Genomic DNA, 144179 nt, shown 5'->3' with positions numbered 1-144179 from the left:
CAAGTGTAATGACAGCCATACTGGTCTCACAGACAATTTTGTATTATATGGTGGTTGTTCATAATATATTAAAATTATGTGCCCGAAACATCGAGTGTGACTACTGTCTTGGAGAATCCTAAACAAACATTAACCTACCCCAATAAAAAGGACAGACTTACTCAGACAACAAGAGGTGCCCTACTGCCCCCGAGCATGATCTTTTCCCAAACATAATCAGTTCTTTTGGTGCCTGCTGTTAACCAGCAATGAGTGAAAACAAAAGTGTGTTGATAATACAGACACTGAATGTGTAAACAAATAAACAAGATGGATGTGAACTCTTGGGATTAATTGCTTCACTACCACCATCAAAATCTCATTTTAGTGCAGATTTCATGTTATTGCCTCATATTAACTAAGGAATTTGTATAACCACTACAACAAAGCTCTTCACTGGCTTTCCATTTTCACATAATTTGCTGTTAAGCAGCTGCTACTGAAACCTTGAAATTGTCAGTGAATCTGTTACACTAAAGTAATAATAAAAATTAAATCATGAAAAATACTGAATGTCCTTAGCATGCCAAGAGTACTTTTTTTGGTGACTTGGAATGGCATAATGTGCATAGAAAGTGTAACCAAACGGTTTCATCTTGTTATTGCCGCTCCAAACATGTGAAGTTCCCTACTGTGCCAGATGTTAATTGGATAATCAATCTCTACTAAAATGTACTGGTCTAAGACCTTAGTGCTTTATCAATGTCACTATGTCAGCAGCTTCCCCGTCCTCATTTCCTCCATTCGGTAAGCTGCAAAGTCCAGGGAGTTACAGTGGAGGATTTATCTGTGTGAATCTCTCAGGCTTGCAAAAGGAAAAGTTAAAAAAAAAAAAAAACTAAATGCTGAGACACGGACAGATATAAATGGGCAGCAGAAGCTTTCCAGGTGATTTATATATCTTTCCTGGACTGGCAGAATGCATCGCATCTGATGCTACCTACCTCTGACCCTCAGCCAAGCTTTTACAAGTTATCTTGTCAGGAACCCTGGCAGACTTTAATCCCACCCTCTGCAGCCTAAACTCTAATAGCAGATGTTTATGGAAGGGGGCTGCCTTTTCCCCATTTAGCTGGCTTGATGGAATTCAGGTGGCAGGAGCTAACAACATATGGAAAGCCCATTAGAGACTGCATTAGAAATGACCTTTTAAGCTCTGTGCCTGTGCTATATTTCATCATTTTGGACATTACCTGCACTAAGGCATTAGACTCGGTTTGAGTCTGAGGGGCAATAAGGTACTAAGGAGAGGATTAGGATGTCTATTGATGTCTGAATTTGTAGTGAAACTCAGAGAACTGTTCTGCTTGGTCCTAAAAAAAAAAGACAAAAACAAAAGAACCTGTAACTATGTTACATATGTGTTTTTTAAGTTAGCTAAGGTTGGAGGAAGGCTGAAGGAATCACATTTACTTGTGAAGTTTTGTGAATACTAACTTCTTTACAACATTTAAAGAGCACTTCACTGTAGTTGTTTATCCATTGATCTGAGTTGTCTAGTTTTGGAGATAATGCCTTCACAGAAGCCGGCCTGCTCTTGGATTCATTGGAACTTAAAAGCACTTGTAGTGCTGAAAGCCATTTCCAGCTCTTTTTAGAGAACCGGCTCTTCAGGTTGTTTTGTTGCTTTAATTAATTTATTATTAACAATAATATAAAATTCTGCACAAAAGGAATTACTAATGTAAAAAAAAATAGTTTTTTTATATATGTTTATATATATATATATATATATATATATATATAGCACCCCTCCGACAGCCAAACCCATCAGTTCTCTGATTGGATTGTTACATTTGTGATTGACATGACATTGTCCAATCAGATGAAAGGAAGAAAAATAGGGTCAAAATTTGTACTTGTAACTTGAAGAGATTCACACAGGGGTTTTTTTGGCTAAGTCCACACACAAATCTTTTTTACATACACACAAATTCTATTTACACATACAAATCCTGATTTATAAGTACAAAATATTTATGACCACATTTTGAGTAGGGCTGGGTATCGTCACTGATTTCTAGAATCGATTCCGATTCACAAGGTACTGAATCGATTTGATCCACGATTCGATTCAATTGGATTTATATCTGGGAAATTTTGCCTCAGTCAGAAATATTATAATTCAGATCAGTACATTTACATATTTTTGTATCTATAAAAAGGAAGCTGACACTTTCGAGACTTTATCAAGGGTGTGAGCATCACAGCAGATGCCTTTGTGTCAAAGTAGCTGAAACACAGAAAAGCATGAAGGTGATTTTCCTGGCCTGGGATTTTATAAAAATATTCCACAGTACATCAAAAACGAAAGAAAACCATTAACCAGCATATGAACATTACCTCTGAATTTACAATGGTTTTATTAGAGACACAGCTAAGTGTTTTGCATTTTGCATAGTTTTAAAAAGTTTTAATTTGTTCAGAAGCCTATTAAACAGCAGAAATTAGGTTTTCTTTTCGGAAGTAAGTAAAAGGAAAAAAAAAAATCAGCCGACAGCACTGTAAGAACGGTAGACTTGTGAGTAACAAGCAAGCGAATAATGCAGAAAACAGATTTCGGGGATAGACGGGAAACTGTTCTTGAAGTACACTGAGAGAGAGAGAGCTGTGCATGAATTGTGGTGGAAGGAAAACAGTAAAAGTCAGAGGGAATTCATGACGATGTTTATGTGAAGCGTAGTTTGGATCTTCTTTTGCTGCTGGTTCGGTCAATATTGTTTGGAGGGAGATCAAACTAACAGCTTTAGAATCAGCACAAAAAGGGCATAAACACAAAGCACGGACCTGCCAAAACATCAGAATCAGCGAGCTGTCGGCTTTCAGCCCCGACCCAAAAACAAGACCCAAAACGCAGACTCCAAGGAACAGGGAACAGAACTTGAATGTTAACAAAAAGCGTGCCGTTTAATAAGGCCGGTAAAAAAAAAAAGGTACAAAGAAAGGGCAAGGCAAACTGAAGTAAACTAACATCAACCTAAACTGGGAGAACTAAATAAACAACAAGAAAAACCTAGACATGAAACTTGGAAACATGACACGAAAACCTTGGCATGAACAACAGACGACCTGACAAAGAATGAACAGAAACACACAGACTAAATACACACAAGGGTGATTAGGGGAAGTGAAAACACATGGAGAAACAGCTGACACTAACCTGACATAATGAGACAAAGGAAGCAAAGCTGATTACTCTGAACTAGGACACAGACTGTCACAATAAAACAGGAAACATGAGACGCAGACATATAACCTTGATAATATAAACTTGACAACATAAGACATGCAGCTTGAACACATAAGGGGCAAAGGGAGACTAAAACACAGGGGTAGAAGACACAAGGGGAATCTAACTAAACAAATGAGCTTAGATAACCTAATGAACTAAAAAATAAACCATAAACATCAAAATAAACTAAAACTCAAAACGCTGGGTCAACAGACCCAGGAACGTGACAGAGGGTGAGAGAAAGAAAAAAGAAAACCCAGCTCACGTCGTTCACGTCAAAGATCCAGCTCTAAGAGCCGTTTTGTTCGCAACCGACACATCACTAGAGCTGTCCCTTTAAGAAGGAAATAGGCTGAACAAAGAATTTGTACTTCTATAAACCAACAGTCTTTTCTTTATATTCCAAATCAGATTAGCACTGCATGCTCTTCCATTTTTTTGACTCTCATACAGAGACTCATTTGCATCTGCAGGCCCAACATAAATGTCAAACTGCACTCTCTGGCTCATTAATAATAAAATGGTACATCTAGATCCCTGAGCTTGTGTGGCATTTTTGGCAATTAACGAACTGACTTTTGTAATTTCAAAGGCTGCCCTTAGGGGTCCAATATGCATATGATAAATATTTAAATGAAACTGCAGTCAACAATCATCCTGGGAGAGCCAGATTTAGGCAGCAGCTATTTAGCCAGTGTCACTCACCATGAATCTTTAAATGTGAACCTGCTTACCCTGTAGCTAAGCAACATTTATAAATGTGTCGATGTACTCTCATAAGAATATTCTAGTAGAAAATATGTAGACTAGCTGTAAATTACTTGTGGCCTTGGATTCATTTTAAAGTGTTGCTGCACTTGTTATATTTTTAAGAGAGAATATTTTTAGTAGGATCATCTGGCACAAAAGGAGCTGCTCAGTATAACTAAAAGCTTATTGAGTGAGACAGAAGGCGAGCTTGTTTCACTCTAGTGACCCTCCAAGCAAAGCATATTTTGTAGAAATTTGAGGATTTTCATAACCGACCTTGTTGTAATAATCACATTCCATTTAGTGTACTTTATTTCATGCTTTATGATTACAGAGCATTTGTTAGCATAATTATCTGCCCACCATGACTGCTTCGGTAAATTTACAACTGTGAAATGTATTTTACACCCACAAACTATTCATATTATTCATAAATGTTTATGCCATGTTCAGTTTTTGTTAATAGAGTGTTATTTACCAGTTTACTTTGCTGCTATAATGGCTGATTGCCATACAGACTGCTAAATTTTCCAACAAGCCTTCCCACTAAACATTCAGTGTTGTATTTCTTTCTGCATAAAATAACACGTAATTTGCTAAAAATAAATACTATATTTAAAAACTTGCATGTCTTTAAAAAAGGCTTTAGGAGGGTTGATGAAGGCGCAAATCAAACTTTTGACAAAGACACTACAGTCCCTTTTGGCATCATGTTTAAGTGTAATTTTCACTGGTTTTGGTTGAGGTTAGCAGATTTTAGGCTTTAAACAAAAAATACACTTTTTTATAATGTTAAACAATGTTAAAATTTTTACCCCATTTACAGATGATGAACTCTTTTACAGAGCCGGTCTAGGTCAAAGGCGAGCATGAACAACAAAGTTTTAATCTTTTGTTGAAGAACAGTGTCTGTCTATTACATTGAAAAGGTTTTTTTTGTGCTCTCCTCTAATACATAATTAAATATGTTACATGGATCCTCAGAATTTTACCAATAACAGCAGTAACAACAAAGATTTTCTGGTTAAGACAGTTTCCTTAATTATACATTTTTCTCAGACAGTAAAGCTTTGTCATGAGGGGACCACTAATAAAATACAAGTAATTTGCAAAATTAGTTGTATTTATTGTAAAAAGTTGAACTTCAGTGCTGTTAATACTGTTCAGTATCAGGCACAGGCATTTTCTTGAGTGTCTTTGCCATTTCTTAGTTTCTTCATTTCTTCTCTTTTTAATTTCCCATTGTCTGATGATAATGTTGAGCTCCTTGTTAATTCCTTTAATGAACACTGCCGTGCCATTCTTGATAAGGTCACTCCTTACAATATTAAATATCTCTCTATCGTTTATTGCTCACCAATTTCTGGCCTTGAACATTCATGTTGAAAATCGGAATGACCACGGAAGACCACGGGTTTGGTTGTCTATAAAGAATATTTTATAGAACTTCTCACATAGTATAATGACACAGTGAAATGAGACTTGATCTTATTATATGCATTCTTTTCAACAGTCTCATAAACCACAACAAGAATAATCCCAGGGTGTTATTTGATACTATCAACAGCATCGTTTTTCCCCCAACTCAGCATGCTGCAATACACTCTGATGATGATTGTAATGTATTTCTCATTCACAGTGTGAATAAGGTTAACCCATAAAGTCCCTCCCCTGATGAAGATGGCCCTCAATGCCCTGAGTTATTTATTGCATTCTTTCTAATTACAGTAAATGACTTAGTTACAATAATAGGCAGGAGGAAACTCACGTCATCCTTGTAAAAGATATTACATCTTTCTGTCCTATTTGGGAGTCTGACTGTAGCAGCACTGGTCATTTTCTGCTGTGTATTATTAACAGCTCTCTGAGGCAAGATTGTATTCCCTCCTACTTTAAACAAGGTTACTTTACTTAAAAAATCTTGGTGCCAGTTCTGTTGGCTATTATTGACCTATTTCAAAATGTTCATTTATTAGCAAATTATTTATTTGTATGAAAAATGTATTGAAATCTTTGTTATGCAAACAGATGTGTGGCCCTTTTCAATCTGATTTTCAAAAGAAGGTCTCTGCTGAGACTGCTCATTTGAAGGTCTATAATGATCTTTATTAGCCTCTGATGTGGGGGATTGTTCAACTTACTTTGATGCTGCTTGCCATAATCTTTTACTTGATTAAGTTTTTGAATGGTATCTGTGGCGGGGGTGTGGTCCCGGGCACGGCTGCAGGGGAGGAGTGGTGCAGTGAGCTCAACGGGGCGGTGCTGGAGACGCAGGTGAGAACAGCTGATGGCGTTTGGACTGATGATGGTTTCCTTCCCCTTTTATAGTGAGATGGGAGAGGAGCGGAAGAGAGGCTGGAAATCAGCTGAGACCGGAGCTGTCAGACTGTGGACGGTCATAACAAATGAAAACTAGAAATAAACGTGGAATCTGGCGACAAACAACTGTGCGTGTGTGTACGTGTGTGAAGTGCATTTCACAGTATCTCTGGCTCAGTATTAGGCTGGATAACTTCTGTTTTGAACAGAAGTTTGTCTGTTAGGCCAAACATGTTCTCCTTTACTACTGTTTCTCAAACCTGCGGGGTTCTACTAGGCTCAATCCTGGATCCGTTTTCTTTCCTTTTAATACGATTTGTTATCATTTTTATACCAATGCCATTCAGCAGTACAGGTCTTTAAACAGCTGTGCAACAGATTGACCAGGGTGTACCCCATCTCTCGCACTATGGCAGGTAGGATAGACTCCAGCCCCCCTGACTCTGAATTGGATAAGCAGCAGTAAATGGATGGAAACCTCACTACCACAACAGGCTGTCCACCATAGTTCATTGACTGTTTTTTAGACACTGAACTATGTTATTAATTCCTTTTGTTCATCCATGTCCTGTTAAAAATCTTGGTGTCTTCTCTGGGCTTTGACTTGCATATGAAATCAATTACTTTCATTTAAGGAACATTTCTAAATTGTGAACTATGATTTCTTCAGCTGAACTGGAGACATTTTTTTCATACATTTGTATCACTAAACACAGATAACGGTAAAGCCCTATTTACTGGCATTGATACGGTACATATAATCGATACAAAATGTAGCCGACCACGGCTAAGCTTCTACTAAGTGAGCTCACATTACACCTACTTTATACTCTACACTGGCTCTCAGTAGATTTTCAAACTCTTGGACTTAGCTTTAGAGGACTAAATGGGCGACGGCCAGACTATTTATCTTAACTTTTCCTTAAACACACTACTGCTTACACTCTTCAATCACATGCTTAGAATTTGTTAGTTGTTCCTCACACAAGATTAAAGACTCCGGGGGACAGAGACTTCTGTTTGGAATAATCTCCTACTCCATCTACACTTAGCGGACTCTGTGGACTCCTTTAAAAAGCAGTTGATGACTTTCTTGCTTAACAAGGTTTTCTGTTGAAATTATTATTTTTTTGTTTTATTTATTTTATTTTATTTTGTTTACTTACTATATTTTTCTATTATATTTTTTATCATTATCATCCCTACAGTAGTTTTTATTGACTGTATCTTATTATATTTTCTTGTATAGAGCATTCAGAATGAGAATCAGAATACTTACTGACTACAAATTCAAATTGTGACTACATGTCAGTGAAAACAATTTAGAAATAAACTTTAATTTCTTACTTTCTTCATAACATCTGCAGCATCCTCAGATTATTCACATGCTGCATCAAACACCTTGTAACATAATTTCCAAACAATATGTATACAGTAAATAAAATCAAAATTTAAGGTGGGGAGAACACATTTATGTAGATTTATTTTCCTGATTCTCCATCAAATCAGGGTTTACTTTGAGTACATCTTGCTTAATGCTACTTTAAAAACACAAGGGAAAAAAGTACCATCAAAGTGTTCAAGTCATCATGTGTGCGCTTTGTGTGTTTATGACTCCCTCCCAGTAGAGCTGTTCCTCCAGGCTGTTGCTGCAAATGTGGCTGTGCTCATAGCCAACCTGCCTGGATGAAAAACAGAAATGTGAACGCTGCTTAAACTGTTAAGAATGCACTCTTCTACTTTTAGCTAGTATTGTGTATGCTTAAGGGTCTGCTTTAATTCCAATTTGGCCAGTTCTATCCCATATGGAAAAGATATATATAAATCTTATAAAGTTTGTATCTGTCTTGTATGAAACTTGTATGAAAAGCATACAAGAGTGAAAACAGATATAAGATCCCTTGAAAAATTATATAATGAAACTTGTATAATTTGGATACTTACTAAAAAATATATATGAAGGTAATGAGAAAGTGGCCACTTTCATGAGTAAATCATATATGTTTTTACTATTTCTTTTCCATATGGGATGGGTCAAAAAATGTTCTCCTGTGATGCAGATGTAGATGGCATTAGATACCATCACATCACTAATGACTTTTTTTAAAATTAGTTGTTTATTCTGAGCATTTTTCTCCCATACTGCCTTCTCTTCATTGGCTCCCTGTTAAATCAAGAATCAAATTTAAAATCTTTCTAATCACCAGTGTTGGGACTGACGCGTTATTAAGTAACACGTTACAGTAACAACGTTATTATTGTGGGAACGAGCACGGTAACTAGTTATTACTGGGATTTAGATAGGGTCGTTATTTATTCCTTCGTGTGGTGGTTATCGCGGAGCTTCCACAGATTCAGTAACATTAGCAAGTGGTGGAGGCCAGCAGGTGGATGAGAGAAAGGGGAGGAGGAGCAGAGACCCAAGGCAGCCGCCGGTCCGAGTGTCAGGTGAACTGAACTTCAGGTAAGAAGTTATGACCTGCAGTCTATCTGGGTCAGATATAAACCAAGTCTAGGTGGAGTTTATTTTCGTTGTGCTGACTTTTTCGTACTGTGTACTAGCTAGCATGACGGAGTTTCTATACAGCTGGGTGGGTGCTATGATGTTACTGATGCAGCTCATCTGCAGTCTGGTGTTACCTTCCTATTCAGAAGGCAGAATTTCCGAGTTCTGAGTACAATCGAAAGCACCACGACTGCAGTTTTCGTGTTGGATGTAAAAAGTGCGGTCAACAACGGTCCAGGCGTGGGATTTCTCTCGTGGAAATATGCACATTATTTTTTCCTTCCTATTGGTAGGTGGCACAGTGCACTTGTGGCAAGTAAGCAAGCTAGAAGACTGGCAATCTTGCTGGGTATCCAGTTACAGAAGCAACACATTAACAAAAGAATTTTGAGTTACTTTCCCTAGTAACTAGTTACTTTGAAAGTAATGAGTAACTTGAAGTAACTGAGTTACTTTTGATAGAAGTAACTAGTAATGTAACTAAGTTACTAATTTAAAGTAACTTACCCAACACTGCTAATCACACGCAAGGTCTTGAATAATCAGACCCCACTTCATAGTACCTTATTACACTTATAATAGAGAACTTCTCTCTCAGGCTGCTGGTTTATTTGTGGTTCTTAGAACAATTAAAGGTAAAATGGGAGGTAGAGCCTTCAGCTTTCAGACCCCAGTTTGAACTGGGGAAACAGAAACCCTCTCTACATTTAAGATTAGGCTTAAAACTTTTCTTTTGTCAAAGCATATAGTTAGGGTTGGGTCAGGTGAGCCTGAATCTCATTTAGTTATGCTGCAATAGGCCAAGGATGCTAATATAAAGCACCTTGAGGTGACTGTTGTTGTGATTTGATGCTAAACAAATAACACTGATTTGAAATACTTAATTATTCAAAAGTACATTATAACAACAAAAAGTACAAAGTACATATTCAAGTTGACAAATTATAGCAGCTTTTTGTGCATTACAAACAATCCTAAAAAATAGATTAGTGTATTAGTCCCAAAAAGACTAAATAAACTTAACAACTTCTTTTCCTCAAGGTGAGGCAAAACAATCAACACCACCTCAGTGAATTACCTATGGCCAACACAACACAATATATTGTTAAGCCAGGTACCGATTAGTTTAAAGCGGCATATATTTTAAACAATGTTAATGCAACAAAATGCTAATCTGAATCTTCCAACTCATGACTCAAAAACTAATTGAACTTATTAAGACTACACTCAACAATACACAATAGGGCTGGGCCATATCATACCATTCACAGTAATACTGGTATAATGTTGAGCAACGTAAGTAATCTGCGCACTACAGCTTTAAGCAGCTGCTCGCGCTCCCACGGACGGTAATCACGATCACATCTAGCACAACACCTGGAGCTAAGGGGGCAAAACAATCGCATGAGTGCTGCTGTTTGACTGAGGAAGAATAAAGTAGTCGTGGTAAGCCAATCACATGACCACTTAAAGACAAAGCAACAAGGTGATATATACCAGTTTTTAAATTGTGTTGATAGGCCACGTAAAACCAGAGTCATGATAAACAATATATACGTGCGTTTTTTTCCTCAATAGTTTCGTCACGTTTACTGTCTAAGGACAGCGCAGCGAGCACTCTCTGCTTATGAGCAAAAAAACAGGGGAAGTTTTAGGAGTGACGGCAAGAGAGAGAGAGAGAGCACAAAAAGAGAGAGAGCGAGTTTTGAGATGTGAGAGATTTGTGACGTTTAGCATGTTTAAAGTGTGTAGTTAATGTGTTGTCTTGTGTAGTTAGTGTGTAGTGTTGTGGATAGTCTTGTGTTGTGTGTCAGAACAATGAGGCGACTGCTGTCTCCAGGTAGAAAAAGGAGTGATACACCTGCTGCTGTCAGACCTGCAGGTATCAGGCTGTGATGTTCTCCTTTATAGTGGACAGAAATTATTTTTTTGGAGTAGCACAAATAATTTGTGTGGCATCTTATTGAATGCAGAACAGCTGATTGTTCTGTAAATAGTTTGAAATGGTTATTTAAAAAATCAAATTAAAAGGTAAATGGATGCAAATAACTTTGTTGTTTGCAAAACTTGTGCATAGGATTTTAAAATTGACAATTTATATTTGCATTTAAAGTTATGAAATATGATTCATTAAACATGTTTGTGGTTGTTGCAGTAAAAAACTATCTAACTTTTTCTACTCTGATTTTATGTTTTTTTTCTGATTTTAGGTCAATTGTGTTAATACAGTATGTCAAAATGAAAACATAACTGTAAATTCAGACACGTGAGGTTGAAAAGGATGATACCAAACAAGTCAAAGTAAGTAGTTTTTAAAGGTAAAATGTGGAGGGAAAATCAAAAGTAGTTAACAATGGCCAATTGAACCCTGGACCCCAGAGGGTTAAACTTTTTTTTTTAAAAAGTAGTTACTTACTCAAGTAATTAATTACTTTTAGAATATTGTAACTCAGTTACTAACTCAGTTACTTTTTTGAAGAAGTAATTAGAAACTATAATTAAGTTGTGGAGTTGTAAAGTATTTTGTCTAGTGTCAATTATATCGTCATTTATATCGCTATCACAAATTTTCAAATGTATATCGTGATAAATATTTTTGGTCATATTGCCCTGCTCTACTACACACTACCTGTGATTGTACCTACATGATGTGATATGGCATGCAGACATGAAAAAGTGCATGACCATATGATGCAAAATGATTCACGGTATCTGATAGCTATTTTTTGATGTTATGTTTACCTTTGTTTATAAACATGCTTGTTCACAAACTCAAAATTTTTTTAACATTTTTTAGAAACTTAAAGCTATCCATACAAATCCCAATTCTGCCAAGTGTCTGTTTTTGAAATTATGGTGGGACAAGGATTACCCACATGCTGAAATTATTGCTTAGTAGACATACTGAAAAAAAATAAAATATAGATACACTTATTACTTGGTATCAAGGAGAACAGATGGACAAAAAATGTTACAGCATATATGGTCGTTTCTGATCAATTCTGGTCAATTCTGAAGTCGTTATCTCACACAGAGTTTCATATAACCCTCCTACATCTACTTTCCAGATAAGGAAAAGTATAACAATGTGTATCTAGGCTATCCATGAAGGCCATTATGGAGCCAAAATAATTATGCTCCAAAAGCTTCCATCAGGGTTGACTTTTTTAATGCCTCCCCCAAATGGTGAAACCATCTATCCATCCATTTTCTTCCACTTATCTAATTCAGGGTTGTGGGGAGGCTGGTGCCTATCCTAGCTGTCAAAGAGGAGGGGTACACCCTGGAGTGAGTCTGTCGCACGGCAAATACAAAGACAGATAATTATTCACATTCACACCTACACCCAATTTAAAATCACAAATTAATTTAACAAGTATGTCTTTAGACTGTGGGAGGAAGACAGAGTACTCAAAGAGAACACATGCAGGCACAAGGAAAACATGGAAACTCAGCATAAAGAAGCTGCAGTCATACAGTGGATGCAACCCCAGGACCTACTTGCTGCGAAGCCGCAGTGATACCAGTACGAATGCATAAACAATACAGTTTATTGTTTCGGATATAGCTAGTGACTCCTGAAAACATTACAGAGTGAAAAAGGTCTCTCAAGCAGTGTTATATACATGTAGCATGCAAGAATTCATAGAGCATTATTATATATTAACTTTTGCAAGTTGGATGCAATTTTGCCCAACTCACAAGAATGAGATATATAGAAATGTCAACGTCTTTCTGAGGTTGTAAACACTGCAATTATAGTGCTTTTTCTACTCAATTTGAGCTCTCAAAGAACTTTCTTACAACAAGCCATATTCACACAATTACTTTTTTCTATGCCTGAGTTCTTTACCTAACATTGACACTCTCATGGATGCCTCAGGGGCAACTTGGGGTTCAGTATCTTGCTCAAGGATACGGGAGCTAGAAATCGAAAGGCAGACTTTCCATTTCATTTTATCTTTCATGAAATATATTTACACTGTCAGAATAATCATGTGCTCCACTTTTACTCATACTATTCCACAAAACCCATGAAGTCATAGCTGCAGGATCACGTTACAATCAGTCACGAGCTGAAACAACAAACAAGAGTACATATCCCAGCGGATTAAACCACCCGTTCTCCCATTTTCACTCTATTCGTGTTCTGTTTACTGCTTATTTGATTCAGATAAATGGAAATAAACAAAACTAGGAAGCAGATTTCTCCACAGTGCAACAGTGTTTCCCTGGTGTGACACCATCTGTTTGCTAGCTCACTGAAAACGATCACTCCACCTGACTGTCAACAAACTGGGAAGATATCTTGCTTCCTCTGCTGAGATACAGCAAGGCTTAAGGAGACCTTGTTATCTCTGGCAATGTAACTTCAGTCTATTCGAACTGTCTCCTGTGTGTCCCTGCACTGCTCTATATATATATATATAGATATATATATATGTGTGTGTGTGTGTGTGTGTGTGTGTGTGTGTGTGTGCGTGTTCATGATATTGTTGCTTAAGAGAAACACAGGCCCATTCTCCCTGGGGATTCTGGTGTCTAGATTTGATCCATGTTGTCGGTGGCGTCAGTGCAGCTCTCATTGTTTATCAAGGGAGTATGAGACAAAGAACTGCATGAGCCAGTGTACCCATTCAAAAGATGGGCAAGAAAGTCCGTACCAACTGTGCAGTGAATGCCATTATCTGTGGTGTGCATATTGAGAGGCACCCAGGGCATCAACAAGAACGTGTTGTGTGTTTTGCCATGCTGTGAGCTGCCTTTCAACACATTTCCAAGGGCAGCTTTGGAAATGCACTATAGGGGCTCGGAGATAGAACAAAATATTCTCAATAGGCCATGAGCTCATGTTCTTTTCTCAGCCATAAGAGAGAGGCAAGGGGAGAGAGTAAAACTGCCACGACCTTTAAAATTCACAGAGGACAGGTGCTCCCCTCGGGGCTCTCAAGAGCGCTGCAGCCTGAGGGTAATATCATGCAATTCCAGTGTAGTTTAACTGTGTCAAGGGAGGCCTTGAATGTGTCATTTCTGGTATTACTTCCAATGAACTTGAACAAAGAGGTCTTTTCAGTTACAAACAGACACGTTGAACAGACATTTTGCTCTAATCATACAGCCGCTAAGACTAGCGATGTTAGAGCCGCACCAGGTAGCATGATATGCCATTTTTGGAGGATCTTGGGCTTTTGAAGTATCTCGTTTTTGTGCATGTAAACATCATGCTCCAAGTTCAAAGATGTGTATGAGCATTTATCTTTTTAGGTGGAGCACTAGCTGTTACATGAAACAGTCGTTTCTGAATTCTTCTGGCTAACAACAGAAGAATACTGACATGAAAGAAGTTGCAAAAACACTTGCAACTGTCCTGAGGAAGAAGAGCAACAAGTACAGGTTCATCGAACTCTTTAAAAAATAATGTAATTCTTTTCAAACATAAGACATAAGATGACCCTTTGGTTTGACTACATGACAAACCCAGCGGTCTGAAGCCATGTTTTAGTCAAGTATGCCCTGAAATATTAACTGCATATAATCTTTCATGCATGTCTTGGAGCTTATATAAATTAAAAAAAAAAAAAAAAACACTATATGGGCATGTTATTTATTTTTTATTTAGATGAAGTGGGAGTAACCCATGGGGAACATGTTTCCTGTTTTCACAAATACTAATAAAAGAAATGCTAAATGAGAGACTGTATGAAGTTATTTCACCCCTCAGCACAGACGAGATGACTGAATATGAGCAGACTAACAAAACTTAGAAGGCCACGAGCTTAACAGGTTATTTTTGTCACTTTGGGAATGCAGACACTGATGGATTCATAGCGTTCTTTAGAGCAGTATAGTCACACCTGCAGGTTATACTTCTTAAATCAACAGCATAAAATGCCTGCAACATATTTCTGTTTTGTTGTCATTATATAACTTGAATAAATCTGCAGAGCACCTTTTACTGTGAATGAGCCTGTAATATAGTAATATTATTGGGGTTGGTGCTTCCGGGTTCTGTTGAAGCACTCTGTCTCTTCTACTCAGTTTCAGAAAACATTGGCGTCTTGTTGTTTTTACCAGCATTTAATATATGTGACATTTGGCAGACAAAGTGATGGATAGCAATAAAAAGTGAAGCGAGTGCTTTTTTATGTTAGTGCCAATCACTTATATTGTAACTCAGCAGTTGTTTCCTCCTTGCACAAGAGGTTGTTAGCTGCCATTCATTCTAGTACAATATGAGAAGCAGCTTCCATAAAATAAGATGATTCATTGCAGGAAACATTAGGCAGTAATTTCATTTAGACAAAGTTTCTGTTGCGATACTTTTTCAGTGAAAACTTGAAACTTGTGTTTGGAGTCATTTGTCTTTCTAATATCAACTTTGATAACCCATGTGTGTATTTTTGACCAAAATATGATATATATTGCAAGTGCAAGTAAAGAAGAAATAGCAAGATGGAGATCTAAACATAAAGGACTGCTTACCATGAATCCAATCAAACGCTGGGCATGCAGCACAGGTCACCATGGACAGACATGGACAAGGCTAACACAGAGACATACAACCATCCACGCTCACACCATCAGTTTCAAATCACCAAATAACCTACTCCTAAACAGTGGAAGGAAAACTGAACACCTATGGAAAGCTCACACAGGGACAAGGAGTACATGCAAACCTCACACAGAAGAGGCCCCACTCGCAGAGGTGGGAAGTAAAGTTCATTAGTGTACTTAAATAAAATGTTCACGTATCTGTGCTTTTCTTGGGGATTTATTTTTCTGACAACTTTTTACTTTTACTACCTGCATTTTTAAAACCTACTTTAGCATTAAGCTAGTGCTACTGAATAGGAGCGCGCATAAAGGAAGCAACATTTAACCGTCAGCTCGTTTCAAATGCTATATTTCTATTAGTTCAACAAATAACAGCAAACAACCAAACTGTTTGTGTGTATTTTATTGCAGCTGTTAAATCCAGCTGCTGTATTTCCATGGAGAGAAAACATTAGCTGCCATACTGCTGTGAGTTTACAGTTATGCTGTGTTGGACTGGTGCACTGGACAGTTACTGTGGTTCTTATGGTGAGCGTTTGGTTACATTGAATGTACTAGACTAAATTTATTTGTGATGATGCTTAGATACTAATTCACTGAATTACCAACTGTATACAGTCTAGTATAAAGGCAATATACAATATACTGTTAGTGTGGGAAATGGAAACCAGCCAAGATAGCTCATGAAACATCTGCTTAGATGTTGTTGAATTGAGCTGCATAAATCCACAAACAGCAATGGGTCACCTGAGCTCGCACATCACAGCTATATATTTCAAATAGCTGCAAAACACCATCACCAGAATGTAATAGTATATCAAAGAACATTATAGTATGGAAAAACACTAGACTTTTGGATGGTGGCTGGATTTTTCTTTTATTCTCTGTGAATTGTGGTTCCACCTTGGTCCTTTTTTTATTTAATTTAATTTATTTTATTTTATTTTTTTACATCAGGCTTATTAGTAGTAAAGTTTAACTGGGCAACTAGTAGTCGATTGAGAGATGGAGAACCAATAGCAGACAGTAAATCAGTAATGTAAGAAGTCTGTGCTGACAGGGGTAATAAAGTTACCCCAGTAAACAAGTTTGCAGGTGCGACCTATGCACATGTATGTTTGCTTCCTTAGAAGAAAAGAAAGAAGGAGCAATCCAGTGTCTTGACAGCTGTGTTAATTTTCCCTACAAATTCAAATGTAGTTTTAGTCTTAGAGTTTTGACTAAAATGTCAGTTAGTTTTAATCTTAATCTAAGTAATTCTTTCATTCCTAGATTAAAGGCGACTAAATCTAAAGACTATAATAGAATGTTTACAAGTTTGTCATGTTTTTACCCGTGAGAGTTGCTCCAGACACTTTACATCAAAAACGTTCAAAAATGACATAAAAAATGTGGCTTCCTCTCAAGCACTGACCTGTTGTTATTATTTTGATGAGAAACAGGGAGCATGGGTGCTGGCTCTACCATTTCCTCCAAAAAAGCTGTACCATTTACCAGGGGCAGATCAAATCTAACCCAAAACTTTACTTCTAATTGGATCTCGTCTCTCCAGAATATCTTCATCTCATCTTTATTTGCTGACAAAAGTCGTCATTTTTGTCATTGTGCGTTAGGCTTTGTTTAGTTATCATCATAAAAAAAAGATGTTGACAATAACATGACGAAAATTATTGGTCAGCTCACACGTTGCATTTAGAAATTTGGCACATAAATAAAAAAAATAATAATAATGCTGTAAATGCAAACTGAGTATGAATGGCATGAACTATCATTCAAAAGGGAAACTGTTTGATATAGGTAAGTTACTGCTAAAATAACAGTTATCAGTTATTTTTTCTAAGAATTTATTCACTCATCTACATGCCTTATAAAGAGAGCTAACCTACTTGTATGTTGACTGTTATATTACTTTGACAAATGATGTGATTCAAACGTTATTGGAAGTACCTGTAACATGGGCATTATTAATCACTTGCAGTAATGTGAGTTTGAATCTAAATTCATTTTATTTATATCTGAGTGTTCTTCGTTTGTCAGTGAGGTCAACCTGCCTTGTATTTTAGCCAAGCTTTAGATATCTAAAAGCAATTACACCACGCAGCGAAGACAAAGAGAATGTATGGTGATGGTCAACATTTACAGCATTAACACTGCCCCCACATCTCATCATTATCCCAGAACAATCTAAGGCTCAATAAAATGCAAATTAAAATCTCTGCAGTTCTCTCTTTGGAAGATTTATACATTAAAGTGCGGCAATAAAAGGAATCTGCTAAGGTTTAAGGTCATGTTGAAAGAGTGTAGAGTAATGGAATATAGAATGAGCAGGATAGCTGATTAAATTAGCTGGGCACTATACTGTGTGGTATCAGGTGTTTTAATCAGTTTAGAGGGCTATGTGTGACTGTGATTTACACAGTTCATATATGTATGATTTACTGCTGTACCGAGCTCATCTTTGCTCATTAGAGAGAGATTTTCATTCCTTTCTGCTCATTTCTCTAAAAGAAACAACAAGGGAAGTGCTGACTGCTTTTGGAAAGCAATCATTTTCCAGAGAGCTTGTTTAGCAAGCATAAAAATAGGAAATTGTTTTTTTTAATATCACTAATCTCCTCTAGTGAGCCAACTTTTTAAAAACGTATCTTTGATCCACCTTCAAAACCTTTTGCAACTGCACACCTCTCTCCCCCCTGCCCTGGCCTTTGAGGAGCAATGCTTTCTTACTCTCGCGTTTAATCCAATTCATTATTGCGGGCCCCCCTTGGTACACTCAGCTGTCAGGGGAGACAAAAGCCCCCTGCCAAATATGGATGCGTTTTTGTTCCCTTGGATTTGTGCTGCCCTCCCCTGGGGATATTGCACCCCCATTTCCACACTGCACACATACAAAGATACACTCACAGCCCCCTCCACCATCACCCCTCTTTCAGGACGGGTGAAAAAATACCTGCGGCTGTTCATTGTGTCACCTTTTCCATGGGTGGAAATGGCATTCAGGAAGGATGGAACTGAGCACAGTCACAGTGGAGAGCATATTCTTCTGGGGGTCATGCTAATTGAATGTGGAAAAAAAATCCACTATGCTCAATTGAGAGTAGAGATCTACAGGGAAGATATTAACTATTGATCAATGATTATTGGATGCAATTCAGTATGGAGGCTGTCTATTATGCTGGCAGAATGTTTTGTTTTTTTCATATCTAATTTTGGAAATGTTTGATTTTGTGTGTGAGACATGCACAGCTTCATACACAGACATTTTGAAACAATACTAATAATAAGTATTACTTAAAATGTCTGGATATCAAAAGCCAATCCCATCTACTGAGAAATATACTTATTTATACTGTTCCGTATTTGCTTTATCCAGTACCTTTTAAAAGAAAAATAATTGCATTGTATTATGTTAACTAGCAACATTCACATCACCTGTATTTATTGTTTTATGCTGTTTAAACATGAACAAAGACTTATCTGGAAACATGTTCAGCAAGTCATTGTTGATTGTTTTTATTTGTTTAAACATAACCCTAACCATCACCTTAAAATTTCCTCATGGGGCTGATTTACAGGTACATACATTTATTTTTCCTTGTAGCACTTCAGATGCATTAATGTTCAAGAAATATGTTTCTGTAATACTGCAGCCTACATAGCTCTGCCACTCTTTTCACTGTGGAAAGCCCCTTTGCTGCGAATGTTTAGCTGTCCCAGTCAATATAAGGCTAAAACACATACTGTAACAGAGTATATATAGGCATAGCGCTCTAAGAGCTGCCAGCTAGGAACAAAACCCTGAAGTTCAACTGTATAGGTTGAACCAAAATTGGACTAACAATGTAATCACAATGGAGAGGTAGTCCTGCAGATGTAACTATGCTACACAATGAACAATGTTTATGTGTGATCCTACCATTTCTGTAATTTGGTGCATTGTGACCATGTATCATTGATGTGCATCAGCAGTAAAGACTAAAAAAAAAGGCAACTTACCGATTGCATAATAGTACAAAAGGCAGCAAGAAAAGACAGTAGGCTAACATTTAAAGCTGTTTTATAGAACTAGATTTAGCAGAAGAAACATTTTAAAAATGGTGGACCGCAATGCTGCTCATCCTTTGTTTGAGTGTCTTAACTGCTAAACTTGTTGTTTTACATTTTGAGAAGGAGAAACAAAAAATAAGCTTTACTGTTGTTAAGTTTTATTACGTAAAATATTCAAAATAAGATATATACAAAATCTAATTTAAAAAACCCCTGCATAAATTACATACTCTACATCAGGACTCTACATCCGTCTGTAATTACAAATTATTTGTTTAAATATTCACATCATTACATAGAATACTACTGTGAGTGTCAATTACTTACAGAGTACTGAATCAGAAAACAAGTTGGGGATTTTGAACAAAGCTCATGAAGCTGTCTCTGATGGAGTTGTTTGTTAGAGAGCTTGTGTTTACCTCTTAGGTTTTGATTAATCTCTTTCCCTGTTACAAAAGAGCAGCATCTGAGACTATGGTTTTTAATTTTCATACACCGTGAGAGTTATGTTGTGCATCGAAATGGAGTACTATTTTCTTTAGTACTTTGTGATTTGATGTTGCCTAGTGAAGTTATTTGCATGCAGATAAACAAATACCTTTTCAAAAATGCATCACAAAAGCAGCACCTGGATCCCTTTCTAGTTTTCTTAATGAAACTCCCTCTAAAAGCAACACATCATTTGTCCACAAGAGTCTCTTCAACAATTTGCTGTCAGTCATGGCCCTTGAGTTCTCTGTTGCTGCTCTGCTACCAATTACCTAGCATGAGTGATAGGCGGTAGTGTGGAGGGCTCGGGCATACACCAGGGTCACTAAGGCTAGGTCTCAATTAACACACTACATATGGGATCTGCCATGGCCCTTATCTCGTATTTATAGCATAACACAGAGACAAGCAGAGAGCACTGTCAAGAAGCAAGACCCACAGGGTCAGCTGGTGTTGCTGCTTTATATTTGCAGCTGCTGCTCAGGGATGAAAAAGAAAAAGGAAATTTGACAGAAAAGTTTAAATTGAAAATGAAGCTTTTACAGCATGCACCTGCAGTCCAGTTTCTTTCTGTGTATAGCAGTCGCACAATAAGGTGACTTTCTTGACACAGAAAATATGTTCTTTCAACATCCTTGTGCGTGTGTTTTCATCTCCACTGTGTGAGCTTTCAACATGTAAATTAATCAGGATGGGGTTTTTTGTATGTAATTTGTATAGTATTTTTTTCTCTCTTATTTTCTTTTCTAAATGTACAGTATACATACTATACTGAGTTAGATCTATGTAACTCTATGTAGCATGCAGCATTTTGATTTACTTATAGTAAACAACAGATGTGTAGGCTGATATTAAACTAAATATGTCAATGTCTCCCCCGAATAATCTTCCTCCTGCACATAAGCTTCAACGTAATGAACTTCAACATATTAAAAATTGCAATCCGTGTGCTAATGGCCATGGCATTTTTGTCTCGCTTCATTATGGAGATTTAATGCAGATAGCAGAGCTTTCAAATCACTTTTTATGACAACCAAAATGCAATCAAAGCTTGCATTAAGACCTTCATTAGGTGAGTCTTAAAACATTGTGGGATACAATTTGCATCTTAAACATAAGCACTAACAGCTAAAAACACACAGCATGCATGCAGATTTAGTATAATTATAACAGATTCTGTCTTACTGAATGTCCACATATTTTAATGGTCCCTGCCTTTGACAAGAAGAGCTACGTATCTACATGGCAATGCGAACAGTATGAAAAACAAGGTCAAGCCCTATATTTTACTATGCAGTGATGCACTGATCCTAAATACACTGTGAATCACATAGCTCAAGCACATTTTCACAATTTCCTTTCAAAAATTACTGAAGAACAACACATGACATGTGCTGAATGGCCAGTGTGCATTAGCACATAATGTCAGTGACAGTGAAGCAGTAACATTCACAGAAAGGAAAACAGAAACAACGATTCTCTTCTATATGCTGACAGTCTACTGCAGCTTGTTGCACTCTTCCTAGACATTTTCACCTCTCTGCAGTCTTTCTTAGCTGAAGGATCATAAAAATATTGCTTCTATAGTCATCATCTAAATATTTAACTATTACCTGACAATGACGAGTGGTGGAATTTTTTAGAATCATTCTTTAGTAAAGGTAGCAATAAAACATTATGAAAACACCTCACTACACATAAAATCAAAAGTAAAAGTTCTTTTTCTGCAGAAAGACGTTCACAATTGGTGTTTTATGGATTAATGTTACTGTTGTTGATGTTTAAGGTTAAGCTCATTTACTTCATATTCTGGTTAATCTACAATAATACATCGTGTTCTATAAAATATGTTTGTAGTGTGGCTGTCCTGTGAAGACATGTTATCTCTAAAAGCTGTTAATCAGCCCAGAAGCACAAGCCTACAGCCTACGCTGGTCTTTCATAGGTTTCTTATCAGACAACAAATTTATCCACAATGCCCATGGACAAACAACCAGAAAAAAGCTCATGGCCTCTTAGCTTGACAAAAACAAAAGAATTTGGCAAGCTAAAGCCATTGTTACGGTGATACATACATGCTCACCAAATGCTGGCCCAATACAGGTTCCAGTGGCTCATAGCATCAAGCATACAGTGTTGGGAAGGGTACTTTTAATATGTATTCCACTACAGATTACAGATTACATGCCCCAAAATGTATTTTGTAACGTATTCCGTTACGTTACTCAATGAGAGTAACGTATTCTGAATACTTTGGATTACTTAATATATCATCATGCTTTTTACAACTACATTCAATTCAATTCAATTCAATTTTATTTATATAGCGCCAAATCACAACAAAAGTCGCCTCAAGGCGCTTAACTACATGAATGTACTATTGCTGTGTGAGTTATTACTATTACTGAAGGTCCACGGCTCCGAACCGTAGTAAAGGGACCTCTAGCCGAAAAATCGCTTTACTTTGTTGTCTGGGTCAAGTTTTAGACAGAGAGAGGATTTGAAAGGCTGCTCCAACAGAACTTATTGTTTCGGAGGAAAACACGAACACGGTGTACAGTCCAGTCTTAATAGCGTACTTACAACTGGGCTCATCAGGCACTCTTCTTGGCTGCAGTGGTTATTATTATATTTACATGCTTCCAGCTCCCGTTTCTGCTCATGTCAACTCATACTTTTCCACTCTCCTTTTTCTCCCTCCTGGCGCTCACAGACACATAACGGATATGGCGGTCCATTCTCCCTGTAGCACGGACTACACTGCCCATGAGGCTACATTCTTTAGGGCTATGCCTGGCTGCAGCATTCAGGTTAGCACAACAACAACAACAACAACAAAAAGGCGCTCTCTCACCCAGGAAACACACAGTTGCAGAGAGAGCGTCACCCTGTAACCATGGCAACCGTAACGCTGCCGCCTGGAACAACAGAATAAAGGAACAAACAAACAGTCCTGACCCGCGACAATATGAAACAGGAAAATACCGCTGTGTAATCCATTTATTTCAACAAAGTAACATTATTCTAAATACCACCTTTTTAAACAGTAACTGTAACGGAATACAGTTACTCATATTTTGTATTTTAAATACGTAACGGCGGTACATGTATTCCGTTACTCCCCAACACTGCAAGCAGAGTTCATTTTGCTTTCAGAGACAATGGCCAGCTGCGGCCATAACCCAACTTTATAACAGCTTTATAACATTAACATTTGAGCTTAAAGGAGAGCGATTCTGTTTACTTTGGTATGAATTAATTGCTATCAATTTTTAGAATTTACTAGCCAAGCACTGTTTGTCTTTCTTGCCTTGACAGAACACCACTCCCAGAAAGCTTACACTTGGGGGGAAAAGGGATATGTGAAAAGCCCAGTCTCTCTCCCTCTTTGGCATACATGCATCTAGTCAAGACATCGTCACATTTTAACACACTATATAGCCTTTAGGGTCTCAGACCAAACATGAAATTTAATGTATTAGTTCATGAGAAATTGTCCCCTTTCTTTTATGACAAATTAAAGCTGTGCATTTCATTGGAGGTATGTTTCATACATGTTTTGAGCCATATATAAAGGTTGCTAGCATTTTCACAGAAAAGGACCTACTGAAACACTTTGTAATCACTGTACTTTAACCTATGATCTTTCCAAAAACAAGTTGTTATTGTATCTATTATAACTAAATAGTGAATGACAACCAAAGTAAAACTCAGGTGTGCAGAGTGACCTTGTGTGAGATTCATATTGTAGTCTAATGATATGGTAAGTTTAACGTACTGTAACTTATGGCACTGCCACCACCTCCTGCTTCCACGTGTGGCATTTGCTGGATGGGCTAATTGTAAGCTATATCATTTATGTCCATGATCATTAATGAAAGGATGATCTATGACATGATGATCCATGATTCCTTTTAGTTTTGCTCTTTATTTCTTTTGAGAATTTGGTTGTATGTATTGTTTATATTTCTGTGCTTTATTTATTTCACCTCTTCTCTGTTTGTATGAGTCTTTTTAGGCTCTAGGTTATTCTTTGTTATTTTTGCTCTCTGTGTGCCTGGCTTACTTCATAGAATTGTTGTTCTAAATTAGTGTTGTGTGTTTAGAAGTTTTCAAGTCTTGTTTATTTCTCTTTGACTTCTTTTTTTTCTATCTTAGTTGGCTAAGACTGATCTCTTTTGCTTTTCTTTATACACTGAGTTTTCAATTCTTGTTATGGATTTCAAGTCTTAGTTCAATTCTTAGTTATGGATGCGTCTTTCTGTGTTTTCTCATCTCTGGCTTCATGTGCAATGTGAGTCTTCTTTGTCACATTCAGTATGTTTTCTTGTTGCTGTTGTTAAGTGTCTGTATTCCTGTCTGTGTCTGTTTCCTTGAGTTACTTCCTGTATTTTACTTTAAAAAGTTAAATTTTCTTTCATGTCGGATGTATTTTTACTTCCTGTGCCTGCTCTCCCTGATTTTCTGATTGTTTTCAGCTGTTCTCATTACTCACCTGTTTTCTGTTAGCCCATGCGCCACTATATAAATAGCACCAATCCTCTTTGTTCTTCTTTGTCATGTTGTACTTTTGTAGTCTGCTTACTTGTTTCCTCCTTACTCCCTTAGTGACTTCCTTGTATCCCTAGTGTTCTTAGTAATCCTTGTGATCCTCATTCAGCTTTTTGGTCTGCATTTTTTCACTCTCCAAAATATACCACTGTACCTTTTTCCTATCTTCAACGGATGGATTTTGACAAAAGTTTTTATTGCATTGTTTTTAATATATTACAGCTTTAGGGATTTCAGTTTTCCTTCTACAACAATAATATGTTCACCGAGGCCTACTGTAACACATAAAACCTGTTACATGTGTACATTATGAGTATGTTTGCCCACACAATTAGTATTTAATCAGTAACACTGATCTATGCATGCTGAAGACATTCATAACAATTTATATTAATTCTGGTAAATTTAGATTTGGGGATTTATTACACACAATAGCTAGGTCATTTAATTTTTTTGTCAAGATACAGGTACAGAAGAAACAGTCAATATTAAGGTCTTCAATAAAATGTATCTCTCTGTCAGTATCAGTTACTAAGTGTAGCATTGTTCATATGGCCTCAAGGTACAGTATATTACAACTTGTATATATAACTATAACATCAGAACAATAAAACAGGTTTCAGATAAGGTAAATGGACTGCAATACTTCCATCCCTGGTACACTTAGGTGTACCTTCTTATTTTGACTGGTACATGATCTTGAACATAAAACACTACACTTCCACCACATTTATTTCTAACCTGTCTATAGTATACTATACCCTTGTATTGCAATCTCAGTATCATCCATAGCGCTGTGATTCAAAAAGATAAATATTATGTAAAGTAATTTCCAAACAGCACAGATTTAATCATTGGCCTTAAAAAGGACTGCCAAGGTTTTTCTTTGGTCTTAAAATGAGCTTAATTAGGGCTGTTCGATATAACGATATATATCGGATGAGGATATAAAAACGTATATGTTTCATTTTACGCTATCGTTTGTTTTGTGTTGTCGCAAAATAAACTGTTTACGGCAATATTTTTTTCATCGTTTTGATGGTCACAGTAGTGGCTATATTAATTTCTTAAAGTTCTCTCTTTCTCTTATATTTAATATAACCACACTACAGACAGACAAGCGCCTGTTTTTATGCGTTGTGGTTAGCAACAACTACGGTAACACCATCGCGTGTCCGCTTGTTTATGTTCCACATAAACCTTTTACAATAAAGCTCAAGATCCTGTTGAGACTTTTCAAAATAAACTGAATCACGTGAAAGAGCAGATTATTTACGGATGAGAATTAAAAAAGAGCCGCCAGGTGCTAAAAAATAAACCTCAGACTCAAACATTAGAACAGGCTTTTACCCGCAGCACGCCGTGTAATAAATACTCACAAAGGAAACGGCGGCTGTTACAACTTATGTCTAAAAATGTATCGTTTCATACATCGGTTAAAACACTCGACTCCAGCTACATGAAGCGCAGCTGGAAACACTTCCCGTGATTCACAGAATTTACAAAAAATGTTACATTTTTGTGATTTATATCGTTACCGGACGATAGAATTCTTATATCGGGATATGAGATTTTGGTCATATCGCACAGCCCTAAGCTAAATTCATCTTAATTACAGTGTAATAATTTGGCTTCTCAGGTAAAAGCTAAACTCTTTTCTTCCTCAGTTGTCCTTATTTATGTACACAGTGGCATTTTATAGATGGCCTCTCACTTTTTTCATGAATTTGATTAGTTTGTCATCCTTAATTGGTTGCTTCCGTATGACTCTTCAGGCTCTTTCTGAGTCTCTTCAAAATTTTCCCAAAGGGTTGATGATACTTTTAACTTGTACGCTATGATATACACAGTTGTTACATTGCTTAATTGCCCTTTGGGAAACATGGCGGCACTCCTGTCAAGTTAGAAGTATGGCTCATCAATAACAGGCTACTTACAACAAGGTAGGAGTTGGTGTTAGTATAGGTCACAGATGCCCCATAGACCTGCCAAGTTGATCTCTGTAAATAAATGTCTGATAAATAAAAATAACAAAAGCCAGTCTGCACCTGTCTCTGCCTGCAGTGATTGTAACCTAACTACTCAATGGTCATTTGTCAGAAACTCACAGATATCTTATTTTTGGTGTATCCTGAAATCTTTAAATCATGTTCAGAGCCCCAAGGACACATTAACCCAAACACCCTGGAGAGAAAACAGGTGCGATTTTGCCAAAGCATAAATCCACTTGTACTAAAATCAGCACCCTTATTCACAATTATTGCACAAATACATTTAACCAAACTGTTTTCTCCAACCACATGATATTAAGTTACATTTGTAGCTAATATTGTCTTTTTATCTTACAGCATCTGTCCACCATATACTGCTCACACAGCCAGAAAACAGAATCGTAAAAATTGCTGAAATGCTCAATAAGGGTGCCTTTCTCTTGTTTTGTATATATCCCCCTTGATTGTATATATTTCTCATGTTTGTTATTTATTCATGCTGTCTTGCTATTTATATTTTATTCCTGCACAGTTGGTGTGGAGCACCTAGAATTTCGTTGTACATGTACAGCGACAATAAAGAGCTATTCTATTCTATTCTATTCTGCTACTCTAGTGTACTTATTGAGTTTTGAGTTTAAGATCTGCCAATTTATAGTTTGTAATGTTAAAACAGTTTTTTTTCTCAAGTGCAGATTACCAACTAAAGTGTGAATATGCTAAGAAAAGTTTTCACTGAACCAGTAACAAACCATTTCTTTGTTGCATTGCAGCGCGATGACCTTCTGTCTACCTGAACACAAAGGAAAGGAAAAAGAGGAGGAAAGGTATTCAGTTTAAAACTGGCTCTGACAGATCTGTCTTTTCAGAAAGAAGAAAAAGCACCTACCTGATGAAATGCTCCAAGAGAGAACAGAGCAAAGTGTGTATACGTTTTTTTGTTTTAGTTAAAATTGTGTTTTACAAAACATAAAAACTCAGCAAGAGGGAAAAAACAACACTCTTATTTTTCTTAAACAACGCCATAGGAAGTGGAAATAACACGACAGAATCTCCCACTTTCTCTTTATCCTGCCAAAATGCAGCCTAAGAGATTTGATGCATTTAGAGTTGAAAATTTTCACAGAATCATAGAAGTGCTATTGAGGATGTTGTACCTCTGAAGTTTAATAGCTACGGATAGCTTTAATGGCACAAAATGCACCACTATGCAATTACGCAGCAAGTGATATATAGACCTGTCAGGAAAATATCCCAAATCAGGTCAGTTTTGCACTCAAGGCAAATGGACAGCTCTGGCCTAGACAAATTTAATCAGTGTCTGATTTACAACCTCTAACCACTTAATGTCCCAGCGCCACATTCACATCATATAGCCATTTGTTTTTCTATCAAACATCTACAATAAATCTATTGAGAGAAGAGGATGGGGATGCATTTCATTCTTTTCCTTTCTGCTCCCAGGTCAAAAAGACAGAAAGAGAGAGCACAGCCTGACAAACAGCATCATGATGTGCTGGTCTAAGGACTTTTTTTTTTTTTTTTTACATTTGATACCTGGCAGTTACCTTGTCTTTGAACATTGGCAGCTAATTTACAGGTAGTGGAATTACAAGCTACAGAATACATTACCAAAAAAACTGAAATGTGAAATGATGGATTCTAGTCTTTGTAGCTTTGTCCAAAGGTAATAATCAATTTATTAGCTTCTCTGGGTTTTGTTTTTTTACTAACTATTTTACCTTACTGGTTAACTTGTGTGTAGCCAGAGGGGAAGGATGCTGCAGTTTTTAATCACACCCCAGATGGCACTGCTACTTTTGGGATACCCCTGTGAGGAACAGTGTAGACAGAGAGCACAACATTATTTTGGTATGAGATTAACATGATGTGCCTTTCAGGGTCCCAGCCTCTCACCCTATGGTAGCTGGAATCGACTTCAGCCCCCCACATCACTGATAAACATAAGAAGCAGAGGAGAAAGGATATATCGACGGATGGATTAACTTAATGTGATGTTTCTGAGAATCATGGTTAAATATCCCTTCAAACTGCTGTTTTCAACCAATAAACATTTAGAAAGCTGAATTTGTTCACACTGTAAGGTTATGTTAATGAATGCGACTATATTTGAGTGCTCTACTGCTTACACCTACAGAGCTCAAGCAATTTCTGATGTGTGGTGACTCTTCTCCGCTGAGTCAAGAAAGCAACCCTTGAATTTGAATTTCATTTGATGGAAAAGACAAAAGTCAAAGCGAGACAAATGTGGTGCAGACCTGCAGAGTAGATAGTGAGCAACGATTGTTAGTGCAACAAAGATACTCCTGCCCTGAATGTATTGAAAGCAAGTGCAGGATAGCATAACTGTATGGTCATCTGTATTGAATTCCTCAAACCCTTCAAAACGTTACAGTATAGAGTTTATTAATGACAGGCATAATCTTTGGATCACATTTATGGAGTAAAAATATGTCATAAATGTGAATGTCCAAAATTAAGTCAACCATGCTGCTGGTAATATGATGAGCAGCCTTTAGGCTTGTTTACTCCAGGTTCTTCCACTAAAACTGCTTTAGTCTGGAGACCCAGCTCAGTTTGGCACAAAAGCAGATGTTTGCTCTCTGAGGTTTAAGGTCTGTTGTGAAATGCCAGTGGTTTAGAGCTGGACTTCCAGAGAGTCATCCAAATATAGCTGTAAAAATAAATTTCATTACATAACTTTCAGCAGAACAGCATGCTGTTTTTTAAATTTCACTTTTGCTCTAAAATTTGTATTTTGTAATTCTGAACAGAGCCAGCTTAACCTATTGATGATTTACTGTCATCAGTCTAAGCTAATGACAGTGACCAATAACCTGTAGCCTTAAATTAACTGGAAAGAGAATGTCATTTGTTCACTGATCCAACCTTCAGCAGTAAAGTATCTCTTTAAGCTTTGATTACTACAATCACAAAAGTAATTTCTTTATGTGAGTAGGAATTGTTTGAACAACGTGCAAAAACTGGGATTAAATGTTGAAAACATGAAAAGAAGACACAAATTGTGTTCTTGTGAATCCTGCATTATTTGCCAAATCACAGATCACACTGCAGCTTATATTCACAGGCAGGGCTACATCAAGCCAGCATTAACATGCACACACACACACACACACACACACCTGGAATCACATCAGTAAACAAAGACCTGGAGCAGAGCCAGCAGCTCCATTGTTTGAGATTTGATCATCTCTGCTGCTGCCGCTGTGACCCAAACCCATTCCGTGTCCTAATGAAAAGTCCATTTGGATGGCAAGTAATGTTGCCTCCTCCTCTTATGTGGCCTTATAAAATGAGGTTCTGCACAAGGGGATTGAGGAACACTTGTCCTCTATTTTCAAATAAAATGCAAAAGACCAAAGTGATGCATCAGATTAGACATTCACTGCAGCCATTAGCAGCTGTATGCAGGGAAATCTCAACAGAAACTACTGGAGCAAATAGGTTAGACAATATTAAAAAAAAATCCAGGTCTCTGGAAGTGAGTTTATTCCATTAGGGATCCACAGAAATAGCCTCAATTCAGGTGTGCCGATCAGAGAAAAATAATAATACAATTTAAATTTGATATTATGGTGTGGCACTACCAAATATCTTTAAAACATGCCTTAGATCACATGGCGCTCTTTCTGCTTCAAGGCTTAATATATCTATGGCTACTACAACAGTTATAGACTCATGGGAAATAAACTCAGCAGTTCCATAACCGTTTCTGCTTCACCCATGGCAGTTTGTTGGAATTACTCTCCATTTTGAAATAGGGTCATTATAGGCTGGGTTTTTGTGGGGCTTGATGGAACATCTGTGGCTTACGTGAGGTTATTTTTTTCACCATTTGCCAGATTTAAGAATTTAACATTCATTTAATTTGGTGATGGCTCATTCTGACTGAATTGCTATTTTAAGAGAAAATAGACATTAAGATTATTGAAACATATACTGATGATCATTTCTGGCAACATTCACAGGTTTTTAGCCGGTAGTGTCACTTTCAGGATGCTAATGGCAAGCAATTTTCTCACATGAACTCTGGACAATGTTAAGAGAATCATTCACTCGCTGTGAATTTGCTGGATAATTGCCTTGGCTATTCTCACATGGGGGTAATCAGACATCACACCGATTCTGAATTAAGGATCTGGCAGGTTAAAAGTAGCTTAATGTCTGATCCAACTGCTGAGTAGTGCCTTTGACAGTTCAGGGCTGCAGTGTGTGCATGAAAGCAGCTTCAGGCTGTCCTTTAATCTGTCCTTTGGGCCCATGCTAAAATACTGGTGACTATAAATAAGAATGCATTTTTTTCATCATATTCCAAGGAAGATTATTCCTAATGAGTTTGTTAATTCCCAGATGTCTGACTAATATCACCATAAGGTTGGCAGTTTACTCCTTTTTCGAAAGAAGAGACAAAAGAAACAAAACAGCAATTCTGTTTTCAACTGATCTGCTAACAAAGTTGCCAAAATACAATTAAACTCACATTGTTAAGCATGTGAGTGTGAAACAAACATCCAGTTGTAAACTGCACACACTCAAAACAGAGCTTGTAATTCTATCTTTGTGTTTCAACACTAACTGACCTCCAGTGCTACAGCATTGGTTTCTTCAGTTAGCCAAGCCAAATAACACTGAAACAATCATACTAGGTTTCACTAATGCAAACAATGTGTGGTTTTAAAAGTAGATCTACCAGATTTTTTTTTTTTAATTGAATATGACATCCAATATCAAAACACTGTATTAATTTAAATCATTATTTTAGTCTAAAGAGTTGAGCAGATTTTGCAGTATATCCAAGAAATGACGTTACTGTGTTCAACAACGGTTTTGTTTTCTATCACTTTTTACTCATCAACTAATTCTTATCATTTTCTGTGAGTTCTAAGTGATGACTTTTTTGATGTGAACTTTGATGTGTAGGATTTCTCATTTCAGCTAATCATGTTTCTGTTTCATGAAGTATTTATTACAGATTTTTGAAATTTGGATAAATTAAATGTTCCAATTCCTGAAGCCTTGTGCCATTGTTTCAGGTTTGGTGTGGTTGCTGGCCTCGATCGTTTTGCTTTTCATCACGTCATCATGTTTAGGGTTACTCGTCATGTCTCATTTCCTTTTTTACAGTTAAGATTTGTTTTCTTTTGGCTCTTGTTTTGATTTCACTTCCTGCCTTTGTTCCTTCCATTCCTTCGTGATTGTCCAGCCTGACTAGTTTCACCTGTGTTGGTTTATTTTCACTTGTTCTTTATTTATAAATGTAACGTTGTTCTAGATGAGGGAAAATCTTTTGGTGTTTCATTCTTTCAGCAAATATCCAGAGATTTGAAGAATCAATCCCAAGGTGCATTGAACCTGTCCTGGAGGCATGCAGCGGTCTAATACTCTAAGAGAATTCATCTTTTCCTTTAATTTGTCTTCTACCGAGTATGGAGTATGCACTGTCAGTTTTATATAATCCTCCTTCGAGAACTTTTTAGTGCCTATTCATCTCTCATTTCCCCAGTAACTTATAGATGAATGGATTCACATTTTTCCAGCCCACCTTTTTTGTGTGTATTTTTGTGCTGAAATCAATACACCCTTAGTGAGCTTTAAAAGGTTGATGATGCAGAAACACAATTGATCCATTAATAAAACTGTTGAGCTCAATCCATACTGAGCAAGAGAGTGAACACTGGCCTACTACATGCATTCAAGGATGAATGCATGTAGTGCATTCACACACACACACACACACACACACACACACACACACACACACACACACACACACACACACACACACACACTATAGTCACACAAAGTATTTCTTGACCCTGGTGGACCAAGCAAATGCTTGAATAATACATAAAAGGTCAATGATAATGAGATGTCCCGCCAATGTACACTTATTGAACTAATTGCACTTGTTCCCTCTCTTCACCAAGAGTATTTCCAATCTACCTCCCTCATCGACCTTCCCTTAATGTCCCATCTCTTCCTTTCTTTTTCCTTTATGGGCCGAGCCACACAAGAATAACTGGCCAAAAGCTTCTCATGTCTTATTCTGATTATATGCTTTTATAATAGTTCATATTCTATAAATGGCATAACAGCATGAAGACTACCAAAGCAAACTACTAAACATACACAGAAACAAAGCAGTTTTGTCAATTTAAAATCTCCTAATGCAGGCTTATAATAGTGCCAACCTTTACAATATATGCAACTATAATGATGAATGAGAGTATTTATTTATACCAATCTGATGGTTACTTTTTTGGTGGTGAATGTAGCTGTGCATCTTTCTGCTATGTCTCTGAGGGGTTTAGTTTTAATATCAGCTTCACAAACATCAACAGTGGTAAACATTGAAATCTTTAATGTATAAAGGTTATAATTAAGTTCATTAAAATGAGGAGGCGTTTCATTGTCTTTGTTTGGCAACTGACAGAAACTGTGGGGGAGGGGAGGGTGTTGACATACAACAAAGGCCCTCAGTGACAAACCAAGGGCATTGTGCTACATTATTCAGTTGCTGCTTAATTAGGCAATTTTCCAAGTAATTAGCAAGGCATTAAACAAGGTAACGTACCTAGCTAGCAACCATCAAGGAGATAAGCTTGTTATTTTCAATACTGTGTAAAACATTGATTTTCTCCCATCTTAATGTATAAAATCCAGATTTTCATTAATTGTAGTAACATTTGCATTTATACAAATTCACAATGTAGTCCAAACAGGTGAGATGATATGTTGACAAAATGCCGTCTGTTTTATATTTCTAAAGAAGAAATATTGCCATCATTTTGGTGCAAAATGTCTGATGACATCTTCCCTCAACAAATTTGAATTACAAGCAAGAGATGGACAATGTGTGTTGCTTTTCACTAAAAAATAAAATAAAATCCCAAGCGTAGGAGGTCTTTCAACAGACAAAGTGCATTCTGAGAGGCTTCGGTCCTCTTAAGACACCACACAGTGGGAGGTCTATTTTCTCTCAATCTTCCCTCTCACCACAGGGAAGGTTGAATTCATATGTGTGTGTGTGTGCAGTGTATGTGTGTAGGTTAAAGTCTGGGCCAAAGGCGGGTGGCAGAGTCACTTCACATTATCAGATCCCTCTACAGATTATAAGAGAGAATTCAAGTGTTTTCATTCTTCAATCGCTGACACTTATCGAAATGATAGGAAGTAAAGGAACAGGTCACACAGAACTCCTCTTATTGTGGCTTCAATGATCCAGGTAAAATATTTATCTCAAAGCAAATCTTTCTTTTATTTATTCAGATGAACTTTAAATAAGCATGTTACCTTCTAAAACATCTCTTTGGGTATTAGCACAATATTTTAATATTAATAAGTTGAAAAAAATGTGTAATAATTTAGTTCATTTTCAAAAGTAAAGTAACAAACCCTAAGACTGTTGTATTCTCTTACTGTAAACTCACTCTAATATCTCAAAAGAGCAGGACAGTCTAAATTTAAGCTTGTGTCACAGCACCATTTCACAACCCCAAGGTGAAGAGTGAGCAGGCTGGTTTGTGTGTGATGGTGGTGGCCCGTGAGGCGGGATTACGAGCTATCACAGCGTACCAAATATAGAAGTCACTTGGTCTCAGGAGAGGCCATCAAGACACTCACTCTTCTTTTGCTCTGCCCACTCCAGTTGATGAACTAAGCACAGAGGGCAAAGCTTTTTTTCCCCTCACTGCCTGAGAAGAAACATGGCGTGAATTTAAAAAGCACCCATGTTGATGTTAAAACGAAAATAATCCCGTGACCATATTGTAGATGTAGGTTACTTTGGTGCAGGTATAAACCACCTTGGTTGTGAAATAGATGAGCTAGGCCTAATATCACATACATATATATTGCATAGATAAATAGATAGATAGATAGATAACCTTTGTTTAAACTGACAACTCAAATCTTTGTTTGGATATTTTATCTAAAATATCATCTCCATTTTGCACTTTTGCCTTTTGTTGTTCACAGTTAGCTGACAATGATCTGTGTATTGTGGCAAGTACGACTCCATCAGAGTAAAACAGTGATCTAATGTAATGATGGGCTTAAATTTGAAGCCCTCTGTTGCTCTATGTCTAAATACTTGAGGCTAGTACTTTTAGGATATCTCCTAAAAGCTGTGTATCTCCTTAGGTCATGATATAATATAATGATGTTTGCAGCAACTTGTGAAAATACACTGCACACTACTATTTGGTTTGACTTACAGTGTTGTAATCTACAAATAATAATAAACTGTGATGTTTAAGGTGCAATCGTACATTTGGTCATGTTTAATAGTGTCGTATAAAATCATAGATGTCACACAGTAGTAGGCAAGCCAGTGCAAAAGATTAGCATAACGTCCTCTGAGTAACTTTGACACTCACAGACACTGAACAAGTTTCTGTTTTGAATTTATCCTGGTAAATAGAAGGGCAGAAGTTCCCATCAGTGCAATGTGAAGTGTTTTGCTATGAAGGCCGGGCCTTTGTGCATAGAGCCTGAGGGCAGCAGAACATGGCTCTTTTAGGGTTTGATTTATAATTGAAAGCTATGTTTACATCTGCTCTCCAGCCACCACAGCACAGAGTGCAGTTCATAGCCTGGTGACAGAGGAGACCAGAAAATTGAACCCATTAAAAAGAGAATTTTGGGGGGAAGTTGGAGGAAGGGGTGTAAGCTGGAGTGGTCATAGAGCCTGGTGTTTACATCTGGCTGTACATCACTATGTACACTAGTGTTACTCTGTAAGCAAGGCAAGGAAATGTTAAATCACTTCTGACAGCTGAGAAATTGACTGCTTCTTGGCTCTTATACTTGTCTTATGGGAAGTAAGGAGGCTTTCTGTGCTGAGAAGTTGCTGGAAGCTAATAAGTGAGCCTTACACATTGTCTATTTTGTGTAGTTACATGCATAAACATGACATTTGAGAACACACTGATATGTTTGTAATGCTGCCAGTGACTCAAAAAATCCTTCCTAGTATGAAAAAGCCACTATCTCTTTGTGCATTATGGGCTGTAAAGGGAAAAAGAGCCAATGTGCAAATAGCAACTTAAAAGACTAAAATGCAAAATACAAATGTAGGTTTGCAAATCCACCAGTTTGTGACTCTATGGTATCTGCATACGGCCCAAAAGGGTGTTCGTGAATTAGGGGGAAAAATGACCATTTCATTTGTTTGTTATTATTTACAGTAGAGAAAATAATTATTTGATCCCAGATAAATTTGTCAGTTTGCTCACTTGCACAAGTGAGCAAAGTCCTAACTATGGCATTACTTCATAGTCAACTATGTAACCTCATAGTGGAGATGATGGGGTTGTACTTTCAGAAAGTCGGTTGCACTATTTAGCATTTCTCATCAATCAATGAATGTGAAATATATTATTTATCCCATATTTGTAATATGCATTAAAGACATTTTGAATCGAACAGTTGCCTCTAATAGTCACTGTAAAGGACCTGGGTCAAAATCAAAAGGATGTGACATTTATCCCAGGAATGAGTCCGGCGTAAAATGACCCTCAGACATCAGTCTAATGAACAGCTGACGTACCTGAAACAACAAGGTTTTGTGGTGAAATAGTTCAAATTGGACTTGATCTTATCAAGAAGATAACATGTTTTATCTAGCAAAGCCCAAATGGGACCGACATCAGCAGGTCCTAGCATTCATGGACGGATTTTCATTTCAGGATGTAAAACTCACCCTAAGGTGGCTGTCTTCTGGCTTAGAGAGGCTAGAGTTAGCTTGAACTAATGAACAATACGATATATAGCACAGCAAAACACTCTCTTTAGTGGATAAACAACAGGGTCTGATCTGACGGGCAAGTTAGAGTATTGTTTTTATATTACTTCAGCCAATGAAATGTAATTTTTTCAATCCATGGTACCTACAAATTATTTTCATTTGAGCCGTCAATAAATTATTTACTTGTACAAAGTAAGGGTATATACCACTTTCTACAGCCCTAGCCAAGAGCAATGCAAGGCAAAAGGAAATAACCAGATATGTGTAATTTTTGCAGCATTCATCAAATTTTCACCGTTGTTGTCAAATATTTATACTTAAGCTATAAAACATGCCGGTCTCTCAGTCAGTGTTTTGGCTGATGGTGTGCCCGAAGCAACAGGATGCTAAATAATAACAATAGTTGTACCCATGTTAACCAGAGAACATTAAACTGATAAATAATGCACAATAGTAAAGATGAAGAAACATCATCTTTCCTGAAAATCTGTGTTTTTCCTTAAAGTCTAAATCAGCAAACGCAATCATGACTTTTCCTGTGGTATAAAGAAAAGTATCATCTATGTATGAGGTTATTAAGTATTAATGAGGCTTGCCCTATTACCTGTTTTGCTCTTTCTCGGTATTAAGAGTGAACAGTTAAACTGGATGGAGCTTAGGGCTTTGGTTTCGACCAGTTAGGGTGAGAGGAACACGGGTAGCATAATGGTAGTTTCATTCACTGCTCTTCCCCTGACTCTCATTTTCTGTCTCTCTTCAACTGCAGTAAGCTCTCTTCTTATAATTTTACATATTGCGACATTCATTATTCTCTTGTGCAACAGTTGCGACCTAGAATCTAGACCCTCCCTGAGGCTGTGGGAAATATTGCATTTAATTAAATCGTTATTGCACAAATATTATTTATTTATATCAGGCATTAAATTGTCTCTAAACCATGTAATGGCTTTCCAGCTGCGTTGAAAGCCTCGGTAACACCATTACAGACAAATTCATTAAAGTCCACCTGAGTTCTGCACAGAAGACAAAACACTGAATCCCCTCATCTAAGATGTTTGGTGGAACAGTTAATCTTGATAGACATTAGAGTCACTTAGCAGAAAAGGGAGGAAAAGAACAACTGAGTTCATTTTCTTGTTTGTTTTTGCTTAAATTTTCACAGAAATTCAGCGTATCAACGGAGGAAACGTGTCAAAACGCACGAAACAAAAAAAAACTCACTAAAGATAAAGTGGATGTATTAATGCCAGGCTTAATTTTCCAATTTAAAGCAAAAGAAATATGCATGTGTTTACAACAAAATGGGTGGCATTCACCTTTAAACGCTTTCCATAACAAACACAGTTCAGGGTCTAGCTTGTTATCTTTTTAAGGCAGGAGTGCCACCAAGTGGTAAGTCTGTGCAGTACATCAGGTAATGTCTTTTCTTTGTTTCTTTTGTTGAGGCGAGGCGATTGTGTAAGCACCTTAAGAATTTTTTTAGGGATGTGCTAAACAATAGGAGGTAGTCATTTGTCTTTTGGGGGTTATGATGTGGAAAAGAAATAAATGTAGAGAAGCAATAAGCTTAAGTAAAGTAGATCATATTTAAAGTATATAATAAATGCTTCTTATTTCTGCCACAAAGGAAACTGTAATATCTCTGGAGACTTTGAAATACTGAGAACTCGAGGACAGACTTATAGGATGATTAATATCACTTTTTTATTTATAATAAAATTTTCTCAAAATTGCAGTTCTTTGCCTTATGAGTCATACTAGAGATTATGAAATATTTAACACCCCCAAAATACACCCACATCTTAGCTAAACTTTGCCATTGCAGACTTCCTTTGTACTTCCCTTCCTGTAAAAAATCTCCATCATAAATGGATGCTCTGTTTTGATGCAGTAGGAATAGACTCTTCCTCTGGTGTGATCCAGGACTCCTCTGAGATCATCGGCTCTTTGGTTCCTCTATTCAACAGCACAGTGCAGCCAGATGGGCAGAGGAGCTCCTCTCTCTCCAAGGCCAGCAGATCTAAAAGGTACTGCTGGGAATCGTGGTCCATTAGCACCAGATTGATGCCATCACTGGTACCCTGATCAGACTCAAGGAAAGAATGTAATGTTGGGATGGCCTCAGCTGAGCTGTGTAAAAACCTGGAACTGAGGAGGTTTGGAAAAGTGAGTAATAGAGAGTTATCTTTTAGAGATATTTTAATCATATTCTGGTTTAGAGTCCTCACTGTACCTGGGATCGCTTGAAGCCAGCCACCAGGATGATTTCCTCTCAAAGATCTGCTGTGACTGGGTCCAGCACCACTGCGATCAGTCTGCCTCCATGGGGCAGCAGACGAAGCAGACGGCCAGAGCTGTAGCCACAGTGCATTCCCAGCTCCAGCACCCACAAAGGGCGGACACTTTTCACTACATCATCCAGTATCTCACCTGAATCCACAGGAACAACAAATTGTATTTCCTTTGCACACACCAGGGAGTATAATTGACATTTTGGAACATTTTGACATTGTGGAATGTAGAACAGTATGCACCCAATAAATAAGTTACATTACAATAACTTTTATTAATGAATATAAAATACAAAAATGTATTACATAATAAATTAAGGGAATGGTTACTAAAGCAAAGGTAGGTACCTGCTGCCATTTCAGCCAAACTTGCTTTTTAGCAAAATATAGTAATTGCAGACTAATAATGTTTAGTAAATGAAAGAAAATTAAATAAATGAAATGATTTAAAGCAAGTTTATGATTTACTATTGCATTGCTAAATGCTCAGTGTTCAAAGAAAGGGGTTATATTTCTGACTTTTGTGGAAAAAAGCACAAGCAAGTTGGGTAAAATTGCAAGATGTTGTGGTATGAAATGCTCTGCTGTTACGACCCGGCTCAAAGGCCGCAACATAAAAAAAGAGATGAATACCAGAGTGTTAGTGAGAAGAGTCTGTGAAGGTTCTCAGTCATCCAGGTCATTGTAGTCAAAGGAGCTTGCAAAGAAAAGCGTCAGACGCTTTTCTTTGCAAGCTCCTTTGACTTAGTGAGAAGAGGTTTTATCTTAAAATAGAATACCAGGTTAGCTAAAATGACTGGTGCCACCAAGGCAAAGACAGGTATGCTTTTATCCACACCTGACTAGGTGTGGCCAATTAGCACCAGCTGAAAACATTGAGATGATTAGGGGCTGCAGAGGGACATAACATCTGCAAAAGCAACATAGTTTGTAGAAACTGAGCTAATGACTGCTACTTTGATTGTTTTCCTCTGACAGAAGTGGAAAATATCCAAAAGTATGAAAAAAAAGAAAGAAATATTTTTCAGAAGTCTTAAAAGAAAAGGCAATGGGCCCCACGGGGTCTTGATGTCATTATCATGAAGTCAATGTGGGACTATCAGAATCAGAATCAGCATACTTTATTAATCCCTAAGGAAATGATGTGGGTTACAGTTGCTCCAGTATAAATAACAGAAACAGAAACAGACTAGACTATTTAACAATACAATATGTTACAGATTTAAGAAATTTAAGAAATATGCACAATATATACGAATTGCTCAATAATAAATATCACTGATTGAAAGAGGTGATTATAAATAAATACCAAGAATGTTGACAGGACGATTACAGAGTCGAAAAGAATCTGTGCAAAAGGATGTAACTATTAACGTGTTTACAGTGTGTAAGATGGAGGAGTTGTCCAGGGAGATGGCCACAGGCAGGAATGATTTCCTGTGTCGTTCAGTGGTGCTTTTCGTTAATCTCAGTCTCTCACTGAACGTGCTCCTGTGGCTAACAAGCATGTCACGGAGTGGGTGGGAGGTATTGTCCAACATTGTCTTAATCTTGAACAACATCCTCCTTTCAGACACCACCTTAAGGGAATCCAGCTCCATTCCCACAGCACTACTGGCTTTATGGATCAGTTTATTGAGTCTGTTGGCATCTGCAACCCTCAACCTGCTCCCCCAGCATGCAACAGCATAGAGAATAGCACTGGCCACAACAGATTCATGGAAAATCCTGAGCATTACACAATGAGACTGAAAACACAGATAACCTAAATCCACAAAAGGCCTGTCACCGGAAACTTCCAGAAAAAGGGGAACTGTAGCAAAGAGAAAAGTTGCTGCTTTAAAGGGAAATAGTGGCCACACTAAATCTTGATTTAGTTCTTTTCTGTAGAATATATGTAATTATTCAAAAATTTGTACAATCCACACTTGATTATGTCTCTTCATAATTAATTAATAAAGGTTATTTTAAAATTGTGTTTGAGCTTTACCACTTCTTAAACTCCTATTTCTATTACAGCACCATGCCCACAACAGATATGTCATGCATTATGTATCCCATGTGCACTAACTGTACAAGTGAGACACTTTTGAATTTAATGCACTATCAAGGTAACTGTTTCTAATGCTTACATACCAATCTGTGAGCCAATGCAGAGAGACTGATGTGTCTCAGCGTAAAGGTCAAAGGTCTCCAAGACGCTGTCACCTTTGCCATGGGTGCAATTAGAGAACACAAAGACGTGTGTGCTCCTGACACACACACCCCCTCCCACCAACCTCAGAGCCCAGGCCAATGCTTGATGGCACAGGATATAAACTTTACCACAATAATGGCTGGACACCATGAAGATGGTGGGAAGCAGTGGCATCAAAAGAGCAATCAACCACATGTGGTCAGCTGTTGTAAAAAGCCTTCAAATCTGTGGGTCAAAAATCTGTTTTTTTTTTTTCCCCAAAATGACCTTTGCTTTCAGTTTCGTTGAGTGTAGTTTTGATAACAATTTATTTATTTTTTATTATCCTCCTTATTAAATCACAGCTCTTATTCCTGCCATATTACTTTATGGGGAAAACACCAACAACTTTTGTCTTGCATTGCTCCTGGCTAGTGCTGTAGAAAGCAATCATATACTTTTCCATTCTTTCGGCACAGAGTTCTTGTAAATAAATAACACAGCCTTTATTATTTTACCATCAAGTCGCAAATGTAATTTTATATCTAAATAAAAGAGACTGCATCTTATTTATTAACGTGAGCATTCACAAACTTTTTTGCAAAAATATCATCTTTATTAGAGGCCTTATTCTATAATTGTAGCCTACTGCATCATTGCATAAAAATAAACAAATAAATGAGTACAGCCTACATTCTTTATCCATTATATTTAATGATAACCATTATCACATCCATAAACATGTGATGTTCTTTTTTTAGTTCAGTTTTTAAAGTCCTTGAAACTATTAACGCAGCTAATTAAAATTGGTGAAATAGCATTTTAAGCAATGAAATAAAATCCATTTGTTCATACAAAATGAGTAAAAAATAGTATTAAATGGTAGACCTATGTCCGTACACTCACCTTGACCGTTCCACTTCAAACCACAGGTTGCTTGCATTAAAGCAGGCCGTGAGGATAAGCGGCAGAAATGAGGTTCTTCTGCTGCTGGGCGTCTGGTTGTATGGTCTTAGGTAAGGAGCTCATTCAACTCGGAGTAAATAAGTCAGTTGAGATGCTTCGGCTACCTGTATAGGATACCTTGTGGACGCCTCCCAATCTCTGGTCAAGTTTTTCAGGCTTGGGACACAAACAGAGACACGCTGCTGGATAGAGTATGTACGTTTGTATTTATATATATTTATATACACGCTCCCTGGTTTGTAAAACCATTCGGGGATAATACCACCAGGGAAAGCCGAAGACAGGAAGGTCTTGGCACCCTTGCTTACCCTCCTGAATAACGGATAGAAAACTGATGAATGAATGGATAAAGCAGTACTCGCCAAATTTCAATATTGCTCGTCCAGGATCAGAGTCCATCCTGTCAAACACAGGTCATCTTGCCTCTTGTGGAAGTCAAACAGGTGGTCAGCATAAACGGATCACTTTTTTTTCTCTCTTACAGATTCTCTGTATGACTAAAGTCCGAAAGACAACACTGTTTGGTGGCATCCAGGAAGCAGGCGTGGTGAGTGCACCTAAACTACAAAAAGAACATACAGTCGATGGTGCTGTCTGGGAAACTCCTCCTCCTCTCTGTTTGCACCACTGCTTTCTTTCCACAAGAGGTCAGCAGAGATGAGGGTTAAGAATGGCAGCAATCATTTGGAAAAAGAGTCTGTGGGGCTTTGAAAAGTTTCAAGGGGCGTCGTCGAACTGACAAGTCTCAAAATATACAAGGCATGGGATGCGACTCCAAATGTTTTTGTGCGGAATTTGCCATTTGACGAATAAATAATTTCCCGATCGGTATTTCACTCATTGCTGGTTGTTTTGGCTCCAGGTGGACAGCTGGTGAGATGCAAACAGATAAAATAGGTGAAAAGAGAATAACCCAACAGTTGCAAAAGCGTGGAAACATTGCTGAACTTTCGTTTGCTTATATTTACAAAAGTGTTCTTTTTTTAAAAAAGACTAACACAATTCTAAGAAGTCTGTAACAGAATTAAACTGATAAATATTATCATAGAGCCTGTAGAGTTTTGTTAATGGAAAATTATGTTAATGGATGAGCATCTGGAGTTTAATGTTGGCTCTCAGTTTCAGGCGCCTTTGCTCGAGATCTGTGCACTTCCTCTTTTCTAAGTTGCCCCATATAATGAAAGTGGGTGTGAGCTCCCCAGCGTGCTGCTGCCCTCGTTGGCTGCCGGTGAAACGGCGCTGCTCTGTGTATTTTTGGCCGTTGGAGCTAATCATACTGCAGTGTGCAAGTCCATCAGTCCAACGGAATCAAGCTGACCTAGAACTGCTGGATCGTAACCGGAAGCAAAGCACGGTGCCATCAAAATAAGAGCAAACACAACATATCAGCGTGGATGGAAGCCTGTAACCATGGAGATGACCAGCTCTAGAAAGAAATGAAACATACTTGGCAACATATTGTTGAACCATTAATGCTATCAAAATGAAACATTGTATCATATGATCATATGCATCATATGTATGATGTGTAAATCATACATAAGTAAATAAATATGCACTTTTTGTGTTTGCATTGCCAAAATAATGATAATGAAATAATGTTTACTTCTGATTGCCATTATGTTTCTTAAGAAAGAGGACTAATTTCAAAAGCTGGGTTAGTGTATGGTGAATCAATCTATGTAACTGGATATTTATCTTTGAGAAACACATGCTACCCTACCCTGAATGACTGTAGTGTAGCACTGAACTCTGTCAGCCAAAGGTGGGATGTAGAAATTATGACTGAACAGTTACAGGACAGGCATAAACAAAGTTTTCCCTTTAAGCCTGGTTAAAAGTGAGATATTTTTCAATCATATCAGTTTGTGATTACTCTCAGAAACAATGTTCATTTTCTTACAGCATTGAAAAGAAGTAGACTGGAGTATAAATGCATAATTCTAATAGCGATAAATAATGCATTGATGGTGGGTTTATACTCAATTTACTGGACTGTATTATTATTTTTGATAAATTTGAATTTCCTGGTCCTCCACTAAAGCTTTTATTCTGAGATCTCCCACCGGAATTCCTGTGTTTGACGACTCTCTCTGGCTTGGAAGCTGGTTGTTTGCCCACATACTCTCAACAGGAGCGATACGGGAGCAGCAACTGGTTCGTCCGTCTTACCGGTGCTGCTGCTGCTGCTACAGCACCTTCTACAATCAGGGGAAAAGAGACTGGCCGACGCATTTGACGACCAATTTCGGTGGAATAACGCTGCACCAAGCTGCTTTCATACATATCTGCAGGACACAGCTTCTTCGCCAATGGCAAGTCCGGTTGCAGACATAGGACAGTCTCATCAGCATCACCCCGTGAACGAGTCGGCCGCACAGTCCGCGTTTCTGGAGGCGCAGAAATGGATAGAGGTGAGTCACAGAGTGCCAGCAGCGAGCCCAAACGCTGTGTCACCTCTCCACCACTTTCCTTCCCTTTCGCGCAGGTGTTTCGTTGTCATCGCATGGCCCTAGTTACTGGTTTGTACCTGCAGCGTCTGCCCCTTTAAAAGACAGTTTATTTTATTGCTTCGTCACCTGTTGAAAGGTGACAGTAATTTGACTCAGATCCTAAAAACACATCGTCACTGTGTTTCTGCGAAGTCCCCGGGATGGGTTAGAGTTTCCTTGCAGTTGTGCATATTATGTCAGTATGAGCTGTTTAAATTATTATTATGTTAACAATTATCAGTACATATGAGTTAAGATAACTGTCCTCAAAATAAAATGAAAAAGATCATTCATTCCTATCTGCAATAATACAGAATTCTTCCAAGTGACACTGGCTATTTATTTTGTGCGCATTTTCACCAAACCTTCCTAAATGTTGAAGAAGGCTTTCAGTTGTTTTTTGGTGAGGGCCTGTGTACAGTAGCTTTGGTCGCTATGAGGCCTGGTGCGTGTTTGGCTGCAAACAATGAATGCATCATGTGGAATGGATTTTTGCCTCATTGCGAGCCTGGTGAACAATAATCACACAAACGAGGTTTTGTTCTGAGAGAATTTCAATCACGACACTTGCCTGCCCCCATTGCATTTGACTTTGTCATCATGCAGTGAGCTGTCCTCCTGTCAGGCTTCAAAACACTGATGACTGGGTGGTTATAATTTGCATGTTGGTCGAGTGCAGGCGTGACTTTGTGTGTTTCCATAAAAGGATAACAGTTCGGAGTGGCACAGCGCTTTTCCTAAAGTTTGTGATTCAGGGTAGCAGGGGTGTAGACTGGGATTATGGGGCCTCTATACAACATTTTTGTCAGTGCTGATGATATGATTTGTGATTTTCTTTTCTTTTTTTAAACATTTTTTTTTCTGAAGGGCATCAATGTTTTTGTTGTTTGTTTTTTGGAATGATCACATCAGTTTCTTAAAGCACCTTTGTGTTGGTCCATCGTTGTCCTTAAGGCCAATAATACCAGATTTAAATTTGAATTAAACAACGAAAAACTACCTGAAACACACAAAACAGCACAAAAGTTAGTGGTAATGTTTCTCATAGTTAATAGGAAGTAATATGAAGTGAAACTTCCTTTTTTACTACTTCTGTGCCCGTTGGTATTTCAATACACTGACTAACCTGCATATGTCATTGACTTCATTAAAAGTGACAGATCCTCTTTAAGCGTGTCAGGCGCCATTACAGGCCTATTTAGTAGTTCCAAAGTCCTCAGAGGCTCATATCACATCTTTAAAAAGCCACTATTGACCTAGAATTTCCAAGGTGGATTAGGGGCAAAAGCTGAAAAGGTGAGAGTGAAGTGACACCACTCCTGAATTTTTCCTCTTTCACCCTTTCCCCATGGGGACTGATTATCCACATACACCTGTGACAGTCCTTAAGTAACCTCAAGGAACAAGAGACCACTCACTAGAGTGAAAACAGCAACACAAAACCTCAGTCCAGATTCTAATAACTGCTCATATTCAACTGCTGCCCTATATAATATCCGGCCTGAGGCTAGAGGTTGTAAAAAAGGTTCTCTGTTTGACATGAATTGTCAGATAGAAATTTTTTAAAAAAGCAAAGGGACTGTTAAGACCTGTGGGGTTTTTTGTGCACCTTTGCAACCACTCACCTCTGTTTGGAAACTAAGCTTTTGCTTTTTTAAAAAAAATTTTTTTTATAATTTTTTTATATATACACTACCAGTCAAAAGGTTGGACAGATCTTTTCATTTAATTGTTTTTCTTTATTTTCATGACTATTTACATTGTAGATTCTCACTGAAGGCATCGGAACTATGAATGAACACATATGGAATTTATGTAGTAAACAAAAAGTGTGAAATAACTCAAAACATGTTTTATATTTTAGATTCTTCAAAATAGCCACCATTTGCTTTGATTACTGCTTTGTACACTCTTAGCATCCTCTCGATGAGCTTCAAGAGGTAGTCACCTGAAATGGTTCTCTAAATGGTTTTCTAACTCTGGTAACTTAAAGGAGTTACCAGAGATCACAAGTACTTGTCCTGCGATTCCATCTCATCCCAAACCATCTCGCTTAGGTTTAAGTCAGGTGACTGTGGAGGCTAGGCCATCTGGTGTAGTACTTTATCACTTTCCTTGTTGGTCAAATAGCCCTTACACAGCCTGGAGGTGTTTTTGGGGTTTAAAAAATAAATGATGGGACCAACCATAAAGGCCCGATTCCCACAGTCTCCTCTGAACAGTTGATGTAGACATGTGTCTGCTACTGGAACTCTGTGTGGCATTTATCTGGGCTCTGATCTGAGGTTAACTTGCGGTTTCTGAGGCTGGTGACTTGAATGAATTTGTCTTGGTCTTCCTTTTCTGGGGCTGTCCTCATGTTGATGGTTTTTACGACTGCACTTGGAGACACATTCAAAGTTTTTGGAGTTTTCCAGACTGACTGACCTTCAGTTCTTAAAGTAATGATGGACTGTCATTTCTCTTTACTTAGCTGATTGGTTCTTGCAATAATATAAATTCTAACAGGTGTCAAATAGGGACGTCAGCTGTGTCCTAACCTGACTTCTGCACAACACAACCGATAGTCCCATTAAGAAGGCATGAAATTCCACCAGTAAACCCTGTTTAACAATGCCATTCATTGTTAGACCAGATGATAGAGACTTGTCTTGCAGAGCTCTTAATATCCTCCTTGTACTATTTTAGGTCCAAATATATAGAGAGTGATATACTTTTATTTATTTTCTTATGTTGTAGAGCAGCTCATATTCAAGTGTGGTTTGTTTTAGCCAGTGAGATTATTTTAAAAATCTTTGCACTAGATAAGCATACAGAGGTCCTTGAAACTGCTGTTGAATTCCAGATTTATGCCTCTGTGTCAGCCTGTTCTGCTGGTCCCACCAAAAATGCATTAACAGTAAACTGATTTATAGCTCAGTGTTGGGTTTTACTCTGTTGATTGCTGATGTAAGCACCATAACCATGTCGTGCATTTATTGTATACTTAAATTAATTCTTCCTGCATGTTGTGACATGGGAGGGCTTGCACTGACAATTACTTTGCTAGATAGAAAACAAAACGGTCTTTTGTAGCAAAAGAAAAGGAATCAATTGTGATACATGTAAATATTTAATGAACACATTTGTGTTAGAAAATGTTTTAAGGGAAGATTAATGAATCCTCATGTTGTCACATGTTTTTTTGAGTTCAACAATCTCGAACAGCAGTGGCGACATGCCTGAAAGAACATGAGCAGACTCGGCTGAACAATCATATTTGAAGTGTTTTCCACGTAGTTTATATATATATATATAGTGTTAACACATTTTTGAGGACGTGAATTTAAAAATTCAATGTACTGAAGTATATTTTTCAATCGCAGTTATGCTCAAAGGCAATGTTTAACTGGGAGGGAGGCACAGTTTAGTTTTTTTTTTTCAAAGCAGCAAATCTATATTGTTCAATTTTAATGAGTCTTCAACAAAGTCCTATCAGATGGCATCCAAGAGTAAAAATCCAACATCTTAAAGAAGCATTCACACCTGCACTTATTGTTTCCTTGAAAGTGGCAGCCTCTCACCATCTGTCAGTAACGCCGTTGCTAGTAATGGTGTTTAAGGTTCTCTGAACTTCAGAAGACCGACGAGCCCTTTGATGAGGGCGAAAGCTTTCAGTTGGTTAAGTTGATTGATTTCTGTCATGTAGCCACAGGCTGTTTGTGTGAATGGAGCCCCGATGATATTATCTGACTGGGTCTTTTTCTCAGAGGTCTCTTTTTAGTTTGATTAATTTGCTTCCTTGTTAACAGTGTTTGAGGAGTACTTTGCTGCTGGCAAATTCAAAACAAAGTGTAACTATGAGTGAATACCAGAGTTGCGTAATTCCATCACTCTCCTCATGTTTGAAGACAAACATTCAGATGATAAATGAACATGAAGAGTGTCCACTGGAACAATTTGAGAAAAAAAAGTTTAAATTATACAGCCAAAAAGTTGCCAAGAAAAGAAAGCTTACTTTGGCAGATGGAGTCTAATAAGATATCCTGTCAGTTTAAAACCAATCCAAGTGCTTTAGATTATCTCACTGATTCTTTTTTGTAGTGGTGGATGGTTTTTTCTTGAGGTGTTAGACACAGTAAAAAAATTCGTAGTAATCTATGTAAACTGGCAATTACCCATCATCACCTGAGAGCTTGTCTTGTACTGTTTAGCACAAAACCTGCATAAACTGGAAAGACAGCTGGGTCCACATATTTGCAAAACTTGGAAGGCCAACATGGACTTTACATTGACATTTGCTGGGTTGGCATCTCATTTGCCTTCAGAACTGCTTTAATTCTTCATGGCATAGGTTCAACACAGTGCTGGAAACATTCCTGAGAGTTTGTGATCATATTGACATGGTAAAATCATGCATTTTGGATGATTTAAAACTGGTTTCCAATCATCACACCACATAATCCTGAACTCTGGATACACCCATCAGAACATATGTACATTCTCAGGTAGGCTGTAGTTTTTAATAAGTGCTCATTGGATAACAGTGGGTGCAAAGTCTGCCAAGAAAATATCACCCATATATTGATTCAAGGCTGGATGGTTCTATGGTTTCATATTGTTTACACCGAATTCTGAACCTGCCATCCAAATGTCACAGCAGAAATTGAGATTCAACAGACGGGCAACATTTTTCCAATCATTTATTATCCCGTTTTCATGAGTCCTTATGAATTGTGGCCTCAGTTTTGTATCCACAGTTGACAGGAATGGCCCCTGGTGCTTTCGCCCATCTGCTACAGCAGTAGATTTGACATGTTGTTGCTTCACAGATGATCTTCTGCATACCTTAGTTGTAACAAGTGGTTATTTGATTAATGTTGCCTTCCTATTAGCTCAAACAGCTAGGATTTTTCACCCAGAGAACTGCTACTCACTGGCTATTTTTCAGCAGGTTGTCTTGACCATGTCTACTTGCCTAAATTCACTAAGTAACTGCCATGTCATTGGCTGATTAGATATATGCATGTGGTGTTACTAATGAAGTGCTTGTTGGGTATTTTTCCAAGCACTTGTCTCAACTTGTTTAGAGTCTCTTCTCTCTCGTCTACTGCCTAAGTCATAACATGTTTAAGGAGTTGACAATAATAAAATTCCATTGTGAAATGGAATTGGGAAAATGCTATTGGGTCAGACAAATCAGCAGTCTAATCAATGTCCTCAGAACATCTTTACAGTATAGATATTACATCAGTGGAGATTTAATCCTAACCAACTAGCTGCAGTATGTATCTGCAGTGGTATTTTACCTTGGAACCTTTTGTTTTTTTAATGCATTCATTGTTAAAACATATATCTATATTCAACAAACCTGCACAAAATTGCAAAATATCACTCAGCTAGAACAAGTATCTATGGTGGTGTTCTTTGAAATGATAACAAAAGATTTTGCAAAGGCATGATAAGTCCTGTGCAAAGTTCAATGGAAGACATCCAATACAGACTAGACTGCAAACATGTTTACATGGTGACTGATTGACAACGAGAGCCAAACTAATCCTACGGGAATGGGATGCCGTATATCAAGTTAAAATGCCAAACGGGACCAGACTTGATGACAGCTCTTGGTGTTTGCTACGGAAAAGTTGAGTTAAACAGCAAGGAAAACATGAACCAAGACAGTGGAGGGGGAAAAGAACGTAATATTTGTTAAAGAGTTTTAAATACTGATGATTGTGCCCTCTGAGAACAGTCTCTACACACTTCTTAAGATGCCTAATTTGCTATGAGGATCATTCAAATTTGCAGAAGATTATTTTTTAGACTATGATGGTAGTGTTGAATAAAAAAAAACATTTAGCTTGTAAGACTGTGAAAGATTTGAATGAAATTCTGAGTACTCTGTGGAACAAAACAGCCAAAAGGTGTTTTTAAAGAGAACCAAAGTAATATTTATCCCATCCAATAAAATGAAAAAGCCTATGGTGATAGATGTCAGAGACGGACAGCATGATATAAGAATGTTTACCAGAGCAGCATAACTCTTTTGTAGACCCAAAGAAATGGCTTCTGTTGAGTTATACAATATGTTGATAAAGTAATCAATGGAACATCTTAAATTTGGGAACAGTGTTGCTGCATCTCTTACACCTTTTCCATTGATGCAGTGCTGCTGCAAGCGTCCTGTCTGGAAGTAATTCAATATATTGCCACCAAAGAAATCTGGTACCGGTGCCAAAGGTGACACCACAAAATTGCTCAGCCCGAAGTTGGAATTTAACCCCTTATTTGCAGAAACAGCCGGCCATGATTATTTTGCCACTGAACATCAACATGTGCTTGTAACACTACATAATCAACAGGTTTTAGGACTGATTATTAAATGTGGGCCTGATCTCAAAAGGAACCAAGCCAGAAGCTTAGTTGCAGTGCCAGCACAGGCTGATAGAAGAGAGGCAGTTGAGAGCTATTTAAGACTGATGCATATTGAAGTTCCAGTTGTTATTCATCATTATTTGGATTTCTTTGTAGTTGTCTTTGCAGTCTGGATTAGCCACTTCAGAGTGTTTTGTTTTTTGCTACACAAACACTGTTGATAGGTACACATGGAGAAGCCATCATTGTCTTTCATAGTGACAAAAAGCTCTTATTAAGTCCCGCTCTCTCTTCTTCTGTCTGAACTATAAGATGGAAATCCTTTGAATCTAGCCTCCCAGAGGCTGTTGGCATTTTTAGGCATTTTGATCCAAGTATCTTCTTTCTGTGGCCCCAGGCTGTTTTGAAAAGCTGCCTGACAAAGGTCTGTACTCTCCTGTATCATTCCATGATGTCATTCCCAGTGTGTGGTCATTGTCATTCTTTCCTGCAAAACAGACTGAGATATGTTCAGTTTTCTTGTCACTTTTTTTGCAGTACCTGCCATGCATTACTATGACTACAAGCTATGCAGGAATGTAATTTTGGAAGGAAGTATTCTGTTAGAGAAGGATTCAGGCTATATTGAGGAAGTACCTTTCATCACTTACCTTAAGGATATGACACTCTACCACATGACCTGCTAACTGTAAAGCTTGAATGATGAAGTGTTAGTTCAGGAGGAGAATAAAATTAAAGCAACGGTTTAACTTCTGTCTTGTCTATGATTACTGATTATGATTTTCTTAGTACATTTTATCAAATTTGGAAAAAACAAACTTTGAGTTATGGCCTTTCAATTAAGCGTAAGGAAATTAAAGGCCATTATAGGCCAGCTGTTTTCAAGTGCAAGTATTATTACAGACAGATTCCCAAGTGGAACGAGTCAAAGCTTATATCCTTTTGACATAGAGTAAAAGGTCTAAGTGAAGCATGCACAAGGCATGCATACATACAGCCTTTTCAAGATGCTAGTCACTGTCATCACACAGAAGTTTTTACTTTAAAAAAATCTGCTGTTTTGAACAATTTTCATGAAACTATCAGGGCAGAGATATAGAAGAAAACTCAACTTTGTTACATGAAGTAGTTGCATAAACATTTTCAGAATTCTTGTTAAGGAGGTTTTAATAATCATTTAGCGGCATTACCGTTTATGGTTCAATCTCCAGGTCTTCCAGTGCATTTGTTGGAGTGTTGTTGGGCAGAAATACAATGCTGTACAAATGGGTGAATACTGCTTGTAGTATAAAGTGCTTTAAACTGTCAAAAAGACACTGCCTACACTGCTTACAGAGAAGCATTAGAAATGCCACCGATTAAGCTAGTCACAACATAATTAACATGCAGCACTGCGCTATGGCTGTTACTACTCCCATACAAGATTGGATTCTGTAGTGTTGACAGTTTAATGCAGTCGCTTCAGTCACTGACACAAATGAGAAATCCCTGACGGTACGATGCTAATCGATCTCTAATCCTGTGGTTATGATCTTCTTAACCACAGCCAAAGCCTTCTGAGAACTGGTGTGTTGACATGGTGACATTAGTGAAAGAGGAAGTAGCAGGAATTGCACATTTGAAAGCGGTTGACTGATGGCTTTTCCATGCACACTTATGAATGGAAAGGTGTATCTTTTGACTACAGTGTTTTTAGATATAATCACTAGCTTTCATGTGGATTTGTGCAGTGTTTATCCGTAAGTATGGACTGTTAGCAAAAACATGTATACCTTTTAAACAAAAATCCAGATGGTAATGAAATTATAATGTTTTCAGCAAATGCCTGTCAGTCTGGGTACAGATGGGTTTTTATAAACACATGCACGTTTAGAGTGGGAGGTGATCACATGATGGTTTACTCAACTAGATGACAGATTAACCCCCTTTCCCCTTCAGTGTCTGAATCCCTGTATATTTGTGCTCATATTGTTGTTAAAAGTGGCTACGCATGCTGAGGTTTCAGGTTAGCTGAAAACCAGACACCGCCATATTAATCAAATAAACTTGGGTAGGACATCAAGAATATGTAGGCTGTTTAATATCTACTGAATCAGGGCCAAGATAACTGTTATTCCTCTGCTGTTGGACTCCATGCCACCCCCCCTTGGTTTAGTCATGATGACAGCTGGAGGACACATCATAAAAACATGCTTCTGCAGCCACAACTCAACGAGTTTTTCTTCTTTGTTGGTATAACAATCATTTTCTCTCGCATGTATTATTTCTGTCAATTCAATTTTGTGTGTTCTGTTTTTGTTCTTTTGTTTTTATCCCCCCGCAAGTGGATACTACTTTTTTTTTTTTTTTTTTTTTTTTAACATTATGGATAATTTTGCATTCTCAAATGGACTTCCATAAATTTCCATAGTGGATATTTAAGGCTGTATCTACCAGAGCAGACTTACACAAGAAACGTGCTGATGCAATGCAGAGAGGTTCAGCTTATCTATTAAAATCTGCAGGTACTTCATTTGCACAGCCAAATATATTCAAATAATGTCAGTCGTTGCACTTGGTGAAAGCAGCATTATCCAGTTTGACCAATAGCAGCTTATATTTACTCAGTGTCTTTATAGGTTCTCAGGCATCACAGTTATAACGACTGAATGACTTTCTGGTTTGTGAAGATGTTTCACAGGTAAATCTGTGTGTGTTAATCGTAAGAGTGTAATTCTGTTTAATGATGGTTTTTCATGGTGGACACAGACATGTATCGCTCCTCTGTCAAGTCAACTGTTCCTGTACCCCTGTTCAAAATTTTAACAGAAGTGTCCTTGAAAGAGGGTATTTTAGGTGCAGATTTACAGCTTAGCATTGCCTTGTTGAGCTGGCTCTGCTCTGTTCAATTCAATTTTATTTATACAGCGCCAAATCACAACAACAGTCACCTCAAGGTGCTGTTGTTCCATGTATCCGTGTAGTGTTTGTTATTTTTTGGTATTTTACTTGGTGTACCCTTTGGGAGTTAGTTTAGCTTTTTTTTTTTTTTCAAGCGTTAATAGTTTGTGGGTCATCTGAGAAATAGTTTTTCTTACAGAATGACAAGTTAGGTTTAGGAATCAGCTTCTTGGCTCTTAATGGGGGAAAAAACTAAGGTTGTTTTAGTTCTTAGAATATTTCAATATGTCAAAGTGTTTCAAGGCCTCTTTAACCTTTGTTACATTCACATTTGATGAGACTGTCTTATGACCTGCTCACGTGTCCAACTTAATGCCGGAATTATGTAATGCACTGTCCATCTATCCAGGGTGTGCTCATCTCCTCACTAGATGCTGTATACTCTAGCAGAGACATTAGTCCACTGCAACCTATAATGAAGTGCATATTAATTAAAATTTGTTAGAATTATTAAACAGCCATCTAGAATCCAGCAATGAGAATATCTGCTGCTACCTTGGGATGTCTTTGACTTTCTGTGTATGTTTATTTTGCCTGATGCGGCATGTCTGCCTATGACAAGGTGAACATACTCATCATGTTCAGCTGTCAGCGCTGTGTGTTCATGCACTGAAAGAGAAAGGAGGAGAGATCAAGGCAGCCTGGCACTTAAACTGCAGTGTGACACACACATACACATTCACAGACAATAAGGACCACTGTGAAGAAGTGACAGCCGGCTGTGTGCCAGGGCTGAACAGCCACCCTCTGCAGGGAAGCTGTTGGTAACTGTTGTTACTTACCACACTCACTCTGACAAGAAACATAACTGACAGATAATAACAGCATCTTACTGTGAACATCAAGCACTTTAGAGTATACTTAAAGTATCTAGAGTGCCCTGAAGGCCAGTAATCATAGCTTTCACCATCCCTATAATGCAATCCTTTCCAGTGTGTTCTTGCATAAGTCCCCATTTTCACTCACATTTCTATTCTATTTTGCAGCATCTGCTGTTGCGTGACCTACCAAGAAAGTTGGATTGTGGCAAGTACAAAGTCAGACACTCAGCACCCCGATGAAGTGTTAAGTCTGAACTCTCTAAAAGCACTTAATGTTCATTGTAGAAGGATTGTGAGTTTTCAGGAGTAACATAAAAGCCAAGCAGACAAAGAAACTTTCCTTTTTGTTCTTTACTCTAGTTTCCAGGAGACAGCTAGCTGAATGTAAGGATAGACAGCTGCTCGTTCCAAAAAATCTTCAGTTATCTTTGATAACCAGCTCCACAGCCTGGGCGGGCGTGCTTTGATATTCCACATCAGCCTTGCCAATTTTGTTGTTTGGACTGATGAGTCACAGCCCTTTTTTAAAACTTTCTTTTTTCTCTAAGAAAGGCCAAATTCAAAATGAAACTACAAAAGAACATTTTGATCATTGTTCAGCTCAGTACTTGTGCATGGCTGACATTTAGCATCAACCGTAAAACATTTTTATTAATATTTTTAAAGGAAAAGGAAAACCACTTGAAGGCACTCTTGAAGTAGATACTGTTATGCAGTTGTCTTGTAATTTGCTGTGCTACTTCCTCATGAAACCCACAGTTAGAGTTAATAATTTTCTTTCTGATACCCCATAAAATGAAAACTTTTAAAGTTTACTTCAAGGTTTTGCTTTTCTTCTCATTAAATGTGAGATGAAGTTCAAAGATGACAGGGATCTGTGCAGCCGTGCAAAAGTATAGTCTGTCAAATTATTCAGGTTAATTTAAAATATTCAGCACTTGCTTTGTGCAGCAGATAAAGGGAGAACAAAGTTACATGTGAAATATGGCCTGTACAGACAGTACTGCCATCACTACTGCTCGGAAAGGATCTGCAATATATTGTGAATATTATGAGATATTATCAAAGCTCTCACAGATCAAAGCGTCACAAGCGTGTCCTCTAATCATTATCTATCATTACAGGCCATACCTCTTTCATGCAATCTCCCATTGCTCTATTGATTGCCCTTATTCACAGGCAAAGTGGGTCACTTTGCATGCATCCGTTTAACTCAAATTTATTTACTGCTCTGTTGATTTTTGACATGGCCTTAGACTGGCAAACATTTGGATATGTTCAACGCTCTTCAAGAGATACTTGTAAAGATCTCTCTTTGGGTCATGTGCTGACCTCTCTCAACATCTTCTGGAACCTTCTGAGTGATGTACAAAATGCAGATTTGTTGTGCAATAGGCAGCTTTCAAGGCTATAATTAAACTGCAATAAAACATGTTAATTAATATTAAGGCTTTACAAGAATTGTTACCAGGATTTCTTTCTGTATGCAGTAATTGGAACTATTTGATAGATCAGGCAGAATGATGTTTCTGCACTGTCCAGGGATGTTTCTAATTGGGTCATGAGCTGGTTTCCTAGTTTTCTTAGTTGAGGCGCTGGGGAGCTGGACTCTTTCTGACTATCAAGGGAACAAGTGCGACCTGTGCTGCATGGCTGACTGACAGTCACAGTCACATAGCAACAGTTTCAGGCTGCTTTATATAAAAAGACTATGATCAAGTTCCCTTCCTTTTGCTTTTAGCTTGCTCTGTTTTAATGTACATGATTGGCTGAAGATCATGCCTTGGCTCTTGTCACAGCAGTGTTGGTTGGGCATCGGAGTGTTTATCGCAGAGCTGGTGGTTTGATTCCCGGCCTGTTTTTTTTTTCTCTTGTGGCCCACTGTGGCCCACTGTGGCCCACTGTGGCAATGTCTCATGAATAAGGGAGCAGAATAAGGGAGCAGGTCGCTGCTACCTTACACCACAGTGTAAAACAAATAGATACTTAAAATCCTCTTAGTTATTAGGTCACCTAACTTTGACTGGTGTCATTTGGATACATTTTTTTTCTATGATTGTTTAATTTTACACATGTTCTTGCTTCTCTATTTATTGATTCATTGATTTTATTTATTTATTTTTGTATAATAATAAGTCTATATTTGCTGATCGGTGCCTTGGCACACAACACTGATTGTGATTACTGTTTAAGGACCGTAGTTTGAGTTTCACTCTGTGAATAGGTTTTATAGGTTCACTGCAAACAAATCTACTTTATGGGATTAATAAAGTTATCTGAATCTGAAAAAGTTTAAAGTAGTTTTTAATTAACGTTACTTGCGTGTATTTGGACTACGGGGGGAAACCACAGCACTCGGATGAAACCCACTGAAAGCAACATGCTTGAGAACATTTTTCATGTAGGTAAATGTTTTAATGACTAAACATCAACATGCTAGCATTGCCCCTTTGTACAACTTACAGCTAAAACCACTAAATGTTAGACAGAGTTGACATTTAAATTTTAACTAGAGTTAATATTTAGTTGTTGTAGGTAGTTGCTGATGGTATTCAGTTTTAATTCAGCATAAACGTTCTGGAATTCTTGAATCAACTGGAATCATCCGCTTCAGTCTCTTATAAAACACCTTTCTGTTGTTTAAAGCGAAAGGTAAAACTGTTAGTCTTGTTTCACTGCAGGGATCAAGATGACTCAGGTTCACCATGAATGGAGGCTTTTAATACTGAGTGGGATGGTTTTCATTGTCTCGCACACAGCGTTGTACACATGACTCCGTTCCCACTCACCCTAACATTCCTAACCCCCTCAGTCCCCATCCCATTCAGACACCAGCGTACACACACACACACACACACACTGTTACACACATATCGGTAACCCCCCAACAACAATGCATGCTGTCACCAAACTCTGGAAAGTGACACAATTGTGCCTCAGCTGACTGGCATTTGTCTGAACTAGCCTGCATGATACAGCATGTCAGTGTGTTTCTGCTGTATCAGTGAATGTTTGTTTAGTCTATAAAAGATCTTTCCGTGTAGTTACAGTCTACATAAGTTGATTTAGATTACTCACTTGAAGGGTTAAATGCCTGGTTAGAAATTCTTGCAGCTACATCTGCTAACAACTAATTGCGGAAATTTCTCTTTGCTCAACACCACTATTAAATGACTCCTAAACAATATTCCTTTTGTAGTGGGATTTTGTTTTTTCAGTTGTTCTTGTTTTCCCATACTTTCAGGTCCAAGAAGCTATATGGGAGAGGCAAAACCTTCAGTTTATAACAGAAGAACATAATGCTTGCTAGATAACATCTGTTTGTACCCCTCAGTGCAAACATTAAGTTTATTTGATTGCTTATTATTATTTGGTTGATTTATTTGGTTTTCAGTTCAACCTATTAACTCATATTTGCTTTAGAATAAGTTTCAGAGTCTCTCTTTCTCTTTTTTTATATTTGCTTTTCTGTTGGATTTGAATGAAAAGCTGTGTTTGTCAGCTCCTGAGACAGCGAGAGGGGTCCTGGTGGTGAATTTGAAACATCTATTGATTTACACGCAGTCTTAGAGAAATAAATACAACTGTGGAATATTTGGCTGGCTGTCTGTGTAAATATAGATCCTCACTTCTCAGTTTGTGTTGCGAAATCTGAATTTATTGGAAGATTGAAAACTCTAGGTGGTCCAGCTAATAGTGGCATATTGTGGTGATTTCCTTTCACCCATTTGGATCTCATCACAGAGCATGAAGTTTAATTGGCAAGATGAGAACCAGGGCCACACAAATACACTGTCAGCAGATGTTACTGTAACTAGCTGTAACAGTCTGGCAAATTATTCTAATAGCGTCTCTTGCACCTACATTAATAGATGCACAGTCATTCTTCTCTTAAGCAGGGAAGATGAAACTGTGAGCTACTGTGCTATGACTAAGTGCTGCTGAAGTAAACAAATCTTGAAATTAATTATCACATTTTATAAATTCAAACAATGTTTTACACAAACATGGCAAAACCTATATGCTGATCATGAATTCGTGTACATCTGCTTAATTACAGCAGTTGACAACAAAAAAAAGAAAACCAATCCTAAACTCTGTCAGTTGCCTGTTGTTAGTATCTTATTGGCACTGCCACTAGCTGGGTAAAAAGTTCAGATTTCCCCTGGGCCCAGCCATGCTGAAAATACAAGCAGTCACTGTAGTGAAGGGGATAAAAGTTTGCGCTAGATGGCATATGTTTAGCTTGTACAGTAGGAGCCCTGTTTTCTCTGACTGCAGCAGGTCAGCCTCTGTGTAACGACAGCAGCGGGCAGAGGAGCTGGACCAAAGCCAGCCCTTCAATTCAGGGAGCCTGTTTGTTACAAGTTGGCAACAATTTAATTTTGGCAGGGTATTTACTGTACCCAAGATTGGCAAAGGCAAGCTCTGCTAGAAATATTGTATATGACACCCTCAACTGACCTGTAACTCCCTCTATATTGGCCTCCAATCTACCCTTCTCTGCAGACTGCAGCTTGTTCAAAATGCGGCGGCACGCCTCTTAACTGGAATTGGCAGGTTTGACTCTATCACCCCTATCGTCGCTGACCTGCATTGGCTTCCCATCAAATACCGTATTGATTTAAAAATTCTATTGCTTACCTATAAAATTATAAATAACACTGCTCCCAGCTATCTTGTTGAACTTCTCAGCTTGTACACTCCTAGGAGAGCACTGAGATCAACAGGCCAACTGCTCTTTGTGCAACCTAGGTCACGGCTGAAGAGCAGAGGTGATCACGCTTTTGCCATAGCTGCACCCAAACTCTGGGATAATCTTCCTACAGCTATTCGCATATCTGAATCGGTTCAATCTTTTAAATCGCAGTTGAAAACCCATTTATTCAATCTAGCCTTCCCTAGATAGTGTCTGTATCCTGCAAATGTTTTTTTATGTAGTTTTAATCATTTTATTCTATTTTATTGCTGAATAATCTCTTAGTCAAGTTGTGTTTGTATTTTCTTTTGCATATTTTCACTGCGCTGCGGCTAATTAGTGCTCTCCACCTGTTGGTGTATTTATTCCCTGTTAATGTTTCTTTCTCTAAATTATTGTATTACTGTAAAGCACCTGGTGTACCGCTGGTTTTAAATGTGCTATACAAATAAAGTTGTATTGTATTGTATTGTATTCACATACACACTGATATTAATTAAACTGACTAAATTACTACCAGACTGCTAAAACCTCTCTTATATAACTAGACCGGTGGACTTGTGCATTCACTGTTGTTCTAAATTTGCATTGTGACATTTAAAAAAACAAAATATATTATTCAAAGCCAAATAGCACCCTTACAATAGGTGATACTTTTATACAACTGGTATAAATACTGTTTGTTACTTAAAATCTGCAATATTTTAGAGACCAACATTCAAGAATATGACTGTGTCTGTGAGTGTATATATATATTTTTGAATGAGCTACATTAGGAACTAACAGTGATTGTAGGCTAGGGTATTTTGCTACTCTTTCATGTCATGTCACCTTTTAGAAACCAACTAACACACCGCTCATTTAGTTTGATAGTGCAACAATCATTATGCAATATGTCTAGTTTTCTTACTCAGAACACTACTGGCTCCCACCCCGAGTCCGTCTTGGTAACAATGTCAACTTAATACCTGCAGTGGAGTAGCTTAGCTTACAGTACCGGTCTTGAGTGATGTTATCCTCATCAGCTTGCTCGTAACAGAGGATAAACTCTAATCTTGACTAATCTAGCCAGCTGCACCTCCCTTCTTTAGGGGCTAGCTTGACAGCTCCCCCCACTTGGCTTTAGACCAACTTTGACACCATCGTTATATGAAAACAAGAAGCTTATCTGCATGTGGCGCAGTGTGATGTTGTGAACTGAGTTATTAAATGAAATTTTTATCCTGGATTTGTTTTTCTCTGATAGATCTATAGCTCTGAGTACAGGGAATATTGACTCATGATACTCTATGATATAAGCGAACTGTCAAGATCATATGTTACTTGCCTTTGAAACTATTTCCCCCGGGGCAGCGCAGGGCAGAGATGCTTTAAACTTAAGATTCATTTTCACAGCATGTACTTCAGAGCTCAGTTTCATGTTAATCCTACTACAGCAGGAGTAGAAACAACCAGATCTGTCACCAGTTCATACAGTATCAGATTGCTGACAGTATGCAGGCTTGTGTATAAACAGTAAGTAATACAAGCTCTATGTAATAGAGTGTGGGCTGTCGGTTTACATGATCCTTTCATGGAAAATTCCTTTAAAGAAGTTTTTACTTACAGGTTATTTGAGCATTTTAAGAGTTTACCTCCTAATTACAAATTAGTTTACAATATGCCACCAGAGTGCTATCATAGAAATCTCTTTTTTTCCTTATTTTATTTTTATTGACATTTCACCATGTAGAAGATGTTCGCCCACACAGAATGATAGGTAGGTTTGTAGTTTTCTGCTTAGGGACTCTCTGTTCTTGGTTTGCAATTGTTACACCAGCTTTTGAACAGTTCAAACCTTTGACATTGAAATGATGGCTCCTCTAACTGTTGTCAGCATTTCCACTGGTAGATTGCTCCATTACATCACAACAATTACCTGAAGAGAGCAGCATTTGTACTCCACATTGTGCCCATCGGTTCTGGGAATCTGTCAATGAGTCACACGGCTTCTTCTTTTCTCCAAGCATAACATTTGTCTCTGATCTGGCACAAACATCTACATTTTCTTAAAACAGATGATTTCCATATCTTGTAATATTACAGATACAGTTATAGTCTTTTGTTTTTGTTTGCTACTTTTTTCTTTGTCTTTTGAGGGATTGACCCACCCGCAGCTCAACATGATTAACTTTAGTAATTTACTCAAATGTGGCTGAGCTAGTCATCCAATTCATGGAATGACTATAGTGCCAAAAAGATAAATCTGAGATGTGTTATCTCCAACATTTTGTCTGTCTGTATTATATCAACAGCAGAATTGACCCATATAAGACTTCTTTCTTTTTTTTGCTATTTCTTGTTATTTTTGATATTTAAGAGAACATTACAGCCACAATGCTTTCAGCCCTACTGCTTTGAAAAAACACTTTTCGAAGTATAGTCCATTATTTTGCTCTTTGAACGCTACAGTTTTGGTCCAGGGATCTTTCTTAAAAACACCCTGAACCCCTGGGGAGAGGTACAATGGCAGGATTTCTGTGCATTTTGGGAAAGGAAAGCTTGGCTTCAGTGTTTCATTTTCCTAGTGGAAGCTCACTGCTAACTTGGAATGACAAACATCCATGTTCCCTAGAGTGGAAAAAAAGTGCTTAGCTTTGGGAATCTGTCAGGGAACAGGGATTCCATTACCTTCCAGTTACCTATTGAAAGTTTGATTCCTTGACATGGGAGAGTGGGTGGCATTTGTGAATTTTGTAGTCTTTGATGCTTTGTGTTAAGTGCTCATCTTTGTTTGGGTAGTCTTAGGGGGTATAGGCATATATTTAGCTGGATATATTTTTTTTAAAAGTGTAGTTCAACATTCAAAATGAATTTTTAAGTTGTATTAAAGGGGCCCTGTTAGAATCATATCATCATATAGATCTGTATTTTTAGATCTGCTAAAAATGGCATTGCACAAGACTGTCAAGACTGTCTGAAAGAGCCAGTTTTTAGCTCCCTTCCTTGTAAGATGACTTTCTTTTATTTGGTTGCCCATTATAAACAGAAGGTTTGAACAGCAGATGGGTGGGACTTCAGAGTGGGTGGAAAAAAACCAACTGTCTCAAAACAAGTGTGTAGCCTGTGGTTGTGGCTTACAGCAATTTCTTAACTATATGTTTACATTAATTTTGTAAGCTTTTGGTCATGTTTAACTCAAACATTGTAGTGCTTCATCATAATTACACTGTTGAACAAAGCGTGTCTCAGCGTGTCACAGTAAACGGGCTGATTGTCTCCGACTGTGATCTCGTGTTGACACAGTGTTTCAGTAAAGCTCCCAATTTGTTCAGTTCTTCTGAGGACAGAGCTTAATAATGAGACTAAAGAAGAGCATGTTGAGACACGCAAACAACTTAAACCAGAATCTAGTTCTAAAATAGAAATTTAGAAGTGTTTTGGTTTGCCTTGGCTGTGATACAGGCCCCCTTCTCTTAATATTAAAGCATGAAGATGAATGTAATCATTATCTTCTTACTTGTTTCTAGCAGTAAGATCTGTTGCCTGGATACTGTCTGAAGGATGGTGCTTTTAATGTGCGTTCTGCAAAATTATGGTTTCCGGTTTGACATTTTCTGTCATATTGTCTTTACTTAAAACTTAAGACCTTTTTTCATAGGGTTATTATTAGCTTGGACATTAGGTTGTTTAAGATCAGTACATGTCTCTGATATTAGGTATTCACCATCTGCATAACCAGTTTGATTAAAGCCTTTATTAAATTAAAACTGTACAAGCTCTAAATCATACTCCCAGTAACAAGGTTTTTGTGTTATCTTGTTGTGGTTTCTGTACTTGCTAATTAAAAATATAGAGAAAACACAACTAGGAGTTAACTTATAAAACTTGCTGATATAATGAAGGATCTCATTATGTTTGGACTAGTAATGTATCTAAACTATTTTAAAGTGTTTTAGGCCTTTACCACGCTGTCTTTGTACATTTAACCACTGAGTCAAGTCTTTCAGTAGCTATTGGAGATGTGTTTACTTGGTAGCTTAAATGGCCCTCTGTTTCAATAAAAGCGCCTATTTAAACCTGTTCGATCTAACACTGGCGTCAAGATGTCCATCCAGCTAGACCAAGACCAAAGTGGCTGTCTATTTTACTACAGCTTCCAGTGTGGCTACTGGATAGATGTTTCCGTCATTCACAGGAAAACTGTAGCAGGCAGGATATTGGAGACTAGGAGAGGCCCCTGTAAAAACCTGAGCGCTTGCAAAGCTTAGGTCAGACGGCCAGTATAGACACGGAGGTTCTTTGTTTCTGATCTTACAGAGCTGTGGGGAGCAGTCAGTTAAATTCAGCTAGGTATGGTATGCATGGTATGGTAAGACATGGCTCTGCATGAGATGGTTAATGTTTAACCTCAGTAACCATCATTATTGGGTTGTTTTTTTTATCTGTATTGTATCCAGAGTACTTGGCCTTAAAAAGGCTAGACTATAGCTCAAAGGTCATATCCCTCTTGTCATTCATTGTGAGCAACTTTGTGGTGTTTGTGTCAAACTGGAACGCCATTTCTTCGTAATTCTTTTTCCCCTTCACAAAGTTGTCTTTTATAAACGAATTCACCCTTTCGCTTGCTGTGTCTAACTTTACTCAACATGTGTGTAACATGATCTGGGTTAGTAGAATGGGGATTTGTAGCAGCTAAATTGAAGAGCCAGAATCTGTGCCACTGAGAGGAATTCAAAATCCCCTAGAGTATTTCCTGAGTAGAGGGGGGTTTGAAGGTTTATTCTCACTCATGTTCATCCCATCAAGCCAGTTTGGGGGTGACAGTTAAGGGCTTGTATGCCCCTGTCCTACCCAAAAGGCTAAATGCAAATATAGAAATATATTGTAGTTATAAAAAAAAATCAAAAGCAGGTTTCACATTCATAATTTTGTACCTAACAAAGATACATTGTTTTAAGACAAAAATGACATATAACCCTCTCTTATCTTAAAAATTTCCATGTGAGCAGCCTTGCAAAAGTAGTAAATAGGCCTCTGCTGCTGTCAGTGTTTTTTGTTCTCCCAAGCACTTTAACGGCACAGTTGAACAAATATTTGCGTGTCAATATACAGATATCAAATGTCAGTTATAGCACCCACACCTGTGTTGTCCTCTAAGGACCTCGTTTGTGGGACCAGTATTTTGCTGTCATGTATGTGCTATCTCTTTAATAAGTGCATTAAAGTGAGTCTGCTTGCCCTCAGTTGGGACATTTCTCTTTGCAGCAACACTGTAAACTTGTAGGATTGATATTAGAGTTTTACTTTCGCTTAATGGATGTATTGGTAAAGAATTTTGACTGATTTCTTTACAATTCAGCATTAAATTTGGTCTCACCTCATTCAGTTGTGTGTGAGGCCTTTAGACAAATCATCCATAAGTGTATACTATATGTTCTTTAAGTGTCAGCTCAAATGGATCACCATAACGTCTTTCATTCAAAAGTGTTGCTGCATTAGTCTGCCTATTGCCCACTAGACTACTGTGAACACAATTAAATATTGATTTAGGAAGTGCCACACAACGGTTTCATCCCTATTCCTGTGTAAACACACTCGCCACATGCACCTTTCTGAAGCTGGCAACCAACCCAAAAATATAAGCGTCACCTTGCAGCTAAAACAGGACATTTTAATCAACTTAAACCTGCCTGTCATCTCATAATATACCTCACCTTGGACTCTACTCCGTCATCCATTTTAGTCCCCTCTTCTTTTTTGTCTTTTACCCTGACAATTGCCAAGTCATTCCCAGGACAAAAACATCTTCCCCTCATGTCGACTCAAAGACCCACCAAGCATAGAATTATTGTATTGGAGGAGAAAACACTGGAGGGAGTTGGGGTGGAAGTGAGCATCTTTGGGGGCCAGGACTTCAGTTAATCCACAACCCAAACATTGTTCCATCATCTAATCTGGGTGGAAATGGGACGGACTGGCTGGAATACTAACATTTAGCTCACAGCGCTGCCATTTTACTTGCAGGAAATTTGGCATGTTTAATCAGAGGGGGCTTATCCAGAGTTGAGGGAAAAGGGAGGCATAAAGAAGAGAACTGGGCATTGGAATTCAGACAGTTAAAGCTCTTAGGAAAACATGTTTGGGAGAGAGTTGTCTCCTCTGCTCTAATGCAAGGTGTATAGTTTTAATGTATGTTATACTGCTATAGTCTAAAGGGTTAGCAGAGTAACAAGCTAAATAGAATTTTAGGTATTTTAAACACTGTAGCACTTTTAAAAGCCCCCTTGTTGTTATTCACAGCTAAATATACAATAGCATTGGGCATGCCTGAGTAGAAAAGGAACTGTGTTGTGTGTGAATGGTGTGTGGGAGTGTGTGGCACACTTGGTAAGCTGTTTTTTCCTCATTGAGTAATAATCACAATGAGAGAGATTAATTTGTAAAAAGAAAACTTTTGATGGTGCAGGTTAGAGTTCAATGGAACAATTTTTAAAACATATTTTGTTTGCATTCCTCCTGTTCTTCCTGCTTGTTCAAAGCCATGTTTGAATAGTTAATCCAGAATATGAAAAAAACAAATCAAGTAAAGAAAGTATATTAACCATCAAATATCTAGCTATCTAGCAACTATTTTCTTCTGCTGATTGTCCCCTTGTGGGACAATCAAAGGATTATACTATTCTATTCTATTCTATTCTATTCTATTCTATAGCATAATTGTTTTCTGCTCTCTTGGTTAGAAATCTTTTCCCACTGCGCTCACATACAGCTTTACAATTTGCTACACAAACGATTTATTCTGCAGTTTCTCCAGTGTTGTGTAGTACTTCAGCCCTTACTTTAACATAATACGGTATCTGCAGTTCTTTTTTTCTTTCCTTCTTTCTTTCTTTGTTTTTTTTTTCATATTAAATGCTAATGCTTTATTCTTGAGATGTTTGAAATTTGACCTTCTTGTTTAGTGTCAAGCTTCATCAAAAGATATTTTTATAGTTATGTAGTATAGTTTATGTGAATGCTGAGCCATCTTTTCATCCAGCATTTCATCTTTGATGTGAAAGGAAATGACAAAGAACTAACAAAAACATAACAGCGAGTTTTCTCCTTGCTTGTGTCCCAATGGGATTAATGGGTTAAAATGCTTCGTTTTACATAATAATTTAAAAAGATCCACATAAAAAAATAGTATAACACTATTTAATGTCATTGGTTATTAAATGAATAAACCTGTGCTGTTATACACCGTTGTTTACACCATTATGGGGTATTAAATGAACAGCTGCATTGGCATTGCCCACATTTCTATCATGATCCATGGAAAATATTCGAAATTTAAAGGGAAAATCCTACTTAATGTACCTGTTTAAAATGTGATGACAACGTGTTTACTTTGCAAGAGGTCGCAGCTTGCATGGATTCCAGTTGACATCATGAGTTTAACTCCCAATGATATCTATTGACACCATATATTTAAAGATTTATGGATGCAGGAAAGGCTAAGACTGCATCTTTTGCGAGCACCCTTTGAAAAGTAAACTAACTTGGATGACATGTGCAACTAGTAAATTAAAAGTAGCTTATAGTTTTTGAATGCTCCCTTAACAAGGTAGTGGCAACAGATTAAATGTTAGTTTAAACTGTGAAGTTAACTTTGTTAATATTGTGCCATATGTGTCACCTCTCTCATGAGTGGGAGTTGATTCATTGCTCTGTTGAAGAGAGATGCAAAAGTTGAGCCAAGTGTGGAAAACTTGCTACACTCCAAGTTCACCTACTAGTCTTTGAGAATTACTGTCACAGGGTGTTTAGCTGAATGTAACAGATTTGGTGTGTGTGACTGTGTTTGTCTGTCTTTTTCCTGCTAATTGAAAGCAGGTGACAAGCGGTTGGGCACTTGCACGCTTGTATGCAAGGGTGAAAAGGAGAGGTGGTTACTATTAAATTAAAATTAAAATTGACAGTCGCGTTGACCAGTGTCTCAAGAGTAGAAAATTATTTGTATTACCAGTAACATGGGGCACTCAGCACTCAGGTACAGTTAAAAAAGAAAAAAGAAAAACATGAAGGTCATAACACAAGAAAACCTTTCAACTTTAAAGCTGTTTTACCTTTGAGTGAGAGAGTCACTCTCTACTGACTGAAAACCAAAGGAAAAAAAACAGCAAGACAGAAAAAAGCCTGATTGCATTTGGAAAGAACCAAACAGGACACGTGTTTTATATTCTGACATTTCAATTATGATATCTTAAAACTAGGGCCTCCAGTTAACTGACTTCTGTGTATCCAGCACTAACATATCTCCATAAAAATCAGAATAACTGCAGTCTTTAAAGAGCTGCGGTGTTTTTACAGTGATGACTAACAAATGTTAATATCAAAAACCTCTGTCACAATGTAATCAGGATTATAAACCCTTTTTACAATATTACAATTCATAACAATAAGACGTATCTATTACCTTTAAATGGGTCAGCACTTTGCATGTGCAGTTTTAGGAAAGTTATTTAAGGATTCTAAGCAATCCTGTGAAAAACTAAGTACACCCTATGATTCAGTAGCAGCAATATTGTGAATTACTTACTTTATCGGTATCTCACATTGTTGGCCCGCTTTTCCTTATATCGTCGCTTATCTTCAGTGAGGTTTGCCGGCAATAATGTATGCACAGCTGTCTTAAGGGCCCACCACAGCTTTTCAGTTAGGTTGAGGTCTGGACTTTGACTGGGCTTTTGCGACCCTTTGGCTAACAAAAGATATGAATCATTCTATTTTAGATTTGGTGTTTGTGGTAGGATCGTGCTGTATGACACAGTCTCAGACAAGCTTTAGTTATCAGACATATGGCCTTAAATTTAACTCTAGATTTCTTATACATAGACGGTCAACTTGGTAACTTCAAGCTGCCCTGGTCCTGTGGCTGAAAAATAAGCCAAAATTATCGCCCCTTCACCACTGTACTTGAAAAGTACAGTATGAGTTGATTGTGCTAATGTGCTGTGTTGGACCTTTCACCAAAGATTGTCCTTTGCATTATGTCCAAGTTCTCCTTTGTCCAAAGGGCAGAGAAAGTTTTTATTCAGCTCAGACTACTTTGCAAGCTTAAGCCATGCTGCCATCTTCTTTTTAGAGAGAAGAGGCTTGTTCCACACTTGTTCAGTCTTTTTGTAATTGTACTTATTGTACTCAAGAAATTCAAAATTAAACATGCTAACTGAGATGTGGCTCTTGGGTTTTCTTCAGTACATTTTTGTCAATCCTTGATCTCTATATATATTTTTGGTTTCATGTGCAGTTTCAGTCTTTGGTAGTTCATTTTTATTGTTTTGTTTCTCCATTTGTGTTAAAACATAAAAATGCTCCTCATTCATGAAATAAACTTTATTATAACTGTAGCTATAGCTCCACCACAAGAAAATGTCTTTATCGGATTCAGTGTGAGCTTTCATTTTGCTGTTTCCACTTTAGCATGAGATTGACCACATTTTTTTATTTTTAACCAACTAGATTTTAGAGGTGGGAATCACCATACATCCCACGATACGATATTATCACAATACTTAACGCACGATACGATATTATTGCAATTTTTAAAAATATTTTACGATATTCAGATTCTGTACATAAAGGTAAACTTTATCAATATTCATTTTATCTAATATCAAAGTCTCACACTCAGTCTTTCTCTCATTTCAGTTTTATTGTTGACAAACTGAACGGTTTGTATCACAGTCTAGTCCAACTTAACTGAACGCAACCATCTGGTACAATTATAGCTATTCTGAACTATGCAGTTTATGAAAACTATGCAGCCCCTTCAGCAACTGAAGAATTTGAAAGTAAATTAAAACAAAATATAATTTTACATTAAAAAAGTTTTAAACTTAATTAAAATAAAACATGTCTTAAATTTAAATAAGTAAACTGTCATGATTATTGCTGCCAAAAAAAAGTTAAACACATTTGGACAGTGAAGGAATGTCAGGATTCTTGCTCAGAAAAAGGATCAACATGCTCTGAAGTCAGAGCACAAAAAGCTTTTTTGTAACAAAATATCGATTTCTGCTGTCCCTGTATCGATACATTATTAGCAAACAAAATATCACGATACTACACAGTATCGATTTTTTTTTCCCCACCCCTACTAGATTTGTAGTTAAATATTTATCTGGACCACGATTGCTCTTCGAGTGTCAGTTGACAGCTCCAGTCTAACATGTTAATGTGATGAAACTTCTTCTCAGAGAAAACCAGTGTGTCTTGCTGAGTAGGAGCAGTACATGACTAAGCATGGGTTTTGTAGGTTTCCCACGCCAGATGACTCTCACAGGATCCACCATGTGCCTGGAAACGTGTGCTCTTTGGACTGAAATGTGACCTGAGAGTGTTTGTGTTTTAAAAGGAAATCTATTGCATACTGGTGGGGGGGTGGGGTGGGGGGGGGGAATATTTATCCATACAGGGACACCAAATTAATAATATTTCCATCCGTCCATCCATCCTCTTCCACTTATCCAATTCAGGGTATTGATATTTTGATAAATAAATCTGAAATTGAATTGACTCAACTGAAAAAAACATCCAACAGCGTACACACACCTTCCAATTCAGACCAAACTAAAGGCACATTCGCATTGAGTAAAAATAGGACCGCAACCTCCTTGCGTTTATAAACTCTCTTATAAGAATATTTATGACAAGTTTTAGTGCCAGTGTTGGTATTCTTAACAATATAATTTTGCAGCAAAAAATAAATAAATAACTGAAGTGATATGACTTTCTTATTGGATACAAACAATACTGCCAAAGTTTAACTTTTAAGGACAGAATTTGAAAAAAGGTGATAACTCAGCAAAATGGTTTTATGTCATATTATGGATGCAGTATTGTGATATTATCATATTGTGTTGTGTCTGGTGATTCTTACCACTTTTGAAACTATTCTTTTTAACTAGTCGTTTCAGTGGTTTTTTTTCCCTTTCCTTGTCTTGAACTGCAGACTTTATTTATTCCTTCCTTTCCCTCTTTATTGTGCTCTGCATGACTATAAATCAACATAATTCATTGCTGCTGCCTACGGCGTGTGGTACAAAGGTCTTGCATAACATGCTGTCCCACACATATTTTTTTCTGTTTTATCTTTGAGTTTTAAAATTAAGTGATGTTTTGTACCTAAATGCTTTCCTTCTGACAGCAGTCTTTATTGCATTTTTCAGGGCAGTCTTTCACACTTTTTACTCTATAAAACTCACTCATCTATCAGATAAACTGAGCATTCCTTCTCTGTGATTGGACTGTTGCACGCCAGTGCTGATTCTACTATTTCCTATAATAACATGCCAATTAGTTTCTATTAACTAGCAATTGTCATTGCTTGCTTAATACCTGTTTCATAATACTCTTTTGTTCATTGTCTCCAGGCTGGGCAGCAGCACTACTGCCGTTCCAACTTTGCTCAATTGACTTAAAAACTTTAGCCGCTTCCTCAAAGCCATTTGTCTTAACTCCTGCCAAAAAGAAGGAAAAAGAACTTTGGTGTTTGCATCCTGTAAACACATGCTGACATCAAATACATATACCGATGGGTTTGTAGAAGCCTGGGTAACTGAATGCTTTTTGATGTGTTGTCCAATAGGGGTCTCTGTGTTTGTGTCGGTTGATAAACCGTTGTTGGTCACTGGCATTTAGGGCTAGATTGTGCGAACATGCTTGTTTGATCATCCCTCTGGCTATTTTTGCTCTGCAAACTGGATCTGGTGATGCTGTCTCTAGATCAGTCTAACATGGAGAAAGGCTGGATGTGCTGATGATTGTTGTGATTTAATGGGGAGCTGCCGTGTCAACTTCAGAGGCAAGATCCAATATTATCCCAAATCTTATAAAACATCTGCCAACTCATAGAAACCTCATGATGCATGCTAAAGATTAGGCATGGAGCTCAAAGATGGACACGCTATTCCGTTTTCCAGATTCACATGGGCCCCAAATACCTTAAGCACCTCAGTTTGCTAACTGGAAATTACTTTGTTACAGGATTTGGAGCTCATTCTTACACTGAAAAATGATGGTTTCCAGCAAATCCCTAATGATATGTTGATAAATAGATTTTCTTTCCATACTTTGAAGTTCAAGTTTTATGTGACATTCTCTTAAATACAACAGATGGTTTTTCTAGATAATACTTTATGTAGTTATAATCTCTTCTATTAGATGCTAGTCCAAAATGTCTTTTATGTGGGATAAAAGATGTTCCAACTGTCAGCTAACTGTTGGCTCAATGCTAAAGACATGTTTTGTTTTTGGTTTGAAAGTATGAAGTTCATAGGAAAAAATTCAACATAATTTTCACAATTTAAAAAAAAACTCACATATTGTGCTCCATTGGATAAACAGTGCACACAAAAAAATACACAAATGCTGACTCATCTCATTTGACATAAGTAAAAGAAATTAACCTAGCTTGCTCAGATCAACCCCGACCCCAGATCAACTTCCCAGTTCCTTTTATTTCTCCCATTTATACAAACGCCAGCACACTGTGCACAGAGCGAAGGCTCTGTAGTCACAATGAAGGATCCCTATGATGGTGGCAGGCACTGAAAAAGTCTGGATGACTAATCATAGTTAGATACCACTCCTTATATTTGGGTGAACTTGTTGAGGCTCCATTAGTCGGGGTACCTCCAGCCAGAGAGTCTCCTCTTATGAACAGTCATTTCGTAATTTCACTCCTTTTTAATATATTTATTTATTTATTGTCTTTGGAAATCTCCCTTTTTTATCAAGTCCTTTATTTTCAAAAAAGCCAAAGGCGAGATTTTTATCTTTTTATGATACTAAAAACTTGGCAGTTTACGCTCCATTTCTGTGCCAAGATGGTGTTTTGTCTTGAACTGGAAAGTTGATTTAGATTCTCCAGTACTGAACACATTGAGTGGTTTTATTGTTGTGTCGCTTGCTTTGAAAAGACACTAGACTTCACAAATCACGCAGCAGCATTATTGTTTCTTTCTGTTCCTCCCGCACTTCTTAGTGAGTTGCTAGGTTACATACTCTTGCCTTTGTTCTGTTAATCAGAAGCATTTACAGATTAGGATAGATTCTTGCCCAGTTGAATTAACAAGATTATCGGCCCTAGGCCAGAAGACGTATTTACATGTGTTCTTGGACCTGAACACATAGTGTTGGATTCCACCAGGATTATGCAACACACTTAAGGCAACATCCTGTGAAGCAGAATGTGTTTGACTACAAAGGAGGCATGTGGTTATAAAGCAGTCTGTGGGTTGGAAGCACATGTCTCTGTTTATGTTCACCAGCCCCTGAGCTAGCAGCTTTCAGCTCTTTAACAGGCCGATAACACTTTGCCCAAGGGTCCTGATGTAAGTAATATTTTACTTTTACAAGTCACAAAAAACAGCTTCTCTGTAAACCTTGAGCTACTACTTGATAATTTGGGACAGGTAGTGGTCCAAAGCAAGGCCTCTGAGATTACTGCAATGGCTTTGTTTTCATTGGATGACAGTCACAGTGGAAGGATTGCAGTAATCTGGTTCAGACAGGGAGCCAACACTGATAGTCTTAGACTCAATGGTTTGATGGAAGGCTCTTTGATATAGCTGTTGTTATGACTGCCGTTCCTAGTTTTTCATTTTTCTTGGCGATATTTTTTTAGTAAATTGTTTTGAAATTGTGGTCCACCGTCAGATAGGATTTAACTTTGGAGGAGACTCCTAACTTCACATGTTTTATCTCTCAGAACATGAAAGCAAAGTCTCCTGGGAGTTTCCATGCTAGACCTTTTATTGGGTATTCGTTTTCAGAAATCGTTTCATCAAAGTAAAAAAATAGATTCACACGCACCAATGCTCCCTCAGGGATACTTGATTTGGCAAAAGTTTGACTCTGCAAGCTTCATTCATGCATTTCCAAACCAACGGGGATTTCTTTTATTTGTTGATGTAAGAATAATAGTAATGGGTGCTCTAGACATGAATCCATGAGAATTAGTTTGGTCTGGACACATGAAGGGCTTCTGAAGGAAAAGGAAGCGAAAAGAAGGAAAGTAAAGCCAATCAACAACGTTCGATTGTGTGTGAAACAATGTGGGCGACATTCCACTGAAAACAACAAAGGCAACACATTCCTCTTTTTAATTGAATACCCTCATATGACCCTGAAGGGGTTAGAAAACACATTCATATCCAGAAGCTTCCAGCTCTTTACAAAGCTGTAAATTCTTTATCTTCGCATTGACAGCTTTTAAATTCGAAATGTTCTCATCGGAATATTTGTTTTTGTGATCAGGAAATAGTTTATGTGATATTAGTCTTTCCATTATAGCTGCTGTGAGTAATGTTTTTGTTGAAATCTTTATTGCCCACTTGAAATTATCTTTTGTAGATTTCTGTGTCTTTATAATTAACCTGCAGGTAATAATAATATTTTAATAGCTGATGCAACAGAGATGCAAGCCCATGCAGGTAGCTAGCCCCTTATTATAAATAATGATTTTTATTTTTAATGTCACCACTGGTATGCCCATTATCAACAAGTATTTTACCTAATATGTCCATTTGATTTTGTATTTTGCTCAAATGGTCAAACGAAGAATTCCCTTGGGTCACAGAGGAGTTAGGAGTGTCTTCTAACAATGACACTTATTAGAGCCACAGATGTGCATGAATCAAAGTCCTTGGCTTGGGTGCAGACACTGCCAAACTGAAAAGCAGGATAATGAGGATACCAAATCCTTTACATTTTCTACAGTTCAGAACTTTCTGTAGCCAGAAGTCAAACATGTAATTGATATTAATGTGCATGAATCCCAAAAGGCAATTGATTTAATTGATTGATTGATTAATTGATTTACCCTTGGAGACACTGGTTTCCACCGGGGATTTTTGACCTACTGAAGGCCAATAAAATTAAATATGGGATTTATTGGATTTGGCAAAAAAGCTTAATATACACGTACAGTTCTAAACATTTTTTTCATTGTTTCTTTTTTTCATGAAATTATGATAGTTTGTGTGTATTCCACTGAAATCATAAAATACCACCTGTAAGGACATTATAAGTCAGCATAGAAAGTTTTTTTTTTTTAATTTATTTTAAAGAATAATGGCCTGTGTTGTTTTTGTCTGTCTAGTCCACTGACCATGAAATGTTGCTGTCTTGAACCAAACCAGGGAATGCTATTTTTAATGTGCTGTAACCTGGGATTGCTATTCAGTAACGCTAATCCCCTGGGAAGGATAATCTCTTATGCACAACACTACAGTATACAAAGTATTGTAAGACCTGGAAATTTCATTCTCAACTGTATAAAGGATGAAAATGCCATTAGCTAATAGTGCGATCATTTAGCTGTCCTCTAGTTGTAAAATCTCTCACAAAAGAATCTTTTGTGTTATAAAATATTTATTTGGTGTGGTTTTGGAATCGATTTAATCTTACTGTTTAAGTTAAGCATGAACACGAAGAGCCAAGACAATTTTCTGGCGAGGTAACTTTACCCTGAATCAAAGTGACTCCAACTACTACTGGCAGTCAATGAAGAAAATGTTGTACATTGATAGCCGTCTGCTTGACTAAACCAATTAACATTTGGGGAATTATTTGATTTATTCCTGAGTTAGATGTGACCATTCTAAACACTCTGTAAATTTTATAACAGATTACAAGGAGAAATAGCTAGCCTGGCTGTCTATAGAGGGAACAAAATGCACGTAGGAGGATCACAGAACCTCATTCTATAACATGTTGTATCTTGTTTCCAACTGCAAGACCATTTATGGGATTGTTATCGCAGTGTGCGTGTGTGCGGGCATGTCATTATGACACAGTGTGGTCCTAGACACATCTATGCACACTGGTGCATAAACACACAGATGCACACTGGTTGCTCTTTTTGTCTGTATGTCCATAAACTATACAGCAGTGCAAATTAAGTTTAAAGATAACGAGATCCAACTCATGAACACTATTGTGGGGTGCCATTTTCCAACAATTTTTTTTATTTGTTAGGTATTTGTAAGAAAAATAATGCAAATACAAGTCTGCATATTGCACAGCAGGTATTGTGCAGGTTAATCAAATACAATATAACAAACTGGCTCTATTCCCTGCTTGCAGATTAAGTTTGAGATTGAGTTTGCCTGTGTCTCACTTACACAACTTACACAAGAGGAATTACGCTTTTAAAGGAACATGTTGTCATTTTTTTCTAAACCTTACCAAGCAGATGTTAGTGACTAATCCTAACCTGCGAGTAAAAACGACATCGAACAGTGAGTGGGGGAGAAAAGTAAAACCAAGGTCCAAATTTTGGTCTCCTGGCACATAATCCTGCATCTTATGCATCCCTACCCTGCATTGTATGTCTGTAAAGAGTGTCTAGGCACAACACATGTTTTAGAAAGAAACTTTTAACTCTTAGAATAGACCTTTGTCCGATTCATGTTTAATTCAAGAAATATTAGTTCTTTGTGCAGAGCAGGTCCGTTACAGTGTGGGTTTGTGAACCATCTGTTTGCACTGTAAGGCAGACTTTTAGGCCTCACACTCAGGCTTCACTCATTGCTTTTGTGCTGTCAACACCAGACACACAATGGCCTGTTCATAAGTGCTGCTGCCGTATGGAATAGTGGCAGTGAATAGCTAAATGTCAGCAAAGTGAAAAATTCTCTGCCACTTTCCTTTCACCGCTTATCTCTTTATCTGCCTCTCCTGAACACCAAACATCACGCCTCTCGTAGAAATGAGGCCTACTGTCGGCCCACTCATTGACACACAGCAGTCCATTTCTTTTGTAAGAGGTCCAGGTTCCCAAACTAGCCAAGAAGCTGACAGAAAGATCCAGCCAGGCCAGATACTCTACATCGCCATGCTTTTTCTTTTCCCCACAGCTGTGCAAACAAATGTGAAAGAAATTCTCAGGAAATTTAATCTTGTAATTGTTTTGGCTTTTAAAAGAGCATTCTAAAGAGGTCTCCTCATTTTACACCAACTGTCTGCCAGCGTTTGTGGGAATAAATAGATTTTAAGTAGGCTTGGTCCTAAAAGTCTCGCAACAGCAGATTTTTGGAGTAGGAGGTAATTATTTCAACACTGGAGTTGCACTAAAGATAAGATTATCTATAAGATTGCTTATATTTTATCTATCTGTCTATTTGTCTGTCTGTGAAAAAATGCATGTATGTGTTTGTCATTGACCAGTTTTACACATAAAAGTAGCTCAAAAAGCTTAAGAGCTTTAAAATAGAATCCAGAATCTCTTGCAGTAAAGAACAACCATCACTTCTCACAGTAACTGAAACGAAATGTCACATCTGAGATTAATACATATCTGGTGCAATATTTGTCCAAGTAAATGCATGTTTTATGATGTACAGTAGTTGTTCACACGCAAGCTGGCAGCTTTTTTTCCTCAGAGGGTCTGACCAACTATTACCCGATAAATCCCCTGTCCCACCACATTAGCCTGCCAGAGCCACTTGGCTGGGATGACTGCAGCTTATGTCAAGCTTGTTAGCGTTTAGCGTTGTTGACTTGAGAGGGACTTGATATATGTATAAGTCTTTGTGCACCTCTCCACACAATCTATCCAGTTCAAAGAAAGATTTAAAAGGTGTGCTGATAAGTGTTGCTTTTTGGTTTTCAGCAGTGAATGCCACTAAACACAATTTTTGGTGCACTTTTTTTTTTCATTCTTAATTTTTCTTTTAACCTGAAGCCCTCTTTACATGTTATATGTTGCTAACTCAATTCTTTTACTCCCATCTGCAGGCTGTGACAGGAAGATGTTTTGGTGAGAAGGATTTCCGAGGAGGTTTGGAGAATGGAATACTACTGTGCGAGTAAGTTGTGACTATATTTGTTATTGTTGTTGTTTTGGGGTTTTTTTCTTATAATCTAGTAGCAGAGTGTTACACATCTCTGGTTTGTACGTTTATTATTCTTGAATAGTTTTCAATGATTAGTCATCTTACCAATTCATTGTAATGTTTTTGTAATTTAATTGTACATATGCTGTTTGGTTTAATACTGTATTTGTTTCGGTATCATGATGCTCTGGTTGGTTAAATGAATTTTGAAGAGGGAGTGTAAATGTAAAATAATCACACACTATTTAAAGCGAATAGAAAGAACATTAGCAGTCAAGCAGGTTTTTGTTTCAAGTACTTTGAAGTGTGGTCCAGTGATCAGAAAGACTGGCGTCCGGTTCAATTGTCGTCTAGTTTGACTCTTGAACTGGTATACCCACTCATATTGAGTCGAGGTGCTGAAACGAGACTGAAAGCACTCACATGCACTTGCGCTTTCCTCTTCCACGTTCCAGTTGCTGCCGGTGTTGCACGAACGCAGCGTTTGTGCTGTCTTTATTGTGAATACAGATATCAGAGCCAATTTACCAGTGTGCCCACTGGTTTGGGGATTTCCGGGAAATCATGGAATATTTAGACGTGCAGTAGTACTGTAAGTCTCAAAAATAAAAGCCTGACATTGCTTTCTAAGTGACTGACAAAAGGGGGGAAAATTGCAACCAAGTAAATAAAGACTAATTTAGCCATTTGTGCTGGATTAAAAGTGGCAATGCAAGTATTGCTATGGCATCATAAGATTTCCCTATTAAGTCCTGAGATAAAGTGACAGATGCTGTCGGAGAAAAAGTCGTGCAATGTCCGGGATAATCTTGTAAGTAAATGGCTACAGATTGACTGTAGCCACTGTCGCAGATTGATTACAGACTGGGGATCATTAAAACAGTGCGTTTATAGAGGTCATTGGCAAGAGCTGTGATCAAAATTGTGAGTCCTTGGTTACTGGAGCATGTGACATCCTCTTGGCCCCAAAACTGTGCAACCAGTCAAGTAATTCATTTACTTATAATTCAGGTAGAGAAGAGACCTGATTGAATCATACAGTTTAAATGCTCTCCAACCGCTTCCTCATTTTCCTGATATTCAAAGAATTAGGAAATGTCCCTGTACACACTCATAAGATTATTTGTTTATGTGTCTAGATTTCTTTTGACTGTGCCTTTGTTTTGATAATAGATGACACGTCTCTCACAGTTCAACCATGTTAATGGCTGAAAATGAAATTTTCAGGAGACACGAGTGGGCCTCTTTTCCCAGCATATAAGTTTGAATAATTCCATCAAAGCCACGGTGGGATTTGAAAACCATTTCCCCCAAAACATGTTTATAAACAAAGTCTTACATTTTAAAAAAAGCAGACAAACATTCACATTCCAGGCAATTTTCAGAGTGAAAATATTGTCTTCTCTGATGCCATTACTCATTCTCCCCACCTACACATCTTAATATATTGGCATGTAGGTAGGATTAAGAACTGCCTTCTCCTGGGCTCGTTCAGAATTATTCTTGGAAATATACAGTGTAGCAGGAAATCTTCAACTAAACGTAGGAGTACATGAGGCATGCTGAGGGAAAGAGAGTTCACTGAAAAGGTAAATTACAGCACTTCATCTCAAAATACCTGCTGAATTACTATGAACATCATAAGACTGTTGATATCTAATACCTCGTATCCAAGGGCGGATTTTTCCTTTTTAGAGGAGAATCATTACAGCGCTTCCTCTGATGAAAACACGCACAAAAGATGAAACTGGAGACAGAGAGGAAGGGAGAGAGAGGCGGGAATGCTGAAACTGCTTGTTCATGGCTGATAAGCGGGCAGAGTTTGAGGAATGCAATGTACTGTACACTTCCCGCCAAAAAGTTTTTGCATCGGCGTGGGTCTGATGAGAGATGACAGCACCAGGACAAACCTACTCATGTGTGCTTCCCTGTGATATAACATTTATTGGAAGTAGTTAACAGGTCCCAGTGGGTGAAAGGAGCACAAACGATTCTCCACTGTGATTTAGGCTGCGTCGTCGTTATAGACGTTCCAGACGCCACAGGGGAGTTTTTAGAAATGTTTCTGTATCCCTTTAGATTCCCCTTTCTTTTCTCTGTAGAGACACCCACAGTTTAAACCTATTCATGTATTTTGCCTGCAGTTATTTCATTCTGCTCTAGCGACGTTTCAACTTTGAAACGCATGCTTTGAAGTATTGAAGTCAACTTGTCATTAAAAGAAGTTTTAAAGCCACAACTCTTCTTTTTTTTATGCGTCTTTTGTCAGGTTGCTGAGCTCAATTAGACCTGGACTGGTGAAGAAAATCAACAGACTTCCAACACCGATTGCTGGCCTAGTAAGTGTTTTGGAATCATTCTTTAGACTGATTTACAGCATTTTAACCAAAACTGAAGACGAGAAGATGTTATTCTTGAATATTTTAACCATTTTATTGTTTGCTCCTTTTTCTATCATTGCTTCAAAGCTGTCTAATATCAAAACTTGCTGTCATATTCAAAGTCTTTAGACTACAGGCCACATTTAATTATACATTCATACATCACTTTTTCCCATATGTTTCAAGATCTTTATCTTCCCCTCATTCTCAGGCATCCTTAGAATCACCAGTCAGCTTAATATAAATTTCTTGGAATTGTAGGAGGAAGCTGGGGTAGGCCACAGTTACCACTAAACACTCTGCCACCCACTTTGCTGATTAAAGTAAAGATATGAAACACATTTTCCGTAAAATAACAGCTTGTAAGAAAATGGCTTTTCTTCCATTCATCACCCCTCTCCCTCGCCCAAGTACTGTTGTGTCATTGTGGAATTTGGGTGAGCTGATACAATCTCTCAGGGGAAAAACGTGTTGTTAAGTCTGCTTTTCAAAAGTTGCTGAGTAGCAGTAGTAGTAGAATTCAGTATCCTAAAGTTATGGATGTGAATTAGATGAAGTTTCTGTTACATTAAGTTGTTTCTTTGGTTTGTATTAAGATGGTGATTATGTTTGTTGCTGGCTGTGGTGCACAACAGCCAAAGTGTGCATTAGCAGTCGCGTGTAACACTCAGCACTTAACAGCTTACTTATTGTACAGTTCTGCAGTGAACCAGATAATCTTGAGAGCCCTTGGCTATGAAATATACTGGATCACTGCAGGAACACAAAAAATCCACTTGAGGATTTTATATGTCCCAAAGTCATTTACTGCCTCGACATTATTATTGGTGAGATGCATCAAAACCAAAAGGATTTTTCAAAGATGTAGATGATAGAAACCTATTCCTGCTCCCAAAACCTCACATGGAAGTTGTTCATTGTTGTCTGTGGTTTTACTGAAGAATCCCAAGTTTGTGTCTTGCTTTGAATGAGATTCTGTGAATTGAAGTTGATCCGGACACTGATACTTTCCAGCTGAGTACAGTGCAATACAGTAGAGTTCTTTCATAACGACCTTAGACCTTAATCTGGATGAAGTGGCCTTTCAGGACCAGCACTCGCATGTAAACATAGTCACAGTGAAAGTTGATAGCATGTACTTCCATCTCTCTTCCCTTCATGAATAGCTTGTCAGTGTATAACTTCAGGCTGTCTTTGTATTTCTTTCATATTCACGTTTAATTTAACACCTTTTTTTGTAAACATAGAACACCAAGAACTAAAAAAAGTGACAATTAAAACGATATTTTATTAGAGTCATTCTGAAAATGCATATGATTTATTTTGATCCTTTGGCAAATATCACTGTATTTAAGAAATAGGCAGTCTATTCTTGTATTGATAAGAAAACAACTGATGCTTTGCCCTGTTTTGTGTCATTGTGAAAGCTTTGCATCATCAGTTATTTAACTGTACTTTACACTGATGTGTTTTAGCAAAGAAAACTACTCTGGCAGAATGTTTCCTTGATAAAAGGGAATTTCTGAATTAAATGTGATGATTGTCTATGATAGCAGTTTAGAGCAGAAGTTCTGGTACTTCAGCAACAAAAAATACGTAGTTATTTAGATCACAACATCACAGATGAGGCATGGAGGCTGTGGTTGGGGCGGAATGGCTGCTCTTGTCTCATTGTGCCACTAATAGCCGCCATTGAGTGCTCTGACTTTTAAAGAGCGTTGGATAATTACGCTGTCTTCACTGTTTTCTACCATAAATAGGTGCAGAGTGGATATATTTTATCCACTCAGCTCATGGTTGTTTTTTTCAGGGTCCAAAGATGCTTTTCTGCTGAGCATCAAACCAACAGTATCTGATGGAGTTTTTACTTTTCATTTCCTGTCTTATTTTTCTCAACAGTGAACAGGAAAAAAAGCTGTAACACAAGGGATATTATAAATTAGCATTTTTAAGCTTATTTGACGCCTTTTGATGATATAAACCACAATCTGTAATCTGAAGATTTTTTGGTTATTAATCTATTTATGACCGTTTACACGGTTTATTATAAATACCAGGACACTCACATAAAACACCTGCAGAAGCTGCTCACTTCATGGACTCCACTTCATGGCTGAGTTTCTGTGGTTCCTAAACACTTCCACTTTGCAATAACATAACTCATAGTTTATTGTGGAATACTTAGAAGAAGGAGTTTCAATAGCAGGCTCTAATTGAGACTGTTTGTACAAACAGCTAAAGAGGTGTTGCCCATTACTTTTGTCCACATAGTGTATCTCTGGTGGCATGGTGATGCTATAGCTAGAACTGTTGCATCACTGTGTCCACTTGTGGCTACTCCATGTCCCAAAGTTATAAATAAAAAGAAATCTAATTAGCCTCAGGTGTAGACACTTAAAGGTCAAAAAACACAGCACAACCATTACTAATTAGCTCAAAGGGACAATCAGTAACCCATTGACTGCCTGTTTATACTAGTAGCTAGAGGATAATATATAATAAAAGTTGAAACAAGAAAACAAAAAACGCGGCTGGATGTATATGTTCTGAATAAAGTGACTCGTTATGCTTACAAAGTTTCATAGCTTTTAAGTTCCTGTGGCCTTGCAGGGATTTTTCTTCCTCTTGGCTTTGATTAGTGAGGTGAGAAATACATAAACAAGGGTCTGCTGTTATCTGGACCATCGTAATAAAACATAGCCTACTCCCCCTTCCTCTTCCTGTTTGAGGGCTAATGCGAAAACGAGTCTCTGTGGAGTTTAGGCTGTTTTATAATCACAGCAGCTACCTCAGTGTTTTGGCAGGTCGAGCTGTATAGGTCAGTGTTCGCTGGTTGTGGCAGATTCTTATCCCAGGCATCTCTGGGTTGACTGGCATGCTCATGTCTTATAGTGTGTTAATAGACATGCAACGGTGATCTCCTGGCAAGATGAGTAGTGTTAATTAATTAATATGAATAGTAGTAATTAATCTGCTTGAACAGGTGTTTCATTAGACATGACATTTATTAGATCGAGTGTTTTATATTATTTTTAATAATGCAAGTGGGGGAAAAAAACAACACTAGTATGTTACATAAATGCCTTCCAATTTGAACTTTACATATTTTGCATATCAATTTTAAAAATTCTATGACTCATTTTTGAAAAAACATAAAAGTGTATGCTGTCAACTCAAAATTTCATCTTGATCAAGTTGAAGACTTTCTTTTTTCAGTTTGAAGCAAAATTAATTATCCTGTTGTCATTAGAATATCTGTAAACCTGATTTACCACTGCAGCAAAAAATGAGCCATATTAAACTTTGCAGCATTAGAATAATTTATATGACTGATAGCTCTGAAAAATGCATTTCATATTTGGATAGCTGAGGTGATCTGTGGGTGGCTTACCAAGTCTTTTGCAGTGTTTTTCTTGAAAGGGACAAAAACAATTGTCCAACATCAGGCCTTAAACTCTGGTCTGCTTCCCTGAGAAAGTTGTTGTTCTAATTAGGACATTAATCAAATTCCAGTGAAGGTTAAGTCTGAAGAAATCCAAACATATAAAACTAATTTGACCTTTACGTCTCGGAATATGTGACCAATGTGTTAGCTAAAGAACATATGTTCTGATGTTTGTAAAATTAATTTACATTCCATTCTAATTCATGCTAATTTCACCACAATGCCGAGATTTTGAGAATGGACAGAGTGGATAGGGGCTTTATTTCTGAGTCTACCTCCAGACATCAAGTCCTCCTCCAAACACATTCAGCTGTTAGTCATTTCTTTGTGGTAGACACCCAGTTTCCTGTGGCAAGGACCTGCATATCAGAACAAAGTTATACTCCCTTCCTTAAAAATGCACACACACACACTCTTTCTGAGCTCTACCACCTGAGCTACAGGGTGGCTATAGCTCAGGTGGTAGAGCAGGTCATCCACTGATCGGAAGGTTGGTGGTTCGATTTCTGGCTTAACCTAGTCTACATGCCAAATATCCTTGGGCAAGATACTAACCCCAAATTGCTCTCCGATGCATCCATCGGAGTATGAATGTGTGTGAATGTTAGCTATGAAGCACTTAGAAAGATGTGCTTGTGCGAATGGGTGTGAATGGGTGAATGCACAAGTTGTGTAAAGCGCTTTGAGTGCTCAGATGAGTAGAAAAGCGCTATATAAGAACCAGTCCATTTACCATTTCCAAATACCCACTAAATTACCCCTTTATCTATCATGTTAGTTGCTAACAAATGAGCCAGATAAATCCTTTTGTTATTGTTATTTAGTCTGGTTCCAGACTACATGATATTAGAACTAAACAGAGAAAAATGTGGGATGAAACTGCTTAATTGGAAACAAGATTAAGTTCCTCTTTCACACTACCATATCCCCTGCCGCCCCTGACTATAGATGGATGGACTATAAATAGATAATTGACAAGATGAGACACGGTTTATAGAAATACTGTGTATGTATGTGTCTGTATTTACCAACCAGGTTAAATCATTAATTGCATTATTCTGTAACCACAACATTTCGCCTGCAGCAGAAATGTGTGTTACTTTGTGTTATGCACAACATTGAAGTCACAAATCTACAGTTTACTTGCCAAGTGGGAGTATCAGCAGTGCTTGCAGCAGCCATTATCTTTGCTTATAGGTTAACACACACCTGTAAAAATGTGATTATGCATTCCTCTAGTCAAAGGGTCATTCAGCAGTTTAGGGTGATACAGCCTACAAAAATAATGCATAACTGCTGTGATTTTCTGAGCTGTCTTTTTTCCATCTTGTTTGTGAGCAAGAGAGCTCTCTGCTCTGGCTGCAGCTCTATAAAAACATTGCAGAACCAACTGTCAACCTGAAAGTGCATGGGTAAAATGTTGATAATTATTTTAACCACTTTCTATGCTGCCAACTTGCAAGCACAGCAACATCTAGTCAAGTAGTTGTACACTTCCCTTGTTTGCAATGCTTTTTGCGTCTATGCAACAGTTTATCTTGTGATTTACTTGAGTTGGGTAATGCAATCATTGTTTATTCAGCTCAGCTTATCATATGTAAATCTAGCAAAGGATATTACAATGTTTGTCATTGTTAATTATTGTAAAGGTGATAATTAATCATATCTATGTATGCTTCTTGGTTCTTTTTTTAAAGATCTGTATTGTATTTGGTCTCATATTCAACTTTCTGCAATTTCAGATGTTAGGCAACAGCTCAGAGTAGACTCATTATGTCTGCTTAAAGATATTATTTGAGACTAAGATCCAAGTTTTTGTGTGAGAAAAATAAAACATGTTGCCTTCCCTGTGTTACATCAGTATGATGATCATATTCTTAGAGTATGTTTCACAAAAATTCTAATTATCCTCCTTTGTGAGTTGGATGATTCCTTGTTCCAAGTGTTAACTCATTTCTTGTGTCTGGAAAATAAATACTAGTATTAATCAAATGCAGCTGATGTGAAAACCCTTTGTTTTGAAGTTTAATATGACCTTGATCGGCTTAATCCTGCGGCAGGTGAGTCATTTCAGAAGTAAAATTTCTCAAAAAGACCTTGCTGGTCCTGTTAGAGAGATATCCTAGCGTAAGTCTGTATATCTTTGGGTGGGGTTGCCTCACCAGGAGAGCAGAGATGGCACTGTCCCAAAAACACAGGAAGCTGCAGGGTGGATTTGGAGGGGTAGTTTGCTACAGTTGGAAAAGGATCGTGAGAACAAGTGCATGCAAGTGTGCATGTTTGTCATTGTACCCATGCATGTTTTTTTTGTTTTTTTAATTTTACACTTGGTAGTGTGAATATTCCAAAAAGAGTTTATTTAAAGCAGCATTTTGTGCAAGCGCATGTATACAAGCACAGTGTGTTTGTGTTTGGCATGTGAGAGGGAGAGAGTGTGTTTGGGACAATTGGGGTGGAGAGGAAATGGTGACACCCTGAGAGAGAAAGGGAGAAAAGGGTTTAGGTTGTGGCCCTCTGAAAGACTGAGAGACATAGAAACAAAGAGAGCGGGAGAACCTGGGAACTGGAGAGGAGAGACTGGCTCAGGTTGCGTCCAACAAAGAGTTTGTCAGAGAGCAAAGGAGAGCGAGGGAGAAGGACTAAGACAATGGGCAGAGTAAAACATTGAGGAGAGAAGGAAGGAAGGATTCGAGAAGAAGCCGATAAACAAGAAGCAGGAAATATTTGAACAGAGGAACCCGTCAAGAGCGAAAGCTGGAGTAATCTGAGAGATGAGATGTACGAAAGCTGGGCACAAAATCTGATGGTGTCACATTTCTGTTGAGCAGGTATCCTGATTTTTGTGGCGAGACTCCTTGTTTGTGTGTGTTTCTGTGCAGGATAGAAAGTATCTGGTCATTTCAGTTTGTTTGGCTGACAGAGACCTTGGAAATGTTTGTGGGACAGGGTTCATGTGGGATAATTTAAGAGAATGTTGACATTTTCTCTCTTTAGCTGTTAGTGTGCAAAGATGTTTCTACCAGGAGTTCAGTCTATTTAATTGAAAAGAAAATATAAAATTGGGGTTGGGGGGGGGGGGGGGGGGAGATTACTATGCCAATGAAAATAAATGAAGTAGACATACTCAGAAGGGCTAGAACTGTGTCAACAGAATCACTTTTAACACTTTACTATTGATTTATATATTCATTCCCTTTATTTTTAGATGAACTTTGATTTGATGAAATAATGAGCCAGGCAACATGTTGATTTAAATGTTTAAGTCAATAAGTGATCTGTCTCCTCTGTGTGACTCGCATGTTTCGAGTAGTTCAGTGCATATTCATGTTAAATGATATGGTCCTTCTTGCAGAGTTTGCATTTAGAATAGAATAATAGAATAATAAAATTCTGTAATTATAATAGAAAGTGTATATTAGTTGAGGTCTGATGTAGCTTTTTTAGCTGTCTCCTAGTATTTATCCCAATGAAATTGTGCTTTCGCTCTACAGGACAACCTCAGTGTGTTTTTGCGTGGCTGTGAGGAGTTAGGACTGAAGGGCTCCCAGCTCTTTGACCCTGGAGACCTGCAGGACACATCAACACGCCCCACGGCCAAGTAAGACTCGACCACTTGAGTTATGTTCCACAGATAATATCTACCATTTGAACAAGTTGAGTCCTGCAGAGTTGACTGTGTAGATTTGACCATATATACTGTATGTAGAAAAGTCTAATGTGATGCTTTCCAGATGGTAAAACATAGATACACGGGTGACAAAAAAGAGCCTAAAAGTTAGTTGATGAATTTTAATCAGTTTGCTTAGTTTGTGAATGTCTTAGAATTTACTGTTTTTTGCGCTCTGTTTGTTGACACTGTTACTGTGGCACTAACTAAAGGTGACAGTTTAAAAGAAAACTTACTAATGTGAGCTTTAAATTATTTATAGCTTTGACATTTATTTACACAAGACTCTCTCTACATCTCTCTACAAAACAGTGAGGGTGCTGTTCTTTCATAGTAAAGTGAAGCTTTGGTGAATGAAATTTTCTTAAATGTTTCTCTGCTTCAGAAGGTAAATATCTCCACATTTACCTTTGGAGATATTTTTCTCTGTTGTTATAGGACAGTTGTTTAAACTTTTTTTTTTTTAATTATTCTTATCACATTTAAATTGAGGTTTAAATTTTCAAACAAGACAAAAAAAAAACTATTTCCTAAAATTCTTTGTTGGAAATGCTCTATATCACTAGATGGTGATGGTGAACACTTTTAGCCTGCTTGTCTCAAACACTGGTTGTGCATTTCTTTGTCTCACTTTGTCAGTAACCCGTCTGTCATAAGACAATCAAGCAGTTCACTGAAACACAAATAAGTAGACGGGAGTCAATGGAAGTTTGCATGAGCCTGTGCCAGTGAAGCAACAATGGCATATCTGTGAGACACAATTGGTCTCTGTCCAAATAAAACACAAGGGTGTGCATCACACACTGAACCATGACTCCTACTTTGTTGCTTGGTAACAAAGCCAACTGCATCTAGCTTTTCATACTGTATATGTGTTTGTGTGAATATGTGGGTGTTTCGGTGTCTTTGGCATGCACTGTCTGCTGGCTGTGTATTACCAAGGTTTCATTCACAGAAGGGTTTTAAAGGTGCTTTTGGAGATGGGGCAATGCATTTCTATTTTGTTTGCGTCTCTGTTTATTTATTCTTGATTCGGCATGTGCACATATCTACAAGTATAATAATTTAGTTAATGTAAGAAAGGTCTAAAATTGCCAATCAAGATTGTTAGATGAAGAGGGAAATATAAGTGTCATTTTCATAACACTGTTTAGAAAAATGTAGGTATATATCGAAACAAAGAACAGGGGCCCAGGATAGAGCCTTGGGTAACAACACAATTAAATTAGGCGACTCATTAGCATTCATAGTGAACCTGTACCTAATATGCCACAGGGTGATTTTTTTTTTTTTCTCTTTCTGTCATTGAGTGTTTAATAGCATCTCCAAAAACATGCAGGCAGTAGTATATTAAAAATGATGCAATCTGGATTCATATTCACTCAATGCACCATTGCTTCTATTGACATGTTAAAATGGAACTTTCATTGTACAAGTAGCCCTGCACTTCATCTGGTGCTTATGTAACTCTCTCACATATAGAAGGTTATTTCCTACACCTTTACTCTTCTAGAAAACTTTGGACAGCCAGACAAACAAACAGATTGTAGTGCACTGTGAGCTGAGGAATAGAATATCTACTATTCCCGTTGATGGTCATGGCTCATTTTCCAGGATAAGCAATGGTTTGCCAGGTAGTGGAGATGAGAGGAGATGACAGCTGTGTTTCTGTTCAGCAGTCTAGTGGATTTCACAGAAAATTTTGAAATGCTGTAAAATATAAAACACAGGTTAAATCTTTACCTCAGTTGCATTATCCGTAAATATACTGATTATGGCTAAGTTAATGCTACTGGCAGTAATTATGGAAACCATTTAATGCTTTCATCAAAAATAAATAAACATTAACTCATAAGCAGAAAGAATAATGTTACTATCATCACATAACATAGAGCTAATAGAGGGAAATGTCTTGGTAGTTATGTCTAACCAAAAATTTAGTGTAAATAATAAATTATGACTTTCAAAGCCAGATTATAAAATCTAATCACATGAGAGAATTTTTTCAGAAATAACTAGCTAGCCAATTTGTAAAGGTGTTTTCAAATGTTTTGGTTTTTTCAGCCATAAGTTACTTTATATCAGTTTTTACAAATTTGATATTGAACTACTGTATATACCTATGCTTAATATACATTTGACATATGTAAGAGAAAAGAATAAGCAGCAATATCATTACTAGTTTATCTGTTTTGAGCCTTTACATTAAAGACAAACATGCAGGAAAAAAATGTAAGAATATGACAGCTGTTTACATTAGCTTGGGCCTCTTAATATGATCTAATACCTTGTGGAATGTCTATTTGTCCTTTGATTGTGCACTTACTAGCTAACAGCAGAGAAAAGGTACTTGTCTCCATGTTTATTTAGTCAACTGACAGAATGAGAGGATGATGAGGGAGGGGTTGCTGTTCATGCTCTCAAGCTCATTTCACCTTCTCCACCTTTATTTGTTTCTCATGTACCTGCTGCCATTCAAAGCCCAACTTTGAGTGTCACTTGCATGTTGAACGATTTTAATTTTCCCAAATTAAAGGTTATTATTCTTAATTTTAAAAAACTGTAACATTTAAGCTAAATATGAGTTTCCCATAATTAATTGTTTTTAAGTTGACCTTTTATACATTTTTTTAAATATCTTTATGGACAATGTAAAATGTTGTGAAATGACCTTATGCTGATATGATATACATTAGTTATTTTTATTGACCTTGATACTAAGATATAATAACTATTCTGGCTTTTCCCAAGTCGCTAATGTTTAATCAAGCATCAATTTTAACAATTTATTGATCCTGTGATCCTCTCATGCTGCACTGATCCAGGTACAAAGATTGTGGCAGGACATAATTGCAGTCAACTCTAGTTTAAGAATACTTTTAAATGTTTTTGTTGCCTGTTTTTTTTTTCTTTTTCTTTTTGTTATCAAAAAGAAAAAAAAAAATTTTATCCATTGTTAGATTTTTTTTTTTTTTTTTTTGCCATTCATCAGGCTTCACGTGTCTTTCACAGCTTAAGAAAAGGCAGATTGTGGATTTTATGTGATTGAGACTATTTAAGAAAACAAAGTCTCACACTTCCTGTATGTGTCTGTGTTTTAGCCTTTGTTTTCTCTGTCTTTGTTTTCCACCTCTCAGCCTAGAAATTTGTATTTCTACAACATGAGTGCATTTTAGTCAGGTTTGCAATTGCTTCATTCCACTTCCCATTTATAGCTTACGTGGTAATCCGCAAGATTCACATCATTTCATTTTGGCAGCGTCTGTGGTGCTAAGTGGCCTCCGCTGTGGTGTTCTCTTAGAGATGCTCCACCTCCCAGAGATCAGTTGGCAGTCAACTCGCTAGGCTACCACTATAGCACGTGTCTCTTCTATCTACTACAAAAGTATTTCTCTTTGTGAATTCTGGACTCACCATTTTAAATGTCAGTGTTTCTTTCCTTTCTATTTCAGCAGTTATTCAGTTGCTAAGACTGTTAACAAAAGGTTTTGCCAAAATGTTCGCTTTCTGTGCGTGGGCTACAGTCACTGCAGATTCTTATATTTCACAAAGTTTAGTTTTTTCTGCTGTTTCACATAGATATGTGGGAGATGGCACATCTTGAAGTTGTCTGCTGTTATCTTTATGTAAGGCACTTCACTGAATAGAACCAGAAGTCTCACTACCTCCTCTGTCTGTCTCTCTCTGTGTTTCATTCTCCAGGGGAAGTGACGGCAGTCGAAAGCTCAAGAATGTAAGTGATACTGTCAGGTTACAGTGGGATAATTTGTTTGTGTGCTAAATACATGTTTGGAAAGAAAGTGTTATTCTGGTGCTCTGTTTCTCTTTTTGCTTTCACTATCCATGATTTCAGTGGCTCTTACTAATCCGTGATCCACCTCTGTGTTTTCCTGTTAAAAAGTTGTTCCTCTTTTCTACGTTCTTGTCCCTGGGGCTGGATCACTGGGGTTCTTTCTCTATATTGTGGGGCATTTACCTTTACATAAAGTACCTTGACACAACTCTTACTGTGAAATGGTGTTAAATATCTAGTTTCTATTCTGTCTGTATTATCCTTTATTACCTTTCCACTTTACCCTATTTATGTGCATCCGTTCATGCATCTTACTTTGTTTGTTTTAGATGGTATGTTGGTTTTTCATATTTTTTGCTTAGTGTTTTCTTTCACCTTTGAAGTCAACTATTTCTACATATTCTGTGAGTCTTGATTGATTTCAGGCGTCTTTATTCTTGCCCCTCTTACAGCCTTTTAATTATTTAGAGGCCCGTTATAGTCACTGTCTGCTCAAGTCAGCACCTTCCTATCCTTTTTCTAATAATGCTGCTTTAAGAAGTAGAACACACAATGCTGGCCCTGCCTACTCTGCAGTCAAAGCAGTTCTACTCGCGCTCTCTCTCTCGCTATGTCCTCCCCTCCTCTCTCTGTGATGCTGCTGTGCACTGTACAAGTTAATGTGTCGAGCTGCAGCACTGGTCAGGCCTGTTAGCTCATTTAGCTGACTAAACATGGGGGACTCCAGCATTTGCAGCGGTGGCAAATGGCTAACATATTCCCAGCAGCCAACACTTTTGCAAGGAACCTTCTGCTGTGATGTGCTGTAGATTCAGGACTAAGGACTAGGATTTGACAGCAGCTGTCTCTGCAACACATCAAATATTGAGAGGTGACGAAACTGCATCGAGAGGAATTTGCTGATGTGATGACAAAGATGTTGTTTAGCAAACAGCAGATGGGACGTTACCATTTTTAAAAGAGGTATGCCTGGATAAGATACTGCTGAATCTGCTGTGTTCATGAGACTGTTATTTAGCAGGTAAAAGTGTGAAGAAGAAGGCCTGATTATGCATAGTGATGACTGTTAGATATATAAAACAAAATCTGTATCTGTATGCATGTGTGCATGCACTGGATAGTGCTGAGGTCCTGACATAATAGGTGGATTTTTGACTTCGTTCATGACCCTGCAGTGCGTGGCTTTAAGTGTGTTTGCACATGAACCAAAAAGGTGAATGTTGTTTTCCAGTGGAACTTTCTTGACAGGTCTGTCCACGTGTGCACTGACAGGCAGCTGCTGAAATTGACAAGGCAAAGCGTGTGTGGCGCTATGCATTATTCTGCTGTCACGTCGTTTATTTTCATTCCCGACTGTCGAAACTCTGCTGAGATGTACTCAAAGTTTGCCTTTAAAATTCTTTAAGAATGCTCTTCGTTAAGTATTGGTTGGTTTAGTGCTGCACGTGTAAATCATACAGACAGAGTTTTGGAATGTGATTGTGGAGTTTGGGATTGATAAGGGTGTGTTTACAGCACAATAGTAAGCGAGTGAAACACATTTGGTGCTGACCCAGTTCCAGTGGGAGTTGGCATGAATCTGCTATTGTGGTGACACAGAAACTCCATATTCTGCTGCTGAGAGAGCTGCAGTATGCAGCTAATGAAGCTTAACCTCAGCAGCTGTATTGTCACAGCTTCACCTCTGTAGTGTCAGGATATTAGATAAAAAAAATCTCACGTGGTTCTGAAAATATGGCTTATGAAACTAAAATTGTATAATAGAGTCAATGATTGATCGATGGAACTGTCCCCAGTTGCAGCTCAATGATGTTTCACCCTTTAATAAGGCTAAAAGTTTAACATATTTTCACCGTCCAACACAGCTTCACATAAAAGGTCTCATTTAGCTTTGTGCTTATTCTGATCAGCAGACTGGTTCTTTTGCACTCCCTCCAACTGCGTTTGAATGGCAGAAGTTGTTTACACTGACAGTATGACTGAAATAAACACATTAAGCCTTGCTGAGCTTTCTTATCAAAGCGCTCCCTGTGGACAGCTCGTTGACATGGACACAGTAAATATAGCTGGGAGCTCTTTGCCAACAGTGTTAAAGGTGCAGCTCTGTGTGATTTCCCTTTGGCCGGAGTCGGTGTGTAAATTTTGCATTTTAGACATTTAGCTGACAAAAGAACTTCAGTTCGTTGGTTCCTCAACCACAGTCAGTTACTTTGGGGCATTTGTTACAACCAGTGGTGCCAAAACAAAAGTAGAGGCTCTTTCAGCTGCTCATTCAGCTGCTGTTAATGTGTTTCAGAGAGTTAAGAATGACCGGGTAACTGATATACTCAGCACTAAGCTAGCTAACAGGCAATTATAAATCACTGTGACCACAGAAAGGTGGCTATATGTCAGCAAGAGAAGTGCCTGTGACCAGTTTCGGTGTCTGAACAGTGCCTCAGTGTTGTTGTGTTTCTTCCAGCTGCGTTTGCTAACTTATCACTTCTTTGGAAGAGGCTGAGCTGCAATTACCAGGAAACTAGCTGGCACTGTTTTACAAAAAGGGAAAAGTGAAAGCAAGAGAGTGGGTGTTTTGTTGTAGTTTTTTCTTTGTTTTTTTCTTTTTCCTTCAATGCATCCAATATTATTTATAGCTATTTGACTGCTTTGCTGCATGAACATACCAGAGATACACCTGTGTAGCATATTTTGAGTTGACAGGCTAATGAACAATGTGAATCCAGGGTATCATTTTGAAGACTTGGGATGCCAGTGGGCCGGAGGCTGCTGCCCAGACTGCTTTTTCTCTGCTGGTGACGATTAGGATTAGAGCAGGGCGATATGACCAAAAATATTTATCACGATATACATTTGAAAATTTGCGATAACGATATAACTGACGATATAACTGGCACTAGACAAAATACTTTACAACTCCACAACTTTATTAGTGCAAAAAAAAAAAAACATCAATGTATTTTCACTTAAACAAGCAGCTGTTTTAGGTGAATTAAAGTTATATAAAAATTTAACAGTGCAAATGCAAATTCCTTGCTGACAGTTTAACCAAAAGGCATTTCCAGTGGAAATTGGCCGACATATCCTTAGCATAACCATGTATAATATCCACAAAACGTAAAAAGAGGTTATACACACACAGTACCGTAATATTATGTTGAAGCACAGTACGTATCACTCCGCCAGGCTCCTGCCTGCGATAGCCGTAATGCGCTGACAATCCATCAAGCAGTCCGGGTTCGTAGCTTAGCAAAGTCATACTAAAACATTTGACAGATTTTCGAGCGCCGTGTACCACATAAAATTGTTTCGAGGTCAGTAAACACAACCAGAATTCATACATAAGGCACACGGGATTATAAGGGGCACTGTCGATTTTCAGAAAAATCAAAGGATTGATTTTAAGTGTGCCGTATTTTCCAAACAACATGGTAATAACGACGGCCCGCTAGCATGCTCTACCAAAAGTAGTGCTTTGTTGTGTGTCTGACGGACGAAAGCTAAACCAGTTCCACACCACTGAAGTTGCAGCATTTTTATAAACCAGTTCTGGTTCATCCATTTCATTCAACAATTTGCTTTCGCCGCCATGCTTTTTCCGACGTGAGCGTATGAAAACAAAGGCACTGCGCATGCGCGTTTAACCCATATTCTATCGCGATATTTCATTTTTCTATCGTTGCCCAAAATTATACCGGTATTACCGTGAACGGTATGATATGGCCCAGCCCTAATTAGGATTTGAAAACTAATTTTTAATGTTATTTTTTTTAATTAATAAGTTTAATATTGTTGGTGATGTAAGGCTGACTGGAATTAAGACAGAGTGCTTTGAGTTGGTATTGAAATGTGATCAAGTAGCTCTTTAGTTTTAAAAGGCTAATTTGTTTCATGCTTTTCTTTTATGGGAAAGATCAGCTGATATTTTTTCATGATTTTTGTCTGCATTTCTTCTTTTCTTCAGGTTTTAATTACTATCTACTGGTTGGGTCGTGCTGCCAATAGCTGTACATCCTACAACGGGCCCACGTTGGACCTGAAAGAGTTTGAGGGCCTGCTGTCACAGATGCGAAAGGTTGGATAACTCATGTTTATGCCAGCGATAAAAATATAATGGAAATCTCAAGTACATGGATAATATAGTCAGCACTTGCTTTCCCCCCCATTATGTCTCTCTTAGTAACCAGAGCTGTAAAGTGTAATAGGTAGGGAGACCATATGCTATATTAAATATTTGATCCCTGCAGTAATTCATTTCTACAGCCAAAGTGACCTGAGGCATGACACACAGCTTCTGCAGAATCACTTATTTTGGAACTGAGATTCAGTAAATGTGTGTTTGTTCGCTGTACTAACATTTCTGAGAAAACACCTTTCACCCGAGATCCAGTCAAGAAAATTGAATTTAACCTACCTTTTACCTTTTTAATGAGACCAAGAAGAAGGAGAAAAGTTAGAAATGGCAAACCCTCAAGACACATACATGCATACACCCTCTGTGACAGTCATCCGTAGCCATGATGTCAGTTCTGTGCAATTTATTCCACTATGTGACGTCCTATTGCTATTCTTTAAACTGGGAAATTGCTGCCAATTCAGCAAAAATACTTTCCCAGATGTTCACGCGTTGCAGACGGACGACACAAAGCCATAATTCCACAAAGCAAAAAAAAACTTTGATAAAATGAAGGAAAGCTCATCATGTGCAGGTGCATGAAATTCCAGAGTGACTATTCACTTCCCGCCACACTTCCAACAGTTACTAAATGGAAGCTGGACCTTACAAAAACTGATGATTGAAAAGCACTAAGCAGGTAAATGTGAGCTCAGCTGCACTCTTATTTACTTTTTGTAAAAAGCTTAGTTTAAGTGCTTGTGTTAAAGGGTGAGTTACGAGGGAGATGCATATTTTCTTACTTAACTGGTATAGTGGTATATAAGTTATAACATATTGGTTTAAATTGTGTAAAAGTGAAAGAAACAAATCACACATGACTCCTGCTGCTGTAGAACCTGTTTTATAAGCATAACAAAGACATTTAGGAGAGTTTGGGAGTTGCATAACAGATGGTAGAGGGGTCATGGGCAGGAAGTCTTTTGGTAGACAGGAAAGGCCTTTCCCCACCTTCCATTAGCTGCAACAACACATTAAAGCTGTGGACAGAGAAAGGGAGGGGTCACTAAGGTGAAGAGAAAATGATGAAGAGTGATGTAGGCAGAAGAAGAGAGAGGTTATTGGAAAAATAGATGTGGGCAGAGTGGAGACTTGCAGCATGACGGCTATAGTGGACACAAAGGCCACACAACACAAGTTTGGGGGACTTCAGTGACGACTGATGGAATATGCAGCGAAAATTCCTAATTCATTTTAGGGTGTTTGATAACTTTCATTACTCTCCACCATTTGTTACCTCTCTTTTTTGTGCTCATGCATTTTGTAAAATGTGTGTATGCATTCTCAGGAGACAGAAGAGGCAGAGAGCCCTAAACGCAGCATCCGGGACAGTGGCTACATTGACTGCTGGGACTCTGAGCGCAGCGACTCTCTCTCTCCGCCACGCCACGGGCGCGAGGATTCATTCGACAGCCTGGACTCCTTCGGATCACGCTCAAGACAAACCCCGTCACCAGACGTCCTGGTCGCCCGCGGCAGCAGTGATGGTAGGAAAATAAATCGAGTCTATACACTCTTCGATTCACACTGAACTGCTAGTTTTAGTTGACTGTGAAAGACTGGTTACAATGGCCACCCTTTAAATCACAATTTGCAGGTTAAGTATGTTCAGTAGCCATTGTGTTGTTTTAGCAATAGCTGTTTTTCCTGCGAGTGAGAAGTAAGTCTTTGTGCAGGTTGGGCAAGGTGCACAGATGCAACATATAGATAAATGAGGTTTATTGTGCTTTGAATGCTACTGTATGAAGGCTTGTTGTTCTGGCTGTGTTTTTGCAGGACAACGCCCAGTTCAAGTCAAAGGCTGTTTGAGAGAATGACATGAATAATCTCTGTACTGTTTTGAAGTCAATTAATGGCTCTTGTTATATTTAAGCCATGGTAATATACATTGTAAAAGGACTTCAGTGGTGGCTGGGCTCAGTTCCAGTGTCTGTTAACTCTCTTAGACCAAGGGCTACAATCGCACCACATTAAAGCTCTCCGTGTTCTTCACCTTATCTGACGTCAATCTGCAGTGTCAGAAAACATCCTAGAGTCTAGTTTCAATAACAAATCTGTCCCCATTTGTTTCTTGTTTCAAACATATTTCAGTTATGTAATATTAGCATATGCTCCAACAAGCAAGCAGGTGATGTAACACCAAAGGCATTTCATTTATTCATCTTTTTGGAAGGGAAAATTCAAAATTTATGAAAAGATGAAGTTGGCAAGGCAGCAGCAGCCACACACCTTCTGTTTTGTCCTTTCTTTTGTTTAGAAATTTTGAAAAGTGCTTCTTGTTACAGTACAAATTAGAGCCTGTCCTTATGAAGAAGTAAGCAGGGAGACTTTAAGCTGTAGTTTAAACAGTGAAACACTTCAACCCTTCTTATTCAGGGAAAGCTCTATGAAATCTTAGTCCTTAATTCCCCTAAAAATGCACAATGCAGTAGATTTATTTTATAACTCTATTTCTTTATTAACTCTGTTGCTTATCTAGTTAAATCTAGTATGAATGAAAATAGTCTCAGCTATCATACTTGTCCCAGCTCGCAGTCTTAAGGTGTTTGCATCTTTCCTCATACCATTGCCATCTGCACAAAAGTATCTCTGTGCTTGATGTTTGAACCTTTTGTCCTTAGTTACGGCTTTTTGATGTGTTTCTTTAAGCGTGCACTCAGATGAGTGACAGCACCAAAGACTAAGGAAGGAATGACATATCTCTATACAGTATGTGAGACAAAGAAGAGGAAGAGTTGTGGTTTCATGAGCTTTCAGTGGTTTTGATCTGACACTTGACTGGTATGTCAAGGATTATGAAACTAACAGCTCTTGGTTTTGAGAACAGAAGATATTGTTACATATAATGTATGTATATATGTAAAAATATGCTCTTTGTAATTATTTGGAAGGCATCAAATAGAGATTAAATATGTATACTTTTAAATTTGTCACATTAATTTCTGTCTTTGTCTCTAGATTTCCCTCAACGTGTTTACATTGCTTTGTTGTTTATTACGAAAAATGCTTACTACTGTATATGTGCAGTTTAAGACATCCGACATGGTAGCATGGCACTTGCAAGACCAGCATAAGCTGCAAAACCTTTGAAGTGGCTTTGTGCTGATGTCAGAAATTGAGTTAAAAATACATTTTGGTCTCACATGAGTATTTTATAATGCCAAACTGGCCACATGCTTTCATCGAAAGCTGCTAATTGCTAGACTGTTTGCGGATTTGAAGGTATAAAATTTTAATGGTAGACTATAAAAGAGATTACTGCGTTCGTCACACAGTGTAATGTACTTCTCATTGCTGAGCTGAATGTGGGAAAAAGCTGAGAAAAACTGAGGAAAAGCATCCTGTCTGATTATGTTTTTGTTTTGAGGGAAGTGCAAAAGGAAACTGTTGTCCCTTGTTGTCATCAACAGTCAAACTATAGTGCTTTAGGGAAAAATCTGCAATGTATCCCGTTTTTTTTAAAGTGTTTACTTTATTGTTGTAGATAAGTAGCTTTCATTTTTGGTTGTAGAAGCAATATTTGCTATTTTAAAAAAGTGCCAGGATGATGGTATCCAAAACATCCTAAATATGGGCCAATAAACAAGCTTTAGCCAGTCTACTGAAAGCTGACCCCTTACCATGTTTCTCTTTATTTTTTTAAACCTTTTTTTCAAGTTTAACGTAGGTTGTACTGCCTGCTGTCATTTTGTCTATTAAAAAATATGGACTGTGTAGGCTTGGTGGGGTGCCAGGCGGGTGGAAAACCTTTTATTAGCGATCTTGTTAACCACATGCACACACATGCACGTGCAGCTTGAAAGAGTTAAGAGAACCAGGCAAATGTTTATTGTTGTTGTCTGTCTACTCATGTTTGCTAATAAAGGTAGGCAAGATAAGTCAAGTCAAGACAAGTCACTATATACTTTTAATAGATCCCTTAAAGTTCCACAAGAAACTGCTACGTTCTCTTCATGCTTGAAGTGGGAATTAAACATACAATAAGCAACACCAGCCTGATGACCCCCAAATCTGACAATAACTCAAGTTTTTCCGGCAGTGACCCAAAATTAGCTTTTCAAGGGTATTCCACTATTACGCAAAAATAAACTTGATGGAATAAATGGGCTCTGTTTTCTTAAAAATAGCCTCGGGTGACCTCTCTTGTTTATACTACAGAAGCATTGCCTAATCAATTTTTCCACCGACACATGTAACCCACAGCTGATTAGTCACACTGTCAAACTGCTGACACCTACATATCATCCAAAGATTGAAAAGAACGAAGAGAGTTGATAGCTGATGAACTGAGGAGGCAGATTGGAGTTTAGCATACCGCTACCTGTGGTGGAATTTCCTTTTAAGTTTTGATAAGTTTATTTTATTTCAGAAGCAGTTTGTGATTCATACATGCTTTCAAAAGCTACATATTTAACATCACAATCTTGTGATATTTATTATTCCTGGTTATCAAAATATCAGTGATCAAATGAGACCCACAGGTACAAACTAGATATTTTTAACCCAGGGGGCTTTGAGTACCTCTAGGACAAAAGAATCCTTTTGTTAACATCCATACAAACTTGACTCCAGCAGGTTTTCCCTGCCCTGACCTTTAGACAAAGCCTTTTCTCTGTTCAGCACTGAAAACTGACTTCACCCTGACAGAAATTAGGAAGTTTGATTCAATCGAGAAATTCAATATTGGCAATGCCCTTTTGTTTGGGCTATGTGTGGAGATGGATACGGTTTGGATAAATGAGGCACTTTTGTGGGCTTCTATAGTAAAATTGTCCTTCTCACTTTCTCTGTTTACAGGGCAGCGCCCACTGCCACTCACAAGCCGTTTGAAAGAATGATTGAATGATGTAATTGAGGTAGTTTTAAAGGTCTCGTAGAAAATATCTCTCCAAAGTGTCTGAAAACTATGTTTTCAGACTCCTGGCTTCCTACATAATCAATGGAAAATCATCATAAACTGAAAGCATAGCTTTTTTCTCATACTGCCACATAAACAGTTTACGATTGTAAGAATGATATTGTCTGTATTCAAACTTGGAATCTTTTTTTAATTTGTGTTTTAATTTTAGTTTGCATAGAAGTGAAAAAGGACATCTTATATAAAGGCAACAACTGTTAATTTTGTAAACTAAAATGTAGAGTGTAACTAGCGCTTGTACGGACACGTATAGCTGGGGACCCGGCAGCTCAGTAGTCATTCCTGTTGTTCTTCTTTGAAGTTCCCTTGAAGGCTTGTGCCTCGGATGTCTGGATAGTTGGTGCATTATAATGTAAAGTCTCAGCAGTGTACGGTGTATGTGGTCAGTGTTTCTGATCACATTCAAGTGGTCAGAAAAACAAGCACGTGCACAGACACCCACATGGACACTCGCACTCACCATCTGATGATAAAAATCACTCCACAATAGCGGACTCACAGACGAATATAACAAAGCTGACGTTTGTTCACATTCATTGGCTGTCTTGGTATGGACCAGAGGTTCTTCAGAACCTGTAATAATGATGTACTTTCATCAGCAACTGATGTGCTTCCATGCACTGGAAATAATACATACTACGTATTAGTTACTTATTTACTACTATTGGTATTAATAGTAGTACATTTGTGTTATTTCTTCTAGTTTTTCTTTTTGCATTGTACAGTTATAATAAATGCTACGTTTTTCTAGTTAGCAACACATTGTTGAATTAATTATTTCTCACATTGTTCTTACATTTTGTCTTTTCATACTTGGGGTTTTGGACATTCGTTACAACTTTTCAGTTACTGCGATCGTTATTGAACTAGACTTTGTAACCTTTTCTTTCGTAATGCAGTATAACTAGATGATGATGATGACAATTGATGTCACTGTATTTTTCTAAAATCTTGGTACACTATGGACCTGACCCATGATACATTTTCTCTCAAGCTTCACTATTACCATATGTGCACAGGGAGCACATCATCCTGTGAAAAACATATGTTGTTCCTTAAAGATGGATCGACTTGGATGGTAGAGTCCCTCATGTTTCCATTGCATGGGTTAAGAGCCATAATTGAACCCTTCGTTGTTAGAAGTGCAGATTTCTCCAAGTCTTTTTTTGGACCTTGATCTGTCAATCTTTGAAACCACATAAAAAGCCTTTTGATAGAAAAAGAAGCTTTTCACAAGTTCAAATGTGACAGCTGCTTCTAAGTGTATGTCCACAAAAATAAGTGAAGCTTTTATGACTTAGATCTGGTTAAAATTCTGGGTTTGTACTCTGAATATATATACATTGAGTCATAAATTTATAGGTCATAGTCTGAGTACACATGCAGTCAAAGGGAGGGGACAGTAGCACATGTGCTGAACATCTTTGAGAGGAATTTTTAGCGACCTTGAATAAAGCAAGGCTGCAGTTATCTGTTTGCTGTGGGTTTTAACATATCTAGGCTATGGTTTGCAAAAAATTGCCAAGTAATCGTGGATGTGACTGATATATCTTCAGTAAATCACTGGAACTGTAAACATGTGACCTGCTGAATGAGACTGAGTTTCATTTCTTTCTTCTATATGTTCTTAGAGGATCACAGTGGGCCATCGCACTGAGGAATTTAGGACCCCAAGTAGGGAAAGTCCTTAAGCAATGAACTTCTGCAAAGCCAGGTGTTACCACTGATATTACAAAGCTAACATTATGTTTAAAATCTGATTCACACAGGAAGAATTTACTCCGTGCCTAACTGCATGCTAATATTTAGTCAACACAAGCTGCACAATGCAAGTTTTGTGATGATTTATGTCACCTGCTTTGTTTCATAAAAACAGGCTTGCATCTGATTTATGCTCTGTGGCAAGAATGCACTGCATATAATAACACTATTAGACCACTGTAATTTTGTTATGCGTATATGATGGTTTAAAGAAATAAATCTGGGCTTTCTGCCACGAGACTCCTCAATCAACAGTTTTTCCTCTGATCTTATTTTTGGTTTAATCTCTTATGTCTCCCTCTTGTTCTCCCTCTGTCTCTCTCTTGCAATGACTCAGCAAGATACAGTTTTCTTGGACACTTAAAATGAAGTCATTTTTTATCATTTTTTGAACACATTGCAATTGAAAAGGGGCTTTAATATAACACATACTTGTGTTTACATGATTTGTCACAAGAGTAAATGGGCTTACAACTGGGTGCTTTGTAGAGTATATCTGAGTCTCTGATTACTTCTACCACACTTTGAGTTTTGTTGTTTTTAGCTTATTTTTTCTCAGCATTAAGGTAAAGGAAATCAGTATGAGCAGGTAGCATTGTTCCTGCCATTTTGCTTAATTTCAGAACTTTTAATCAGCGTTTCTGTCATGACCAATGCAAAAAAAGTGGTTACGTTTTTCCCATGCAAAATACTTTTTGACAGACATTGCTGTGTAGTCTCTAAAGACACACAGTGCATGTATAACATGTAGTATAGTCTGTTTCTTCCATATGGGTTAAAAAATACCATTTTGATGAAAAATGTGTCCTCTGGTGCCAGTGAATACTTCTGTTCGTCTCTGTTCGTCTCATTAGGCCGTGGCAGCGACTCGGAGTCTGACGGCGCTCCTCACCGGAAGATGCCAGACGTTCGTAAGGATGACATGCTGGCACGACGGACGTCTGTCAGCGAGCTACGAACCGCCGTACCCTTTAACCAGTACCTGCCCAACAAGAGCAACCAGAGTGGATATCTGCCAACGCCACTACGCAAAAAGAGCAACGACAAAGAGGAGGGAGGACACAAGAGCTGGAGTACCGCCACTTCACCTGTAGGGGGTGACAGACCTCTTAGGTAGGTGTAACACTAGAGAGTGCTTTTGTGACTTGGCTATCAAAAAGGCATTTAGTTTAGCCTAACTGAAAATATCATATAATATTATATGTATGGAATACTAAAAGGTTTCTGTTGTTTGTGTGTAGAACTTATAACAGCATATGTGTCGATATATACAATTGTTGTTAAGTTGGGCACAATCCAAAACAAGAAACAAAGAAGTCTAATAGCTTAATGAACAGATTATCAGCAGGACATGTTACACCACTGTGGCTGACACTGATTGGTGCAGATAAACCCTAAAGCTTGTTTAAAAAGTTCTGGCTGAAAGCGCACAGTTCTGGGTGCGGATGGAAGAAGTTTGACTGCCCAGAAATCCTGTTAAAACAGTTTTTTTTGTTTTTTTGATGGCTGAGATTAGTAGATGTGGATGTAGACCATGAAATAATTGAAAGTAATTACTTTAGTACAGAACTGATAAAACTGACCAGTGTGAAAGACAGATATTAAAACAAATCAGCTGTTGGAGATTTTTCAATGTTGTAAAATGTTTTGTGTGTGTGTGTGTGCGTGTGAGTGATGTTTAGGGGGGGTGTTTGTTTGTTTGGTTTTTTTTTTACAGTAACTGGCAAGATTAGGTGTTATGTCAAATTGCATATGCCTGTAATAAAACCTCTCAGCTTTTGATTATTTTTCTAGTATTGTACAGATGTGAGTGGCTAATAGAGGCCAGATGTGGGTTTTCATTGGCTCTAATTCTGACTGAAACAAATGTCTGAAGCAGATTTAAAACAAAAGGTCTTTTTGAAATAGTCTGGCATGACACCATGCAAATTTCATCACAAGTTTCAGATTTCCGCTTGCTCAGCGGATTCCTTGATGTGCTTTGATTGTCTCTTGTAGCATCGGACGTTGCTTGTTTGCTATTGACTAGATTGAGTTTGGTGTTTAGGGACGTATACTAGGGGTGCAACAATACACAAAATTCACGGTTCGGTTCGGTTCGATACTTTGGTGTCACGGTTCGATATTTTTTCGATACAAAAAAATGTTCATGCTTTTTTAATTTGTCATTTATTAAAATTATAAATATATATTTTAACTCAAAAGTACAGTTTTTAAATGTAATGTTGCTGAAACAACAAAATAATAAAAAAATATATCTATCTGCTTGAGAAGTCACTCATCTTTGGAAAAGAGAGTTTATTACAGAGAAATGTCTCTTTCCAAAATAAAAGCTATACTATACGCTTCTTCTGGGCTATATTCTCAGCAGCATATTAAACATATCAGGTCCCCATAAGGAGAATCATGTGCTAACGGCTGTCTAAATGACTCGGGTAAAGTTTGTAGCATGCATGCTTGTTGTTTTTGTCTTTGCACTAGGATGATGTCGGCGTAAATGTGCAGTCATATTCGTTGTGTTCCCACTAGTGCTGTCAGCGTTAATCTGAAATGACGTTAACGCCACAACAGGCAAATCTCCGTTAACGGGTTACAGCGGATCGCCCCGTGCTTGGGGCTGGACGGCGTCAACACATTAACGAGCTAACTGCGCTAACGCACTAGTTCCCACCAATGTAATTGAGCATTGCGTGGCACATCCGACATACTGTTTTACTTTTGTCCATGACGCGCTTACCTTCAGGGTCATGCTTCACAATGAAAAAACCAAATTAGTTCCAAACGCCAGATCTGAATGAGGATGGGGGAGGTTCAATTTGCCATGTTGCAACGAGCTTAGCTTCTGTCTTGCTAGCTTGTGCTGCGCTCAGTGGATCTGTGCTTGATAGTGCAGCCTAGGCGGAGTAGTCGAACGCAGATCCACTGAGCTCTCAACACAGACAGCATCGTCAGAAGAAAAGTTGATGAAATAAATTAAAAATTTTGTATTGTTCGATACATATGCGTACTGAACCGAAAGCACTGTATCGAACGGTTCAATACCGATGCGAGTATTGTTGCACCCCTAACGTATACTTGTGGCAAAAATAACAATCGCAATTATTTTGGTCAGTATTTTGATTACTTAACATGATAATGACTTCGTAGAAGAAAAATAATCTTTATTTGTTGTTCCTTGTTGGACTCCTGGAAAGTACATTTCTTCCAAACAGCTGAATTGGTTTAATTTTTCTCACAAATCAAAGTTTTCGTTTCTGTTATCTTGGCTCAACTGAACTGAACCTGCCACAGCTTGCTTGGATTCAGAGAAGGACCCAAATGTGCTGCTGCAAAGGAAAGAGGATTTATAGCAATTTATAAGAGTAATGTTGGGCTGTGTTTCATATATTTATATATTTAATTTGGCTTCAATGACAGGAATCTCCAAGAGATTATACGTGTTTAATTAAAATTTTACCCAACAATGTTTGCATTTTTACAGCAGCTCCTTCACTTGTTAGATATACTCTTGGGAAGTGTGTTGAGCTTGTATGTATCACCCAATTGGTTATTTCCCTAAATTTCATCCATCAAAGCTCACATATTGATTTTGCATTTATTCTTTTCCTCTTTCCCTCCTTCTCCATCTCTTTACTTCACCTCTTATTATTTTATGTCATGGTGTGTCCTTCACTCTTTCTTTCCCCAACCCTCCCCACATCTGTTTGTGCTTCATGTCTTATGACCATCATGTTGTGATTATCCTCATGTGACTAATTTTACTCCCAATGTAATTACGTATTCCTCTCCTACTTGTGTGTTGCATGAATGGGTGATGCCTCAGTCTAAATGAGGTCTGTAGCTTAGAAATCCCTCCTGGAGAATCCCCTAGTCCATCCCCCGCCCTGCCCCTTGAACCCTGTACACAGATTCAAAAGGAGAACCACATTAAAAAGGACAAGCACGAAGGGAGGCAGTCTGCATCTCCGCCTTGCATTGAGATCCATACAGCAGGCAAAAGAAGGAGAAGTGAGCCTCTGCCCAGTAGTCTCCCCCAGCCCCAAGCAGAGCCCCCAAGAGAGACTGTAATTCATCTGATGGTCACCTCTGAGCAAAGGTCTTAACCTTCACTCATATTTTCTCAATACCAGATATCAACATCCCCACTCCTTTTTGTCATTACTATTTGTTTATGTTTTGTTTTTGTTTTTTTATTTGACCCGTCAAGTTTATTTTTGTGCTTTTACACATTGTTTCTCTGATTTTTAAGCAAAAATTTATTTTATATGTGTAAAGTTTTTAGGTGGCTGCAGAGAGCTCTGTGCAGTGTCACAGCTAAGGGGGGGGGGTCAGAAAAGTAAATAAAGTAAAATTACCACGCCACTATCCATATGTGCTTTAAGCTAACAGCTCCAAGGTAAATGAAAAACTAATAGCATGACACTGTTGTTATACACTCCAGTTTGATAATAATATATAAACAGTATTTGGAGTTGTTTGGGGTCAGAATAGGCATTTTGGGTGGTAGTGCAATAACTTTATGGATGGTATGGATTTTCTGACAGATCTGATAGAAATGTATACATTTTCTGTAAAAATCTGACCATTTGATTGACAGTTATTCCTGCTATGTTTGGAAAATCAATCACCAAATGAGCAAAATTGAAATTGGTTTTTCAATACTGATGATTTTTCTTTTGGCTCTGCCTAAAACCTCCCGGCGAATGCCAACAATTGGTTTTTGCAGGAAGAAACTTTGTTGCAAGTCCATGATAGAAGAGTTTAGTGCTCAATGTGTAGAGATCTTTATTATTGTTGGTCATGAGTAGAGTCAGCAGTAATATTTCAGCTGAACTTTTGTTTTTTAAAAGGTTAACTTATTCTACATCAAGTAGTGCTGTGTTTCATGTGCAAGTTTTGATATATTTGACTCTAATCCTCTTGAATGCCACAGAAAACACTGAAAAATTGACCTTGCTTATTTTAGCTGTAGCGTATCTGTCCAAAACCAATGTTCGTGATAGTCACGATACTCAACAAACATCTCTAAGAACAGTTTTCTTTGGGACCGTGTACATGGTAGAAAACTTTTCCAGCTGGTGTTTAATTTTGCTTTTTGGCATTGCTTTTATCAGATCATCTTTTCCACTGCTCCTTTTATCCAGTCTTGGGTAACAGTAAGTTAGCAAGAGGGTCACATCTTATTTAAACCAGTTTCAGACACACTGGAATGCACTTGCAGCCTTTTGCTTATAGAATTTCAGAAAGTCTGTACGCAGCAGGACATCCCAAAGTCTCAAATTATACATTTGGTGTCAGGAAACAAGGTGAGGATTATGAGCTGTCAAAGAACAATGCCGTTGTATATTTTACAGCTCACACAAATCCAATGTGATTGCAGTGCTCCTTGAAAAATGTCAGTTTAGGTCTCTTATGTAATTTCGCAGTCCGGACTTATCCGGTGTTATTTCCTAGTCAAACCGACGTTTCGTTCACAGTGCTGTTGGAGAGTCATGCCTCCAGTTTCCAGCATTGTCTTCTGGCACAGATGTTGTGACATTGATTGAATATTGAGAATGTTAAGGGAGTGAATCCTCAATAGAAATGTCCGAGACAAAGGGGATTTGTAGGATATTTGATATGGAGTCCCCCATCTTGCATATTTCCTGAATAAACCCAAGGCTAGAATTTTTTTTCAATTTCAGCTAATTGGTTTTTGCAATGTTGACACATCCTTTTTAAGAGCTTTTGCTGTCTCACTCAATTAGTTGAGTAGAGCAGATACCCAGTACCATGTTTTTTTAGCTGTTTTTGTAGTTGCAGTATTGACCAAATCTGTTTAACATCTAAAGTATCAGAAATCTGTTGTTCTCTAGATTTTTTTCAATCAAGCATAAATTTTGATCAAGTGAAAGAGAGAACAAAATGCTTTCCAGTTATATCACAATATATTTCCATCAAATCTGCAATCATTTGCTAGGAGCAAAGCTGCATGCACAACTGAAACATGGACGCACATAAATATACATATATATGTATACATAATATGCATGCACACAAGAATGTACTGTATGTGTCCACACACAAACAAACATTCACAGAGAACATGAACATTCGACCCACCCTCAGGATGTAAGGAAATGAGGCCTTCTTCCTTCCCTGACCCTGAGCAGGCTGGGACTGAAGCCTGGCCTTTTCACTGCCGGCAGCTGGCCAGTCTCTCCCTCCCTACCATGTATTCTGGGAATTTACAGTCCAATAATAAGCCTCCCAGAAAGTAGCTGTTCATCACAGAATGACAAACAGCAGACTGTTTTGGGAATTTTGCTTTGACTTTGTCTGCTCTGAAGGAATTTGTGACCATGCGCTATTTTCATAGATTTATGTCTTTTAAAAAAAAAACTAGGCTTCTCCAGAGGAATGCTGTCTTATGATGTAGGATAATAACCAGGCAGGAAAACGGTTTAGTTTGCTTTGCTTTCTGCAGTACTCCAGCTCGCTCGTGCTCAGAAGAATTCTTCCACCATTCGTCGACTCTAGCAGCAAATGCCACGGCCGCCTCAGTGTTTCAAACGAGCCCCATCAACACAGCTGGGAAGCATTCACCTGTGACACACCAGGAGGATGTCGCAATAAGGAAAGGAGTTGCTGGTTCTCTGGTAGCTGCAGATGCAAAAGGAGATGATAAACAGGCTTGTCAAATGCCGACCTCACCCAAATGTATCGACACCCTGAGTACGTCTAGCTTCCTTCCTGTGCCCACTGCCATGGCAACCGCATCAACAGAAACGACTGATACGTGCCGGCAGAAGGGAAAGCCACAGACTGAAAGGGATGATCCACATGAAGGCACGTCTTGGGTGGACAGCAGTCTTCCAGCAAAGTGAGCTCACTCCAACAGCTACACTGTTATTTAATGAAACTTTGCTGCATTAAGCTAAAACGGCTTAATTCACTTCAAAGTGAAGGGATCTTCTATTTCCATGATCCCTTTGAATTTTCTATATCAGCATGTGATCTTGACGTGAGACTGCAGTGCTTCTCTGTGGATGATGAATGTCACTATCTGAAGACTGCATGACCTTTTTTACCTGTTTTACATGAATGCAAATTGATAGTGCCAGCTAAAATCTGTTGTTGAAAAGGGCTGCATGGAAAGTCTGAAAAGTTGACTTTTTCTCTTATCCTTGCTTTTTTGTTACTGATTAATTTGGGAAAGTAGAAACATTTGAGAATGTGCTTTTTGATTAACTGTGCATGACTTTAGTTGGCAGCTTTTGAGCTGTTCAGGGATTTCAAGTTAGGAAACAACTTCAGTGCATTCTGAAGTAAATTTGATCCAGTTTGAACCAAAATCGATGAGTAATTCTTCAGTCTATATCTTTGAATCCAAATCTAGATTGGCCCAACTACTCTTAAGCAATCACACAGTGATAGTTCAAAGTGTGCCAATGAAGCTGTGAAGCTGGCTTTAAAGCATATTCCCAGCCACACATCTATCTACCCCAAAACATATGGCAAATAGATGTTTTACTAGGACATACCATATGACAAATACCATTTTTAGCAAACAATCTGTCTGGTCTTGATTTAGTCTTTTTTTTCCATCTTGTGAGATTCAAACCACAGGCCACACTGTCTCTCACACCCCTCCAACATCACAGAGACAGCTCTGTATGAAGACCTTTGTGGTTAAGGCCAAACCTACAAGTGGTGGTCACAGACACAAAGACAGCTGCATCCTTGATGTTACCCTTGTGCTGTCTAATAAAACATACATTTCCTTTTTTCTTTCTTTTTTCAATAGTTTAGTGTCAACTGCATTCTAAGATCATGGCCATATAATGTGTGTTTTTTTTTAATTATCTTTATTTTATGCCAGCAGTGCTTTTAGTGCTGCAGTAAATTTGTGTTCTGGATAAGACTGCCCCCTTGTGTCTGGTTTGAGGTTTGTCATTTAACCTAGGAGCTAACACAACCAAAAGTCACCACACATATTTGTTTCAAGCATTAGTAATCAAATTAAGCTGGTGCGTAGTCACAAACTAACTCATTATCAGCTGCAAACATGGCTTTTTAATATTTGCACGCGTGGATGAGATGTTTCTCTCTTCAGAGTGTTGTGTTCATTTGTGATTGTGTTTTCCCTCCACGCTTTCTGACTTCTGTAGATTCAGCCACACAGATTGTGTGTCAGATGATCCGCAGTAAGTTGTCTTTTTACCCCTCACAGGCTCAGCTGCCTGGCATTGCTCTGCAGTACAAAATCCAGCTGGCTCAATAAGTCATTAAATCATTTGTTCATTGTTGGAAATAGGTCATGGAAGTGGGGAAATCTGCCAGAAATTGAAGGAATTTAGAAAAATGTCGCCACTGACAGCAATTTATATTTATAAAAGTTCAATTTTTTTCCCTTATTAATTTCATATTGACAATCTTGTGTTAAAAAATGCTGCATTGTGCTGTCATTTAACCATAATATGCTCTTACCAGGGTACGGATCATGGGAAGTGGCCCATAGAACCTCAAACTTTACTGGAATCGATACCCTAATGTCATAAATCATTCCTTTAATTCATCTTTTGGGGCAATTTTGACATGGCATGTTAAACACCACATAGTCTAAAGAAATGTGGAATGGAACCAAAATGTTTTCTGCAATGACAGTAATTTATCTGATTTCTGTTTTCGTAGATGTATTAGTGGGAATCAGTGCAGCCGGTCAGTGCTGATGTATGACAGCATTTGTTACAAGGCGATCTTATGTGACGACTTTTTTCTGCATGGAAAACATAAATGTCTCACAAATAAGCAGATTTTCCTGCTTGCAGTTAAATGATTTGTGGTGGACATTTTTGGCTGTGCGCTTCAACAGTGTCAAACAGTGTCCCTGGCTCTTTGGCTTATCATGGAAAATATGGCTTCAATAAACCTAGTGCTTTTTTTGCCTTTGCCTGGCAACAATCCATTTCTCTCAAACTTATTCAATGTGCCTGCTGCCAAGGATGTGGAGAGGACTTGCTAAACTCATCCTCAGTCCTTCTGCGAGCCAGCTGCATGTGTCATGTTAAGCAGCCATTTCTACCAGCCTGCCAACACCCAGTCCCTTTAATCCCATACACAACAGCTAAAAGTGCAGCGTGATGACAGGGGATTGCTTAAGTGCAGTTGCCCCTTGGTGTGAAAATACTCTCCTGCTGCAATGTTCTTTAATGCACACACTGCTCAGTGAGAACCAAAAAGCATTTGTGAGTGAGCACCATCTAACTGCCACTCTTTTCAACTTTTATAACTGTAAGCCAAGCGATACCTTTGAAAATGACCTGTTGCCAGCACGAAAAAGTACTAAAAATAGACAGGTGCTATATTCATATAGTTAAGACAGTTGCCATTGCTCTTAGGCTTTCTAATTCTGTGATGAACATGCATTGTTGCTGCATGCCTCTAACAATAAAGCTGTACTTTCTGTCTCATCTGTAATGTAAAACTGTTTCGCCATTGCAGAACAAATGTAAAGAGAAATGTAAACTGCCTTTAATGAGTCAATGATTGTATGAACATCATACTGATTGTTGCATCTGATAAACTCAGATTGAAACTGATATTAAATGTATTTAAATGTGTTTTGAAACATATTGAATCCATCAAAAGAGCAAAGACGCAGACATTTTTTGTTTGATCTTCCGAGGGAACGATGGGCTGGATAAAATCTTAGTTCTGCTTACTAAACGAGCATGAAGTTTCCTTTAAAAACATGTTTCCATGGAACAATGATTTTGTTTTTGGTATCTCTCTGAGATACTGGCACCAGTTTATTTACCTTTCCTCATTATGATAAATTGACGTAGTTTGTGAACGATGTGGTTTGTTTGATACATTCTGTTTGGACTGTTCCATGGTATACATGGTAAAGCTAATTTTCTCTGTTTATTTGACATTAACCATTTCAGTGGCACCGGTAGTATAGTGGATTACACACTCGCCTTATAAGCAAAGAAAAATCCCAGTTTTACGGGAAGAGAGAGAAATCCCTTTTGGGTTCCTTCAGGAAGGGCATCTGGTGTAAAAAGAAATCTGCCAGATCAAACACGTAGGCCTACTTGCTATGGTGACCTCTTATGATTAAGTGAGCAGCCAAAAGTAGCTTTTATTCAACATTAAACATGTTACTTCTTCAAAGTTGCATTGAAAGTATAGAATATGTTAAAGCAGTTTTTTTTTATATTGTGTTCCAGTGACAAAATGAAAACACCATTACAGTAGTAGTACATCATGTACTATAGAATCACTAGTAGTATAGCTAATAAGCCCCATTTGATTTAAATAATTACTGCTTGTTTTTTCCCCTTGCCTGCAGGAGTGTGAGTATGATCGACATGCGTGGTGAGGAAGAAGCCACGTTACAGCCGCACAGTCAGGTGCGTCATGAGCGGATGCATAACCAGTACAACAAAATGAAGGAAGAGGAGGACCACTGGCAGGATGTGAGTGTCTCAGACATTAGATCGCTCACTCTGTATCTTTGGGTCTTTGTTTTATGGGACTGACATTTATTTGCATGCAGTTTGTCACATCTTTGCATTACTTTCATTATTCCTTTTTAACTGCTATGGTTTTACTGCCTGTGGCCTGTTATACAAGCGCCTTCTAAAGTCATTTTAGCTGTGCCCCAGTAAAATAACAGGGAGCTCAAAGTGCTGCTGAACCAGGACATACTTTGAATCTGTCTGTATGGGTGTCAGGACCTGGCCCGATGGAAAAGTCGGAGGAGGAGTATTTCCCAGGATCTGATCAAAAAGGAGGAGGAAAGGAAGATGATGGAGCGCCTGATGTCAGGAGACACCTATACCTCTCAGAGGAGAAGAAGCATCAAGACCTATAGGGAGATAGTAGAGGACAAGTAAGTTACATCCTACTGAGAACTGCTTTAATGAGTATACCACAGGAACGCCAACAGCTCTTTGCGCAGTATGATATCAGAAGTAAAGAAAAACTGGGTCATTCTCAGAGAAGAGAATTGTATGTCCCCTGTCATTGCTGTCAGCGGGCACAAAGGTGAATGCAGCTCCTCCTGGAGTTCACTTTAAATAGGTCTCCTTCAGAAATGAAAAGGAAGAGCAGATTGTGTGAGTGATTGTGAAATGACTAGAAGAAACTGATCTTTTGCAGTGAAGAAAAAAAAGGTTTCTCGAGTTTGACAGCAACCAGTCAGCCTTTGGTAGCAATTACAACTGATTTCTGTATCTGTCTTTTTAGACAAAGCTTGGCTAAAGCAAGAGTAGGTTCAAATAATTGTTATATCAACTGCTTTACCTCTGCTATGCTTTCTCTTCTTTCTAAGGGAGCGTCGTGAGGAGGATCTACGGCAGGCATACAAGAAAGCCAAAAATCCTGAGGAGGCGACTGCCATTCTCCAACGTTACGCCCAGCGTTTCTCCATAAGCGAAACAGTCCTCGAACGCCTGCAGCTGCCAAAGTTGTTGGACCGCAGCATATCCGCGGACCCCTCCTTCCCCACCTCACCTTTCCCGCTCTCCCTCTCCCTGTCAGCCTCTCCCACGACACCAGACCCTTTCGATTCTGACTTCAATGGGCCCATGAGGTATCTGCGCCAGCAGTCTGCCCCGACTCCAAAGTTTACTTCTACATTTGAGGCTCGAATCGAGGAGTTTCCCAAAGAACCGTCCTCACACCAGCGGTCTCAGATACGCTCTCGCTCCTCTGAACCGCCATCAACCCGAGCCCTGTCACCCAAACCGGTGCCTTTGCTGATGCCCAAGCCTTATTTCCAGGCCCGACCTGCAGGAGGTGAAACTTGGAACAACAAGGTATGATTGACTCAGGCGAAGGAGGTCACATATTGACTTACCTAGATATATCTGAATGTGAGAACACAGATGTCAGTATATTTTTTTCATTGCACCACAATTCACACGTGGAAACATTTAAGATTAAGGCATAAGGTGGCAACAATTAAAATGTTCATAGTGGTCTACTCCAAATGCTGAGTCCTGTTTTTAGCTGTTTTTGCACATGAACAATATCAGGAGGATCAGTCCAAAGCATTGGCAGATGTTACTCTCTGTCACACGTGGGACACAGCAGGAAATAATCCCATTCATGTGTGATCTGTTCTCACTATTAGATATACCCAGTTTGTTTTAGGCTAGGATGCTGCCTGGGTATAGAAGGAAGTGCACATGACTCCCACTTTCTTAGTGTCTGTTCATCGAACATGTACATGAACATATTGGACTACGACTATGCACTAAGCAGCTGACAATCCAGCTGCTTTCAACATTTGCGTTCTCATTTGCACTGCCTGCTGGTATTGTCACAGGAAACTTCAGGGCTGCTGTGGATATACAGTATAGTGCTTCTTGTTCAGGTTGTGTACACAGCGATTCTAAAGCTTTATTCCTATATACAAAAAAGAAGATAAGATCTTGTTAGTCTAACGGTGATTAAGGCCTTGACCATTTCAAATGTGGTTACTTGCAAGTGTCGGTTTCCCTCCTTGTGGGTAAATTCCTCTCCGGGTCTCTTGGCATTTACATTAGAATACCACAGAACTGCCATGGTGATGAGCCGGCTGGTTTGTAGGAAAATGTAAGACATTCCCTCCCCGAAGAAGCATGTAATGTTTCAATTTAGCTCGAAGTACTCTCAACGGGATCCATTTCCTTCTAGAAAAAAATTACAAATGGGAATTTTCATGATGGGATCTTATGTTTTGGTGTGGAAAAGAGGGAGGGTAAGATTATTATCAGACCAAATGGAACAAAGCACTTTTCTGGAATTCCTTGTCAGGAGTCTGAGCAAAGCCTGGGTTTCAATGGAGCCCTCTGTTCCCTATTGACTTAAGAAGTTGACAAGTAGGACCCTCTCAATGTGAAGTGGGCTCCCGACGGACAAAGAGAGCCCACACAGGCTGCAAGGAGAGGGATGAGAAGGTGGAGGCAGAGAGGGGGAGACTGAGCCTGCATTCACCCATCTTTACCACCGTGTCTTGAGTTACCGCTCACTAGGAGCTCTTCGCACATATATTAGTGCCTCTTGTTCATAGAGGGCAGTGTGGTCTTGTGAGCTGGATGAATAGCTAATTACTAACTGAGAAGAGAGGTTCATAATGACCACAAATGAGGCCACTGGGTTTTTTGGCGTGGTTTATTTTACATTTTTATTCACAGTCACTGTTGTTCAGGATTTCTATATTTATCCATGTAATGAATGAAGAATAAATTGGACAATAAGCGCCTTCTTATCTAGAAATGAGTGGTTCAATACTGTAATCTTACCTTGAAATTGCATATGTTATGATTTAGAGCAAAATAAATAAAATTGAATGGTATAGCCATATCTTCCAGCTTGCTTTCTTAACATTAATGCATGTTGAAGCCATTTATTGAAAAGCGAAGGGTATAAACACTACACACAGAAAATTAAATATTAAGCTCTTTCTCTTTTTACCTAGGTGGATGGTTTGCTGCGAGTAAATGGTGACGTTGGAAGCGACGATGTTCCCACCACACCTGAGAGTCAAGGGAGGGACTCGCCTCCTCATTTTCAGGCATCCCCTTCCCAAAGCAAAAACAGCACTGTAGATGGTGCTGTAGATGCTCCCTTGTCAGAAACCTCACTCCCTCACAGTACCCACACCTCTGCTAGGGAAAGAAGTCCAGTGCCAACAAAGGCAAAGGAGACACGAGATGTTACAGAGATAGCTTCTGAGGACACTCAGGAGGTCCAGGTGGAGAAAGTCACTGAGTCAACACCACCCAGCCGGCCCACCTCACTCCCATCAGTGAGAATTCCAATGTTTTATAGTTATTTACATTTTTGTTTGTCTTTTAAAGAAGCATGGTTAGTGGGTATTTTACTCCAAGCCCAGTTTTCTGGGTGCAGGATATTTTGCCTCTCTCAATAATGTCAATACTTGCCCTGTAATCTGTTCCTTGCCATGCATTATATCATGCATCTTGCAATGATTTTGCCCAAATTTAGTTGAGATTAAACTCTTAAAGTCTGAAATATAACGTTTCGTTTGTACTTCTTACACAACATAGGCCCTTTGATCTGCAGAATTTAGTTTAGCATTCAGAAAGAAATCCATGTGTGACCCCTACAGGAGCTGCAGAAGCCACAGGAAAGCTTTGGAAAGACTGGAGACCAGACAGCAGCTGCTTCAGAGGAAGAAAAGCCAAATGCTGTAGCTCATCAAAACCCACCTGCAGGTAGTAGTATGCTGACACCTTGTGGTTACTTTTAGAACAAACACATGTTGCTGAAGTTCATGCAACACTGTGCAACTATATTAGTAGATTTTATGTCTTTTTTCAGAAGCCAAACAAGAACAACAAATGCCGAAACCATCTAGTGAAGACCTCTCTAATCTTGTCCAGTCTGGGGTTGATATACAGTCATATCAGCCAGTAGGTGATATCAAAACTCAAATTATGAGCCGTCTGTCTAGTAGATGTCTAGTGGCTAACATGCACTCATAACACAGTTCCCCCCCCCTCAATCCAAGGACTTCCCGCTATACACAGACTACACAACTACCATCACAACGGTGCAATCCTTAATTTGTAAATATATAACAATATTTTTTTTTTTTTTTCCCGATTTGTATATTTGTACATTTTAAATTTTGAATACTGTTCGTATGTATATAGTGCTGCAGACCTGTGCACCTCACCCCCTTTCTTTTCCTACATATCTGCACTGTGTAGGAGATGCTCTGTATCTCATTGTACATGTGTATACTGACAATAAAAGGCGTTCTATTCTATAATCTTAAATCTACCTGCAGGCCAATGATCCCTGCTCCCAGGAGCTCTTACAGAGGTCAGAGATGTCATCAAGCTCAGCTCCACCAGGATCATCTGGTTATTACCAGCAATGGGAAACAAAAGCAGGTATGTGCATGTTTAACACCCAGACATCTGGCTTATTTACCATACTTATTGTTTTGGATGCTTGATCAGCAACTCCTTGTTGGTGCCTGTTTTTCTTTGTGCCTTTCAATATGTCACTTTGTTTTGCTGCTATGATTAAAGGGGCATTCAAAGGTTTGCGATCATGATGAGACTTGTTTTAGCAAAGCCTCGCCTCACTTATCATATCGCTATAGTATGTCCCATTTTATTTCATAAAGGAGATGGACATGCAATCCAACAAAACATCAAGCAAAAAAAATCTGCCTTACTTTATTGTTTTTTTTTTTTCTTATTTGTTTTTATTCATAATTTGTATAACCAAACTGGAATAAATTTTTATGTGGGGAAAAAGTGTTGCTCTTTAAGGGCTTTTTTTATTTTATTTTAATTTTAGTTCTTTTTATACCAGTTTTACAGTTTCCGCTTATCAGTCCTACAGTATCACAGGAGGAATTCTGCAATCTGCACCCTCTCCACCTCCTGGTTTTGACATCTATCCCTTATTCTTTCCTCCTTTCTTTCCCTTTCTCCCCTAATTCCCTCTTTTCCTTCCACCTGCACATTTTTATTTTATTTCGCTATAGAGCTTGCAAACAGTGTCAGGTCTTCGTTGGCAACCAGCAGCCCTAAATTACGCTGGGAGTTCTTCGCTCCGCAAGGTAAACTCCCTCCACTCGTGGCGATCACATTTCCGCCCTTGAGCGCTGGTGCACAGGGCTTCCCTGCCGTTTCTCCAAGGGCTAGACCCCAGACCCATCTCTTGTTTATTCCTTCATTTCCAACGTTTTTGTGAACGAACAGTGACGTTTTCTGTGTTTTAAATGTGTTTTGAAGTTTCTCATTCTTAGTATTACTGGCTCATCAGTGTCTTGTTGTTGTAAAAGATGTTCTCATCGTGTTTACAGAAGCTCTTAATGAGAAGAAGTGCCCTTTGACAATGTATTAAAAGAAGATTATACACATTTTTGACCTGCTTAACTTTTAGTTTCATGCTTGCCTCAGTGTGCTTCACATTATGGGGGCTTTTCCACCAAAAGCTCTAACATCTGGTGTGTATTAGAGCTCTATTAAAGTTGTGATCAGCATTAATCAGTACCCACTGCAGTGGGAAAGCCAGATGTTGGGTAGGGGAGAAATATATTCTCACAGAACTGTAGTTACAGCCTGTAACTAACAGAAATTAATTTAATTGTGTAAGGTTTATCTGTTGTTTTAATCATTCCAACATTTGACTTTTATTTATAAGTTGTTGTGGACTCCTTTTGCGTAGCAGTCTTTCTGCATAAACAAGTGTGAATTTCAAAAAAATAATCTCCAAAAGTTGATTCTGTTCATCTGGACGTAGCGTTTTGTGGGAGAAACGTTTCGTCACTCATCCAAGTGACGTCTTCAGTCTCAGCTGACTGCAGGTTTCCCCAATCTTATAAACAGTACATTTGCATAATGACTGAAACCAGCCTGCTGAAGGAAGAAAGGGCTGGGAGGTCAGTTCCTTCATCATAATTATGCAAATTCTCATGACCATTGATCATCATGGGGCGACCGTGGCTCAGGGGGTTGGGAAGCGTATCTGTAACCGGAAGGTCGCCGGTTCAATCCCCAGGCTCTCTGTCCTGGTCGTTGTGTCCTTGGGCAAGACACTTCACCCTACCGCCTACTGGTGTTGGCCAGAGGGGCCGATGGCGCGATATGGCAGCCTCGCTTCTGTCAGTCTGCCCCAGGGCAGCTGTGGCTACAACCGTAGCTTGCCTCCACCAGTGTGTGAATGTGAGAGTGAATGAATAGTGGCATTGGCTTTGGGTGCCTTGAAAAGCACTATATAAATCCAATCCATTATTATTATTATCAAAGACCACTGATCAATGGCCATGAGTTCCATTCACAGAGAGTTGGGGATTGGCTGCAATCACAGCATTGTAAGATGCTGAAAGATGCACCCTTGGGCCCCCTCCTCGATTCAGAGGTCGTTCCCTTTTCACGTAAATGGCCTCCTTGAGTCCACGCTCAAACCACCGTTCCTCCCTGTTCAGGATGTGTTCATCCTCATCATTGAAAGAGTGTCCACTGGCCTGTAGGTGTAAATAGACTGCAGAGTCCTGGCCAGACGAGGTCAAAAAAAATAATGTTCAGCTGTTTTCCACACACTGGTTAAACCTACAAAACCTGACCTAGTAAGAGGCAACGTTTCAATTTATATCAACATTTTCTAACTAGAAAGACAAAATAAAACCCTTGAACCTTTGACAAATTATTAATTTACTGACTATGATTGGTGCTCTTGGTGGACTCAGCTCTGTCTTTGTTTTCTTTCATGCCCATTTTACTCCTCAGGAAATCAGCACTTGGCGTGTTGTCTTTTTCCTCAATACCCGAGTGACTTAGTTTGATCCCCTCTGTCCAAATATCTCATTTGCTTTAACTGCTGTTTCCTTTCTCTGCAGAAGAGGCGGAAAAGGATCACCGTGGAAATGTGAGTAAATTCACAAAAAACATTTTTACTGCTTATCCCCTCCTGCAGTACTATGGGTACACCAGTAGTTTAGCTTAATGTTGTAAAAATAAAATTATGCGGAAGGGAGGGAATACACAAAATATAACAGGTAAGAGTGAAAAAAGGTGTTTTAGACTTTAACAGAAACGCAAAGCAAGAAAACCATTAATATGACTGCATGTGAATCTTTCAGTTTTATTATTCAGTGCTCACATACTGTCATATTTTAGGCGCCTCAGCTAATTATTATAGGACACACAAAGCTGTTTATGTAGCATGCCAGATGATGATGCTGTAGTCGATGGCTGAGACTGCTTTTATTTTATTTTCATTTAAGCTCATCTCTCTCTTTCTCTGTCTCTTCTCTCCTTAGTAGGAGTCCTTTGGCTAGCATTGGAGTAGTGCTGTTGTGGTAGACCAACTATTTCTGTCTCCTCCCTTCTCTTCTTCTACTTTTTTTTTTGTGGTGGATGTGTGTGCACTTTGGTGTTGATCTGTGCGTGAATGGGTTGTGGTTGGATGTGAATGTGTGCATGGATATTTGTATATGGTGATATGTGTGTGGGTGTGTGTGTGTGTGTGTGTTGGGGTCTATCAGGTGTCAGTTCCGGTGTTACCCCAGGCCAAGCGGGGAGACCGCTGGTCTTGGGACCCGGATGAGGAGCGAAAGCGTCAGGAAAGGTGGCAGCAAGAGCAGGAGCGCATGCTGCAGGTACACAGTATACCTAAAAGAGTCGAGCATGGTGCATGAGGCTGCAAAGTTAGGGGTTAGCTTTCTTATACAGAACAACATACCTACAGTGTGCTATAATGACATATTGTGTTTTAGCAGCACAAACCAGTTTTGTGGAAAGACATGACAGGTTGTGGTCAGTCTCGGCCCCTGAGGATTTAATGACATTTAATTGTGAGACCTCAGACTCATTGCTACAAATGAGGTGATTTAACAAAAATAATAATAAATTGCAGCCGGTGTGGAAAGCAGATGTTGTTACTGAATTTTGCTATTAAAGATTATTTCTAATATGATTTTCTGGAAAGCTTTTTTTTTTTTTTGTAACTGGAACTAAACATGAATCCAGACCACACTGCTGCACAGCTGCACAGTCACTGACTTGCTCCGCTTACAATCGGATGTATTAACCACATTTCATTGCTGCTCGCAAAGCTTGCCTCCATATTTGTTTTGTATTGAACACATCCTCCTGTAAAGGCAAACTCACCCCCATCCCCCCCAAGCTGCGTCTGTGCACACTTTAACCATTAGGTGGCGATTTTGTGCAGTGGAAGAACCTCTGTTTTGGTTTTATTCCCTCACTGTCTCCATCTCAAGCCACAGACAGAGGCAAGGACTCTGTCCAAAGCTGCTGCTGTTGCTGCTGCCCAAGTCACCCTCTCTCTCCTCGATTTATAACAGGTGCATCTCAAGTCCACACACTTGTCAACATTTAATGGAGTTGCAGTGTCCATTATTTATCAAGCTCATCTACAGTGTTGTCTTGAAAAAAGACGAAGCAGTGACGAAAGCCGATTTCCCTTCTTTCCAGTTGTTGCAGGATGGTTTGAGATGAGATGCGCTGAAATGGATGAATGTCTGGTGCATCAGTGTACTCATTACTTCCTTCTAGCCTCCTTGTGTCTGTGTTGTCTATGTGGCTCAGTCTTGATCTGCTGTGCGTCTTGTTTAATTTTCCTCTTTTTGAATATCTGATCTTTAAATGGCGCCTTCTTTTTGGGGTTCTTACACAACTCTAAAAGGTTAAAAAGGTAATCTGAGAAAATACGTTTGTGTTTTTTCTGCTTTTATTGGATATAACCAGTTATAAACCATACTCCAAACCAAAGAACATTTAGATGGAGTTTTGAAAATTGTGTAGGAACCCACTGTTTGAGAGCTTCTGCATGATATGCTTTCTGCTTTTGTCTGCACTGCCTGCTTTTGGTCTCCTTTGTTTGCTTTTTGTTCCTAACAAGCAGATATAAAATCTGTTTTTAGGCATAGCAGTGGATAGGAAGCTAAATTTGCCTTCACATATGTCTGTACATCAAGTTTCATATAGTTAAAGTGCATAATGAGGGTATTCTGCATGGAAATGTTGTAGCGTGTGCCTGTTATTGCAGCTCTCTGCCTTCGTGGACCAAGTTAAAACATTATCACAAGCAGAGAATTTTTAGCATTTGGTTGGCCTTTTGAAAAGTCTCTCAGTACTCTGTTGATGTCGGATATGTCTGCGCATTGCCTTTGTTTTCCAACTGCAGACAGTTTAGTCTTCCTCTCTGCTGTGCTGCATGTCATGTGTTGTGTTGCCATGGTAACAGGAGAAGTACCAGCGTGAGCAGGAGAAACTGAAGGAGGAGTGGGAGAAAGCACAGAAGGAGGTGGCAGAGGAGGAGAGGAAGTACCACGAGGAGGTGTGTGTGTGTGGGTGTGTTTTTTGCTTGACAGCACCTGTGATGGGTTTTTCTACTTAACAATATCAACTGAATTACATATAATATGTGTGTGTGTGTGTGAATTTGAAGTTTAAACCACTAAATTATCGTTTAAAATTAATCTATTTTCATATTAAAACAGGAGCGTCGGATACTGGAGGAAACGGTGACGCCTCTGACGCCCCGCTCTTCCGCCCTGACCTCCCCCAGTCGAGGTGAACTCTCCTCCCTCCCAACTGATCCTCAGGACGCTATCGTTCGTTCTCTGGCTGACTGGGAACGTAAACAGGAACTGCTGGAGAGGCAATCGGTGAATAGCGCATTGATCATAATATGAGCTGTGTACTGTCACACTGTATAAATTCACCCTCATATGAACAGTGGCCAGAACACCTGCATGTGGCATGTTTTTTGTTTTGTTCTGTTAATAAAGTATTTTCGTTTTTCGTTTCGAGTTCAGGTTAAAAAAAAAAAAAGGTGGAATTTACAATTTACAATATAGTGTATACATGAATATGTTTATGATGCTCCTTGATGCATGCACAAAATTACATTATTAAATTTGGTCTGACAGTATGTGGCTGTAAACAAGCCACAACCACATATAGAGCACTTCACTGGATTTTAATAGCATATATGATAAGTATGATAAGTATAAGTTATTGCTAAATTCATTACTTTTTAACTGGCTCAAGTTATTTTTGAAAGTCACTTAAGAGGACATGGAGGCTGGTCAGCTAACAGTTTGCTGTTTCTTACCTGCTGACACAGAGGGAGAGCACAGAGAGCGTGGATCTGAAACGGAGAGAAAATGACCGGACTAGTGACATCAGCACCGCTGATGACAGCATGAAAACAGCCAGAAGGTTAGTTAAGGTGTCTCCATTAAGTAAATGTTCCAATGTTTTTCAAATAATAAGTTCTTAATCCACAGTAGCACTTAATGAGGCTTAAATGTTAGAATACTGCTCTATATTTGCTTTCTTTGTTTTGTTTTTTGCAAATGAGTTAAAAGGTTCAGTTTTAAACTGAGAGCCACTTTTGATTTTGATACTTTAGGTAAAGGTAAATCAGCTTAGAAGAGAACTGCTCTCAGGTTAAAATGATGAACTACTAAATGATAAAATGAACAGTGAGACTGATCCGCCTGTTTCTGTGTGATGAAACAAATCCTGCAGGTTATGGCCATGACAGTATTTTGTTTTGTGTCTTTGTCTGAATTCTGTGTATTTTTGACAGTTGACCAATCATTTCAACACATTTCTCTCTCTCTGCTGTCATCAGCTCAATGAGTCAGAGCAGCAGTCAGGCGGAGAAATTTGGTCACAGCCTACAGAATGGCCAAAAGGTTCCTCCAGTGCTGGCCAAGTCTTCAACTCCAGTTAAGAAACAACAAGAACTCCCAGCAGACGGCAGCAAACCTCCAGGAGGACGAAGGTGTGTGAGAGCGAACAAGGCTTCAGTGTAGCTTCTGCCACAGTTCCTGAATATTATTCTCTAATAGTTTCCATTTGTTTTCCTCTTCTAAATAGAGGTGGGTTAAAAGCATGCATGCACATTAATGCAGTTTCTTCTCCTGACACATATAGTCTCCAAATATGCCATGTGTTCATGTTGCAGTGTGATTCTTTAACATTATTTTATCCTCTCATGTCCATTGTCTTTAGTTTTAAAAAAAATCTGCTTTTTAAAAAAATATATATATATATATATTTTAACTATGTTATAAATGCATATTTTAAATAATCACACCAGAAACCAGCAGGTTTCTATTGTGTTGGAGCAAAAGCTCCTGTTATGCTGTTTGGCCACCAGGTGGCATCTTATACCTGCATTTTGCTTCATAGTCTTCCAGCACTTGAAGCAGCGTTATTGTTGCCATGACCGAAGTGTTATAAACCTTATCAGGAGAATCATATACTATAGTAACACATAACAATACATTTTAATGGATGAAGTAATGCTGGATCTATCCAAACATCACAGAGCAGATTTGACTGTTGTTCTGTCTTGGATTGGCTCGTGTCTGACTCTGACAGCCAATAGTGTCGCTGTAACTGCGAGTCATCGTCATGTTGCATGTTGCTGTCCATTTCCAGGAGTGGCCCTATTGATAATAACATGGGCCGCAGCTCATCAAAAAACCCTGCAGCATGCCCACCACCCTCTGACGCACTGCCTCCAGCACCCAACAGGTATTGCATCACAAATGGCCCACATGGAGGAAAGGGAGCTTGTGACTCACTTCTGCATTGTCATTTTCTGCTTTGCTGCTTGCATTTCTCCACCCAGCTCATAACATGTACCAGCAGCATTTACCCTCTAACCTGTCTGGTATTTGAATAGAACCAAAGAACGGTGGAGTCGAGGAGAAGTAACAGTTTATTCATTCATTTTATGTAGTTTTGTTTTTTATGTTTCATCGTCGTAAAATGAGCACATTCACATAAACAGCTCCAAATGATCCATTATCCAGCTTTAAGAAATTATGTTTTCTTTCAGTTAACATGTTTTTAGAATGCAGTTAACAGCACGCAGAGGAGACCAAAAACATACATGCACACCATGATGTCAGCAAACAGCCTCTGCTGAACATCAGTGAAAGCACAAGACAGCACATACATGAATCTCTGCCACAGATAACTGCCTGCAGAATCTATAGGGAATGAATAAGACTTGTGGCTTTCTGGTTTCTGTTTGCAGTTTTATTGGAAAATCGTGTTTGAGCAGGCTTAAGTTACACACAGGTGAGCAGTCCTTGTAGAGTTCAAAAGAGGGGATGCATTTGCTGAAAACACATTTGCTGTCTGATGATAATGTTGTTTTTTCAAATGTGTTTCCATTCAAAGACAGTGACTGATAGAAGGAACAGAGAGTCTGGATCTCTTGGCTACACCAAAACCCCTGAAATATTAGCTTTTCCCCAGGAGCTAAGTCAGCATACTAGTCAATGAATTTTCAATATTTTAAATATACAGACTCACAAGTTAGCAGGGGTCAAAAAGAGCACCACAAAACATAAGAGTGGAATCTACTTCACTACCACACTTTTTTCACCCTTTGATTGAAAGAAAGATAGAATCTGGTCTTCTGATGAGGATATTTATGCTTTGAGAATTATTTTTTTCTTTCTGTCTTTTCTAATTTTCCAGAATGAAAACAACATGAAAAAATAAACTGGTTATTAACTGGTTCCTTTTTTATTGTCAAAGTAGCTTAACTGGTGGTAATTAAACAGATGAGTGTTTAATATTGGTGATTTTCCTTCTATGTGTCTTCCTACTTCTCTCTCTCTCTCCTATAGGTCTGTCAGTGGGAAGAAGCTGTGTTCCAGCTGTGGTCAGCCATTAGGGAAAGGGGCTGCCATGATCATAGAGACCCTCAGCCTCTATTTCCACATCCACTGCTTTAAGGTTGATGAAAGAGAGACAGCTCATCTTTGTCATTCTCTGTTTTGTGTATTATCCAGATTAGATTAGATAAAATGAGTAGCAGTGTTAAAAGATAAGAGTGGTTAAATTATTGTTGTTTTTCTTCATTTTTTTACTTCAGACAATAGTCTACAAATATTTCAGGTCAAGTCAAGTGCAAACGATTTTTAAATCATCAAACACGTGTAAGAGTATCAGTTGAATCGATGAGGCTTTGCTTCAAACACTGCCTGGTTACCTCTGCTCTCTGATTAAATTTATGTACAGCACTTACAATGACAGGTCACAGGACATTTTAAAATTAGCTGTGTTCCGTATTCAGCCTGAACTTGGAAAAGGACAGCCTGTATAAATAAAGGATTTAATAATAATCAGTCACCCATCTGTATGTGATCTGTCTTTAAAAATGTCCACCTTTAGTAGAAATAATTGGTTTGAGTCTCAGTACCACAGAAAGTGAAGGTTTGAAAGCCAAAAAGATTTAATGAAGTCTTTCATGGGGTTTGTTGACACTTAGAAACACTTAGGGGAACACCAGGCTTCTCCTTTAAGATACAACAGTTGGTAACAACATTTGCAATTTCCCTCTGTCTCTCTCTTCAGTGTGGCGTGTGTAAAGGACAGTTAGGCGATACAACCACAGGGACGGATGTCCGAATAAAAAACGGCCTCCTCAACTGCCACCAGTGCTACATCCGCTCCCGCTGTGAGTCCTCCTGAACCCTCCCCTATGTCTTCCTCCTCTGTCTCCCCCTACATTGTATCTATAGCTGTGTCCCAAAACGTCGGCTGCATCCTCCGGAGGCTGCATTTGAAGGCCGATTACGTCACAGCCAGGCGACGAAGGCTGTCCCAATTCGTCGACTCCTTCAAATGCGTCCTTCATTTCCCCGAATTTGAAGGATGGGTCGGGTGTGTCCTTCGTGGCCCGCCATATCCCAGAATTCATAGCGCGGCCCAGCCAAATTTCAGCTGCCAACAATGGCGGCCGCTACTAAGTTTTAAAATTACTCTTATTAATCTTTCTGGGCCACAAAATAAACTTTTAACATATTTTAAGGCGAGAAAGTAGCGGTGTAAATTACAAATATCTGCTTGGTTTATCAAGACATCGCATATTTGCAAAAGTGTGCCAACGTTTTCGGAGGCGTCTGTTACCCACCAGCTCGATAGCAAGCCGGGGGATTCAATGGTCACTCCAGCTGGCGAGAGCAGCAGACTCCCGGCTTCATCGTTTTCAGACCCCCACTCTTTCGCTACTCAGGTTAAACATGATATATAAGTCACTCGGATAACTTAAAAATGTAATTGTTTACCTTTTTCTGTGTTTTATTTGTTCTGGAGTAAATCGGTTTGGCTGAGATCAAAGTCATTAGATTATTAGATTAAATAAAAGTTTATTAATCCATCGGGTGGGTTCCTCCGTACGGAAGAGGATTAGGGCCACTAGAAAACAAATCTGAGAAAAAAGTCAGAATTCTGAGAAAAAAGTCAGAATTCTGAGAAAAGAGTCAGAATTCTGAGAAAAAAGTCAGAATTCTGACTTTTTCATCAAAAAAAATTTTTTTTTCAGAATTATTACTTTTTTCCCCCAGAATTCTGACTTTTTTTCTCAGAATTCCGACTTTAATCTCAGAATTCTGACTAATCTCAGAATTCTGACTTTAATCTCAGAATTCTGACGTTTTTTCTCAGAATTCAGGAAAAGAAGAAAAAAAAAAGACGTGCCCACTTTTTTTTCTTCCCAGTGGCCCTAATCCTCTTCCGTACCTCTGGGATTTTCACACAGCTGCATAAACGTTAAACAGAAAACTGGTTAAACAGAAGTGTGAGACGGTCGAGAATTTACGCCAGTGTCCTGTTATATTTTAGATAGCAAGGAGCAGACGGCCGAGTTTATTAAACTCCACCGACATAAATAGCTAAAAATAACCAGAAATAAATAACTATCTTTTTACATCATCCTCACAAAACAGAAAGTTTCATCTTTGTATAAAATTAGAAAAAAAAAGGAAAGGTATTCTTCTCCCTTATTGTTTGCTAATGTTGGCCATATGTCTTATTTTCAATGATGAATAAATGCAGATTTTAATAATGTGAGCAGCAGCAGTAAATACGGCTCTCATGAACCAGGTAGAAAAACAAACCAAATTTATTTTGATTTATTGTTTTCAAAGTAAACTTGACACTATTTTATGCTAAAACTTTTCAGTGTGTTTCAAAACTTAGACTCTTTATTGCAGCGTAACTGTGAGGCTGATAGGACAAGTGTATTTTAATATGAAAATCCTCGCCAGCGCAGCTTAATACAGGTGCACCAGATGCAGTGAAGCTGAAACGGGCAGAAGGAGGAAATGGGGGTGTTGCACTCAGAAGAGGAAGACAGTAACTTTCTGTCCCTTTCACCTTTACTGCACAACAGCAAAACTTTTTCAAACAACACAGCTCGTGTTTCAGTAACCTCTCAACAGCCGTTATCATTCGGGGATCAGTAAACCGCGAAATCAAATCAGGGCCTCTATCAGAAGACTCCTGAGTCTTTATCTCAAATTAAGAAGGTCTTCTTTCATTAAAGCTCCATGTCCTTGAACATGAAGTCCCAGAAAAACAATTGTGGTTTATAAAAATTGTCAATTTGATTCTCTTTCCCCTCTTTTCCTTTCCTGTCAAGCTGCCGGACAGCCAACCACATTGTGACGCTCGACTGACAAGCACAAGGTTCAAAGGAAGAACCCCCCCCCCCATCCCTGTTTTAACCTGATTATCTGCAAATCACGTCCTTCGCAGCGTGTCAGAATCTTTGCATCTTCTGCAGTTCGATAACCATTCAAGATTCATCATGTGGCCCAAATGTGGGGGGAAAAAAAATCTTCATATGTGTGTCATCTGATGCATGAGTGAAATCTGGATTTGATTGGTCCTCATGCCACCACAGACTGTGTTTCATCGCGCAGCAGCGAGAAAAAAAGACTGCTCTGAGGCGGCAGCCATGTTGAAAAGAAAACACATGTGCAGATGCTTCAAACACAGGTAGATGATGTTGATGCCCTGTACTGTCTGAATGAACACACAAAAACAAACAAGGTGTTCAAAAATGTGAATTATTGCCAGTATATTATATCACTTTTTATCGTTTAAGAGAGATTTTCTTAATTTGGAGGGATAAGCATCCAAAAACTGGAAAGAATAGATTATGTGGTAAGGCAGCTAGGCAGACAGAGAGCCTAAACAGGTTTAATCCAAAACACATTAATAAATGTATCCTCCTTCAGTTAAGTGATAAATTACAGCAAACAGATATAGAAAGTGCAATAAAGGTGACTATTTAGACTCAAATACAATATAGAGCAAGCCACTATTTTTATCCTTTGGCCCTTGCAGTGACCTCCAGTGTCTCTTTTTCTTTACAGAATAAAATTAGCTTTGAGTATAAAGACATAGTATGGATGTAGGTTCATCATTAGGGCAATAACAGGACTTAAAAGCTGGTTTTGTGCTTTTGGGTCACAGCAGGTTGCTCCTCTTCCAAACTATCAGCTTGGAAAGTCAAGACTTCAATGTGCCTTAGGAAAGCAAGGTGATGCAGGAAAAAACACCAGCTGTATGATGGTGTTTTATTTCTCCTTTATTTTATGTTGTTTTATTTTATTTTGTTGGAGGGATCTGGCCAAATTTTCAACTGCAGACAAGAAGGCTGCAGCTCTCCCTCACATCACGCTTTATTTTAGTTGATAAGTACTGTTTATTTTCACTTAAATTTGATTTCATAATTCCCCCGCCTCCCTTCCTCTGTGGTTTGCAGTGCTATAAAAAATGCAAAGACTGGAATAAAATTAAATAAAGCGTGTGATGTCTACTTGGTAAAAGACAGATTATGTATACTGCAGGGGAAAATTTCATTTAATTTGGATGTTTTATTCTAGAGTGATATAGACTTCTCTATGCTTTTAATTGAGGTAATTTTGATAATGGCTCAATGATAGAATTCATTTATACCTTGAAAATTTAAAAAAAAAAATCACTAATACACGTTATTACTAGGTAAAGAGCAAAAATACTATAAACATATACCAGCAGCAGCTGCACCTGTGCAATATTTGGTTGGATGAAAACTAAAGATTTGTGGCGCTGGCTGCACATTTTCAGTCACTTGCTTCTTTTTTAAGGTGTATGAGAAGAGCTCTTCCTGTTATGTGTTGTGGATGTAATGAAAAAAAAGTGCACGTTTAAGCCTAAAACCAAATGATTTGCTGTATGAAAGCAAACTAGCAAACAGCCTCCTTTTTCTCCTCCTGAACTGTGTCCTATAGCCAAGCTTCCCCTCTGGGGTCATCTCTTGATCTACAGTATTTTTAAACTTCTGTTATGATTGTGTATTTTTTTTTTTCTCAATTTAGTTAACGAATAATTGTCAAGCCCAGTCTCTTATAGCGGGATCTTTGAGACGGAGCTCTATATTCAGACGGTCTTCTTATCGCAGGATAGTTGGGGAATGAAACCTTTTACGTCTGTTCTGTATTTATTGTAATATTCACCTGAGCACTATGCGAAATATAGATTAATTTGATGTTTAAATGCATTTGCATTTATAGCATACTGTATGTTTATAAATAAAATGTTATACATTAACGCCCTGCTTCTGTCTGGTCATTTTGCAATAAAAATAAAGAATAAAAGTAAATAAATGCTTTAAAATGTACATTTAGTGAGATGCCAGTTTGTTAAAAGTGTCACAAAGCGAAACTCTTCAGGTTTGGAATCATGAATAAACGGACAAATATTATGCTCAGTCATTTCACCTGTAATCACAGCGTATTTTTTGTCCTTTTTATGTGTCATGTGACTCCAAGAACAAAAAGGCTGACCGTAACCAATTTTCGAGTGTTATTTAAAGATTTACATAGAAATTGTTTAAAATGTGTCTTCCTATTGATAAACTATCAAATAATATAATAGCTCATTCTAACCCAGTGAGAATAGAAACCTCTTTTTTTTTTCCATGTGCGTTTTTATGACAGCACCATAAATTTCTAATGATAAAACACAAAAAACCCGTCTGTAGCTTAATGATGTTTTCAGGTGATAATAAAATAATACTCAAGTTGGGTCGGAATAAACCGAGAATAACGACTCCGAACATTTATTTGGCCTAAAATTCAAAGACGTGCCTATTAAGGTCCTGAGTTTTTGATTAGAGTGCATTTTTAAAATGTGACTTCATAAAATTAAAACATTTACCTCGACGGACTCTCTGGCTTATACACGAAACGAATTCTTTGTTCAACAAACGGATTCCCGTAGTATTTTTGATCTCACCTAAAATCTCGTAGCGATTATTCCCAAATTGTGCCTCGAGTCAGAAAACTGGATTCCACGGATGTTTGTTAATAAAAGAAAAAGTGTCAGCCAGTTTATTTAACTCATTATTTACCATTTTAAAAATAAACCTGATTGAGTTTCATTTCTTGAAAAATAATTAATTTGTGTATTTTAGTGTAGTTTAATTTCAAGTTCGTATACAATATTTCCCCCGAATTTAAACATTGCCTTTTAATAAGAGTTAGTTTCTTGGAGAAAGATTGACTGACTTTGTTTGTTTGTTTGTTTGTTTGTTTTTAAAGAAACATCCTGGTTTCATAAATTAAACTAAAGGCCGGATTACCTTCTCCCATTCTTTTTCTTTTTCCCAAAAGTCAATCGGAAAGAACGAATTCTGAAACGCCGCAGTGCTGTCCGTGGTGCTGAAATCTTCGCCCTTTTCAAACCATAGTGACAAAATATGTTTTTTCAAAATTGTTCAAGAATCGTATACTACAAAAAAAAAGAATAATAACCGATCATTTCCACGATTTCTTTCCCAAAGAAAAACATGACAAAAACAATATGGACTATTAATTTTTTTTTATCATCAACAATCATTTCAATGGTACACCTGGAAAACTATGTGCACATGTAGAAATATTTCCTTCTTAAATATAAGCATTCATTACCTACATATAAATAACTTTCAGATCCTGGACAAAACATGTTACATAATGCTCACAAAATGGGAGGGAAATCATTGTAAAATCAGACAAAGAGACAACATGCAAATTATATAGAAATAAATACAATGTTTGCATCCATTCCCCTTTTTTACCCAAAATAAATTCTTCCGAGGGAATTTTGTAAAACATCAAAAAGACTTGTATGATCGATCTACGAGGGAGTATGGCCTATGGTTCAACTATAGGAGACAATAATACGTATTAACACTATACAATTTTGAGCCACAAAAACATTGCCGTAGAAAGACACACAAAACATACAGATTTCCTGTCAGAGGTGAACATTGCAGTAAGTTTGTGCCTTTTTTCTTGAGGAAATAATTGTGTTTATATCGATAATTTAAAGAAACTAAACTCTCAGCAGCCTTAGAAACCAAAACACAGCTGTAAGAGGCCACTTCCACACAGCAGGTTGTGTCTGCAGAGAACAAAACAGCAAAATGCGTCAGCGTCTTGTTGGATATTGGTTGTTTCATACCATATGTTTGTGGAAAGCATCCTCAGTCGTGGAGATTCAACGTCTCTGAACGAAACAAAGCATCTGATGAACACTGACATTTAATGTGACTAAACGAGGCTCCTTTGCTCACTGATGGCACTACGCCTTTCCAGCGCGGCGACGTTTGTTTATGCTCCAAATCTGAACAAAATATATTCATCTTAACAAGTCAAGTGATCCAATTTTAAGTATTTATTTCACGCTTAATGTGTTTTTAATTAATGCATGAATAATGGATGTTTAGATAACATTGGTGCACGTAGAAAAAGACCTTTTCTGTCTTATTTCTCAGTGTATTTCGTCCCGAGACATGCTTGAAAAGATTTTACACAACTTGCACTTGTTTGTAGAAAATAACTTTTTTTTTATTATAAGACGATCTGACTTGTCAAGATGGATATGTTTGCCGCAAACTGCCAGCTGGCCACAAGAAACGACGCAAGGCGTAAAATTAAAAGATAACAGTAGTAATCTTTTTTTCCTAACTGCTTTTTGTTGTCCTTAAGTCAGTCTTGGGCGATTGCTTTTCAGTCTCCAGAGAAGGAGGAAACGTATCTCTCTTCCCCTGCTCTGCTTCTCTTTCCCCGATGTGAAGCTTCATTAGAACATGCTGGTCTTTACTAACGTAGCTTTGGCTCCGTTCTGTCTTTGCAAAGACGACAATACGCTGGCGAAGGGCCCGCCCAATGAGTCCGGGATAGAGGTGATGGTCCCCGGTGCGGTGGCCCAGCCTTGGCTTGGTGCTGTCACTCCCATGCCGGTGGACACGGAGGTCTTCACTTGGTCCGCTTGTCCGTTCCCGGTGGTGTTGACTTGGCCTGCGGTAGGGCTCGGCCCGCCGCAGTTGGAGGTGGGCACGGGGTTCGGGCCCGGTCCTCCTGTGCTGTCAGGGTCGGTGGTTTTGGTCTCTTTGCTGTCTTCATCTCTCGAATCGGACTTTTTTCCAGAACTGGACTTGGCTGCCGCTGCAGCCGCTGCTGCAGCCCGCTCCTGCTTGCGGAATTTGGCACGTCGGTTTTGGAACCATACCTGTTTAGTTGTGAAAAGGTGGAAGTAGAAACGTTTAACGACCGTGACTTAAATTTCTAGAAGACTGACAAAACAAAGGGCGACAGAGAAGTTGAGTTCTCTAAATAATTTTAGTCATATAAAGACGTTTTAATATCTGAAAGCCTCAAAAGAAAGACGTTGTCTATTTTGCCAATGTGTACACAGCAGTAGTACTCAGCACTTCGCATTGTGAAAGCAGTTCAACTTTTGCTTAAAATCTAGTGATAATGATTGATTAGACCCAGTATTTTGAAATAGTTCTCATTTGCATCCACCAGTGCGTAACTGTGCGTAAAGGGAGTCGGTGGTTATGTACCTGCACTCTGGCTTCAGTCAGATCGATTTTGAGTGCCAGCTCCTCTCTAGTGTAGATGTCCGGGTAGTGTGTTTCAGCAAAAACCCGCTCCAGCTCCTTCAGCTGTGCGCTGGTGAAAGTGGTCCGGATGCGCCTCTGCTTTCTCTTCTCGTTCAGCCCCCCGTGATCCGTGAAGAGTTTGTATGGAACTGTAAATGAAATGTCATGGTTACACGTGCAGTGGTCTTATCGGTGCAGTAATGGGGAGATATGGGGGTGTGTAAATGTGATGTTGTCAAATGGAAGTAAATTGAAATTCAATATTTTGTTTAAAATCCGGTTAAGGACGCTGGGCTAAAGCTTCCAATTGTATTATGCCTTTGATTACCTTTGAATTAGTTCAGAACTGATAACGTTGCAGACCTGTGATGGGGTTAATTGTAATGTTAAACTAATTGTTCTCCTCAGATTGAGGCTCAAGTTTGAAAACTTGTCATAATGTTCCCATCCGCCCCGCTTGTTGCTACTGTAACTCCAATTCGGTGTCAATAATGAGCTTTAGTCTTTGGTTATCTAATTATTTTCGAAGCTTTATGTCTCATCGCAAAGTAAATAAATTATGCCTATCATTTTGGCAGCTTAAGATAATTCTGTTGGCGGTTTTGGGTGTGACTGGGATAGTATAACCCCGTAACCGAATTACCGCTTGCCTGCAATCGCTTCTAACGTGATAAATTCTTTCATTTGTGTAAGCAAATTTCGTTTCGTAAATACTAAACACATTTCCATTTTCAAATGCAATCAAGGCGTCCTATAATACACCGGGTTGTGGCTCTGGAGCCGCTGCTTACCTGCGGCGTACGGGCTGCTCTGGTGGTCCCGCAGGGTCCCCAGACTGCAGGACCCCGGCGTGAGAGACGGACAGCCGGAGGTGGCCCCAAAAGTGGTCCTGATGGGATTGTACTGAAACCCACTGGCTTGACTGCACGAACTGAAGTCCGCATAGGCCGATGCCAAGCTCGAAGTGTCCATCCCGGCCATACATGACTCGTAGGCAGAGGAATTTAGGTAAGAATACTCCATTTTATACATTTGAGAAGGCTCGGTAGAGTTAGAAAGCTGCACTTCCCTGGAAAAAATGGCAAACAAAAGCACCCAAAAAATGGGTCTGAAAGAAAAAAATAATAAAAACAAAAATGAGGAGGACGCGCGGTCTGAGTTTGGGGGGAAAGATTACTTGTTTGGTTTGAACTGATTGGGAAAAAAAGGCTGGACGGTGGGTAGATGTTCACTGCTCAGCGCCTGCTCCAAAACTGGCCTCCTTTATAGGAACCTAGCCCTGTTTTATGAAAAGCCCCCTAAGAGCCGCCTAGCCCGAGGTCTCTAGAGCATATAGTCCTCATAATAAACTTGGCTCTTTCCGCTTGGACAATAGCAAAGCGTTTGGTCTTATTGCTAGCGCTTTTTTACATGACAATAACTCATCAGTCTATTGGGCTGGCACTGGGGGCCCGGGCTGTCCAACCTCCCTATCATTGATCCCCTGCATCTCTAATTAGAATTTAATACCTCGCCATTACGCACCCCTCCACCACCACCGCCGCCGCCGCCCACCCCTCTACCCATCCACCCCACTCCTCTCCAACCACCATCTTGCCCTTTAATTCAATCACACCACTTGGAAATAATGAAAGTTGGGTGACGATTCTCCCTGATCCAATTTTCTCCAAGCTTTTAAGCCTTTTAAGCGACCGTATACCTTGGGCAGGATTTCACATAGTATTCCCCCTCTACCTCTTCTTTCTGCCCGTCTGCTCCGACTATTTTCACTGATCCTGACTCTGGTCTTCTGCAGTGAAGCCAAACGTGTCGGCTTTTATCTCTTATAACCATCTATATTTTTATTAGGGCTAAACAATTTGTTACAAAAGCACCTGGTTTAATTTTTTTAATTACCTGTTTGTATCAACTTTAGAGAAAAAGAAACGAGATATGCATTCACGTATATGATTTTTAAACTGAATGTGTGCTACCTGCACGCAGTATCGCCTGTCTGGATTTCTTCGGGTTTTATTTAACACAAAACTCTTAGACACAGCTCGATTTTAAATCCGGACAGTATCATTTGTGGTTCACGACTTTGTTGCTGTTATTAAGGGGGGAGGTAGAAAGAAAGATAGAAATTGTCTCCATGGGCTCAAAGCCCAACGTGTTGGAATTTATGCGCGGTAATAAACGTATTTTCCGGCTTCGATTTCATACTAAATTTCGCCTTTTCTGCCAACATTTTTCCAAATCTTTTCCTACACAGCTGCAGTATAATCTCCCCGAAACTTCCGGGTGTATTTTTATGATTCAAATGAGTTTGTAATTGTCTTTATTACTTTCATTATTCCGTTTATTTGGCAAATAACATCTTTCTAATGAAAGTAACGAACTGGCGAGGCAGTCATCGGACCTCTCAGGCTCACAATATTGGCTGAGTGGTTAATTTGGTTTGCGTAATAAGGTGAACCATTTTGTATGGCTCTTACACTCTCGATGCGTTTCTTCTTCCTCTTTTTTTTCCACTGGACCGAGTTCAAGTCCTCTGTTGAAGCAGCGAGTTTTCCCTTTCAAATGATCGAAACACAAAAAGAAGAAAAAGCAATTACGGTGCATTTATTAAATTTAGCACATAAGTGTTTGATTATTGAATTTATTATTCTGTTCATGTTTGGGTGATTGATATGAGTAGTGGCCCTACATCGAAGTGTTACAATAATATTCTTATAATAATCTGAGGATAAAATGATCAATAGAGTATGTTAGTATTTTCTATTATTATTATTATATTGAGGCTATCAGCTTGGACATTACATATTACAAAATTTTGTCTTAAAACCTATAAAACGTCATCATGAGATTTTTATGGATCTTTGTTTCTTGTAACTGTAGTACCTCGGAGATATTTGATTTTGTCATGATATTGAGTTTTATATACAATAATTTTTATGGGCTGATATAAAAACAATGTAGACGTTTACTAGAAAATGCTAGCAGGTCAATATCTGAAGACATAAAGATTTCATATTCTAAATAGCTGCACTAAATAAAAAAAAGGTATATTACCTATAGCTATATATTCTTATAGACTGTGCACCATTTATACCTCCATGACATAAAATATACGATTTTATTTTTTTAATTGCTGCCTTTTAGTAAAAATATTGACTTGCTTTGTTATTTAAACTGAAACAGAGGTGAATATGAGGCTGAATGTGGCACCGAACACAACAAGGTGCAGCTCCCGCTAAATAAAAAGAAAACAAAAATAGAAAACCTGCTTGCTTTCTGCCATCAATTATTTTTCTCCACAATTGCTGACGTGTTGCAGTGTGTTTCTCCCTTTTCTTCCTTGTGTACATTGTCTTCCCAGGGATCAATGAGAACAGAAAAAAGTTAATTCTTTCTTGACACAACCCGGTCCCTATTATGTAAATGTTTTCTTTTTTTATTTTCTCTTTCTACACACGAGCTGGGACCCAAAAGTTGTACCAAATGGTTAATTTGATTATTGAAACCAAAGAGCCAAATGGTTCACCGTCCTCCCTCCACGCGTCTGGCAGCGAGAAAAGAAACCATCTCTGGGAATTAATCTAATAACGCTCAAAGAAACGAGAAGTCTTTTCTGATATTTCGCCGAGGCAAATACAATTATAGCTTTTAGCCATCGGTTTCTTTCACTGAAGCTGCTCTTTATTCTTGTGGTCTATAGTCCCTCCGCCATAGACCAGCTATTGAAACGCCTCCTTTTTTTATAGTTTCAACATCTTTTAATTCTTTCAGCTGGTTCGGCTGGCACCCAAAGCCGCAGTTTGATTTTGTTTTGATGTGAGAATATAAAATCTGAAAGGAGAAAATCTGCAATGTGAGTTGACTTCAATGACTTTTGAAAAGATTTTGCAAGATGCAAGACGTGCAGTCAGCTTTTATGTGGATGCACAGGGTCTCTTGGCTGCAGGTTGAAACACTCTCCATACAAAGCACCTTTTCCAAACACAGTGAGTGCGGAAGAAACAGTGATTTACACTAACATAATTGTCCTTTAATTCGTAATTACGGTGCAAATAAAGGGCCTCAACCATATGTATTCACTTAAATAAATCAGGAAAACGCGATGTGTGCAAGACCTTAAATTCCCTTGGCAAGTGCCGGACAATAGAAGGGATATGGGAGGAACTCCTCTCCATTTAGTGCACACTATCGTTGCTCAGCAATATAGGAATGCGGGTCGACAGGAGGGACAAAAAGTGGAACAAAATGCCATTGTCTCTGGATGGATTGGATGGATCCACTCCCCTGAAAAGGCAAAGTAACAGAGGAGGATAAAGAGAGAGAGAGAGAAAGATGGGAGGGTCCCGCTGTCACATTTCACCTACAATGTCTCACTCCTCCGCCCGAGGAAATCCTACGCTTATCAAAACGGTTATTAATAAGGCCGCGTGTTGCAGGGGAGGGGCTCTGGAGCAGATAAAAAATTCATTTTGGGGACGATTCCTCATGGCAATTTAGTCTGATGTCTCAATTTGACGGGATGGATAGAAGGTCTCCCTCTAGTTGCAAAATGCGTGAAAAATATCTGAGAAAAACGATTACAAGATGAGAAAGGAGGCTTTGCTACATCTTTACACTAATAATTCGGGTTATTATTAATGGGCGGCAATTATTCTGTAATAAATCACGTTCGTGTTGGATATTTTGTCTAGGTGTACTTCCTTTTCATCATGTAAAACTGAACATCGCAAAATATGTTAACTCAAAAGGATGGGTTGGGGTGGAGGGGGGGGGGGGGGGGGGGGATCAAACATCAGACTTTAAGGTGTTCCAGGCTGGTGCGTAAAAGGCGCATCGCGTTTCCAAGCGCACAGATGGAAAGTGACATCTGGGAAAGAGGCAAAATTCAATTAGAAGCTGGTGTCTTTCTCCATGTCTGCAGAAAAAAACGTTCAGCCAGCACAAAAGACGCCAGGGATACAGCCTGCTGCGAGCAGGCTCAGCCTCGTGTTGTTGTTTGTGTATTTTGTATTTTTATGTGCCTTTACAGCTTGTTAAAATATATGAAATAAAATCACCAGAGGTCACGGAGATCGTCAGATACAGTAAAGGAGAGGAAGGGAGGGGGGGAAAAAATCAACTTAGCGCCATTTCATCTCGCCTTTATGGGTTTATAATGATCACGTAATAAATTGTGAATGTAACTGTTTTGAATTCGTGGACTACAGGTTGTGTTGTGTGTAATTTTTCCCTCTTATCTTACGTTAACTGTCTTCCAGATGCTGCAGCCAGCTCCAGCAGAGCACAGCTCGTCTCCTCTGGCCTCTCTGGCCCCTCTGAGCCTTTATCTGCTCTTCCCAAGTGACCAAGAGACCAGCCAGTGGATTAACATAAAAATCTTATTCCAGTGGATAAGATTAGGAAACATATTACCCTCAAACGCGGCCTTGGCACGGGCGAGAGCCAGGCAAGGAATCAATTACTAAATTACTCCAACCTCTAAGTCGACATTAACGCAGAGAAATGCCATCGACCGGTCCTGAAATAAGATTTCGCAAAGATGTGATCATTAAATCTCTTGCCAGTGTTCAAGAATTTGATTCATAAAATCGTCTGAAATGAGATGGAATTAAATTCTTATCGGAGCTCTTGTCATCGTTTCATCCCGCGCTGTTTAACGTTGGTCAATGGCCTTCATGAGATTTTCCCTGTAAATAAACTTGGTAATTGAATCCGCCTCTCCACGACACATTGTTTGGTTGTTATTAATTTATTGCAGCCATGCAGGCGGATGGATGGGGTATGCAGGCCGGAGTCAGGCTTAGAGTCAGAGTCAGGTCCCAGATAAATGTTTTAAGTCACAGACGCCGAACCACGTTGTGATTTAGACTCAGTTAAACTGCAACAAGCTTTTTTGGGGAGGGGGGCAATCTGAAAAATCATCTGTCATTTTTTTTTCTGGCCTCCTGCTTTTCCCCCCAGTGGGGTCAAAGCATATTTTATTTAGCATAGTCTACTGGCATTAACCCCCTTCCAACCCCCGCATTAGCAATTGACAATTATTAGCCTGAGCCTCATAAATCAGCTGCGTGACCCGTTATTATTGTTGAATTGAATAGCTGTTGGGGAAGTGAGGGTCAGTGTCATTAACTTGCCTCCCCTCTCACCCTCCGCACCCACCCCTCCTCTATCCTACACCACCCTCGGGCCCCCTGAAGGCATTTGGCTCTCTATACAAGGACCTGCTTGCTAATAATGCCGTGTGGTCGGCCTAAAAGCTTAATCACACATGCATTAAGCAGCAGACAGGGGCCTTTTGTGCGCACGTAGGTTTACTGGAATTAAGCGATTAATGGTCATCTGAGCGGCAGGCGACAAGGCGGCGCATCGAGGATGATGGAGCGGTTTTTAATGTCAAAAAAGGGAAGAGAGAAGGAGCGGAGGCGGCAGGGTGAAAGGAAGGAAAGAGGGAGGGAGGGCTGGGCAGCAATTACAGTAGGCCGTGTCTCCCAATCCATCATAAAACGTCAAGGTCATTGTGCGTTATATTGATTATTAGACTATACAACGCTTTGTAATGTTTATTACACACCCCTGCTTCGACATTACAATATGCAAAAATGCCGCATGTAAACACCTGCTATCAATTTCTAAAGCTGCTCATTTGTTTAGCCTCGTGCCCCGTTCTCAATTTCATATTCTTTTGATGCGCTCAGACTAAACACGTGGCCCCAGTTGTACATTAGACTCTTTATTTTGCCCCCAGACTCCATCTGCATAAATCACCAGGCAGCTCGTATGAATTATTATTTCCATATAGTCAAAAGAGTCCCAAACAAGAGACAATAACCCTGCATGCACAAAAACAGGTCTTCTCAAATCTATTGTTTCTGGTACATCTGAGGTCACAAATGGTAATGAACTTATCAATATCACAAGCTGTCAGGGTGCTATATTGTTACTGCTGTAACAAAACTTCAAACAGTGTCTTTCACAAACATTTTGTAAGACAGATTAAATAACCATTTATTTAAGCTGATGCACAGCCATCACCTGATCATGCAGATGATTTGAGGTAGTTTTAGTGTGCAGGTGTGTTTGACTGAAATCTGAACAGCTTCAGTCAACCCTTATTAACAACTAATGAACACCATACTTTTAAACCCCCACAGTCGTGTAGGTTAAATTACAATGGCTACTTTACAATTCATTCATACACAAACAATGTTTGAAGTTTATTACTGCATAGTAAAAAGTCTAAATCTACCATGGCTGGTGTTTTTAAGCAAGTTTCTCTCCACTTTTTCCTCTGAGATGAGGTACTATATAGTTTTAATTTTACAAAGTCCTTTTTTTCAGTTTTAAAACAAAAGCTTTGAAATAACAATAAAACAAATAGATCTAAACTTATATGCAAAGAAAGCTAAACATAAGAGCAGAAATATTGAAGAAGCTGTGCTCAATGGTTTGTTTCCACATTTTTTATAATTACTCAGTTGAAGACGTTTACCACATGGGGTGGACATTACAGTAGCTCCCATTAGTATCACCCATAATAAAGATGGTATCACGATATAGCCGTTTTATAATTCTCAATACATGAAAATCTATTATGATAAATAAGGAGTAGGATCATATCACTTTAGTTAATTAGCGCTCTAATTTATTTTCCATTGTCATGCCCGCCATCACTCATTTTCCTCCTGTGAGCTACTTCTTCACTAGAAGTTACTTAACTTCAGTTCACTTTAGATTTAGATTAGATAACCACACTATCTATTTTCCACTAAAGCAGTTCCAGCGCCCAATCTAAAAGTTGTTCCATTGACACGCAGTGGCAAAAAGCTGGCACTGGCATGGCTAGCACAAAATTGCCAGGCCCAAATTTGAAGTCACTGTTTTCAGTGGCTTTAGAAGCTGAAACAACAAGAAACTCACCAATGGAGATGCATTCTGCAGATTCAGCATCTGCACCACATAGTATACCGCTTGTGCTTCATAATACACTCTAAGAAATAAAACATGGGCTTTGTAAAAATTAATTCATAGTTTTATGTTCAATATACTTAAAATTGTTAATCTTATGGGTATAATTAATATTTTTAAATTTGATTTAATTAATTCTAAACCGCTTTAATGTTAAATAATATTGATATTTCCAATTTATTGAACACATTTAATTAAATCCAAAGAGCCTTTTCCACATCCTTTCTGAGCATGCGCAGAGAATGAAAAAAAATCTTCGCGCATACGCGTTGACCTTCTTTATCTATGCCACAGTGTGCTTTGGCCACATGTCTGGAAAGAGGGATTAATCACGATTCATCCGTTGGAGTTAAGGTAATTTCTTCCTATTTTTAATAGAATATAATTTAACTAGTACTTTGTGATAATATATGGCGTATATTTTTCTGGTAAATATGTGGGCCGTATGTGTTCTGTAGGTTAGCATTTTGCTAGCATTGGAAACATTCATTTGCATTGTCGATGTTACTGCACATCTGAATATTGTCCCATTTGCGTTTAAAATTTCTTTCGAACTCTTAATAGCACACTTATTTTATTTGTTTTATTGCACTATCAAGTTAGGAGAACGTTAGCCCGAACAAGAATTGGGATACATGTGCAGTGATTGTTGACGAGTCCATACTCGTCTGCTTCACTGAAGAGAACCGCGAACTGCGTAGTTTGCATATATATATACTTGCCCCCAAAAATAAAATCAAGTATGCTCTGCTTGGTTAGTGCTTGTTTGTGCCATTAAAATTAACATTTGTGCTGCTACGGTTTTCCAGTTATTAATGTTTTACTTTTTCGCGATGACGTCACGGGCGTCAAGCACGCTCCCCGTGCTTACGGGCGCGAGTGAGCGTCCGGGTGATGTAGACGTCGTAGGAAACGCTGGCTCGCACCCGAGCATTTTGTGGCATGTTTTGACCTATTTTGGGCCATTTTCGTGTTGCTTGGGGGGGGGATGAACTCTGAATGACCTATTAAATAAAAGTGTAATATCTTTGACACCTAGCGATACAAACGATGATTTTACCAGCACAAACCGACACAAACGGAGCGCTAACCACTTGATTTTATTTTTGGGGGCAAGTGGGTCAAGTTCAGACTGGGCTGCTCCGGTATATAATGGTAAACGTGCCAGGAACAGATTTATGAAATGAGTAATAGAAATTTTGGAGCATTTGAAATTCAACTTGTATTATTAATACATTTTAAAAGAAACAGGATTGTTCTTAAGTTTAGACCATCTCTGTGCTACCCCTTTGCATGTGTCTCACTGTACACGATTAATTTTTTCTGCTTTTCTTTTTCTCTCAGGTTGCTAGTTGTGGAATTTGGAGCTGCGGAGATTTGAGCTGTGCTCCAAAAGTGCATGTTGAAGGTACCTAATGCTTTCATATTATTTACTTTTTCTTTAATACGCAATTTTACATTTTGAATTCTCTTATTTGGTCTTTTAGGTTATGAATGTGGTGTTGTAAGCTTTGCTCTTTAAGTGTATCTAAAAGGTACCAAATTCTAAAACACTTGAGACTTAAACACTCCATTCTTGGTCTGAGACACTCATATCCGTGCATTTACAGTCATTGTCCTTGTACTTTCAAAACATGGGGTGGTCTTAGGACTCATCTAAGTCGTGCACATGTTGCTAAGCCCTCTCACACTGTAGAACATGTTATTTTGACTTGTTCTTCTTGTCCTGAAAGCCACATATCAACAAGCAGAGAATACTTCCTCCATATTAATAAACATCTCAAGAGGTTGGAGACAGTAGATTGTGTTTATCAAAATTGTTCTTTCAAAACTAATGTGTATGGTACTTTCCAGACACACAAGAGTAGAAAACATTCTTCATGCACGCTAAGAGATTTCAAAACTGAAAGTGAAAAGAACTGAATTTACAAGTAAGAATGATCTTTCTGAGGAGTCTGCAGATGAAGGGCCCTCTGACTTGCATCGTGAAGCTGGTGTAGTTAGTGAAAATTTGGAGGAAGCTGTAGTTAAAAACCTTGCCTTGGTTTTGTTAAAGTTGGAGGTCTTTTCACATGTACCAACATCAGCAATTGACAATTTACTCGAGGGGCTACATTTTCTATTCACTACTTCTGCTATACCCTTAACAAATAGCTTAACTTTGGCCGTTCTCAAGGAGCATAATATTGAGGTTAGTGCATCGCTAGTGAATGAGTTGTGCACTGCATTATACACTGGAAATCCACTACTTAGAAGTATTGCAAAAGGAGGATCACTCGAAACAACATTTAAGCGCAAGAAGTTTTACTATGAAAAGTTTAATGTTGTTGAGCCAGAGGAATATGTTCTAGAGGAAAATGTTCTAGAGGGGGAAAAAAAACCCTTTCAATATATTCCACTGCTAAAGTTATTGGAGCAGTTACTTCAATGTGAAGATATTGTCGGAAAGCTAGTTGAAAACTATAAAAGGAGTCATTCAAATTCACAACTGCTTACATGTTTTCAGGACGGTGAGAATCAGAAAAACAATTTTTTTTTTTTCAAGTGAAGAGCTCAGAATTTCATTATGCCTATATATTGATGATTTTGAAGTGTGCAACCCACTAGGAACATCTCGCAAAAAACATAAACTTTGTGCGGTTTATTGGATTCTGGGCAACTTGCCTTCTGGTTGCAGCTCAGCCCTTTCTTCAATCTACTTGGCACTGTTGTGTAAAAGTGAATTAATTAAATCTTTTGGTTATGAAAAAGTACTTGAGCCTCTGCTGCGTGATTTAGTCAGACTTGAGAAGCAAGGTTTATTTGTGCCCCTCATTGGTTCGGTTATCAAGGGTACCGTTCAGTGTGTCGTTGCTGATAATCTGGGGGCCCATGGGCTTGGAGGATTTGTGGAGAATTTTTCAGCTAATTATTTTTGTCGTTTCTGTACAGCCCAGCTTTCTGATATAAATACGTGTGAGGTAAAGACAGGATCATTTGAACGAAGAACAAAGGAAAATCATCGGCTTCATATCAAGACTGCTCAAGAACAAGGTGTGAACTGTTTAGGTGTAAGAAAATCGTGTGTTTTAACGGATAACCTCTCGTATTTTAATGTTGTTACTGGTTACCCTCCCGACATTGTGCACGATTTCTTTGAAGGAATCGTTCCTGTCGAGTTGGCCCAGTGTATTGACCTTCTCGTGTCAAAAAAGTATTTTTCTCTCGAACAACTGAACAATCGTATTCGTTCTTTTCCTTACAAGGAAGGAGATAAAACTAATCGCCCCACTGTGTTATCAAAAGCTGTAAGTAAGAAGAAGAGACGTTCTCTTGGGGGTAACGCACACGAAAACTGGTGTCTTATTCGCTTGCTTCCTTTTATCATTGGACCAAATGTCCCTGCTGATGAACCAGCCTGGCTGGTTATTTTAGACTTAAAAAATATTGTCGAGCTTGTAGTAGCTCCTGTTCACAGTCTTCAATCTGTTGCATATTTGGAATGTAAGGTCTCAGAGCACCGAAAGCGTTACCAACAACTATTTCCTAACCAAAAACTGATGCCTAAACACCACTTTATTGAGCACTATGCAGAAATGATCAAATGTTTTGGTCCTCTTGTCTCGTTATGGACGATGAGATTTGAGGCCAAGCATAGTTTCTTCAAACAGGCTGTTCGGAACATCAAAAGCTTCAGAAACATAGCCGGCTCTTTAGCTCGTAAACATCAGTTAATGGTTGCATATAGAATGCTTTGTCCTGATGATGAAAACTCTACAGATGTTACTCGCGTGACAGAAGTGCCGTTGGATGTCCTTAAAGACAATGTTGTGAAAAGTATCTCTAACAAACATCCAGACGTGACTGCTGTTAACTTAGCCACTGGCGGTTTTGTGAACAATATTCAGTACAAAAAGGGGATGATTGTTGTGCACGGATCATGTGGTGGGCTACCAGATTTCTGTGAAATTCAACATTTGTGCATTATTAAAAAAGAGACCCT

General features: G+C 38.4%; 3 protein-coding genes and 1 pseudogene across 10 annotated transcripts in view; 2 read left to right on the top strand and 2 right to left on the bottom strand.

Moving 5' to 3' along the window:
- Positions 1 to 38057: 38057 nt before the first annotated feature.
- LOC102778438 (transmembrane O-methyltransferase-like) lies at positions 38058 to 42236 on the bottom strand (annotated as a pseudogene). Its single transcript, XR_015720710.1, has 3 exons — positions 41643 to 42236; positions 38498 to 38699; positions 38058 to 38411 (listed from the first exon to the last, which is right to left on the bottom strand). The product of XR_015720710.1 is annotated as a transmembrane O-methyltransferase-like (transcript).
- Positions 42237 to 43513: 1277 nt separating this feature from the next.
- On the top strand, positions 43514 to 128913 carry LOC102789617 (LIM and calponin homology domains-containing protein 1-like). 7 transcript variants are annotated; one of them, XM_087846739.1, is made up of 28 exons: positions 43514 to 44116; positions 76778 to 76848; positions 79145 to 79214; positions 86193 to 86299; positions 90071 to 90101; positions 94123 to 94233; positions 95621 to 95819; positions 101866 to 102124; positions 104835 to 105107; positions 107478 to 107873; positions 111348 to 111474; positions 111733 to 111890; positions 112332 to 112818; positions 114465 to 114794; positions 115119 to 115224; positions 115331 to 115422; positions 115803 to 115908; positions 116514 to 116588; positions 118371 to 118399; positions 119019 to 119132; positions 120740 to 120832; positions 120996 to 121163; positions 121625 to 121719; positions 122138 to 122290; positions 122953 to 123048; positions 124158 to 124266; positions 124888 to 124990; positions 126956 to 128913. In XM_087846739.1, the coding sequence occupies exons 1-28, from the start codon at positions 44015 to 44017 to the stop codon at positions 126979 to 126981; spliced, it is 4086 nt and encodes a 1361-aa protein (XP_087702865.1). In that variant the 5' UTR covers positions 43514 to 44014; the 3' UTR covers positions 126982 to 128913. The 7 variants fall into 7 exon arrangements, with proteins under 7 accessions (XP_087702865.1, XP_087702866.1, XP_087702859.1 ...); XM_087846740.1 differs by lacking the exon at positions 119019 to 119132 and having other exon boundaries at positions 43521 to 44116; XM_087846733.1 differs by lacking the exon at positions 104835 to 105107 and having other exon boundaries at positions 43523 to 44116.
- A 1262-nt stretch (positions 128914 to 130175) lies between these two features.
- On the bottom strand, positions 130176 to 133630 carry phox2bb (paired like homeobox 2Bb). Its single transcript, XM_006798883.3, has 3 exons — positions 133027 to 133630; positions 132197 to 132384; positions 130176 to 131859 (listed from the first exon to the last, which is right to left on the bottom strand). The coding sequence occupies exons 1-3, from the start codon at positions 133265 to 133267 to the stop codon at positions 131431 to 131433; spliced, it is 858 nt and encodes a 285-aa protein (XP_006798946.1). The 5' UTR covers positions 133268 to 133630; the 3' UTR covers positions 130176 to 131430.
- Positions 133631 to 143933: 10303 nt separating this feature from the next.
- Positions 143934 to 144179, top strand: part of LOC148106055 (uncharacterized) — a 5013-nt gene continuing 4767 nt past the window's right edge. The window contains exon 1 of the mRNA XM_087852426.1: positions 143934 to 144179. This exon is cut by the window's right edge and continues 176 nt beyond it. The gene's annotated coding sequence lies outside the window, so the exon portion shown is untranslated.

Source organism: Neolamprologus brichardi, chromosome 2 (genome assembly GCF_056152115.1).
Source record: "Neolamprologus brichardi isolate AB-2024 chromosome 2, ASM5615211v1, whole genome shotgun sequence".
Taxonomy (NCBI): Eukaryota; Metazoa; Chordata; class Actinopteri; order Cichliformes; family Cichlidae; genus Neolamprologus; species Neolamprologus brichardi.
Note: the sequence above shows the minus strand (reverse complement) of the source record. Positions and strands in the feature narration are given on the sequence as shown.

Excerpts from the sequence above, each read along its gene's own strand:
- LOC102789617 (XM_087846739.1), top strand. The coding sequence starts at position 44,015 with ATGGCAAGTCCGGTTGCAGACATAGGACAGTCTCATCAGCATCACCCC. Across the intron at positions 95,820-101,865 it reads CGCCCGCGGCAGCAGTGATG|GCCGTGGCAGCGACTCGGAG; the intron begins GTAGGAAAATAA and ends TCGTCTCATTAG. Across the intron at positions 114,795-115,118 it reads GGCCCACCTCACTCCCATCA|GAGCTGCAGAAGCCACAGGA; the intron begins GTGAGAATTCCA and ends TGACCCCTACAG.
- phox2bb (XM_006798883.3), bottom strand. The coding sequence starts at position 133,267 with ATGTATAAAATGGAGTATTCTTACCTAAATTCCTCTGCCTACGAGTCA. Across the intron at positions 132,385-133,026 it reads GAGCAGCCCGTACGCCGCAG|TTCCATACAAACTCTTCACG; the intron begins GTAAGCAGCGGC and ends TTTCATTTACAG. Across the intron at positions 131,860-132,196 it reads TGACTGAAGCCAGAGTGCAG|GTATGGTTCCAAAACCGACG; the intron begins GTACATAACCAC and ends ACAACTAAACAG.